The sequence below is a fragment of the Salmo trutta genome, chromosome 8 (assembly GCF_901001165.1).
Source record: "Salmo trutta chromosome 8, fSalTru1.1, whole genome shotgun sequence".
Lineage (NCBI taxonomy): Eukaryota > Metazoa > Chordata > Actinopteri > Salmoniformes > Salmonidae > Salmo > Salmo trutta.
The window spans coordinates 39,713,109-39,857,287 of NC_042964.1; the positions used below are offsets into that span (position 1 = coordinate 39,713,109).

At 41.5% G+C, this 144,179-nt stretch overlaps 9 protein-coding genes and 1 long non-coding RNA gene across 12 annotated transcripts in view; all 10 read left to right on the forward strand.

The window, feature by feature from the left end:
* The first annotated feature begins 4,773 nt into the window (after positions 1-4,773).
* LOC115198899 (coagulation factor XI-like) lies at positions 4,774-13,786 on the forward strand. Its single transcript, XM_029761299.1, has 6 exons — positions 4,774-4,823; positions 5,705-5,743; positions 5,992-6,066; positions 6,242-6,383; positions 6,644-6,738; positions 13,715-13,786. The coding sequence occupies exons 2-6, from the start codon at positions 5,710-5,712 to the stop codon at positions 13,762-13,764; spliced, it is 396 nt and encodes a 131-aa protein (XP_029617159.1). The 5' UTR covers positions 4,774-4,823; positions 5,705-5,709; the 3' UTR covers positions 13,765-13,786.
* A 354-nt stretch (positions 13,787-14,140) lies between these two features.
* Positions 14,141-19,466, forward strand: LOC115198900 (uncharacterized). Its single transcript, XM_029761300.1, has 5 exons — positions 14,141-14,632; positions 16,292-16,366; positions 16,540-16,681; positions 16,938-17,032; positions 19,049-19,466. The coding sequence occupies exons 1-5, from the start codon at positions 14,599-14,601 to the stop codon at positions 19,453-19,455; spliced, it is 753 nt and encodes a 250-aa protein (XP_029617160.1). The 5' UTR covers positions 14,141-14,598; the 3' UTR covers positions 19,456-19,466.
* Positions 19,467-19,523: 57 nt separating this feature from the next.
* LOC115197961 (uncharacterized) lies at positions 19,524-51,799 on the forward strand. Its single transcript, XM_029759627.1, has 5 exons — positions 19,524-19,980; positions 20,492-20,589; positions 20,754-20,865; positions 51,280-51,452; positions 51,788-51,799. The coding sequence occupies exons 1-5, from the start codon at positions 19,647-19,649 to the stop codon at positions 51,797-51,799; spliced, it is 729 nt and encodes a 242-aa protein (XP_029615487.1). The 5' UTR covers positions 19,524-19,646.
* A 12,546-nt stretch (positions 51,800-64,345) lies between these two features.
* Positions 64,346-70,614, forward strand: LOC115197962 (uncharacterized). The gene is made up of 14 exons (XM_029759628.1): positions 64,346-64,497; positions 65,624-65,662; positions 65,990-66,298; positions 66,565-66,730; positions 66,847-66,953; positions 67,483-67,623; positions 67,792-67,830; positions 68,074-68,409; positions 68,597-68,803; positions 68,848-68,872; positions 68,956-68,980; positions 69,064-69,250; positions 69,420-69,788; positions 70,194-70,614. The coding sequence occupies exons 2-14, from the start codon at positions 65,629-65,631 to the stop codon at positions 70,202-70,204; spliced, it is 1,956 nt and encodes a 651-aa protein (XP_029615488.1). The 5' UTR covers positions 64,346-64,497; positions 65,624-65,628; the 3' UTR covers positions 70,205-70,614.
* Positions 70,615-79,316: 8,702 nt separating this feature from the next.
* Positions 79,317-81,768, forward strand: LOC115198902 (uncharacterized). The gene is made up of 2 exons (XR_003879318.1): positions 79,317-79,429; positions 81,385-81,768. It is a non-coding gene; the product is annotated as an uncharacterized LOC115198902 (long non-coding RNA).
* A 17,379-nt stretch (positions 81,769-99,147) lies between these two features.
* Positions 99,148-113,404, forward strand: LOC115198903 (mitogen-activated protein kinase 11). The gene is made up of 12 exons (XM_029761301.1): positions 99,148-99,408; positions 107,389-107,518; positions 107,628-107,686; positions 107,877-107,988; positions 108,516-108,545; positions 109,012-109,059; positions 109,179-109,293; positions 109,513-109,584; positions 110,068-110,147; positions 110,403-110,481; positions 110,676-110,849; positions 111,072-113,404. Exons 1-12 carry the CDS (start codon positions 99,296-99,298, stop codon positions 111,143-111,145), a joined length of 1,086 nt encoding a protein of 361 aa, XP_029617161.1. The 5' UTR covers positions 99,148-99,295; the 3' UTR covers positions 111,146-113,404.
* Positions 113,405-113,901: 497 nt separating this feature from the next.
* On the forward strand, positions 113,902-120,864 carry LOC115198904 (mitogen-activated protein kinase 12). Of its 2 annotated transcripts, none has more exons than XM_029761303.1 (12): positions 113,902-114,281; positions 114,986-115,115; positions 116,086-116,144; positions 116,240-116,351; positions 116,554-116,583; positions 116,756-116,803; positions 117,138-117,252; positions 117,537-117,608; positions 117,865-117,944; positions 119,621-119,699; positions 119,874-120,047; positions 120,644-120,864. In XM_029761303.1, exons 1-12 carry the CDS (start codon positions 114,163-114,165, stop codon positions 120,718-120,720), a joined length of 1,095 nt encoding a protein of 364 aa, XP_029617163.1. In that variant the 5' UTR covers positions 113,902-114,162; the 3' UTR covers positions 120,721-120,864. The 2 variants fall into 2 exon arrangements, with proteins under 2 accessions (XP_029617163.1, XP_029617164.1); XM_029761304.1 differs by lacking the exon at positions 113,902-114,281 and adding an exon at positions 114,347-114,569.
* Positions 120,865-130,869: 10,005 nt separating this feature from the next.
* LOC115198905 (uncharacterized) lies at positions 130,870-133,174 on the forward strand. Of its 2 annotated transcripts, none has more exons than XM_029761305.1 (6): positions 130,870-131,005; positions 131,246-131,284; positions 131,560-131,808; positions 132,006-132,260; positions 132,486-132,734; positions 132,945-133,174. In XM_029761305.1, the coding sequence occupies exons 1-6, from the start codon at positions 130,951-130,953 to the stop codon at positions 133,049-133,051; spliced, it is 954 nt and encodes a 317-aa protein (XP_029617165.1). In that variant the 5' UTR covers positions 130,870-130,950; the 3' UTR covers positions 133,052-133,174. The 2 variants fall into 2 exon arrangements, with proteins under 2 accessions (XP_029617165.1, XP_029617166.1); XM_029761306.1 differs by having other exon boundaries at positions 132,974-133,174.
* Positions 133,175-138,856: 5,682 nt separating this feature from the next.
* Positions 138,857-141,913, forward strand: LOC115198906 (uncharacterized). Its single transcript, XM_029761307.1, has 6 exons — positions 138,857-139,346; positions 139,622-139,660; positions 139,937-140,185; positions 140,412-140,666; positions 140,933-141,181; positions 141,521-141,913. The coding sequence occupies exons 1-6, from the start codon at positions 139,292-139,294 to the stop codon at positions 141,613-141,615; spliced, it is 942 nt and encodes a 313-aa protein (XP_029617167.1). The 5' UTR covers positions 138,857-139,291; the 3' UTR covers positions 141,616-141,913.
* Positions 141,914-142,987: 1,074 nt separating this feature from the next.
* LOC115198908 (hemicentin-1) overlaps positions 142,988-144,179 on the forward strand; it is a 5,601-nt gene continuing 4,409 nt past the window's right edge. Inside the window, exons 1-4 of the mRNA XM_029761316.1 lie at positions 142,988-143,203; positions 143,503-143,556; positions 143,760-144,008; positions 144,177-144,179. The exon at positions 144,177-144,179 is cut by the window's right edge and continues 264 nt beyond it. Coding sequence (XP_029617176.1) covers positions 143,152-143,203; positions 143,503-143,556; positions 143,760-144,008; positions 144,177-144,179 — 358 coding nt within the window. The 5' untranslated portion in view covers positions 142,988-143,151. The remainder of the gene's footprint in view (positions 143,204-143,502; positions 143,557-143,759; positions 144,009-144,176) is intronic.

A 144,179-nucleotide genomic window follows, 5' to 3' on the forward strand; every position in this document is an offset into this window, starting at 1 on the left:
CGGACCTTGCTGGACATTCTGTGCTATGCCAAAAAGCTATGATTTGATACGATCAAATGGGTTTGTTTTGTGCCAAGCCCTGACATGTTACTACAGTCAGCCAGCTATACATCTGAGACCTGACAATATGTGTGTGTGTGTGTGTGTGTGTGTGTGTGTGTGTGTGTGTGTGTGTGTGTGTGTGTGTGTGTGTGTGTGTGTGTGTGTGTGTGTGTGTGTGTGTGTGTGTGTGTGTGTGTCCATGTGCCTGTGTGTAGAGGGGAGGTTTAAAGATGAATTTGATAATATTTGGCTGGTTGGGTTTACCAGGCAGGTTAAGAGGATTCAATATTTAACATCATAACCTTATGACAGAGAGGTGTAGCGGTCAGGAAAGCCCAGGTCTTTTTCATTAACAGCAGCTTCATTCTCCACAGGGGAGCTGTTGTGTGAGAGACTCGCTAAATCATTCCCAACGCACCCAGCTTGTAGATCTCTGACTCCTCCTTGCAGACCACCAAGCACTGGAAGGTCTATGATACTCATATATTGAAACAGCATGTTTCTAGCCAAAAGGCATAGACAGGGGTAGTTGTAATAATACTGCAATATGCTATGCAGTATGCTCTTATTGTAGCATGTACAGGATAGTACTGCTGTCAAATTATTCTGTATTGATCAACTGACCTCTGATCTTTAACTCCCTCTAGTGGAGATTTAAAATACTAGGAAAAATAACCAAAAATAACTACACGTCTGGCTGGGGCCCCCATTATTCACCTCCCTGGATGCTCGTAACACTGAGGTTTGAGTTATGATTGTAATGTAATATGTGGTTATCATATTGTTCAATATGTGCGTCCGTGGCCTAAGGAGGCAAATGAGAATGGCTACGCATGCTTGCTAAGTTAGTCAACAGTCACCAAAGGAAACACATAAATAGTAGACCTTTTCCAGAAAGCCAGATTTAGGGTTAAGAATAGTTTTGTATACTTTTTAGCCAGGAGTTATGAATGTAGTGCTCACGAGCCAAAAGTGGTCCCCGAAAATTGCGTACTACGTCAAATATATGCAGATACAGTGCCTTCGGAAAGTATTCAGACACTAACATTTTGATTAAATAGTTTTTTCCCCCTCATCAATCTACACACAATACCCCATAATGACAAAGCAAAAACAGTTTTTCGACATTTTTGATAATTTATTAAAAATAAAAAAACTGAAATATAACATTTACATAAGTATTCAGACCCTTTACTCAGTACTTTGTTGATGCACCTTTGGAAGCAACTACAGCCTCAATTTTCTCCCATTCCTCTCTGCAGATCCTCTCAAGCTCTGTCAGGTTGGATGGGGAGTGTCGCTGCACAGCTATTTTCAGGTCTCTCCAGAGATGTTCGATCGGGTTCAAGTCCAGGCTCTGGCTGGGCCACTCAAGGACATTCAGAGACTTGTCCTGAAGCCACTCCTGTGTTGTCTTGGCTGTGTCCTTAGGGTCGTTGTCCTGTTGGAAGGTCAACTTTCGCCCCAGTCTGAGGTCCTGAGCGCTCTGGGGCAGGTTTTCATCAATGATCTCTACTTTGCTCCATTCATCTTTTCCTCGATCCTGACTAGTCCCTGCTTCTGAAAAACATCCCCACAGCATGATGCTGCCACCACCATGCTTCACCGTAGGGATGGCGTCAGGTTTATTCCAGACGTGACGCTTGGCATTCAGGCCAAAGAGTTCAATCTTGGTTTCATCAGACCAGAGAATCTTGTTTCTCATGGTCTGAGAGTCTTTAGGTGCCTTTTGTCAAACACCAATCTGGCTGTCATGTGCCTTTTACTGAGGAGTGGCTTCCATCTGGCTACTCTACCGTAAAGGCCTAATTGGTGGAGTGCTGCAGAGATGATTGTCCTGGAAGGTTCTCCCATCTCCACAGAGGAACTCTAGAGCTCTGTCAGAGTGACCATCAGGTTCTTGGTCACCTCCCTGACCAAGGTCCTTCTCCCCCAATTGCTCAGTTTGGCCGGGCGGCTAGCTCTAGGAAGAGTCTTGGTGGTTCCAAATTTCTTCAATTTAAGAATGATGGAGGTGTTCTTGGGGACCTTCAATGCTGCAGAAATTGTTGGTACCCTTCCCCAGATTTGTGCCTTGACACAATCCTGTCTTGGAGCTCTACGGACAATTTCTTCGACCTTATGGCTTGTTTTTTGCTCTGATATGCACTGTCAACTATGGGACCTTATATAGACAGCTGTGTGCCTTTCCAAATCATGTCCAATCAATTAAATCCACCACAGGTGGACTCTAATCAAGTTGTAGAAACATTTCAAGGATGATCAATGGAAACAGGATACACCTGAGCTCAATTTAGTATCTCATAGCAAAGGGTCTGAATACTTCTTTTAATATGGTATTTATGTTTTTTGGTTGTAATAAATTTGCTAAAATGTCTAAAAACCTGTTTTCACTTTGTCATTATGGGTTATTGTCTGAAGATTGCTTAGGAAATTGTTTTATTCAATACATTTTTGAATAAGGCTGTAACGTAACAAAATGTGGAAAAAGTAAACGGTGTGAATAATTTCCGAAGGCACTGTATGTGCAACACATCATTGCTCTCTCTCTCTCTAGCTCTACTGTATGTGCATCTTGCTAGCTGTCACTCAAATGGTAAGGGGCTAAAGCTCATTGGCTAGAACTCGAATTGCTAGGGGCTGGCCCACGTGGGGGAAAATGTAGGGAAATTGGCGCTGCAAAGCTTCCAGTTAAAAGTGACTTTCAAGCTAGGGATTTTGTGTATAACTGAGTTAAGTATTTCTGTTTGTAGAACTACACATTGACATATCCAGCCCAAAGCGAGAGGTTTAAAACATACTTACTAGTTGGCAAAGTTCCGGAGCGTGTCAACTGAGATTTACCCATAATTTCCCTGATTGCAAAGCCTTGATTTACCAATCAAATGAGGAGCATACACATCAGGTTGTCTATCACCATGGTGATATTAACTCTAGTCTTGGTCATATGCCAACAGAAGAATATCGAATTGTAATTTGAATATTTGATGATGCCAACCAGAAGTTAAATTGTACTTTTACTAATGGGATATTACATGTACTTTTTTTTACACTATAACAACTTGTGTACTTCATGACTAATATTTTGGTGTCAAAAAGCATTATTTTAAATAAATGTAAACATTACATTTCAAATCATGTCAACTTTATGACTTACTCCTTTGACAACCGTTTAGGTGCATTTATTTAACATCAATGTCTGTGTCTTTCAGGACATTTTTAGGAAATGGGATATTAACAATATATCATCATATTATTACATACTATGCTAAATTACATATACTTTACTCAATGTAAATAAGTGGAGTCTCCCATTCAGGTTGTTTGATTTACCATATTGGGACATAAACACACTCTTGGTGGGTCCACTCCTTCTAGAAGGATCTGGACAAGAGGAATACCTATGTAAGAATGCTTTTCATCGACTACAGCTCAGAATTTAACACCATAGTACCCTCCAAACTCGTCATTAAGCTCGAGACCCTGGGTCTCGACCCCGCCCTGTGCAATTGGGTCCTGGACTTTCTGACGGGCTGCCCCCAGGTGGTGAGGGTAGGAAACAACATCTCCACCACGCTGATCCTCAACACTGGGACCCCACAAGGGTGTGTTCTCAGCCCTCTCCTGTACTCCCTGCTCACCCATGACTGTGTGGCCATGCACGCCTCCAACTCAATCAACAAGTTTGCAGACGACACAACAGTGGTAGGCTTAATTACCAACAACGACGAGACAGCCTACAGGGAGGAGGTGAGGTCCCTCGGAGTTCCTCGGCGTACACATAACGGACAAACTAAAATGGTCCACCCACACAGACAGCATGGTGAAGAAGGTGCAGCAGCGCCTCGTCAACCTCAGGAGGCTGAAGAAATTTGGCTTGTCACCCAAAACACTCACAAACCTTTACAGATGCACAATCGAGAGCATCCTGTCGGGCTGTATCACCGCCTGGTATGACAGCTGCTCCGCCCACAACCTCAAGGCTCTCCAGAGGGTAGTGCAGTCTGCACAACGCATCACCGGGGGCAAACTACCTGCCCTCCATGACACCTACATCACCCAATGTCACAGGAAGGCCAAAAAGATAATCAAGGACAACAACCACCCGAGCCACTGCCTGTTCACCCTGCTATCATCCAGAAGGCGAGGTCAGTACAGGTGTATCAAAGCTGGGACCGAGAGACTGAAAAACAGCTTCTATCTCAAGGCCATCAGACTGTTAAACAGCCATCACTAACATTGAGAGGCTGCTGCCAACATACTGACTCAAATCTCTAGCCACTTTAATAATTAACATTTGTATGTAATAAATGTATCACTAGCCACATTAAACAATGCCACTTTATATAATGTTTGCATACCCTACATTACTCATCTCATACTGTACTCTATACCATCTACTGCATCTTGCCTATGTCGTTCGGCCATCGCTCATCCATATATTTATATGTACATACTCTTATTAATTCCTTAGTAGTTGTTGTGAAATTGTTAGATTACTTGTTAGATATTACTGCATGGTCGGAACTAGAAGCACAAGCATTTCGCTACACTCGCATTAACATCTGCTAACGATGTGTATGTGGCCAATACAATTTGATTTGATTTGATTTCAGCAAGACAACAGGGAGGAGGCTTGATGAGGTTGACTAACACATGGGTGTGTTCAAATAAGGCGGAGATCAGATCCTCTTTCTAAACACTCCAGCTACAATACTTCTCCACCTGTCTGCTCATCAAAGCCAAACAAGCCTTGGGGAGAGAGAGGAGGAGCCAAAAAGGTATGTTTCATTTTACTTTTACTAATGGGATATTACAAGCACTTTATTACTGTATAACATCTTACATCATGACTGATATTTTAGTGTCAAAAAGCATTCTTTTAAAATTGTTATCTAGTAAATATGCCTAGTTTGGATCACAGTGTCTCTCATAATGGGATATTTATCAAGCACAAAATAAGTCAGAAAATGTGTTTTGTTGCTGCATATGTAAAGGGATTATGTATTGACAAATAATATTGCAACAGCATACCATCAATCATTTTATCATGTCACTAATCACTTCATCAATGACATAGAGCACTGTATTCTGCCTGATCCCTAACCAGCTAGGGTGGAATTGAACTCATAAATCAGGGATCAGCCTTAGTCCCACTACAATGACACACCAGATTATGTATCACTTTATCAAATATTGGCATTACAGAATATTTGTTCCTGAGGATTCAGAGGAAGAATTTGAGCAAAAAACAAGTTTTCCTGTTAAAGGTGACAGACAAATGTCAAGTTAGTCCTGAATTCAATCAAAATTATCCCAAACAATATATTTTATGTAATAATATGTATATTTCAAAGCATCACAACACTAAAAACTTGTACAAAAAATTGGGAGGACAGAAGTGGGAGAGAAAGGTTGAATCCAGCCACTTCAGTCACTCTTTCCAAGAGTATCAGACTCTATTTGCCTAGTTAAATCCACTGGCTATTTTACATAGCTTTTACATTAATCTCGGCACCCAGAACCAAATCAGCTACTCAATGTTAAGGCTGTCACGAGAGACTTCTTTTCCATAACAGTTTGCATTCAATATCTATTTTCTCTATCATCTTGTTTCTTATATATATCCATAAAAGGTTTTCTAAAACATGCATATTTTCAGTGGCAATGTGGCTCCCAACAGCGGTGGTACTGTTTCTGGGTAAGAATTGTATTCCCTTTTCCCCAACATCTTTAAAGTAAAAACAGCACATAATTTAGACCATGTATACTGACCACAGTATGTTGATATATTATTACCTTGCACTACTGTGACACATATCCATGTTTTTAGATCTCACTATCTATGTAGTTATACATGTGTAACAGATACAACATACACATCACTTTTTGGGGTCTTTCTTGTTCAATTTACGGTATAGGAATGTTTAGACTGTTTTCTTTGCCCAGGTGCTGCACCAGACCTCTTCTTCAGCCAGCAGTACTTGGATGAGTCCTTCCGTGACATCAGAGCAGTCGAACCATGTGAGTTTACATGCTTATATGCTATAGAAGACGTTGTCCTTCATGGTTTAGTGTAAATAATCTAATATTGTTATATTGAGCATGAACAAGGCCATTTCTGTCACTTTCTTGGTAGTCTATCTTTTTAATAATTTATTAGTAATCCAAATGAACCACATTTGCCACTATTCAACAGCTCACTGCTCAGAGGGATTCATGGTTGACAAAGACTTTCACTGGAATGACATTCTGATGGTGTATGAACGGGACCTCCATCATTGCCAGCTTGCCTGCACTCAGAACCCTGGGTGTTCCTACTTCAGCTACGTGGTTAAAAAGTATAATCTATTTGAATATTTGGGTTGCCTGTTTGAGTGGTGGTCACCAGGTCACCCCATTTGTTCTGGTAAATACTGTAGTTGAGGGATGGGGCTGGAGAAATGTCAGCACTTAAATGCAAAGCTATGGATTCAAGGAGTGACTATTCATGAAATCAAAATGATATACAGTATTGTTTACAAATACATTGTTTACATAAATGTAGTAAAACAGAGACATGACAGAAGTGCATCAGTATTGTCTTTTACATTCAAAACAGATTCCGCTGCTATCAGAAGTATTCAGATGGTCAACCAACTATGACAAACTATCCAGGAGTCATATCTGGTTACTCTAGGAAGGGCTGCAGTAAAGGTATGGACTAATCTAACCTACTGTACAAATAGTACTTACAACCGTTAAACAAATAAGAAGAAAAACAACTAATAATTAAAGAGCAACAATAAAACAACAGTAACGAGGCTATATACAGGGGGTACCGGTGCAGTCAATGTGCGGGGGCACAGGTTAGTCGAGGTAATTGAGGTAATATGTACATGTAGGTAGAGGTAAAGTGACTATGCATAGTCATAAACAAAGAGTAGCAGCAAATAGTCTGGTTAGCCATTTGATTCGCTGTTCAGGAGTCTTATGACTTGGGGGTAGAAGCTGTCAAGAAACCTTTTGGACCTAGACTTGGCGCTCCGGTACCACTTGCCGTCCGGTAGCAGAGAGAACAGTCTATGATTAGGGTGGCTGGAGTCTTTGTCAATTTTTAGGGTCTTCCTCTGACACTGCCTTGTATAGAGGTCCTGGATGGCAGGAAGCTTGGCCCCAGTGATGTACTGGGCAGAAGCACTACCCTCTACCCCGAGCAATTGCCATATCAGGTGGTGATGCAACCAGACAGGATGCTTTCGATGGTGCAGCTGTAGAACTTTTTGAGGATCTGAGGACCCATGCCAAATCTTTTCAGTCTCCTGAGGGGGAATAGGCGTTTTGGTTCCCTCATCACAACTGTCTTGGTGTGTTTGGACCATGATAGTTCATTGGTGATGTGGACACCAAGGAACTTGAAGCTCTCAACCTGCTCCACTACAGCCCTGTCGATGAGAATGGGGGCGTGCTCGGCCCTGCTTTTCCTGTAGTCCACAATCATCTCCTTTGCCTTGATCACGTTGAGGGAGAGGTTGTTATCCTGGCACCACACGGCCAGGTCTCTGACCTCCTCCCTTTAGGCTGTCTCGTCATTGTCGGTGATCAGGATTACCACTGTTGTGTCATCGGCAAACTTAATGATGGTGTTGGAGTCCTGCTTGTCCATGCAGTCATGGGTGAACAGTGAGTACAGGAGTGGACTGAGGATGCACCACTGAGGGGCCCCTGTGTTGGGGATCAGCATGGCAGATGTGTTGTTACCTACCCTTACCATCTGGGGGCAGCCTGTCAGGAAGTCCAGGATCCAGTTGCAGAGGGAGGTGTTTAGTCCCAGGGTCCTTAGCTTAGTGATGAGCTTTGATAGCATTATAGGTGTTAAACGCTGAGCTGTAGTCAATGAATAGCACTCTCACGTAGGTGTTTCTTTTATCCAGGTCAGTGCAATAGAGATTGGGTCATCTGTGGATCTGTTGGGACGGTATGTAAATTGGAGTGGGTCCAGGGTTTCTGGGAAAATGGTGTTGATGTGAGCCATGACCAGCCTTTCAAAGCACTTCATGGCTACAAACGTGAGTGCCACGGGTCGGTAGTCATTTAGGCAGGTTATGTCACGAGAATTTTCAATCCCAAAGATGATAACTAAACAATTATTTAAGCTTTGACCAATCCCCGAGGTTTGTAAGACCCTGGGTTTAATAATAATTAGGCAAAGACTCAGCTTCTGCAAAAGGTTGGTTCTTTATTCACGAGAACGTTCTGAAATCAAAAATGCAAACACAGTCTTTATAACACACACACAAACAAGTTCAAATCTTAAGCTACGCCTTGCTCAGACAGTCGGTGTTTTTCCACTACACAGATACATACGTTTCTTTAATCTGCAACTAGTTTCATAATCTTCTGCAAGCCTAACAGTTTCTCCACTCCACGGGTGGAGACAGAATGTCCTGTAAGGAACACAGTAGTACAACTTGTCTGTCGATAGCTCCTCTTATCATTTGTTTCACACTTGCTCCCTGCTTCCATACTAAAAAGGAGCAAAAGGTCCTTGTTCTAATTCTGACTAAAACTACACACATCATCAGATTATAGTTTTATGATTCTAATAAATGTCATACAATTATATGGTTTCAGGGTGGAATTCTTTAGTATTTACTTTAAAAATATAAATTCCATTATCAGGTTACCTTAGTATTCTTGGGCAAAAGGACTATGGTGGCCTGCTTGAAACATGTTGGTATTACAGACTCGGTCAGGGACAGGTTGAAAATGTCAGTGAAGACACTTGCCAGTTGGTCAGCGCATGCTCGGAGTACACGTCCTGGTAATCTGTCTGACCCTGCGGCCTTGTGAATGTTGACCTGTTTAAAGGTCTTACTCACATCGGCTGCAGAGAGCGTGATCACACAGTCTTCATGAGTTGTGACCGCCGGTGTGGTGGTAATACGGTCACCGCAAGAGCCCTACTCTCGTGCATGCTTCAGTGTTGCTTGCCTCGAAGTGTGCATAGAAGTCATTCAGCTCATCTAGTAGGCTGGCGTCACTGGGCAGCTCGAGGCTGTGCTTCCCTTTGTAGTCCGTAATAGTTTGCAAGCCCTGCCACATCCGACGAGCGTCGGAGCCAGTGTCATCACCCAAAAGACATTGTAAATCTTCTGTCAGTGTTAAATCTCCCAGAGGCCCCTCTTCAGTAGAACACACACAAATGAGTGTTCTAACAACCCCTTATTCTGTTGCATAAACAACCATTTGCTGCAATAACAGCATTATAACATAATCTTGTAATTTCTGTTCTGACATAGCTCAGTGCAGATGTTGCCTGTAATCCATGGCTTCTGGTTGGTGCATGTACGTACAGTCACTGTGGGGACGACGTCATTGATGCACTTATTGATGAAGCCAGTGACTGATGTGGTGTACGCCTCAACGCCATCGGAAGAATCCTAATAGGCACCTAAAGGACTCTCAGACCATGAGAAACAAGACTCTCTGGTCTGATGAAACCAAGATTGAACTCTTTGGCCTGAATGCCAAGTGTCACGTCTGGAGGAAACCAGGCACCACTCATGACCTGGCCAATACCATCCCTATGGTGAAGCATGGAGGTGGCAGAATCATGCTGTGGGGAATTTTTTCTTTGGCAGGGACTGGGAGACTAGTCAGGATAGAGGGAAAGATGAACAGAGCAATGTACGGAGAGATCCTTGATGGAAGCCTGCTCCAAAGCGCTTAGGACCTCAGACTGGGGCGATGGTTCACCTTCCAACAGGACAATGACCCTAAGCACACAGCCAAGATAAAACAGGAGTGGCTCCAGGACAAGTCTTTGAATGTCATTGAGTGAACCCGATCAAACATCTCTGGAGAGACCTGAGAATAGCTGTGCAGCGACGCTCCCCATCGAACCGGACAGAGCTTGAGAGGATCTGCAGAGAAGAATGGGAGAAACTCTCCAAATACAGGTGTGCCAAGCTTGTAGCATCATACCCAAGAAGACTCGAGGCTGTAATCGCTGCCAAAGGTGCTTCAACAAAGTATTGCGTAGTGTCTGAATACTTATGTAAATGTGATATTTAAGTTTTTATAATATGTTTTCTAATAAATTTGCAAAAATGTCTAAAACCCTGTTATTCCTTTGTCACTATGGAGTATTGTGTGTAGATTGATGAGGAAAAAAACAATTTAATCCCTTTAAGAATAATGCTGTAACGCAACAGAATGTGGAAAAAGGGAAGGGGTCTGAAAACCTTTTGAATACACTGTATATTAACCATTGCTGTCTGTCTGTGATTACCCACGAAATGAGAAAAAAAAGACAGTGACATTGAATAAAATGTATTACATAGAAGGGTCCTTTGGAGGAAGGATTGTTGACATATATTTGACATTTGAAACTGAATTTTGAATATTTGTGACATTTTGGCCTTACCCAGGGCTCCTTTAGGACGCCATAGCTTAATCTGTAGGTGCAACAAAGTAAAAGTTGGTGTCATATGAAGCTCTACCGCTTGCTCTGTAATATGAGCAGTATTTTGATTTCAATAGCAAATTTCTTACATACATTTATAAATGTTGTAAAATCTAAAACATAAATATTGAAAATATTTAAAAAAATCTAAAATTTGATTTTTACACATGTACGGTATGTGCTCATGTGGTTTCTATTATGAGATAATATTTCCATACTGGTAAACATAGAATACAGAGGCTTGCTACTACACAGTTCCAAAGTCATTTACAGCCTTTAAATGACATTGGAAGAAATGTTAATTATTTATTGTAAGTAAGCTGAATCTCATTTGAGTGTCTGTTACCATTCCTATGTCAATCTAGAAAAGAGAATGAAGCAGACCATTGTAAGGATGTCTCTGAAATCTAACTCAGGAGCTGACCTCAATGACCCAGTGGTAAAGGAACAGATGTTGGAGCAGGTACAGTAGTCCTACATCTCCTACATCAGAAATCAATGTCATGCTCACTCATTTCACTCTTCTCATATGATCTCAAGTTTCAACTGACCATATTAATAAACTGAAATGCCTGATTTAAATACTGCTGCTGTCTTTATCTGGTTTGATCATATCTCATAGATCAGAAAGGAGTTTGCTAAGAACGGGAACTTCATCCAAGGCCTACGCTGGAGAGAACTGCCGAATGGAGACGGTTTTCTCAAAACAGTTGAACTTGGAAGCCCTGAAGAATGTAAACACTTCTTTGTTCCACATTTATGAAAAAGACCCTCCTCATGTTTAGTCTGTTGTTCAGAGTCCCTTGTGTAGTGTGTTGTTAGGTTTTGCACCCATTGACAGTATGGAAATGAAGTAAGGTGTTCATGAACTAATTCCAGTGAGTCTTTGTACTGTTGTGTTTGTTTTCTTAGGTCTGTGTGGGTCTGGATGAAGAGGACCATGATGATGCAACAAGAGACGCATGGAAGGTCCAAGAAAACTAAAATAGTCAAGCTTAATGTAAATAACCCTTGTACCTCATAATATATGACTGTATATCAATAAATTATCTTAGTTCATGGACAATGTCTTTTCTTTATTGATAGATAGCTTTTTGCTTATAAATGAAAAATATATTCGGCTAATGTTTCAATGTTTTAATATTGCAATATCAAATTATAATATAAGATTTTTGTTGGTGTATGAATGTAATGTAATAATAATGTTTGTTGTACATCAGGGCAATTTGATTAGTGAAGAGAAGTAAAAAGGACATTTGTGTTTGTTCAAGTTTGTAGTTAAAACGTGTGGTGTCAAGTTTCAGTGAGGGATTTTCAAATTCTTGTAATGTTACACACTCACTTATGGATGTAACTGTTGACATTCTTAAATAAAATATGTTTTAGTGACAACAGTATTACCATTATTTTCACCCTCCAGAAAGAATGGTGAGAATCACAACAATGTAGAATGATGTGTCCACTTCCAGGTGGGATGGTTCAGAGAACTGTAAAGATGAAAGACAGACTGTTGTGGGTGTGACAGAATGACAGTATCCATGTTATGAAGCTAATCAACATTTGTATATCATTAGAGTTTTCCCTGGTGTCATGGTGTGTTGTGGCAGCTATTACAGTCAAACACAGACTCATGGATAGCAGGGGAGAGGTGTGGGGTTCTTGCCCTTATTCATGTAGTTCATGGCTGTTATACATTTATCAACTTGATGAACCAAACACCATGAATCAGAGAGTGAAGGTTCAAAAGATTTGACATCCTACATTTTTTTAATCATGTACTTATTTAGTGTTTATCCAACTGGACAAAAACACAGGGAAGTAAAACCACATCCTAATTACTTGTAACACTAAACTCCAACTAAATAAGCCCTCAGGAACTATGGGCTTTTGTACATCTAGAATTACATTGTTAACACAATTGGGGATTAGGCTGTCATAGCTCTGCATGTACCACATATAAAACAGGACTTTATTTACGATCACTAGAAGGTCTATGATACTCATATATTCAAACAGCAGGTTTCTAGCCAAAAGGCATAGACAGGGGTTAGTTGTAATTATACTGCAGTATGCTATGCAGTATGTTCTTATTGTAGCATGTACAGGCTACTGCTGTCTAATTTGGAAAAATCTTGATCAACTGACATCTGATCTTGAACTCCCTCTAGTGGAGATTTAAAATACTGGTAAATAATTTTCAGATCAAAACAAATACAACTGATTGATTGGTCTGGCTGGGGCCCCTATACCTCCCCTCACCTAGATGCTCTGAACACTGAGGTGTGAGTTATGATTGTCATGAAATATGTGGTTATCATATTGTTTAATATGTGTGTCCGTGGCCTTAAAAAGCAAATGACAATGGCCATGCATGCTTGATGAGTTATTTAACACAGTCACCAAATGAAACCTAACCTAGCCAAGATTGCCCACAAATACTATACCTCTAGCTGAAAGACAGATTTAGGGTTAATACCCTATCCGGGGGTAGAACTGACATGATTTGCTCATCATTTCCCTGAGCGCAAAGCCTTGATTTACAAATCAAATGATGAGCAGGACTTATCAGGATGTCTACATTGAGTGGACAAAAGATTAGGAACACTTTCCTAATATTGAGTTGCAGTTCTTGACACACTCAGACCAGTGTGCCTGACACCTACTACCATACCCCGTACAAAGGCAATGAATTATTTTGTCTTGCCCATTCACCCTTTGAATGGCACACATACGATCCATGTCTCAATTGACTCAAGACTTAAAGATTCTTCTTAAATCTGTCTCCTCCCCTTCATCTACACTGATTGAAGTGGATTTAACAAGTGACATCAATAAGGGAACATATTGTTCACCTGGATTCACCTGGTCAATCTATGTCATGGAAAGAGCAGGTGTTCCTAATGTTTTGTACACTCAGTGTATATCACCATGTTGATTTGAATTCTAGTCTTGGTCGTATGCCAACCAAAGAATATCAAGTTGTAATTTGATGATGTAAACCATAAATTGTTATCTTTATGTAAAGTATTTAGGAAATGTTGGAATTTTTCAAATGTGTTGGCTGCTACCAGATCTGAAAAATTACAATAAATCTAAATATTATTACATACAACATATTTATTAAATATAATTTACTAAATGTACATAAGTGGACTCTCCCATTCAGGTTGTTTGATTTACCATATAGGGACATTAACACAGTCTTGGTGGGTCCACTCCTTCTAGAAGGATCTCTCAGCAAGACAACAGGGAGGAGGCTTGATGAGGTTGACTAACACATGGGTGTTTTGAAAGAAGGAGGAGGTCAGATCCTCTTTCTAAACACTCCAGCTACAGTACTTCTCCTCCTGTCTGCTCATCAAACTCAACAAGCCTTGGAGAGAGAGAGAAGGATTCAAAAAGGTACGTTTCATTTTACTTTTACTAATGGGATACTATAAACACTTTCTTACTGTATAACATCTTACATCCTGACTGATATTTTGAAAGTTGTTACTTAGTAAATATGTCCAGTTTGGATCACAGTGGCTCTCATAATGGGATATTTATCAAGAACAAAATAATCCAGAAAATATGTTTTGTTGCAGCATATGTAAATATCTGGCTCACACCAGATAATGCATCACTTTGTCAAATATTGGCATTAATAGATTGATGCCTCAATACAGAATACGTTTTCCTGTTAAAGCTGACAGGAAAATATAAAGTTAGTCCTGAAATCACCAAAAATAATCCAAACCCCTATTTTATGTAATATTATGAAAATGTATAAGCGTCACAAAACTACAAAATTTTCAAATTCTTTTGTAGCAGAGAAGGGGAGGAGAAAGATTGAATTCAGCCACTTCAGTCACTATCAGACTCTATTTGCTTAGATAAATCCACTGGCTATTTTACATATATTTTACATTCATCTCAGCACCCAGAACCAATTCAGCTACTTGATGTTAAGGCTGTCATGAGAGACTTCTATTACATAAGAGTTTGCATTCAATATCTCTTTTCTCTATCACAAAATCCTAATATCATCTTGTTTCTTATACATCTTTATTAAAAAAAATCTAAATCAAACGGCACCTTCTTTACCCTTTTACATCTTTCCAGTGGCTATGTGGCTCCCAACAATGTTGGCACTGTTTTTGGGTAAGAATTTTATTCCCTGTCCCAGTCCAGATCTAAAGAACAGCATTTCATTTTGACCCTGCATGCTGACCAAAGTATACTGATACAGTTACCTTATTTGCTCTACTGTGACACATATCCATGTTTTTAGATCTCACTATCTACAGAACTTTCAGAAAGTATTCAAACCCCTTGACTTATTCCATATTTTGTTGTGTTAAAGCCTGAATTAAAAAATGATTAAATATAAAAATGTTCTCACTTTCTACACACAATACCCCACAATGACAGTGAAAACTTATTTTTTTAAATTGTAGCACATATATTTAAAATAAAACACTGAAATATACAGTTTACATAAGTCTTCACACCCCTGAGTCAATACTTTGTAGAGTTTTTCTGGGTAAGTCTAAGAGATTTCCACACCTGGATTGAGCAACATTTGCCCATTATTCTTTTCAAAATTCTCCAAGCTCTGTCGCATTGGTTGTTGATCATTGCTAGAACAACCATTTTCAGGTCTTGCCAAATATTTTCAAGCAGATTTAAGTCAAAACTCTAACTTAGGCTATTGTCCAGCTGAAAGGTGAATTCATCTCCCAGTGTCTTGTGGAAAGCAGACTGAACCAAGTTTTTCTCTATGATTTTGTCTGTGCATAGCTCTATTCAGTTTATTATTTATTCTTAAAAACTCCCCAGTCTTTAATGATTGCAAGCATACCCATAACATGATGCAGCCACCACTATGCTTGTAAATATGCATAGTGCTACTCAGTAATGTGTTGTATTGCATTTGCCTCAAACATAACATTTTGTATTCAGGACCAAAAGTTAATTGCTTGTCAAATTTCTTGCGGTATTACATAAGTGCCTTGACGCAAACAGGATGCATGTTTTGTAATATTTAATATTATTCTGTACAGGCTTTCTTCATTTCACTATTTCAATTAGGTTAGTATTGTGAAGTAACTACAATGTTGTTGATCCATCCTCAGTTTTCTCCCATCACAGCAATTGAACTCAGTAACTGTTTTAAAGTCACCAATGGGCTCATGGTGAAGTCCCTGAGCGGTTTCTTTCCTCTCCGGCAACTGAGTTAGGAAGGACGTCTGTATCATTGTAGTGACTGGGTGTCTTGATACACCATCCAAAGTGTAAAGTGTAACTTCACCATGCTCAAAGGGACATTCAATGTCTTTTTTTATCTACCAATAGGTGCACTTAATTGCTATGCATTGGAAAACCTCCCTGGTCTTTGTGGTTGAATCTGTGTTTGAAATTCACTGCTCGACTGAGGGACCTTAGATATAATTGTATGTGCAAGTTATGTGACTTGTTAAGCAAATTTTTACTCCTGACCTTTGGGCTTGCCATAAGAAAGGGGTTGAATACTTATTGACATTTCAGCTTTTGATTTTTTATTAATTTGTAAACATTTCGAAAAACCTAATTCCACTTTGACATTATGGGGTATTGTGTGTAGGCCAGTTACAAATCTCAATGTATATTTATTCTGGTTGTAACACAACGAAATGTGGAAAAAGTCAAGGCGTTCGAATACTTTCTGGAGGCAATGCATTTTCAAATGATGCATGTGTTACAGATTCAACATACACATTACTTTTTGGGGTCTTGTGAAATGTACAGTATGGGAATGTTTAGACTGTTTTCCTTGCCCAGGAGCAGCCCCTGACCTCTTCTTCAGCCAGCAGTCCTTGAATGAGTCCTTCAGTGACACCCGAGCAGGTGAACCATGTGAGTGTATATGTTTGTATGCGATATAAGACATATCCTTCATGGTTTAGTGTAAATAATCTAAGATTGTAATATAGAATACGGACAAGGCCATTTGTCACTTTTGTGGTAGTTTATCTTTTTAATATTTTTTTGTTATCCAAATGAAAACCACATTTGCCCCTATTCAACAGCTCACTGCTCACAGGGATTCGTGGTTGACAAAAACTTTCCTTGGAACGACATTCTGATGGTGTATGAACGGGACGTCCATCATTGCCAGCTTGCCTGCACTCAGAACCCTGGGTGTTCCTACTTCAGCTACGTGGTTAAAGAGTATAATCTATTTGAGTATTTGGGTTGCCTGTTTGGGTGGTGGTCACACTACTTCTTTTGGTAAATATTTGAAGGATGGGGTTGGAGAAATGTCACCTCTCTCAAAAGCAGAGCTATGGATTCGGGACTGACTATCCATGAGATCAAAATGATAAACAGTATTTGTTAACAATTACATTGATAACAAAAAAAATGTAAATGTAAAACAGAAATGACATAGGAAGTATATCGGTATTGTCTTTTACTTTCAAAACAGATTCCACTGCTATCAAAAGTATTCAGATGGTCAACCAACTATGACAAACTATCCAGGAGTCATATCTGGTTACACTAGGAAGGGCTGCAGTAAAGGTATGGACCAATATAACCTACTGTACGAATTTGTATTTACAACTGTTAAACATGTTTTCCGCATTCACAGTGTCAAGGAGTTGTAAATAAGCTCTAAATTGAGATGACTGAGTGATCTAGCGCAACAACATTAGAATGAAAATAGGTTTATTTAGCTTAAAATACTTCAGTTCCTTTATAAATCCAATGTAGTTTTGTATTAATCATTGATATCTGTCCGTGGGTCATTCTTCATGAAACTAGAATAAAAAAACTAAGTTTAATCCCTTGGAGGAAGGATTCTTGACCTATATTTGACATTTATACCTAAAGCATAACTGAGAAATAATTAACTGAAGTTCGAATATTTGTGACATTTTGGTTTTCCTTTAAGACTCCATCATCTGTAGGTGCTACAAAGTAAAAGTTTGTGTCAGAAGGAGCTTTACCGCTTGCTCTGTAATGTGAGTAGCATTTTTTTTCAATAACACATTTCTTACATACATTTATGAATTAAAAAAAATTAAATAAAAAAATTGGTTAATCTTTCAATATCTGACCCCTCCATCAATCCCATAACACTAATAGTAGCAGAGGTCCTACTCTGGAACTTTGATATGGATGTTGAGTATTTCATCTTCAACAATATAAAGAAACATTTACCAAATCAGAAATTGTATATTTTCTATATTCCTTTTTATGTTTTTCAGTATTCATAAATGTATGCAAGAAATGTGTTATTGAAATCAAAACACTACTCATATTACAGAGCAAGCGGTAAATCATCCAAACCCCTATTTTATGTAATAATATGAATATTTATAAGCATCACAAAACTACAAAAATGTTCACATTTTTGGCAGAGGAGAAGGGAGAGGAGAAAGGTTGAAGTCAGCCACTTCAGTCACTATCATAATCTATTTGCTTAGATAAATCCACTGGCTATTTTACATAGCTTTTACATTAATCTCGGCACCCAGAACCAAATCAGCTACTCAATGTTAAGGCTGTCAAGAGAGACTTCTTTTCCATAACAGCTATCATTCAATATCTCGTTTTTCTATCACAAAATCCTGTTTCTTACACATCTTTATAAAAGGTTTTCTAAAACAGACAAACACCTTCTTTACCCTTTTACATCTTTCCAGTGGCTATGTGGCTCCCAACACTGTTTGTACTGTTTTTGGGTAAGAATTGTATACCCTGTCCCATTCCAGATCTAAAGAACAGCATTTCATTTCGACCATGCATGCTGACTAAAGTATACTGAAAGCTCCATATGACACCAACTTTTGCTTTGTAGCGCCTACAGATGAAACACTATGGAGTCTTAAAGGAGGCCTGGGTAAGGCCAAAATGTCACAAATATTCCAACTTCAGTCAATTATTTCTCAATTCTACTTTAAGATACAAATGTTGAATATACACTGGATGTACAAAACATTAGGAGCATCTTCCTAATATTGAGTTGCACCTGCTTTCTGCCCTCAGAAAAGCCTCAATTCGTCTCCAATGTTGACTCCAATGCTTCCACAGTTGTGTCATGTTGGCTGGATGTCCTTAGGGTTGTGGACCATTATTTATATACACTGGAAGCTCTTCATTGTGAAAAACCCAGCAGCATTACAGTTCTTGACACACTCAAACTGGTGCTCCTGGCACCTACTACCATACCCTGTTCAAAGGCAGTTAAATCTTTAGTCTTGCCCAATCAGCCCCTGAATGGCACACATACACAATCCATGTCTCAATTGTCTCAAGGCTTAAAAATGATTATTTAACCCGTCTCTTCCCCTTCATCTACACTGATTGAAGTGCATTAAACAGGTGACATCAATAAGTGATCACAGCTTTCACCTGGATTCACCTGGTCAGTCTGTCATGGAAAGAGCATGTTTTGTTCACTCATTATATGTCAACAATACTTCCTCCAAGGACCATTCAATGGATTAAATTTAGTGAAAGTCCCCCAAATCCTGATATTTCTTTACTCTCGTTTGTTGAGGAATAACCTCTGTGCTTTGTCTGTCCACAAAGGCCCAGCAGTAGAGATACCAGTGTTTACTCTGGTTAGTGAGGGGAGGAGCATGGTTGAAGCCCAGAAGTTCTGCAGGGAGTACTACGATGAACTGGCCACCATCTTCAATGCTGAGGACCAGACAGCAGCTCTGAGAGCAGTGTCAGCACAGAGCCTCACTGACGCTGTCTGGTTCCACTCCCAATACCATGCCTTTTGGCCCCGACTGGGCTATTCGAATACACCAAATGCAAAGTGTGTTGTTCATGGACATACAGAAAAAGTTTGGATTTTGAGATATTGCACATTTTCATGTCACTTTGTGTGCCAGAAAAGTAAGTTGATTTTGCATCCCTTCTCTCCCTTGTCTGATATTTGTAAACTACTGCTCCAAAGTAATGAAAACACTTTACTTGAAGGGGGATAGTCATTCTTAAAACCTTGGTAAAGTACATAGTACATTTCAAATAATGTCACCTTTATGAGTTACTGTATCCTTTGACAACCGTCTAGGTACATTTATTTAACATCAATGTACCTGTCTTTCAGGACACTTTAAGGACAATTGTGTATTTTCTGACCTTAGGCACACAATTAAACTCAGAGCTTAAATACTACATGGGTCAAGGTTCATTGCCGTGGGAGTGGGCACAGACGGCTTGCCGAGCCAATGGAGATGACTTAGCGAGCATCCTCACCCAAGAAGATTACACAGCATTCCAAAGCATAACACAGACACAGCAGTTTGACATGTGGATTGGACTCTACTGGGAGACTTCTACCAGAATGTGGCAGTGGTCCAATGGGGACCCCTTTCCATACTGTGTGTCTGAGCCTCAACTGGGTGCTAGTAACTGCTGCTCCCTGACCCATAAGGGCCATGGACAGACTGAAAACGTCACCCTGGAGAAGATAGACTGCTCTCTGAAGAGACAGTTCCTTTGCACTGGAAGTAAGACTAACATATTTTATTGAACAGATAGAGAGAGGAAAAGATAGACAGAGGTTGTGTCAAAGGGCACTAGGCTGGATTCAAACATATTCTGACACCATGGACATGTGTGCCAGAGGCTGTGGCATTACCGCTACACCAGCCAGGCCACAAGACTGCCATCTTATTGGGGTTATTGGGGGTCGTAGGACAGGGACAGGGATGGCATTTTAGCCCCAATAGGATCCCACTGCAGCAAACGCTGTCACGTCGGACACAGAGATGCTACATGTAGCTTACTCCATCCACCTCTCTCTCCCCTCCTTTCAGATATATATGTGCTCTTGTGGTTTCTATTATGAGATAATATTTCCATACTGGTAAACATAGAATACAGAGGCTTGCTACTACACAGTTCCAAAGTCATTTACAGCCTTTAAATGACATTGGAAGAAAAGTTAATTATTTATTGCAAATAAGCTGAATCTCATTTGAGTGGCTGTCTCATCTTACCAATCCTATGTCCCTCTAGAAAAGAGAATGAAGCAGACCATTGTAAGGATGTCTCTGAAATCTAACTCAGGATCTGACCTCAATGACCCAGTGGTAAAGGAACAGATGTTGGAGCAGGTACAGTAGTCCTACATCTCCTACATCAGAAATCAATGTCATGCTCACTCATTTCACTCTTCTCATGATCAGGAATAGAAACCTGACATCACATAGTATTACATTTAGGATGCTGTATTAAAATGAGTGCTGCTGACATTATCTGGTTTGATCATTTCTCATAGATCAGAAAGGAGATTGCTAAGAACGGGAACTTCATCCAAGACTTGCGATGGAGAGAACTGCCTAACGGAGAAGTTTTTCGCAAAACAGTTGAACTTGGAAGCCCTGAAGAAGGTAAACACTTTTTTGTGTCTGTTTTGAAAATGACCCTCCTTTTGTTTAGTCAGTTGTTCAGAGTCCCTTGTTCAGTGTGTTAGGTTTTGCATCCCATTGACAGTATGGAAATCAAGTACTGTAAGATGTTCATTAACGAATTCCAGTGAGAGTCGTTGTGTCACGTTTGTCGTATGATGAATGGGACCAAAGCGCAGCGTGTGTATCGTTCCACATTTTATTATAACTGTGAAACTATGCAAGACATACAAATAAACTAATGAACAAAACAACAAACCGTGACGAAGAGGTGCAACATACACTTACTCAAAATAATCTCCCACAAAACCTAGTGGGAAAACCAACAACTCAAATATGATCCGCAATTAGAGCCAACGATGACCAGCTGCCTCTAATTGGAGATCATCTCAAAAAACAACAACATAGAAATACAGAAACTAGAACCCCCACATAGAAATACAGAAACTAGACAAAACCCCCAACATAGAAAAAAGAAACTAGAACCAACGTAGAAATAAATAAACTAGACAAAACCCCCTGTCACGCCCTGACCTACTCTACCATAGAAAATAAAAGCTTTCTATGGTCAGAACGTGTCAGTACCCCCCCCAAAGGTGCAGACTCGGAACACAAAAACCTAAACCAAAAAGAACAGGGAGGGTTAGGGTGGGTGTCTAATGTCGGTGGCGGCTCTGGTGCAGGATGAAGAACCTTCTCATCCCGCGGATCCTCCTGCATCGGAGGCGGTTCTGGTGTGGGACGAAGAACCCTCTCATCCACTAGCATAGGAGGTGGCTCCAGTTCGGGGCGTAGCCCCCGCTCCCTCCGCTTTTGTGTCACCGGACTGGGGGCAGTCGCAGGAGGCTCCGGACTGGGGGCCGTCGCTGGAGACTCTGGACTGGGGGCCGTCGCTGGAGGCTCCGGACTGTGGGCCGTCGCTGGAGGCTCCGGACTGTGGGCCGTCTCAGGAGGCTCCGGACTGTGGGCCGTCTCAGGAGGCTCCGGACTGTGGGCCGTCTCAGGAGGCTCCGGACTGTGGGCCTTCTCAGGAGTTTCCGGACTGTGGGCCGTCTCAGGAGGTTCCGGACTGTGGGCCGTCTCAGGAGGTTCCGGACTGTAGGCCGTCTCAGGAGGTTCCGGACTGTAGGCCGTCTCAGGAGGTTCCGGACTGTAGGCCGTCTCAGGAGGTTCCGGACTGGGAACTGTTGCTCCCGGAAGCTCCGGACTGGGAACTGTTGCCCCCGGCAGCTCCGGACTGGGAACTGTCATCCCCGGAAGCTCAGGACTGGGAACTGTCGCCCCCAGAAACTCCGGACTGGGAACTGTTGCCGCCGGAAGCTCCGGACTGGGAACTGTCACCGCCGGAAGCTCCGGACTGGGAACTGTCACCGCCGGAAGCTCCGGACTGGGAACTGTCGCCAGAAGCTCCGGACTGGGAACTGTCTCCGGAAGCTCCGGACTAGGAACTGTTGCCGGAAGCTCCGGACTGGGAATGCGCACTGGAGGCCTAATGCGTGGGGCTGGCACAGGTGGCACCAGACTGGTAACACGCACCTCAGGGCGAGTGCGGGGAGCAGGAACAGGACACACCGGACTGGAGAGACTCACTGAAGGCCTAGTGCGTGGAGCAGGCATAGGGCGTACTGGGCTGTGGAGGCGCACTGGAGGTCTGGAGCGTAGGGCTGGCACAATCCGTCCTGGCTGGATGCTCACTTTAGCCCGGCAAGTGCGGGGCACCGGCACAGGAGGCCCTGGGCTGTGAATGCGCACTGGAAACACCATGCGTATCACTGCAAAACATGGTGCCTGACAGGTCACACGCTCCATCAAGCGAGTGCGTGGAGGAGACACAGGACGTACCAGACTGGGGAGGCACACTGGAAGGCCAGATGCGTGAAACTGGTGCATATGACACCGGACTGGTGTCACGCTCCTCAGCACGCCCGCTCTGCAGCGCTCTCAATGCCAACACCTCTCTCCGGAATCTTGTGTCGAGTTCCTCACTCGTCTCCCTGACTGGCTCTGGTTGACCCCTCAGCTTTCTATGGTAAGCACGAGGAGTTGGCTCAGGTCCCAATCCTGACTCCACAAAACTCCCCGTGTGCCCCCCCCCCCCCATATTTTTTGGGGGGGCTGCCTCACGTGCTTGCCTTGATGGTATAACGCCTCGTAATATCGCCGTTCTGCTCTCGCTGCTTCAATCTCCTCCTTTGGACGGCGATACTCCCCTTCCTGCCTCCAGGGTCCTTTCCCGTCCAATATTTCCTCCCATGTCCATTCCTGTTTACCATGCTGCTTGGTCCTTTGGTGGTGGGAGATCCTGTCATGATTGTCTGAAGATGAATGGGACCAAAGCGCAGCGTGTGTATCGTTCCACATTGTATTATAACTGTGAAACTATGCAAGACATACAAATAAACTAATGAACAAAACAACAAATCGTGACGAAAAGGTGCAACATACACTTACTCAAAATAATCTCCCACAAAACCTAGTGGGAAAACCAACAACTAAAATATGGTCCCCAATTAGAGCCAACGATGACCAGCTGCCTCTAATTGGAGATCATCCCAAAAAACAACAACATAGAAATACAGAAACTAGAACCCCCACATAGAAATACAGAAACTAGACAAAACCTCCAACATAGAAAAAAGAAACTAGAACCAACATAGAAATAAATAAACTAGACAAAACCCCCTGTCACGCCCTGACCTACTCTACCATAGAACATAAAATCTTACTATGGTCAGAACGTGACACGTTGTACTGTTGTGTTTGTTTTCTTAGGTCAGTGTGGGTCTGGATGAGGAGGACCAGCCATGATGATGCAACAGGAGAGGGATGGAAGGTCCAAGAAAACTAAAATAGTCAAGCTTACTGTAAATAACCCTAGTACCTCATAATATATGACCGTATTTCAATAACATTATCTTAATTCACGGACAGTTTTTTCTTTAGTTATAGATAGCTTTATGCTTATGAATGAAAAATATGATGTCAAGTTATATTAGGCTAGATTTTAACTCTACAATGTTTAACTATTGTAATGTGAAATTATAACATAAGATTTTTGTTGGTGTATGAATGTAGTGTAATAATAATGTTTGTTGTACACCAGGGCAATTTGATTAGTGAAGAGAAGAGGAATAATTTGTGTTTGTTCAAGTTTGTAGTTAAAACATGTGTGGTGACATGTTTCAGTGATGGATTTTCAGAGTGTAAAATTCTTGATAATGATGTTACACACTCACTTATGGATGTAACTGTCGACATTCTTAAATAAAATATGTATGATTAGAGACAACAATATTACTATTATTTTCACCCTGCAGCAATAATGGTGTGTCACAACAATGTAGAATGATGTGTCCACTTCCAGGTGGGATGGTTCAGAGAACTGTAAAGATGGAGACAGACAGACTGTTGTGGGTGTGACAGTATCCATGTTAAACCTATGATAATCAACATTTGTATATCATTTGAATTTTCCCTGGTGTCTTTGTGTGTTGACGGTGTCAGCTATTACAGACATAAACACAGGCTCATGGATAGCAGGGGTGGGGTGTTCTGGCCCTTATTCATGTAGTTGATGGCTGTTATACATTGTAAGGTTCTTATTTTTCAGAGCAAATAACCCACGGACACTAGTGTTGGAATTGGCTAAACTTTGAACATTGAGATATTAAATAAATGATAGAGACAAAGCCTTGAAAAAAAAGAGTTTGTAAAAAGCCAGAAGGCTTTGGAATGTGTTTGATGGAGGAGAGGAGAGTGATGTGTTGATATTGGGAAGTCAGACGGATATTTGTGGATCAGGAGGTGAGGGGTGAGGTCAGTTCCCCTTAAGGGAGTAATCAGGGTTAGTATTTGGTTACCTTCTTTCCTGTGGAGCCATAAACTGTAAGGAGGAGTGTCTTAAGTAGGATGTATATAAACGGTGATGTCTGAAATGTTTTGCTGTCTGATTACAGCTGTACAGAACCTTTGGGAAGAATTAAACTTGGTTAAAGCTTTTCTAGTGTCCGTAGGTTATTTTCTCTGAAAAATAAGAACCTAACAGATGGCGCTGCGAGCAGGGTTCACCACAATTTATAGTCAAACCAAAAAGAGTCCAGATCAGTGGAGCAGAGCTGGCAACAAACAAAAGGTAGGCTAAGTTCCTATATCTGTTTCCGCTCATTTTGACATCTTGGGGAGATGAGAATCGTTGGCTGAACTAATTATGGGATACGGACCTGGAGAGCCTCAGTTTAATTCTATAGGCCCATTGTGTGACGACCGGTCGTAGCTTTGTGGTATATGCTAGTACCATATAAGTAAAGAGTAAGTCCCGAGCAGAATAGGTCTGTGGAGGGTAAGTCTCATGAGTCCCGAGAAGGATAGTTCCTGTGGAGGGTAAAAGTTCAAGAGTAAGTCCCGAGCAGGATAGTTCCTGTGGAGGGTAGAATCTCATAGATAAAGTCCCGAGCATAAAGCCTGTGGAGGGTAAAATCTAATAGAGAGAGGGGAAGTCCTGAACAGGGTAATCCTGTGGAAGGTAAAACAATCGTGTAATGGTATATAGACCCGTAAGAAGGGCAAAAGGCCGAGTAGCAGTGGCCGTGAAAGCGCAGGGCGTGAGTGAGTGTGTGAATAAGGTTGGTTTATGCCCTATGGGGAGAGGGCGCGATGAGAGATGATGTGGGTTATCAATAATAGTGATATTTGAGGAAGTACTGGAATAGGACATAAGGTCCTGTCCGTATTCTCCAGTAATAAATTTGCAGACACTATGGTATTGGTACTAATAGAAGGTATTAGGTGCCGTGACCAATGAATTATTATCCGGGGAAAGTGTTTAGTGCTATCTTAGAAAATAGTTAATAGAAGGACTGGGAACGGGAGTGTATTGATAGAATTTGAGCTTCTGCTTTGATGATGGGGTTGAACCCTGTGATCAAAACGGTAATTGCGGGGGTAGTAGATTTGATTCGATACGATGTTTTGAGAGTGGAATATGACTCCGCTCACCTCGCAGACGTGCAAGGGGTTAATAGGGCCATAGAGAAAATCACTAACTATAGTTTCAAGGCCCAGGATAAAACTAAGAATCGTAGCGGAAAAAAAAAACAATATCAAAGTGTAAGGAGATGGCTCCCTGTTTTAGATGTGGGACTATCGGGCATTGGAAGAATGAGTGTAAGGTGATACTGGAACCTAGTGCAGTAGCAGGAAATGCAGCTATACAAGAGTCTGCATCTTTTTCAAAAGAGAAAACTACTCGTTTTGAGGGTGGTAAGAATGGAAATTTCACATAGCGGATTAAATTAGGAATGAAATATAAGGGGGGTTTCAGCATATAATTTTGTACCATTCCCCTTCAGGCCCCAGGTTCCGAGGAGTGTTCCCAAGTCATGTCATTTTCACTTTGACTTCACCTTCCATGATAACCTCAAAAAAACACAGATCATAACAACAGTTAAGTTCATTACATTTCTGTTTCAGTAAATTAGACAAACATTGACTATATGACAAATTATGACATTAACCTTTCCTTTATACCATCTCTAAGACAAATGTCAAAAAGCATAACATAATGTTACTGCTAAAAAAAACATTTTCTAAATTAGTCCATACTCCCTTATTCTACTGGTGACCTCTAGGAAGAGTTACCAGATCATGAAGATAGCATTACATATATCACAGTCCATTTGAAGTTACTGTCATCCCTTATTAACATATATTTCCCTTTCTATATGCATCCTGAACACAGTACCTGTCACGGTTGTCGTCTTCGTCTTCCGACGATATAACGAAATCGTCGTCTGAAAATGTAGACCAATACGCAGCAGGTACGTGTATGCTCATATTTAGATTTATTCACTTACAAAAACCACTGAATACAAAATAACAAAACCACTAGAACAAACGAACCACTAACAGTCTGGCAAAGCCTAGGGCTGAACACAGAACAATCACCCACAAAACACAAACACAAACACACCCTCATTTATGAGACTCTCAATCAAAGGCAGATAGAAAACACCTGCCTTCAACTGAGAGTCCCAACACCAATTCACCAGACATAGAAACAGACATACTAGACTCCACATAGAACTACCTAGACATAAACCAAACCCCGGACATACTAAATCAAACACCCTTTACACAAACACACCACCCCGAACCACATAAAACAAATACCCTCTGTCACGCCCTGACCAAACTACAAAACAATTAACCTTATATACTGGCCAGGACGTGACAGTACCCCCCCCTTAAAGGTGCTACCCCAGAAGCACCTTAACACAAAAAAAATTACCCCCAAACAATACCCAAAAGAAAATTCCCCCTTACTAAAGGGAGGGAAGGGAGGGTGGCTGCCGTCAACGACGGCACTGTGCTACACCCCCCCTCCCCAACCCACCTATATTGGAGGCGGCTCCGGCTCAGGCCGTTCCAGGCTGTCTGGGCAGTCTGGCAGCTCGGGACGGTCAGGGCAGTCTGGCAACTCGGGACGGTCAGGGCAGTCTGGCAACTCGGGACGGTCAGGGCAGTCTGGCAACTCGGGCAGGTCAGGGCAGTCTGTCAGCTCGGGGCAGTCTGGGCAGTCTGGCCACTCCGGCAGTTCAGGGCAGTCTGGCCACTCCGGCAGTTCAGGGCAGTCTGGCCACTCCGGCAGTTCAGGGCAGTCTGGCCACTCCGGCAGTTCAGGGCAGTCTGGCCACTCCGGCAGTTCAGGGCAGTCTGTCAGCTCGGGCAGTCTGGCCACTCCGGCAGTTCAGGGCAGTCTGGCCACTCCGGCAGTTCAGGGCAGTCTGGCCACTCCGGCAGTTCAGGGCAGTCTGGCCACTCCGGCAGTTCAGGGCAGTCTGGCCACTCCGGCAGTTCAGGGCAGTCTGGCCACTCCGGCAGTTCAGGGCAGTCTGGCCACTCCGGCAGTTCAGGGCAGTCTGGCCACTCCGGCAGTTCAGGGCAGTCTGGCCACTCCGGCAGTTCAGGGCAGTCTGGCCACTCCGGCAGTTCAGGGCAGTCTGGCCACTCCGGCAGTTCAGGGCAGTCTGGCCACTCCGGCAGTTCAGGGCAGTCTGGCCACTCCGGCAGTTCAGGGCAGTCTGGCCACTCCGGCAGTTCAGGGCAGTCTGGCCACTCCGGCAGTTCAGGGCAGTCTGGCCACTCCGGCAGTTCAGGGCAGTCTGGCCACTCCGGCAGTTCAGCGCAGTCTGGCCACTCCGGCAGTTCAGCGCAGTCTGGCCACTCCGGCAGTTCAGCGCAGTCCGGCCACTCCGGCAGTTCAGCGCAGTCTGGCCACTCCGGCAGTTCAGCGCAGTCTGGCCACTCCGGCAGTTCAGCGCAGTCTGGCCACTCCGGCAGTTCAGCGCAGTCTGGCCACTCCGGCAGTCCGCGCAGTCTGGCCACTATCCGCAGTTCAGCGCAGTCTGGCCACTCCGGCAGTTCAGCGCAGTCTGACCACTCCGACGACTGTTGACTGACGGGCAGCTCCGACGACTGTTGACTGACGGGCAGCTCCGACGACTGTTGACTGACGGGCAGCTCCGACGACTGTTGACTGACGGGCAGCTCCGACGACTGTGACTGACGGGCAGCCTCCGACGACTGTTGACTGACGGGCAGCTCCGACGACTGTTGACTGACGGGCAGCTCCGACGACTGTTGACTGGCGGGCAGCTCGACGACTGTTGACTGGCGGGCAGCTCCGACGACTGTTGACTGGCGGCAGCTCCGACGACTGTTGACTGGCGGGCAGCTCCGACGACTGTTGACTGGCGGGCAGCTCCGACGACTGTTGACTGGCGGGCAGCTCCGACGACTGTTGACTGGCGGGCAGCTCCGACGACTGTTGACTGGCGGGCAGCTCCGACGACTGTTGACTGGCGGGCAGCTCCGACGACTGTTGACTCGCGAGGCTGGGTTTACGCACTTGCCGTTTAGTGCGGGGAGCGGGAACAGGACGAGTCGGACTGGGTGGACGCACTTCCGGGTCCGCACGAGAGACAGGAGCTGGAAACCCAGGGCTATGGAGGCGCACAGCCGGTCTAGATCTTACCTCCTGCACAACCCGCCTTGGCTCGATGGAACTAGTAGCCCTGCACGAGCGGAGTGCTCGTACAGGGCAGACTGGGCTGTGCAGGGGCTTGATGGTAGCCGTGCGTAGAGCGGGAGTTGGGTAGCCTGGTCCTCGGAGGCGTACCGGCGACCAGATGCGCTGCGCAGGCATCCTCCTACCAGGCTGGATGCCCGCTCTAGCACGGCACCTGCGAGGGGCTGGAATAACTTGCACCGGACTGTGCGTGCGTATGGGTGAGATATTGCGCTTCTCAGCGAAACATGGCGCTCCCCACCTCATACGCTCCTCCATATAACCACGGGTAGCTGGCTTCCGGCTCTTCCTTCGCCTAGCCAAACTACCCGTGTGCCCCCCCCCAAAATTTTCTTGGGGGTGCCTCTCGTGCATCTCCTTCAGCGCGTCCACTCTGGCCTCGTACCAACGCCTCTCTGCCTTGGCTGCTTCTATTTCCCACTGCGGGCGGCGATACTCCCCAGCCTGATGCCAAGGTCCGGCCCCGTCCAGAACTTCTTCCCAAGTCCACTTCTCCCGCCAGTCCAACTCGAACGCCTTCTGCTCCTTCCACTGCTGCTTGGTCCTTTTGAGGTGGGTGATTCTGTCACGGTTGTCGTCTTCGTCTTCCGACGATATAACGAAATCGTCGTCTGAAAATGTAGACCAATACGCAGCAGGTACGTGTATGCTCATATTTAGATTTATTCACTTACAAAAACCACTGAATACAAAATAACAAAACCACTAGAACAAACGAACCACTAACAGTCTGGCAAAGCCTAGGGCTGAACACAGAACAATCACCCACAAAACACAAACACACCCTCATTTATGAGACTCTCAATCAAAGGCAGATAGAAAACACCTGCCTTCAACTGAGAGTCCCAACACCAATTCACCAGACATAGAAACAGACATACTAGACTCCACATAGAACTACCTAGACATAAACCAAACCCCGGACATACTAAATCAAACACCCTTTACACAAACACACCACCCCGAACCACATAAAACAAATACCCTCTGTCACGCCCTGACCAAACTACAAAACAATTAACCTTATATACTGGCCAGGACGTGACAGTACCACTGTATAGGTACCCCAAAGACCAGGACCTCAGGGAACTGGTAATTTACCCCTCTCAAACAAGTGAAATAAAAAATAAACAATTTAGAATTACAACTCTTTATACCTCCCCATGGAAATAATAATCTCGTAAAGTAATGGTACAATTTGGATAGAGAATGGTGTTTTTCATTAATGTTATGCTGAAACCCCCCGTCTATTTAATTCCTAATGAAGTTGATCATTCTTCATTAGGAATTTTTAATATTCAGGGCTTTCGTCACCATTAAAATGTTTCCTCTCCCTTCCTGTCCCTGTCCTTCAGAAACCATTTAAATACCTCTTCAAAACATTTCATCCTCCTGCATACCCATTTTAACTGAAATGTAAAGACTCCTTTCCAATAAATCCCACACACGGTGATAGTATCTCTCCACCAGGTCTAACGATTAACTGGTCTCCTTTTCCCCATGATTCTCCATAACCATCATACCATATAAAAAAAAATGAAAGTTCATTTAAGGTTTGGTACCCCAATGCTATTTCCTTGTGAATTTCTTGTTGTTCTCGTGACCCCTCCACCCTTTCGTCCATTCTAGAATCCCATTCCAGAATAAGAATAAATGTATTTAAAAATAATACCACATAAACTGTCTAATGATTTAGACAAACCCTTAGGCCTTCTGCATTTGCAATGAGTGTTCGGTCATATAATTTAAATATGTTACCTTTAGAATCTATTCCCCTGGCATTTTGCCTAGAATCTTCAACCCAAAATGCGTTTTCCTGTGGCAAATTTAGCCAATGTCTCATCGTAAGGAATCCGCAATATATACATGTGGATCTATAACACTTTCTCTCACCTTAGCCATTTCGGCTGCTTTACGATTACCTATGGCGATTTTATCTGTACGACTTGTATGACCTTCACATTTCACCACTGCTAATTTACTGGTTAACTGACATTATTCTAATAATACATCTACCTCCAGACCATATTTATTGGTGTTCCTGTTGTTGCTAACATGCCCCGTGGTGACCACACTGTACCGAAATCATGAATTACTCCAAATGCTTATACCACATACAGCGTACCCCTTTACTCTGTTTCCTACTGTGTTCATGTAACTAGAGCCATCTGTATACAATACTTTTCCTGATTCCAATGCTGTCTCTTGCAAATCAGGCCTAGGTTTTGGAGTAATCTGATCTGGGTCACATGTATGCGATTCACCCTTGCCATGCAACGGCATTAACAATGCAGGATTCAAAGCACCAATCTTATGAAATTGTAGATTTTCCCCATTTAACCTTAACTCCCAGTTTGTCCATCTTGCACTAGTAACATGTTGTGCTTTGTCAAACATGCTTTATGACCCTGTTCCACTAAATTGTCTACCAATGTGGTGCGGTCTCATTGTCTACCAATGGGTTTCTTCGTCTTTTGACACTAATAACAAATCCTCCATGTATTGTACCAACACAAAACCTACAATTGACACCCGTTTAATGATTGTTTCAATGCAAAATGATACCACGTGGGACTATTTGTAAATCCCATCGGTACTCTACTAAAAGTTAGGTAAAACGTGATCTAATACGTCTTCCATCACATAGATACTGTAATCTTTATGAACCACTTATCGATCGAACAGAAACTATACACCTTTAGGTGAAAGTTCCATTCTTGCTAACCTCAAAACGATTAGTTGTTGCTCTTTTGAAAAATATGCAAACTCTTGTATAGCTGCATTTCCTGCTAATGCACAAGGTTCCAGTATCACCTTACACTCATTCTTCCAATGCCCGATAGTCCCACATCTAAAACAGGGAGCCATCTCCTTACGTTTTTGATGTTTTTTCGCTACGATTCTTAGTTTTATCCTGGCCATTGAAACTATAGTTAGTGATTTCCTCTATGGCTCTACTAAGCCTTCGCATGTCTGCGAGGCGAGCGGAGTCATATTCCACTCTCAAAACATCATCTTGAATTAAATCTACTACCCCTGCAATTACCGTTTTGATCACAGGGTTCAACCCCGTCATCAAAGCAGAAGCGCAAATTTTATCAATACACTCCCGTTCCCGGGCCTTCTGTAGTAAAGTACTGGTGTTACACTTTCTGGGTTTATCGTTATGCATTTTCTGTTCATAGAATGCTGACATCAAAACGCTGGTATATTGATCTTTTGATTCTGGTTTCATGTCCTTGTGCCAATTCATAATTGCCTCCCTGAATTCTTTATTTGATTTGAATTCTCCGTCAGCAGGAAAATGTTGTCAAATTTTTTCTAATTTGCTTTTCCCACATCCAGCCGAATTGGTAGAATGCTCGTGCGCTTCTTTTAGCGCCTCCATGGCTTTATTAAATTCTGCTATGTCTATATTACAGGGAGAAACGGGTCCGTTTGTCGCCCTATCAATAGTTATTATTCCTAAACACTCCAGTCGGTGTTCAGGGTATTTTATATTTCTTCAATCCCGTCTATAATACGCACATTCTATTAACTATTTTCTAAGATAGCACTAAACACTTTCCCCGGATAATAATTCATTGGTCACGGCACCTAATACCTTCTATTAGTACCAATACCATAGCGTCTGCAAATTTATTACTGGAGAATACAGACAGGACCTTATGTCCTATTCCAGTACTTCCTCAAATATCACTATTATTGATATTATTGATACATCATCTCTCATCGCGCCCTCTCCCCATAGGGCATAAACCAACCTTATTCACACACTCACTCACGCCCTGCGCTTTCACGGCCACTGCTACTCGGCCTTTTGTCCTTCTTACGGGTCTATATACCATTACACGATTGTTTTACCTTCCACAGGATTACCCTGTTCAGGACTTCCCCTCTCTCTACTAGATTTTACCCTCCACAGGCTTTATGCTCGGGACTTTATCTATGAGATTCTACCCTCCACAGGAACTATCCTGCTCGGGACTTACTCTTGAACTTTTACCCTCCACAGGAACTATCCTTCTAGGGACTTATGAGACTTACCCTCCACAGACCTATTCTGCTCGGGACTTACTCGCTATAAGACTTACCCTCCACAGGATCCATCTTGCTCGGGACTTACTCGCTATAAGACTTACCCTCCACAGGATCTATCCTGCTCGGGACTTACTCGCTATAAGACTTACCCTCCACAGGATCTATCCTGCTCGGGACTTACTCGCTATAAGACTTACCCTCCACAGGATCTATCCTGCTCGGTACTTACTATATACTTATATGGTACTAGCATACACCACAAATATACAACCGGTCATCACACAATGGGACTATAGAATTTAACTGAGGCTCTCCAGGTCCGTCTCCCATAATTAGTTCAGCCAACGATACTCATCTCCCCAAGATGTCAAAATGAGGGGAAACAGATATAGGAACTTAGCCTACCTTTTGTTTGTTACCAGCTCTGCTCCACTGATCTGGACTCTTTTTGGTTTGACTATAAATCATGGTGCACCCTGCTCGCAGCACCATCTGTTAGGTTCTTATTTTTCAGAGAAAATAACCTACGGACACTAGAAAAGCTTTAACCAAGTTTAATTCTTCCCAAAGGTTCTGTACAGCTGTAATCAGACAACCCCACATTTGTCCCATCCAGATATTTATATCCCACTTAAGACACTCCTTCTCTCCAATCCTTCTTATGGTTTAACAGGAAAAGAGTAACAAGATCCCAAACCCTTATTACTCCCTTCAGGTGACCTGTCCTCACCTCCTGACCTCAACCCCTCCTTCATCTAATCCACAGATGTCCATCTATCTTTCCTGTATCAACACGGTGCTCTGCTCCTGTCCCCCAACACATTCCATCACATTCCACAGCTATCTGTCCTTCTACAGAGAACCCTTAACCTTCTCCTTTGATTCTATCTACCATTTATTTAATATTTCAATGTTCAAAATGTCAAACCCAACAACATTAATCAACTTGATTAACCAACCACCACAGATCAGTTAGTGAAGGTTTCAAATATTTGACACCCTACATTTCATTTATTATGTACAGTTGAAGTCGGAAGTTTACATACACCATAGCCAAATACATTTAAACTCAGTTTTTCACAATTCATGACATTTAAACCTAGTAAAAATTCCCTGTTTTAGGTCAGTTAGGATCACCACTTAATTTTAAGAATGTGAAATGTCAGAATAATAGTAGAGAGAATGATGTATTTCAGCTTTTATTTCTTTCATCAAGGTACCACTTTAACCTGTACAAACAATAGTACGCAAGTATAAACACCATGGGACCACACAGCCGTCATACCACTCAAGAAGGAGACGCGTTCTGTCTCCTAGATATGAACGTACTTTAATGCGAAAAGTGCAAATCAATCCCACAACGACAGCAAAGGACCTTGTGAAGATGCTGGAGGAAACAGGTACAAAGATATCTATATCCACAGTAAAACGAGTCCTATATCGACATAACCTGAAAGGCCATTCAGCAAAGAAGAAGCAACTGCTCCAAAACCGCCATAAAAAAGTCAGATTACGGTTTGCAACTGCACATGGGGACAAAGATCGTACTTTTTGGAGAAATATCCTCTGGTCTGATGAAACAAAAATAGAACTGTTTGGCCAAAATGACCATCGTTATGTTTGGAGGGAACTCTGGTTCATTTCACAAAATAGATGGAATCATGAGGGAGATGATGTGGATATATTGAAGTAACATCTCAAGACATCAGTCAGGAAGTTAAAGCTTGGTCGCAAATGGATCTTCCAAATAGATAATGACCCCAAGCATACTTCCAAAGCTGTGGCAAAATGGCTTAAGGACAACAAAGTCAAGGTATTGGAGTCACAAAGCCCTGACCTCAATCCTATAGAAAATTTGTGGACAGAACTGAAAAAGCATGTGCGAGCAAGGAGACCTACAAACCTGACTCAGTTACACCAGCTCTGTCAGGAGGAATGGGCCAAAATTCACCCAACTTATTGTGGGAACCTTGTGGAAGGCTACCCGAAATGTTTGACCCAAGTTAAACAATTTAAAGGCAATGCTACCAAATACTAATTGAGTGTATGTAAACTTCTGACCCACTGGGATTGTAATTAAAAGAAGGAAAGCTGAAATAAATAATTCTCTGTGCTATTATTCTGACATTTCACATTCTTAAAATAAAGTGGTGATCCTAAATCCTAACTGACCTAAGACAGGGAATTTTTACTAGGATTAAATGTCAGGAATTGTGTAAAACTGAGTTTAAATGTAATTGGCTTAGGTGTATGTCAACTTCCGACTTCAACTGTATTTAGCATTTATATAAATCGACAAGAAGACAGGGAAGTAAATCCACATCCTAACTACTGAACTCCAACTAAATAAGCCATCAGGAACTATAGGTTTTTGTGCATCCAGAATGGCATTGCACTTTGTTAAGATCATGTAGGATCAAAATGTCCTAAGATCAACGTTTCCTAAATCATTTACATAAAGATAACAACTTGTGCTTTGCATCATCAAATTGCAATTTGCTATTCTTTGGATGACATATAACCAAGACTAGAGTTCAAATCACCATGGTGATATACACTGAGTGTATAAAACATTAGGAACACCTGCTCTTTCCATGACATAGACTGGCGAGGTGAATCCAGGTGAATTCTATGTGCCCTTATTCTATGTGCCCTCACTTGTTAAATCCACTTCAATCAGTGTAGATAAAGGAGAGATGTCAGGTTACAGAAGGATTTTTAAGACTTGAGACATGGATTGTATGTGTGTGCCATTCCGAGGGTGAATATGCAACGCAAAACATTTAAGTGTCTTTGAACAGGGTATGGTAGTAGGTGCCAGGCGTACCGTTTTGTGTCATGAACTGTAAAGCTGCTGGGTTTTTCATGCTCAACAGTTTCCCGTGTGTATCAAGAGTGGTCCACCACCCAGAGAACATCCAGCCAACTTGGCACAACTGTGGGAAGCATTGGGGTCAACATGGGCCAGCATCCCCTGCTTTCGACACCTTGTAGAGTCCACGGCACAATGAATTGAGGCTTATCTGAGGGCAAAAGGGGGGTTGGAACTCAATATTAGAAAGTTGTTTCTAATGTTTTGTACACTCAGTGTAGACAACCTGATATGTCCTGCTCCTCATTTGATTGGTAAATCAAGACTATGCACTCAGGGAAATGATGGATACATCTCAGTTTAAAATGTTCATGTCAGTTTTCCCCCTGTAATGGTATTAACCCTAAATCTGTCTTCCTGGGAGAGGTGTACATTTTGTCATCAAATTGTGTTTGGTGTCCATAGCTTATGCCTGCCCATTCCATAACCTCACCGTCACCATGGGGCAAACCACTTGTTGTAGGTGGCTAATGGTACATAATTTAACATGAAATCCTCTGGCAACAGCTCTGGTGGACATTCCTGCTGTCAGCATGCCAATTGCACGCTCCGTCATTGTGTTGAGTGACAAAACTGCACATTTTAGAGTGCCATTTTATTGTCTCCAGCACAAGGTGCACCTGTGTAATGATCATCCTGTTTATTCAGCTTCTTGATATGCCACACCTGTCAGATGAATGGATTATCTTGGTAAAGGAGAAGTACTCACTAACAGGGATGTAAACAAATTCGTGGTCAAAATCAGAGAGAAATATGTGTTTTGTGTGTATGGAACATTTCTGGGATCTATTATTTCAGCTCATGAAACATGGTACCAGCACTTTATATGTTGCGTTAATATTTTTGTTCAGTATAATATGACCCCACTGTAGAAAGGGGAGACTCTCACAAACACGTCAGTGTCATCCGTTTTGCTCTACAAACCCCACAAGTGTCTAAATGATCCATTATATGACCTTCTTAAAACAATTCCATATGTCAGCTTAAAACCCCCCTCCCCAACAGCTTAGATGTTTAAGAATTTTTAATTATACTAACAATATATCAAATTATTATTGCATACTATCGTACAACATATTTGTTTCATATCATTTCCTCAATGTAAATAAGTGGAGTCTCCCTTTCAGGTTGTTTGATTTACCATATAGGGACATGAATCAAATCAAATGTATTTATAAAGCCCTTCTTACATCAGCTGATATCTCAAAGTGCTGTACAGAAACCCAGCCTAAAACCCCAGACAGCAAGCAATGCAGGTGTAGAAGCACGGTGGCTTGGAAAAACTCCCTAGAAAGGCCAGAACTTTGGAAGAAACCTAGAGAGGAACCAGGCTATGAGGGGTGGCCAGTCCTCTCCTGGCTGTGCCGGGTGGAGATTCTAACAGAACATGGCCGAGAGCGAGAGCGAGAGAACTTTAATTCACACAGGACTCCAGATAAGACAGGAAAAATACTCCAGATATAACAGACTGACCCTAGCCCCCCGACACATAAACTACTGCAGCATAAATACTGGAGGCTGAGACAGGAGGGGTCGGGAGACACTGTGGCCCCATCCAACGATACCCCCGGACAGGACCGCAGGATATAACCCCACCCACTTTGCCAAAGCACAGCCCCCACACCACTAGAGAGATACCTTCAACTAACCAACTTACTATCCTGAGACAAGGCCGAGTATAGCCCACGAAGATCTCCGCCATGGCACAACCCAAGGGGGGGCGCCAACCCAGACAGGAAGATCACGTCACTGACTCAACCCACTCAAGTGACGCACCCCTCCTAGGGACGGCATGGAAGAGCACCAGTAAGCCAGTGACTCAGCCCCGTAATAGGGTTAGAGGCAGAGAATCACCGTGGAGAGAGGGGAACCAGCCAGGCAGAGACAGCAAGGGTGGTTCGTTGCTCCAGTGCCTTTCCGTTCACCTTCACACTCCTGGGCCAGACTACACTCAATCATAGGACCTACTGAAGAGATGAGTCATCAATAAAGACTTAAAGGTTGAGACTGAGTCTGCGTCTCTCACATGGGTACGCAGACCATTCCATAAAAATGGAGCTCTATAGGAGAAAGCCCTGCCTCCAGCTGTTTGCTTAGAAATTCTAGGGACAATAAGGAGGCCTGCGTCTTGTGACCATAGCGTATGTGTAGGTATGTACGGCAGGACCAAATCAGAAAGATAGGTAGGAGCAAGCCCTTGTAATGCTTTGTAGGTTAGCAGTAGAACCTTGAAATCAGCCCTTGCCTTAACAGGAAGCCAGTGTAGAGAGGCTAGCACTGGAGTAATATGATCACATTTTTGGTTCTAGTCAATATTCTATCAGCCGTGTTTAGCACTAACTGAAGTTTATTTGGTGCTTTATCCGGGTAGCCGGAAAGTAGAGCATTGCAGTAGTCTAACCTAGAAGTGACAAAAGCATGGATACATTTTTCTGCATCATTTTTGGACAGAAAGTTTCAGATTTTTGCATTGTTACGTAGATGGAAAAAAGCTGTCCTTGAAACAGTCTTGATATGTTCGTCAAAAGAGAGATCAGGGTCCAGAGTAACACCGAGGTCCTTCACAGTTTTATTTGAGACGACTGTACAACCATCAAGATTAATTGTCAGATTTAACAGAAGATCTCTTTGTTTCTTGGGACCTAGAACAAGCATCTCTGTTTTGTCCGAGTTTAAAAGTAAAACATTTGCAGCCATCCACTTCCTTATGTCTGAAACACAGGCTTCCAGCAAGGGCAATTTTGGGGCTTCAACATGTTTCATGAAAATGTACATCTGTGTGTCATCCGCATAGCAGTGAAAGTTAACATTATGTTTCCGAATGACATCACCAAGAGGTAAAATATATAGTGAAAACAATAGTGGTCCCAAAACGGAACCTTGAGGAACACCGCAATTTACAGTTGATTTGTCAGAGGACAAACCATCTACAGAAACAAACTGATATCTTTCCGACAGATAAGATCTAAACCAGGCCAGAACTTTTCCGTTTAGACCAATTTGGCTTTCCAATCTCTCCAAAAGAATGTGGTGATTGATGGTATTAAAAGCAACACTAAGGTCTAGGAGCACGATGACAGATGCAGAGCCTCGGTCTGACGCCATTAAAAGGTAATTTACCAACTTCACAAGTGCAGTCTCAGTGCTATGATGGGTCTAAAACCAGACTGAAGTGTTTCATATACATTTTTTTGTCTTCAGGAAGGCAGTGAGTTGCTGCGCAACATGAACACACTCTTGGTGCATCCAGTCTATTTAGAAGGATCTTTCAGCAAGACAACAGAGAGGAGGCTTGATGAGATTGATTGACACAAGGGTGTGTTCAAAGAAGGAGGAGATTGGATCCTCTTTATAAACACTTCAGCTACAGTACTTCTCCACTTGTCTGCTCATCAAACTCAACAAGCCTTGGAGAGGGAGAGGAGGAGCCAGAAAAGCACAGTATGTTTTAATTTAATTTGACTAATGGGATATTACAAGCACTTTCTTACTGTATAACATTTTACATTATGACTGATATTTTGGTGTCAAAAAGCATTCTTTGTTATCTAGTAAATATGTCTAGTTTGGATCACAGTAGCTAGTTTGGATCACAATAACAAAATAAGTCAGAAAATGTGTTTTGTTGCTGCATATGTAAAGTGAATATGAATTGACATGTAATACTGCAACAGCATACCAGCAATCATTTTATGATATCACGAATCACTTCATCAATGGCATACGGAACATTTTCTTTCTAGTCTATATAGGTCAAGTTTTAAAAAGAAGGGATTCTGCCCTCAAAATATACTGTTTTACTTTGAATATTCAACAGAGCATCAATGTATGATCCCTAGCCAGCTTGGGTGGAATTGAACTCATAAATCAGTGATCAGGCCTGGGTCCTTAATAACTTTTGGTTCAAATGGTCTGCAGCTAAACCCACAACAATGACACACCAGATTATGTATCACTGACATTAATAGATGAATGCCTCATTGTATAATATTTGTCCAGAGGATGCCGAGGAGGAAGAATTTGAGAAAAAAAACTTGTTTTCCTGTTAAAGGTTACAGGCAAAGGTCAAGTTAGTCCTGAAATCACTGAAAATCATCCAAACCACTATTCTATATAACAATATTATATTTATAAGCATCACAACACTACAAACGTTTAATATTTTTGGGAGAAGAGAAGTGGGAGGAGAAAGGTTGAATTCATCCACTTCAGTCCCTCTTTCCCTGCCAAATGAGCCAGAATATCATACTCTATTTGCCTAGTTAAATCCACTGGCTATTTTACATAGCTTTTACATTAATCCCGGCACCCAGAACCAAATCAGCTACTCAATGTTAAGGCAGTAACGAGAGACTTCTTTTCCATAACAGTTTGCATTCAATATCTATTTTCTATCACAAAATCCTAATATCATATTGTGTCATACATATCCATGAAAGGTTTTCTAAAACAGACAAACACCTTCTTAATAATTTTGCATATTTTCAGTGGCAATGTGGCTCCCAACAGCGGTGGTACTGTTTCTGGGTAAGAATTGTATTCCCTTTTCCCCAACATCTTTAAAGTAAAAACAGCACATAATTTAGAACATGTATACTGACCACAGTATGTTGATATAGTTACCTTATTTGTTCTATTGTGACACATAACCAATTCATGCAGTGCTTTTCAGAAAGTATTCACACCCCTTGTCTTATTCCACATTTTGTTGTGTTACAGCCTAAATTCAAAATGGATTAAATCAAAATAGAATCTCACCCATCTATACACAATACCCCATAATGACCAAGTTGTTAGAAATTGTAGCAAATTTATTGAAAATTAAATACAGAAATATTTCATTTACATAAGAATTCACGTCCTTGACTCAATACTTTGTAGAAGCACCTTTGGCAGCGATTACAGCTGTGAACCTTTCTGGGTAAGTCTTTAAGAGCTTTCCACACCTGGACTGTGCAACATTTAACCACTATTCTTTTCAAAATTCTTCGAGCTCTGTCACATTTATTGTTGATCATTGTTAGAAAAACCAAGCAAACGGAACCAGGTTTTCCTCTAAGATTTTGCCTATGCTTAGCTCTATTCCATTTATTTTCTATTTGTAAAACCACCTTAGTCATCAATGGTTACAAGCATACCCATAACATGAGGAAGCCACCACTATGCTTGAAAATATGCATAGTGCTACTCAGGAATGTGGGATTTGCCCCAAACACAACACCTTGTATTCAGGACCAAAAGTGAAATGCTTGCCACATTTCTTGCAGTATTACTTTAATGTCATGCCCTGATCTGTATCACCTGTCCTTGTGCTTGTCTGCACCCACCTCCAGGTGTTACCCATCTTCCCCACTATCCCCTGTGTATTTATACCTGTGTTCTCTGTTTGTCAGTACGTTTTGTTTCATCAAGCCTACAAGCAGTTTTCCCTCTGACCTTTTCTGCCCGCCCTGAGCCTGCCTGCTGTCCTGTACCTTTGCCCTACTACTGTGGATTACCGACATCTGCCTGACCTGACCCTGAGTCTGCCTGCCGCCCTGTACCTTTGCCCCACTACTCTGGATTATTGACCCCTGCCTGCCTTGACCTGTCGTTTGCCTGTCCCTGTTGCTCTAATAAACTTTGTTACTTCTACACAGTCTGCATTTGGGTCTTACCTGAAACATGATACTTTAATTCCTCATTGCAAACTGAATGCATGTTTTGGTATATGTTTTATTCTGTGCAGGCTTTCTTCTTTCACTCTGCCAATTAGGTTAGTATTGTGGAGTAACTACGGTGTTGTTGATCCATCCTCAGTTTTCTCCCATTATAGCCATTGAACTCTGTAACTGTTTTAAAGTCACCATTGGTCTCATGGTGAAATCCCTGAGCGGTTTCCTTCCTCTCCGGCAATTGAATTAGGAAGGACACCTGTATCTTTGTAGTGACTGGGTGTATTGATACACCATCCAAAGTGTAGTGTAACTTCACCATGCTCAAAGGGATATTCAACATCTGCTTCTCATCTTAATGTAAACCATTTTTTATTCTGTCTGTAACACAACAAAAAGTGGAAAAAGTCAAGTCGTGTGAATACTTTCTGAAGGCTATGCATTTACAAATTATACATGTGTTACAGATACAACATACACATAACTTTTTGGGGTCGTTCTTGTGAAATGTACGGTATTGTCATGTTCGTGATAATGGACGGACCAAGGCGCAGCGTGATTTGAGTTCCACATCTTTATTTTAGTGAAACTTCAACAAAAACAATAAACAAACAACGAACGTAAAGTCACGTGGTGCAACAAGCACAATCACAAACAATATCCCACAAAAGCAGGTGGGAACAGGGACACCTTAAGTATGATCCCCAATTAGAGACAACAATAATCAGCTGCCTCTAATTGGGAACCACACTCAATCCCAAACATAGAAATATATCGACAAGAACACCCCCTAGTCACGCCCTGACCTACAACACCATAGGGAACCAAAGGCTCTCTATGGTCAGGGTGTGACAGTACCACCGCCCAAAGGTGCGGACTCCGACTGAAAAACCTGAAACTAAGTGGGGAGGATGGGGGGTGACTAGTGTCGGTGGCTGCTCCGGTGCGGGTCGTAGCCCCCGCCCAGACTGAACGCCGTGCCTGGACTGGGCATCGGCGCAGAGGAAGACTCCGGCCTTGGAGCGGTTCTGGATGCTGTGCCTGGACTAGGCACCAGCGCAGAGGAGGGCTCCGGCCATGGAGCTAGGTTGGACGCCGTGCCTGGACTAGGCACCGGCACAGAGGAAGGCTCCGGCCATGGAGCTGGGTTGGCCCGCCGTGCCTGGACTGGGCACCGGGGCAGAGGAAGGCTCCGGCCTTGGAGTGGGACTGGACGCCGTGCCTGGACTGGGCACCGGCGCAGAGGAAGGCTCCGGCCTTGGAGCGGGACTGGACGCCATGCCTGGACGCCATGCCTGCACTGGGCACCGGCGCAGAAGAAGGCTCCGGGCCATGGCACCGGCGCAGGAAGCTCCGGACCGTGGACCGTCACTGGAAACTCCGGGCCGTTGACCGTCACTGGAAGCTCCGGGCCGTTGACCATCACTGGAAGCTCCGGGCCATACAAACGCACTGGTGGACGAGTGCAGGGTGCCGGCACAGGATGTACCGGGCTGGGGAGGCGCACTGGAGGCCTGGTGGGTGGATCTGGCACCGGTGGCACCGGACTGATGACACGCTCTTCAGGGAGAATGTGAGGAACCGGCACAGGACGTACCGGGCTGGGGAGGTGCACTGGAGGTCTGGTGCGTGGAGCCGGCACAGGTGGCACCGGACTGATGGCACGCTCTTCAGGGCGAGTGCGAGGAACCGGCACAGGACGTACCGGGCTGGGGAGGCACACTGGAGGCCTGGTGCGTGGAGCCGGTACAGGTTGCACCAGACTGGTGACATGCTCTTCAGGGCAAGTGCGGGGAGCAGGCACAGGATGTACCGGACTGGGGAGGCGCACTGGAAGCCTGGTGCGTGGAGTCGGCACAGGTTGCACTGGACTGGTGACACGCTCTTCAAGGCAAGTGCGGGGAGCAGGCACAGGACGTACTGGACTGGGGAGGCGCACTGGAGGCCTGGTGCGTGGAGCCGGCACAGGTGGCACCGGACTGGTGACATGCACTTCAGGGAGGGTGCGGGGAGCTGGCACAGGACATACCAGACTGCTGACAGGCTCTTCAGGTCGAATGTTGTGCAGAACACACCTGCACAACATCTCTCCCCTCTCTCTCTTCTCCAACAGCTCCATCAGCTCACCGACGGCCTCTGGCTCTCTCCGCGGTCGTGATAATGGACGGACCAAGGCGCAGCGTGATTTGAGGTCCACATCTTTATTTTAGTGAAAGTTCAACAAAAACAATAAACAAACAACGAACGTAAAGTCACGTGGTGCAACAAGCACAATCACAAACAATATCCCACAAAAGCAGGTGGGAACAGGGACACCTTAAGTATGATCCCCAATTAGAGACAATAATAATCAGCTGCCTCTAATTGGGAACCACACTCAATCCCAAACATATAAATAAATCGACTAGAACACCCCCTAGTCACGCCCTGACCTACAACACCATAGAGAACCAAAGGCTCTTTATGGTCAGGGCGTGACAGGTATGGGAATGTTTAGACTGTTTTCTTTGCCTAGGTACAGCCCCTGACCTCTTCTTCAGCCAGCAGTCCTTGGATGAGTCTTTCAGTGACACCAGAGCAGTTGAACCATGTGAGTGTACATTATATGCTATATCAAATCAAACTTTATTTGTGACATGCGCCGAATACAAGTGTAGACCTTACCGTGAAATGCTTACTTACAAGCCCTTAACCAACAGTGCAGTTCAAGAGGAGTTAAGAAAATATTTACCAAATAAACAAAGTAAAAAAGAATACAAAGTAACACAATAACATAACAATAACGAGGCTATATACAGGGGGTACTGGTACCGAGTCAGTGTGTGGGGGTACAGGTTAGAGGTAATTTGTAAATGTAGGTAGGGGTGAAGCAACTATTCGTAGATAATCAACAGCGAGTAGCAGCAGTGTAAAAAACAAATGGGGAGGGGGGGGGGTGTCAATGTAATAGTCCAGTGGCCATTTGAGACGTATCCTTCGTGGTTTAGTGTAAATCAATCTAATATTGGAATATTGAGCATGGACAAAAACATTTCTGTCACTTTTGTTATTAGTTTAGGTTTTTAATAATTGACTTGTTATCCAAATGAACCACATTTGCCCCTATTCAACAGCTCACTGCTCACAGGGATTCGTGGTTGACAAAGGCTTTCCTTGGAACGACATCCTGATGGTGTATGAACGGGACCTCCATCATTGCCAGCTTGCCTGCACTCAGAACCCTGGGTGTTCCTACTTCAGCTACGTGGTTAAAGAGTATAATCTATTTGAGTATTTGGGTTGTCTGTTTGGGTGGTGGTCAAACCACTTGTTTTGCTAAATGTTGATGGGTGGGGCTAGTGTCACTGCTCTCAAATGCAGAGCTATGGATTCAAGGACTGACTATTCATGAGATCAAAATTATATACAGTATTTGTTTACAATTACATTGTTTACAAAAAATGATTGTAGAACAGAGGCATGACAGAAGAATTCCATCAGTATTGACTTTTACTTTCAAACGAGATTCCGATGCTATCAAAAGTATTCAGATGGTCAACCAACTACAAAAGAGTTTCCAGGAGTCATATCTGGTTACACTAGGAATGGGTGCAGGGAAGGTATGGACTAATCTAACATACTGTAAGAAAAGTACAACTATTAAACATATTGTCAGCATTCACATTGTCAAGGAATTGCAAAAAAGCTCTAAATTGAGATAATTGAGATAAATCCAATGTGGTTTTATATTAAAACCTCTACAGAATCGGATGGGACCACACGGGACGGTTGAGCTAACGTAGGCTAATGCAATTAGCATGAGGTTGTAAATAACAAGAACATTTCCCAGGACATAGACATATCTGATATTGGCATAAAAATGTAATTCTTGTTTATCTAACTGCACTGTCCAATGTACAGTAGCTATTACAGTGAAAGAAAACCACGCTATTGTTTGAGGAGAGTGCACTGTTATGAACTTGAAAGTTATTAATAAACCAATTTGGCACATTTGGGCAGTCTTGATACCACATTTTGAACAGAAATACAATGGTTCATTGGATCAGTCTAAAACTTTGCACATACGCGGCTGCCATCTAGTGGCCAAAATCTAAATTGCACCTGGGCTGGAATAATACATTATGGCCTTTCTCTTGATGATGGTACAAATAAATACAAAAAACAAAAAAAGTATTATCTTTTACCAGCTCTAATGTGTTATATCCTCCTACATTTATTTCACATTTCCACAAATTTCAAAGTTTCTCCTTTGAAATGGTATCAAGAATATGCATATCCTTGCTTCAGGTCCTGAGCTACAGGCAGTTAGATTTGGGTATGTCATTTTAGGTGAAAATTGAAAAAAGGGGTGGATCCTTAAGTGGGGGATTGCTTACAAATCTAAAGCAAGAAATGTCATCCAAAGAAGAGTCCTTTGGAGGAAGGATTGTTGACAGATATTTGACATTTGTACCTTAAAGCATACTTGAGACATGGAAGTTGGAATATTAGTGACATTTTGGCCTTACCCAGGGCTCCTTTAGGACTCCATTCCTTCTTCTGTGGGTGCTAAAAGTTGGAGTCATATGAAGCTTTACTGCATGCTATGTGATATGAGTAGTATTTTGATTTCAATAGCAAATTTCTTACATACATTTATGCATATTGAAAAATATGACCATGAATAGTAAAAATATATTATTTTAGATGATATGCATTTTTCAATATATGATCCCTTCATCCATCCCATAAAGCAAATAGTATAAAGCCCATAAAGCTAATAGTAGAGATCCCATTCTGGAAATCTAATATGGATATAGAATACAGATGATTCAGAAAGTATTCACAGTACTTGACTTTTTCAAAATGTTGTTTTACAGCCTAATTTTAAAATTGATTACATTTAGATTGTATTTGTCACCGGCCTATACACAATACCTCATAATGTGAAAGTGGAATTATGTTTCTAGAAATTTTTACAAACTGATTTAAAATGAAAATGTATTTTATTTTTAATTTTTTATTTCACCTTTATTTAACCAGGTAGGCTAGTTGAGAACAAGTTCTCATTTGCAACTGTGACCTGGCCAAGATAAAGCGTAGCAATTTGACACATACAACAACACAGAGTCACACATGGAATAAACAAAACATACAGTCAATAATACAGTAGAACAAAAGAAAACAAAAAGTCTATATACAGTGAGTGCAAATGAGGTAAGTTAAGGCAATAAATAGGCCATGGTGGCTAAGTAATTACAATATAGCAATTAAACACTGGAATGGTAGATGTGCAGAAGATGAATGTGCAAGTAGAGATACTGGGGTGCAAAGGAGCAAGATAAATAAATTAATACAGCATGGGGATGAGGTAGGTAGATAGATGGGCTGTTTACAGATAGGCTATGTACAGGTGCAGTGATCTGTGAGCTGCTCTGACAGCTGGTGCTTAAAGCTAGTGAGGGAGATATGAGTCTCCAGCTTCAGAGATTTTTGCAGTTGGTTCCAGTCATTGGCAGCAGAGAACTGGAAGGAAAGGCGGCCAAAGGAGGAATTGGCTTTGGGGGTGACCAGTGAGATATACCTGCTGGAGAGCATGCTATGAGTGGGTGCTGCTATGGTGACCAGTGAGCTGAGATAAGGCGGGGCTTTACCTAGCAGAGACTTGTAGATAACCTGTAGCCAGTGGGTTTGGCGACAGTATGAAGCGAGGGTCAACCAACGAGAGCGTACAGGTCGCAATGGTGGGTAGTGTATGGGGCTTTGGTGACAAAACGGATGGCACTGTGATAGACTGCATCCAGTTTGTTGAGTAGAGTATTGGAGGCTATTTTATAGATGACATCACCGAAGTCGAGGATCGGTAGGATGGTCAGTTTTACGAGGGCGTGTTTGGCAGCATGAGTGAAGGATGCTTTGTTGCGATATAGGAAGCCGATTCTAGATTTCATTTTGGATTGGAGATGCTTAACTTCTTTGGGATAGGTGGCAGTATTTTCACGGCCGGATAAAAAACGTACCCAATTTAATCTGGTTACTACTCCTGCCCAGAAACTAAAATATGCATATATTTTGTAGATCTGGATAGAAAACACTCTAAAGTTTCTAAAACTGTTTGAAGGGTGTCTGTGAGTATAACAGAACTCATATGGCAGGCCAAAACCTGAGAAGATTCCATACAGGATGTGCCCTGTCTGACAATTTGTTGTCCTTCTGTTGCATCTCTATCAAAAATACAGCATCTGTGCTGTAACGTGACATTTTCTAAGGCTTCCATTGGCTCTCTAAAGCCGCCAGAAAGTGGAATGGGGTGTCTGCTGTCTCTGGGCGAAGAACAGCAGGAGAATTTGTAAGTGGTCAGCCTGGGGACAGTGACACTGGAGATGCGCAGTCACGAGACTACTCAATTTTTTTCTTTCAGCCTTTGAATGAATACAACGTTGCCCGGTTGGAATATTATCGCTATTTTACGAGAAAAATAGCATAAAAATTGATTTTAAACAGCGTTTGACATGCTTCTAAGTACGGTAATGGAATATTTTGAATTTTTTTGTCACGAAATGCGCTCGCGCGTCACCCTTCGGATAGTGACCTGAACGCACGAACAAAACGGAGCTATTTGAATATAACTATGGATTATTTCGAACCAAAACAACATTTGTTGTTGAAGTAGAAGTCCTGGGAGTGCATTCTGATGAAGAACAGCAAAGGTAATCCAATTTTTCTAATAGTAATTCTGAGTTTAGGTTGTCCCAAACTTGGTGGGTGTCAAAATAGCTAGCCGTGATGGCCGAGCTATGTACTCAGAATATTGCAAAATGTGCTTTCGCCGAAAAGCTATTTTAAACTCTGACACCGCGATTGCATAAAGGAGTTCTGTATCTATAATTCTTAAAATAATTGTTATGTATTTTGTGAATGTTTATCATGAGTAATTTAGTAAATTCACCGGAAGTTTGCGGTGGGTATGCTAGTTCTGAACATCACATGCTAATGTAAAAAGCTGTTTTTTGATATAAATATGAACTTGATTGAACAAAACATGCATGTATTGTATAACATACTGTCCTAGGAGTGTCATCTGATGAAGATCATCAAAGGTTAGTGCTGCATTTAGCTGTGGTTTGGGTTTATGTGACATATATGCTTGCTTGGAAAATGGCTGTGTGATTATTTGTGTCAATGTACTCTCCTAACATAATCTAATGTTTTGCTTTCGCTGAAAAGCCTTTTTGAAATCGGACAATGTGGTTAGATTAACGAGAGTCTTATCTTTAAAATGGTGTAACATAGTTGATTGTTTGAGAAAATTGAATTGTGGTATTTTAGTTGGTTTTGTATTTACAGTCTAACCAGACACCCAGGTATTTGTGGTTGTCCACGTATTCTAAGTCAGAGCCGTCCAGAGTAGTGATGTTGGATGGGCGAGCAGGTGCGGGCAGTGATCGATTGAATAGCATGCATTTAGTTTTACCTGCGTTTAAGAGCAGTTGGAGGCCATGGAAGGAGAGTTGTATGGCATTGAAGCTCGTCTGGAGGTTAGTTAACACAGTGTCCAAAGAGGGGCCAGAAGTATACAGAATGGTGTCGTCTGCGTAGAGGTGGATCAGAGAATCACCAGCAGCAAGAGCAACATCATTGATGTATACAGAGAAGAGAGTCGGCCCGAGAATTGAACCCTGTGGCACACCCATAGAGACTGCCAGAGGTCCGGACAACAGGCCCTCCGATTTGACACACTGAACTCTATCAGAGAAGTAGTTGGTAAACCAGGCGAGGCAATCATTTGAGAAACCAAGGCTGTTGAGTCTGCCAATAAGAATGTGGTGATTGACAGAGTTGAAAGCCTTGGCCAGGTCGATGAATACGGCTGCACAGTAATGTCTCTTATCGATGGCGGTTATGATGTCGTTTAGGACCTTGAGCGTGGCTGAGGTGCACCCATGACCAGCTCTGAAACCAGATTGCATAGCGGAGAAGGTACGGTGGGATTCGAAATGGTCAGTAATCTGTTTGTTAACTTGGCTTTCGAAGACCTTAGAAAGACAGGGTAGGATAGATATAGGTCTGTAGCAGTTTGGGTCTTGAGTGTCACCCCCTTTGAAGAGGGGGATGACTGCGGCAGCTTTCCAATCTTTGGGAATCTCAGACGATACGAAAGAGAGGTTGAACAGGCTAGTAATAGGGGTTGCAACAATTTCAGCAGATCATTTTAGAAAGAGAGGGTCCAGATTGTCTAGCCCGGCTGATTTGTATTGGTCCAGATTTTGCAGCTCTTTCAGAACATCAGCTATCTGGATTTGGGTGAAGGAGAAATGGTGGGGGCTTTGGCGGGTTGCTGTGGAGGGTGCCGGGCAGTTGACCGGGGTAGGGGTAGCCAGGTTGAAAGCATGGCCAGCCGTAGAGAAATGCTTATTGAAATTCTCAATTATAGTGGATTTATCAGTGGTAACAGTGTTTCCTAGCCTCAGAGCAGTGGGCAGCTGGGAGGAAGTGCTCTTATTCTCTACGGACTTTACAGAACCTTTTTGAGTTAGTACTACAGGATGCACATTTCTGTTTGAAAAAGCTAGCCTTAGCTTTTCTAACTGCCTGTGTATATTTGTTCCTAACTTCCCTGAAAAGTTGCATATCACGGGGGCTATTCGATGCTAATGCAGAACGCCACAGGATGTTTTTGTGCTGGTCAAGGGCAGACATGTCTGGAGTGAACCAAGGACTATATCTATTCCTAGTTCTACATTTTTTGAGTGGGGCATGCTTATTTAAGATGGTGAGGAAGGCACTTTTAAAGAATAGCCAGGCATCATCTACTGACGGGATGAGGTCGATGTCATTCCAGGATACCCCGACCAGGTCGATTAGAAAGGCCTGCTCGCAGAAGTGTTTTAGAGAGTGCTTGACAGTGATGAGGGGTGGTCGCTGAGATGTCTTGAGTCAATAAGTATTCAAACACTTTGTCATGGCAAACCTAAATACGTTCAGCAGTAAAAATGTCCTTAACAAGTCACAGAATAAGTTGCATGGACCCTTTGGGAAATAATATTGTTTAACATTATTTTTGAATCCTATAACGCTAAAAGTAGCAGAGATCACAGTCTGGAACTTATGTATTGGCGTAAGGTATATTATGAGTTGCACCAACTTTGGCACTTCGAACACCGTCAATTTGTCGGGGTATGGACTATAAAAGGTGTCAAAAGCGTTCCACAGGGATGCTGGCCCATGTTGACTCCAACGCTTCTCACAGTTGTGTCAAATGGTCTGGATGTCCTTTGGGTGGTGGATCATTCCTGAAACACACAGGAAACTGTTGATCTTGAAAAACTCAGCAGGGTTGCAGCTCTTGACACACACAAACAAATGTGCATGGCACCGCCTACGATACCCCGTTCAAAGGCACTTAAATATTTTGTCTTGCCCATTCACCCTCTAAACGTCACACATACACAATCCATGTCTCAATTGTCTCAAGGCTAAAAAATCCTTCTTTAACCTGTCTCCTCTCCTTCATCTACACTGATTGATGTGGATTTAACAGGTGACATCAGTAAGGGACCAGAGATTTCACCTGGCTTCACCTGATCATTCTATGTAATGACATAAAAAAGTTCCTAATGTTTTGTACATTCAGAGTATTTCAGCAATCCTTCCTCCAAAGGACCATTCCATGGAATATATTTAGTGAAAATCCCAAAGAGTTCTGAACTTCTTTGGTTCTAGTTTCATGAGGAATCACCCCAGTGCTTTGTCTGTCCACACAGGCCCAGCAGTAGAGATACCAGTGTTTACTCTGGTTAGTGAGGGGAGGAGCATGGTTGAAGCCCAGAAGTTCTGCAGGGAGTACTACGATGAACTGGCCACCATCTTCAATGCTGAGGACCAGACAGCAGCTCTGAGAGCAGTGTCAGCACAGAGCCTCACTGACGCTGTCTGGGTCCACTCCCAATACCATGCCTTTTGGCCGAAACTGGGCTATTCGAATACACCAAATGCAAAGTGTATTGTTCATGAAATTGTAAAAAAACTATGGGTTTTGAGAGAATGCACAAGTTCATGTAACTTTGTGTGCCAGAAAAGTAAGTTTATTTTGCATCCCTTCTCCCTACTACTCCAAAGTAATGAAAACACTTAACTTGAAGGGGGATAGTCATTCTTAACACCTTGGTAAAGTACATAGTACATTTCAAATAATGTCACCTTTATGAGTTACTGTATCCTTTGACAACCGTCTAGGTACATTTATTTAACATCAATGTCCGTGTCTTTTAGGGATTTTTTTAAGACAATTGTGTATTTTCTGACCTTAGGCACACAATCAAACTCAGAGCTTAAATACTACATGGGTCAAGGATCATTGACGTGGCAGTGGGCACAGACGGCTTGCCGAGCCAATGGAGATGACTTAGCGAGCATCCTCACCCAAGAAGATTACACAGCATTCCAAAGCATAACAGAGACACAGCAGTTTGAAATGTGGATTGGACTCTACTGGGAGACTTCTACCAGAATGTGGCAGTGGTCCAATGGGGACCCTTTTCCATACTGTGTGTCTGAGCCTCAACTGGGTGCTAGTAACTGCTGCTCCCTGACCCATAAGGACCATGGACAGACTGAAAACGTCACCCTGGAGAAGATAGACTGCTCTCTGAAGGGACCGTTTCTTTGCACTGGAAGTAAGACTGACATCTTTTATTGAACACATAGAGAGAGGAAAAGGCAGGATTCAAAACTATTCTGACAAACCTATAGACACGTGTGCTGGAGCCTGTGGCATTACCGCTACACCACCAGGCCACAAGACTGCCATCTTATTGGGGTTATTGGGGGTCGTAGGACAGGGGCAGGGATGGCATTTTAGCCCCAATAGGGTCCCACTGCAGAAAACACTGTGACATGTCAGACACAGAGATGCTACATGTAGCCTACTCCATCCACCTCTCTCTCCCCACCTTTTAGATATATATGTGCTCATATGGTGTCAATTATGAGATAATATTTCCATACTGGTAAACATAGAATACAGAGGCTTGCTACTACACAGTTCCAAAGTCATTTACAGCCTTTAAAGGACAGAAACATTTATTATTTATTGTAAATAAGGTGAACCTCATTTGAGTGGCTGTCTCATTTTACCATTCCTATGTCCCTCTAGAAAAGAGAATGAAGCAGACCATTGTAAGGATGTCTCTGAAATCTAACTCAGGAGCTGACCTCAATGACCCAGTGGTAAAGGAACAGATGTTGGAGCAGGTACAGTAGTCCTACATCTCCTACATCAGAAATCAATGTCATGCTCACTCATTTCACTCTTCTCATGATCAGGAATAGAAACCTGTCATCACATAGTATTACATTTAGGATGCTGAAATAAAATGGGTGTTGCTGGCTTCATCTAATTTCATCATATCTCATAGATCAGAAAGGAGCTTGCTAAGGACGGGAACTTCATCCAAGGCCTACGCTGGAGAGAACTGCCGAATGGAGATGTTTTTCGCAAAACAGTTGAACTTGGAAGCCCTGATGAAGGTAAGCACTTTTTGGTGCTACAGTTATGAAAATGACCCTACTTTTGTTTTGTCTGTTTTTCAGAGTCCCTTGTACAGTGTGTTGTTAGGTTTTGCATCCCATTGACAGTATGGAAATGAAGTAAGGTGTTCATGAACTATTTCCAGTGAGAGTCTTTGTACTGTTGTGTTTGTTTTCTAAGGTCAGTGTGGGTCTGGATGAAGAGGACCAGCCATGATGATGCAGCAGGAGAGGCATGGAAGGTCCAAGGAAACCACATTATATATTATATACCTTATAATACGTAATAAAAATATTATTTTTGTTAATGTTATTCAAGTTATGATAGTTCGATTTATGAAGGTAAAATATGAAGTCAATTTATATTAGGATTGATTTAGACTTTACAATGTTTTATTAATATAACATAAAATTATAATCTAAGATTTTTGTTGGTTTATGAATGTATTGTAATAATAATGTTTGTTGTATGTCAGGGCAATTTGATTACATTAGAGAAGAGGAGTAAAAAGGACATTTCAGTCTGGGACTTGCATTGTAATGAGAAAAATTATATTACACACTCAATTATGGATGTGACTGTTGACATTCTTCAATAAAAGATTTTTGAATAGTGACATCAGTATTACTATTATTTTCACCCTCCAGCAAGAATACTGAGATGGAGGCAGTAATCACAACAGAATTATGTAGAATTATGTGCCAACATGCAAGCGGCAACTTTCATGGAACAGTAAATATAGAGATACACACAGACAGACTGTTGTGGGTGTGACAGAATGACAGTATCCATATTATGAAGCTAATCAAGATTTTTATATCATTAGAGTTTTCCCTGGTGTCATGGTGTGTTGTGGCAGCTATTACAGTCAAACACAGGCTCATGGATAGCAGGGGAGGGGTGTGGGGTTCTTGCCCTTATTCATGTAGTTCATGGCTGTTATACATAAATCAACTTGATAAACCAAGTCATCATGTAGGCCTAGTTATTTAGCAAATGATTTTATCCAAATTGACATAGACCAGGAAGTAAAACCACATCCAACTACTTGTACCATAGCACTAAACCCCAACCAAATAAGCTATCAGTATGGACTACAACATATCCATACCAGGAACTATGGGCTCTTGTACATCCAGAATTACATTGCACTTTGTTTACACAATTGGGGATTAGGTTGCCATAACCCTGCAGGTACCACATAGAAAACAAAACCTTAATTACAATGAATTGGGCTGTAGGAAGATGACCTGCTTTACCTGGCACTGGGAGAACTCACAGGTTACAAATCAAATCACATTTTAGTAGTCACATGCACCAAATACAGACCTTACAATGATATATTTGGTGTTTTCTTTGATTCTTTAACCACGTATCTTCATGTCTCGTCAATCAGAGGTCAGTGGATATTGTACTGAACCAGGCTCTTTAGTGAAGCCCATGTCCAATGGAAATAATAATGAATTGATTCCTTTTTACCAAATGTACTGCAAATTATTGTCACAAATGTGAACTTGATACACGAACAGAAACGTACATTTGATCACACAACATAGATGTTCTGTATTTCTAACACTGTATAAAGTCCACTGTAATAACAGAGAAAATACATTGGGTCTATTGATCAGTGTTTGTTTATGTGGAGGGAGGGGTTGGAGCTGAAGTTTCAGCATCTCCTGGGTGTGTTCACCTGGTCAGCAGAGAGGGAGGAGAGAAACTCTATAAACTCATCTCTCTTTCCCCTGTCTCCCCATCTCACAACCAAACTTTGGGGAGGGAAGAGGACAGCTAACTGGGAAGGTGTGCCATCATTTCAAGCTGCATTAAACATTTTTGATGAATTGAAAACATCAAATGATTTTGCACTCAGTGCTTTTCTTTTAAGAGATACTCATATAACAACCTTTTGTAACTGTTTTGTACAGTATCTCTTTGAAATTATTTGAATGGAGCTCTTTGCTCTTTGCTTAATATTCTGACTAGATGTAAAATCTAATATTAAATCCAAGTTTGTGAGTTTCTTATATATATAAATGTCTATTATGCAAGTCATAGACAATGTGAAAATCACTAGATTTAGAGATGAATATATGTTGAAATTAAAGCTCCATCACATATTTTACCTCGACTTAGATTATAAATGTATTTGCTACTTTCAAAGTATGTGTTCGGTTAATCGAAGTGTATACCATGTCAATCAATCAATCAAATGTATTTATAAAGTCCTTTTTACGTGAGCCGAAGTCACAAAGTGCTGTACAGAAACCCAGCCTAAAACCCCAAACAGCAAGCAGTACTTGCAAATGGTGGTCCTGTTGTAATCACATAGCTGACACAACAATAACAATCACACAAGAAAACAAATGCAGATGTATAAGTGGAGTTGGGATGGTGAACTTCACCATTTTAGACCTTCAGCCTGCAGACAGTGGGAGCTACTGCTGCAGAGCAGAGATCTCTAGAGGGTTAAATAATCCTTTAGAATTCTACAGCCTGAAGGTAGTGAAAGGTATGTGTTGCACTTCATACTGCTGGTTGTCAATGGATTTTGTTCATTGCAGATGTCACCATACAGTAGGAAGGAACATGAAGGGTTGATCAGCTTGTGTGTATTGTGAGGTGAACTAGGCACATCTCTTTTCATGGTCAATGCTGTCTGTTCCTGAATGTGGCTTGAATCCTAACATTTTGTGTATGTATTGAATGTTTGAGCACACCTACCACCTCCATCAAAAAGGCGAAAGTCAACCATTTGTGTCTTGATCTCAATGTATGAATGTTACATTTATGCCTCACTATTGTGTTCTTTCCCTAACAAAGTCTGTACTGCTGGTAATGTCGTTTTGCTGGTGACTAGTGATGCTTTATCCTGTGTCCCTTTCTGATGGTCTGTGTGGTGAAATACTTCCAGGTCACACAGTTTGCAACAGGGACCTTCTGGACGGATTGGATTTTCTGGGGAACAATTTTGAGAATCAGCCAATCGCAACCCAAAATGCAAGTCGGTGCAGGCAGGAATGCACCAATAATGACAAGTGCCAGTACTTTACATTTAACTGGAATGAGGCAGAAATTCGGTACAGGCTCAAAAAGTCTTGTTAATTTCTGATAACTACTACCACATTCTTTGTGATATTTATTCCACAGAAAGTGTTTCCTGAAGGCCTCAACTGGTGAACTGATGAACTCAACAATTACAATTCAGCACCTCCAACATGCAACCTCAGGCTACTCCCTGAAAAACTGCAGTGGTAAAGGTGAGTAGAGACATACTAGATTCATATAGTATACAATACCTAATGAACAGAGAGGTAGATTTTGTTAATAGGCTCTAATAAACAGGGTAGCATCATTGTTCCCAAAACTCTGTTACACTGTTTCTGTTTACATTACCTCTGAAGGTGTAATTTAAGGTACTGTACATCATCAAGCAAGCACCAGAGTGCTCGAAGATAAACTTTAAACTACAAACCAACGATGTGTGAATTGAGTCTTTATTCTAGTGCAGTCAATGAAGAATATACAGTATATATAGAAGTCTACACCCTATGTATTTATTATTTTTACACATATTCATATAAAATGACAGATTTTGGAAGGAGTTTGTGTTAATTTCTCCATGGCCCTGACACGTGCTTTGTTGCTTTCATCAATTACATCTACATCTCTATATTACTCTGCTATGAAACAGTATGTGTTGCCTATATTTTAGAATAGGTGGTAGAAGCTGAAGATGGTCATGTTTGCCAGTCAACACAACAAGCAGTCTGATAAGCATTTCCTCTGTATTTTAAACAGTCACCTACTCAGCCAAGAAGTACAGCCTTGTCCCTGAGATGAAAAACTGGACCGAGGCACAAGAGTTCTGCAGACAGTACTACACAAATCTATCGATCATACACACAGAACAGGATTGGAAGGCAATTCAATCCACTCTGAGTCATTTCAATGGTGATGTGTGGATTGGGCTCCATAGACATAAACCTGATCCAGATGAAAAGTGGAGGAGGTCTGATGGGGAGGACTTGATGTTTTTAAACTGGGATGGTGACTTTGGCAGCCATCCCAACATTCACTGTGCCATTTCAGTTTGTTCTTGTTTTTGACAACAGTTGTGTGACACCTCATTACCCTACATGTGTCAATACGGTATGGGCGCTCTCTTTCAATCTATTAAAACCACTATTGTTTCCACTTCAAATCACTGGATGTCACACCTCAAAATATCCCCTGTAATTGACTTCCTGGATATATTTATTATTAACTGTCTCATGAAATCTGATAAATCACAATGGAGCAACAGAGAAGGTGTATAAGGTGATAACCGAACCAAAGAACTCGACGGAGGCTGTGAAAGACTGCAACTATCAACAAGGAGAACCGGCCAGTATCTGTAACCAGAAAGAGCAGGATGCCTTTGATCAGGTGACTAAAGGGATCGCCTGGATTGGACTAAAGCATGAGAAGAACACATAACATTTGTCCAGTGGGGAACCATTTCAGAAATGGGACAATCCAATGTGTTTGGGAGACAGAAACTGTGTAAAGCTGAACTATTAAGGAAAATGGACACCAGAAAATTGTTCTAAGTCATTTCCTGTGCTGTGGGGGTAAGTTGAACCCTGTGAGTGTTATCAAACTCGTGTTGACAGTCAATCATATTTTATGACTAGGTTGTATAGAATCTCCCAAATAATACAAATGTAAATGTTTCATATAGAGTACATTGTTTTAGTATCATTGATCAACATGACAGGAAACAGGCACTTATTTGCATGTATTTTACTTCATTTTGACAGATGAACGTCTAAGTAACACCACCACCTCTACTTCAACTGGACCTCCCTCTACCAAGATGTCCACCTCACCACTACTAATGGACAGTCCACCACCTCACCACCTACCACTACTAATGGACAGTCCACCACCTCACCACCTACCACTACTAATGGACAGTCCACCACCTCACCACCTACCACTACTAATGGACAGTCCATCACCTCACCACCTACCACTACTAATGGACAGTCCACCACCTCACCACCTACCACTACTAATGGACAGTCCACCACCTCACCACCTACCACTACTATTGGACAGTCCACCAGCTCACCACCTACCACTACTAAGTTTATATTCCTATTGATAATATTAATAAACTCTGATGCTTGATTAAAATGGCGAGTGCTGCTGGCTTTCTGGTTTGATCATATCTCATAGATCAGAAAGGAGTTTGCTAAGAACGGGAACTTCATCCAAAATGACCCTCATGTTTAGTCTGTTCAGAGTCCATTGTAGAGTGTACTGTTTTGCATCCCATTGAAACTATGGAAATGAAGTAAGGTGTTCATTAACTAATTCCAGTGAGTCTTTGTACTGTTGTGTTTGTTTTCTAAGGTCTGTGTGGGTCTGGATGAAGAGGACCAGCCATGAATCACATGACATGTTATATACCTTACATTACATAATACAATGCTATTTTAGTTAATGTTATTAAAGTAAAATATGAAGCAAATTTATATTAAGATACATTTAAACGTTCCAATGACTTACTATTGTAACATCAAATTATAATCTAAATGTTTTGTTGGTGTATGAATGTAGTGTAAAAAATGTTTGTTGTACATTAGGGAAATTAGATTAGTGACGAGAAGAGGAATAAAATGGACATTTCAGTGAGGGATTTGCATTGTATAATTCTTCATAATGATGTTACACACTCACTTATGGATGTAACTGCTGACATTCTTAAATAAAATATGTTTTAGTGACAACAGTATTACCATTATTTTCACCCTCCAGCAAGAATGGTGAGATAGGGGCACAACCTCAGTCATCGGCTTCATCAATAAGTGCATCAACGATGTCATCCCCACAGTGCCGATGCATGCATATCCCAACCAGATGCCATGGATTACAGGCAGCATCTGCATTGAGCTAAAGGCTAGAGCTGTCACTTTCAAAGAATGGGACACTAAGAAGCAATCCCGCTATGCCCTCTGGCGAACCATCAAACAAGCAAAGCGCCAATACAAGATTACGATTGAATTCTACTACACCGGCTCTGATGCTCGTCGGATGTGGCAGGGCTTGAAAACTATTATGGACTACAAAGGGAAACCCAGATGCGAGCTTCCCAGTGACGCGAGCCTACCAGACGAGCTAAATGCCTTTTATGCTCGCTTCGAGGCAAGCAACTCTGAAGCATACATGAGAGCACCAGCTGTTTTGGACGACTGTGTGATGATGCTCTCGGTAGAAGATGTAAGCAAGACCTTTAAACAGGTCAACATTCACAAAGCCGCGGGGCCAGACAGATTACCAGTACGTGTACTCAAAGCATGCGCGGACCAACTGGCAAGTGTCTTCACTGACATTTTCAACCTCTCCGAGTCTGCAATACCAACATGTTTTAAGCAGACCACCATAGTCCCTGTGCCCAAGGAAGCGAAGGTAATCTGCCTAAATGATTACCGCCCCAGGGCACACACGTCGGTAGCCATGAAGTGCTTTGAAAGGCTCGTCACGGCTCACATCCACAGCATACTCCCTGATACCCTAGACCCACTTCAATTTGCATACCGCCCCAACAGATCCACAGTTAACGCAATCTCAATCGCACTCCACACTGCCCTTTCCCACCTGGACAAAAGGAACACCTATGTGAGAATGCTGTTCATTGACTACAGCTCAGCATTCAACACCATAGTGCTCACTAAGCTAAGGACCCTGGGACTAAACATCTCCCTCGGCCGACAGCTGCACCATCGAGAGCATCCTGACCGGTTGCCTCACCGCCTGGTATGGCAACTGCTCGGCATCCGACCATAAGGCGCTACAGAGGGTAGTGCGTACGTCCCAGTACATCACTGGGGCCAAGCTTCCTGCCATCCAGGACCTATATACTAGGCTTGTCAGAGGAAAGACCAAAATATTGTCAAAGACCCCAGTCACCCAAGTCATAGACTGTTTTCTCTGCTACCGCACGGAAATCGGTACCGGAGCACCAAGTCTAGGACCAAAAGGCTCCTTAACAGCTTCTACCCCCAAGGAAAAAGACTGCTTAACCAAATGGCCACCAAACTATTTAGCTTGACATTTTTATACTGCTGCTACGCTGTTTATTATATATTCATAGTCACTTCACCCTACCTTTTTATTTAACTAGGCAAGTCATGTACAAATTACCTCGACTAACCTGTACCCCCGCACATTGACTCAGTACCGGTAGCCCCTGTATATAGCGTCGTTATTGTTATATTATTGTGTTACTATTATTTTTCTCTTTCTTGAACTGCACTGTTGGTTAAGGGCTTATAAGTAAGCATTTCACGGTAAGGTCTAAACATGTTGTATTTGGCGCATGTGTCAAATAAAGTTTGATTTGATTTGAAATCACATCAATGTAGAATTGTGTGCCCACATCCAAGTGGCAGCCTTCAGGGAACTCTAAGTATTGAGACAGACAGACAGAGACAGTTGTGGGTGTGACAGTATGACAGTATCCATTGTCATGACTGTCCTGATTAGGTCAGGGTACAGGAGACCACCACCCTACAGGTTATCTCCCAAACCCCCAACAGAGGAGGAGATCTAGGGGTCTGAAGATGTGGGGGGTTTTATGACCCCTCACGCCCATAATAAACCTTAGGCCACAGAGAAATTCCTTTGTCCTCACAATGGAGAACTGGCCTCAGAACATTAAAACATGCAATGAAGGGACTTTGGAACAATGGTTTCCGTCAGCCACAATGGTGGTCATGACGAGAGGTGGAATATGAAAATGTATGTAACTTTTGTATTGTTATTAACCTGTTACATCTAGGGGGCAGTAATTTCACGGCTGGATAAAAAACGTACCCGATTTAATCTGATTATTAGTCCTGCCCAGAAACTGGAATATGCATATAATTATTAGCTTTGGAGAGAAAACACTCCAAAGTTTCTGAAACTGTTTGAATGGTGTCTGTGAGTATAACAGAACTCCTATGGCAGGCAAAAACCTGAGATGCTTCTGTTCAGGAAGTACCCTGTCTGAACATTTCTTGCCCTTCTTTATTATCTCTGTCGTTTACAAAGGATCTCTGCTCTCACGTGACACTTCTCACGTCAACAATGGAGTCTCACAGCCCGGGAAAAACAGGAATGATGTCATTCAAAGCCCTGGCTGAAGCACACGAGAGCAAATGCTGAGTGGTCAGTCAATGGACTAAGCCTTAGGCGCGTGACACGCCCCGCCCCCGGCTTTTGTTTTTTTCCTCAGTTTACAGACAGGCAGATTCCCGGTCGGAATATTATCGCTTCTCTACGAGATAAATTGCATAAATATTGGTTTTAAACAGCGGTTGACATGCTTCGAAGTACGGTAATGGAATATTTCGAAATTTTTTGTCATATTTTGCGTCATGCTCGTGGCCGAGATTTAGCGTTGGGATAGTGTCTAGAACGCACGAACAAAACGTCGCTGTTTGGATATAACGATGGATTATTTGGGACCAAACCTACATTTGTTATTGAAGTAGAAGTCCTGGCAGTGTATTCTGATGAAGAACAAGCAAGGTAAGAACATTTTTCTTATAGGAAATGTGATTTTGGTGAAGGCTACACTGGGTGGGTGTCTAAATAGCTAGCCCTGTAACGCCGGGCTATGTACTTACATTATTGCAAAATGTGCTTCATCCGAAAAGCTATTTTAAAATCGGACATATCGAGTGCATAGAGGAGTTCTGTATCTATAATTCTTAAAATAATTGTTATGCTTTTTGTGAACGTTTATCGTGAGTAATTTAGTAAAATCACCGGAAGTGTTCGGTGGGAATGCTAGTTCTGAACGTCACATGCTAATGTAAAAAGCTGGTTTTTGATATAAATATGAACTTGATTGAACAGACATGCATGTATTGTATAACACAATGTCCTAGGTGTGTCATCTGATGAAGATCATCAAAGGTTAGTGCTGCATTTAGATATGGTTTGGGTTTATGTGACATGATATGCTAGCTTGAAAAATGGCTGTGTGATTATTCCTGGCTGGGTACTCTGCTGACATAATCTAATGTTTTGCTTTCGCTGTAAAGCCTTTTTGAAATCGGACAGTTTGGTTAGATAAAGGAGAGTCTTGTCTTTAAATAGCTGTAACATAGTCATATGTTTGAAAAGTGTAAGTTTTCGGATTTAGAGGAGTTTGAATTTCGCGCCCCGCCCATCATTGGATATTGGAGCAGACGTTCCGCTAGCGGAACGTGTAGATGTAAGAAGTTAAAGGTTAAGAGATGACGTTATTATGAAAACATTGTACCTTTAAGAGTTTTCCCAGTATATGCCTGATGTTTATACATTGTACCTTGTGTGGAAAATATCCAAATCAAAGAGAATGTTTTGGTAAAGATGAGATGTGAAGTTAGTGTCTAAAATAGGATTTTAGTCAAATCTAGGCCTTGTCCCTTAATTTGGTCCGCCCAGAGAAATTGCCCTAAAGGCGGTTACGCCCACTTCTGACCCGAGGGTATAAGACAGGAGAGTGAAGAATTAACATATCAGACTAAGTGACCCCAAGCTGCAGCGAAGGTCCAACAAAGTCAACGAACCCCAAAACGAAACACAAGGTTGAAGACAAAGAAATCTTTTTCTACACGAGCTACGGACGAGTAGCTGTGTCTAAGCGGGTGAATTCAAGCCGAACCACCCAGCCTCCACTCTCCATTGAATCGTGGTATCTACACCGTTCGAGTCCTAAGCTGTGAGCTCTGAGCTACAGAGCTGTCTGTCTTCAGAAGACCCCTTTCAGATCAAGGGCGAGGGATCAGACCACTAAGCCAAGAAGGACACTGACATCGTGAGGACAACCAGAGAGTTGCACCGGAGAAGTGCGTCATTGAGAAGCCTAAACGACCCACGCGGAGCTTCCCACCTGAGACCTCCAACACGTAATTACATCATTATATTCAAACCCATAAGAGCGGCAGTTCGGGGCAAGGCTAGGTTTAAATAAGCATAGCTGACAAATGAACCCAAATGTATATTTCTCTCGTGTACTTTCTTTGTTTCTCTCTCTTTTAAATCCCCATTTTGGGCAACACGTGCCATAGTGTGTTGGCCCGTTATACTAAGTCCTAATCAATAGCCTAGACTGTGTTTTGTGTATGTGTATTTTTATCATCATTTTAGCTTGCTAGTAAATAAATATTCAACTAAGATTGGTGTGGTAAACTCATTGGTGTAGCCCGGGTTCGTGCAGATTCACGGATTATGCGACGTTCAGACATGAGACTAGAGGTTGATTAATTTAGCGACTGTTGTAAAATCGATATTCTGATATTCTTTGAGTTAATTTGGGAAATAGAAACTCAATCAAACGGATTTTCCCATGGTGCCCCAGGTTGATGAGTTAATAATTGCTTGATTCATTGCTTAATTCATTTAATCACGCAATTATAAACCGTTAATCATTTGATGAGCAACAGTCGTCACATTAACTAATACAACGTCACGACACCATGTTATGAACCTAAGAAACATTTGGATGTTATTTGAATTTCCCCTGGTATCATGGTGTGTTGACTGTGGCAGCTATTACAGTCATAAACACAGGCTCATGGATAGCAGGGGAGGGGTGTGGGGTTCTTGCCCTTATTCATGTTGTTGATGGCTGTTACATATTAATCAACTTCATAACGAAGTCATCATGTAGGCCTAGCAAACGCAATTATCCAAATCGACATAGAGACAAGGAAGTAAAACCATATCCTAATGTATCTACTTGTACTGTAGTGCTGAAATCCAACAAAATAATCTGTATGGACTACAACATTTCCATACCAGGAACTATGGGCTTTTGTACATACAGAATTACATTGCACTTTGTTTACACAATTGGGGATTAGGCTACCATAACCCTGCAGGTAGCACATAGAAAACAGGACTTTATTTACAATGCATTGGGATGTTGGAAGGTGACCTGCTTTGCCTGGCACTGAGAGAACTCACTGACACAGGTTACAATGATATCTTTGGTGTTTTCTTTGTTTCTTTAACAACATATCTTCATGTCTCATTAATCAGAGGTCGTGGATATTGTACTAAACCAGGCTCTTTAGTGAAGCCCATGTCCAGCGCCAATAATAATGGATTGATTCCTATTTACCAAATGTACTGCAAATTGTCACAAATGTGAACTTGATACACGAACAGAAACGTACATTTGATCAAGCAACGTAGATGTATTTCTAACACTGTATAAAGTCCACTGTAATAACAGAGAAAATACATTGGGTCTATTGGTCAGTGTTTGTTTATGTGGAAGGAGGGGTTCGAGCTGAAGTTTCAGCATCTCCTGGGTGTGTTCACCTGGTCAGCAGAGAGGGAGGAGAGAAACTCTATAAACTCATCTCTCTTTCCCCGGTCTCCCCATCTCACAACCAAACTCTGGGGAGGGAAGAGGACAGCTAACTGGGTAGGTGTGCCATCATTTCAAGCTGCATTATACATTTTTATCCTGATCAAAGAAAAGCACAGTGTTTCAATTTAAGAGGTAATAATTCAGATATGTTTAGCACCTTTTATAACTTACTGCTTGAAATGATTTGAATGGTGCTCTTTGCTTAGTATTCTGTGTATTTTTATGAAGTTGAGACTGACACACTCTCTACACTCTTAAAGTGTCAGACATTTGCCGAAATGCCAGATAGGTCCGCTTGGCTAAAAGTGGACCAGCCCATCTAACTTGTTTTTGTTAATGTTGGGAAAATGATCACTATCTGTCTAATAATGGGGTCCTCAAGGTAAAAATAATGGGCCAGTTTCGGGACATCAAAGAAAAGAAATGGGCCAGTGTTTTAGAAATGAATACTGGTCCCAGTCCGCCCCTGCACTCTTAGAAAAAAGGGTTCCAAAAGGGTTCTGCAGCTGTCCTCATAGCAGAACCTTTTGAATAACCTTTTTTGTTCATAGAATAATATTTTACTCTGTGAAATGGTTCCACTTGGAACCCATATGGCTTATTCAAAGGGTTCTCCTTTGGGAACAGACAAAGAACCTTTTCAGGTTCTAGATAACTTTTTTCTAAGTGTAGAAGTCAAATCTAATGTTTGATAACAGTGTGAGTCAAAACATATCTTTTGCATATCATAGAAATTGTGTAAATCAGTAGATTTAGAGAGACTTGAGACATGCTTTTAAGTCTCATCACATTTACCTCAAATTATACTATATTTTTTACTTCTTTCAAAGTGCATGTTTGGTTAATCAAAGTGTATTCCATGTAGTGTTTCCATAGAGTAACTGTGATGCTACTTTGGTAGTTAAATCACCTTATCACCTCTTTGTCATTTTGTTTAACTGGAAAGGTACAACACCGCCTGTTAACTCTCAGAAGGAAAATGTGCTCAATAGTTCAGACTTCAAAACGAACGAACAAAGACAGACAATTCTTTCTTAAATATTTTCTTCTACATTAAATCTTTCAAACAGGTCTGGATTGATAAATGATTGTGTTTTAATTAACATGTGTTTACAACAATAATGCTTCTCTTGAGTTGCAATATAAGGGTTGGGAGCATTAAACCATAATCTCTTCACAGTGGCCATGATTCAGCCAGCACTTCTACTCCTGCTACTGGGTAAGAGATCACATGGGATGAATATTCCTCTCTTGGTATTATAAACCAACCTGCTATGACTTATCTAGTTGACCATGTATTCAAAGTAGTTGGGTAGTTGTTCAGAACCTGTCAACATCTATTTATGTACAATGAGCTTCAGTTTAACCAACATTTAAGATGACATCTACAGAACTCTCTTCTTGAGTCGACACAGTATTTTAGTACAGTGATTATGAAGTTGAAATGCTTGTCCTAAGGTTGATTATGTCGGTGTCACAATCCAAACAGAGAAAGAGACTGACCATCAAAAATAACATCTTTCTGATGTGACATTTATCCCCACAGCAGCCATGTCCTCACCAGTGTTTGGGACTGAGATATCAGTACTAGAGGGAACCTCTGTTACCCTTGTCTGCACATACCATTGGGGTATAAAGCTTGAGACATGCTGGGGCAGGACTTGTGGAACTTTTCAGTGTACTGATCCCATAAAGGAAAATCAATCCAAATATAAAATTAACGCTGAAGTTGGAACAGTGAATCTCACAATTTTAACGCTACAGCCGACAGACCGTGGGAGCTATTGCTGCAGAGTTAATGTCCCTGGATGGTTCAATGATCTTAAACAATTCTACAGCCTGAGGGTAGTCAAAGGTAAGTGTTGCTCACTTCATAATACAGGTTATCAATGGGTTTTGCTCAGTGCAGATGTCATGTTACAGAAGGAAGGAACATGAAGGTTTAAAGTCTTCATCTCCATGTTTGAATGTTGTATTAGTGCATCACTATTGTGTATCAGTTTGTTCTCTCACTACCAAAGTCTGCACTACTGGTTATATCCTTTTGCTACCTAGTTGTACTTTATCCTGTGTCCCTTTCTGATGGTCTGTGTGGTGAAATACAGTATGTCTTGGTTCCAGGTTGTGTGAGGGACCTACTGGACGAAGTCAATTTTCTGGGGAACAATATTGCAAATCAGCCATTTACAACCGAAAATGCAAGTCAGTGCAGGCAGGAATGCACCAAAAATGACACGTGCCAGTACTTCACATTTGTTGATGAAAATGCAGGAATAGAAGTCCACAGGTACATGCTCAAAAATGACATTTTTATGCTTGGGCAAATGAAGGCAGAAATATCCTTTTTCAATCAGCACCATTCTGATAACTACTACCACATTATTTGTGATATTTATCTGACAGAAACAAATGTTTCCTGAAGGCCTCAACTGGTGATATGCCCGAAATTACAATACAGCACCTCCAACATGCAACCTCAGGCTACTCTCTGAGAAACTGCAGTGGTAAAGGTAAGTACATACAATGACATGATTTGATTCATGATTTCTTTTGGCCATTGAATATCTAGCCAATATCTAAAAACCACAGAGGTAGACTTTGTTAATAGGCCCTCTTACACAGGATAACATAGACATGGATATCAAACTTTGTCATGTTGTGTTTCTGTTTATTCCATCATCTCTGTTGAAGGTGTAACTTATTGAACGTCATCAATCAAGCATCAGAGCTCTTAAAATAGAGCCTTTTCAGACCAATGATGTGTAAAGTCAATATTATGTATTCTATAGAATACTGTACAGTACTATCACTACTATGTATTCACTTTTAGTCATTGATGCAGAGTACACATCTATATTCATAAAACAAATTGGTTGGCGGTTTGAATAAGTTTGTAAATGTATGAATTTGCCTCTGTCACGTCTATATTACTCTGCTATCAAACATTGTGTTGCCTTTATTTTAGAATAAAAAGTGGAAGCTAAAGATGGTAATGTTTTCCAATCAACACAACAAGCATTTTCTCTGTATTTCAAACAGTCACCTACTCAGCCAAAAAGTACAGCCTTGTCCTTGAGGAGAAAAACTGGACCGAAGCACAAGAATACTGCACAAAACACTACACAAACCTGGCCATCATACGCACAGAAGAGGATTGGAAGGCAATTCAAACCTCTTTGGGTAATTTCAGTGGTGATGTGTGGATTGGGCTCCATAGGTCTGGTCCAACTGAAAAGTGGAAGTGGTCTGATGGAGAGGACTTCATGTTCTTTAACTGGGAAAAAGGTTTTGGTGTCCACACTGAGGGTCATAACTGCGTCTTTTCCCTTTCATCTCATTGGCAACCAGTGGCTTGTACAGCTGAAAGACAGTATATGTGTCAACGAGGTAAGGACTGACTCACTCACTGTCTCTTTTTATTAATGGAAAATCCAACTTGTCATTTAACAAATGGGATTGATTGATTGCACAACAATCAATCAATAATACTGTATTCTTCATCTAATCAGATCTCAAGCACTTTATTAATTAGGTTATGACCTGTGACTTCCAGGTTTATTTCTTATTGTGCGAAGTCATTAACTGTCTCATGAAATCTGATGTGTCACTTTTCACCTTCCCTACTATAAGTTCATCATGGTAATGGAACAACAGAGAAGATGTATGAGCTGATGCCTGGGCCAAAGACGCAGCAGGATGCTGAGACAGACTGCAGGACAGTTGGCAGATTACTGGCGAGTATCTGTAACCAGAAAGAACAGGAAGCCTTTGATGAGTTGACTACAAAGGAGACCTGGATTGGACTTGAGCACAACAAAAACAACACACTATGGGAATGGTCAAACGGAGAACCATTTCAGCAAAGGGAACCTACCTGGGGAGATGGAAACTGTCAGCAGCTGAACTCAGACAGAAAATGGACTCCAAAAGATTGCCCTAATCAAAGTGCTTTCCTTTGCTATGGAGGTGAGTTCAACATTGTAAGAGTGTTTTCAAACTTTTCAAACAGTCAGTGATATGACTAAGTTGTATATAATATCCACAAAGAAAATCCTAGTTCACTAGGATTACATTGTCTTTGTATCAATGATAAAAATGACAAGAAACTTCAAAATATACTTAAATGTATATGTTTTCTACTTCATTGTGACAGATGAACGTCCACTTAACACCACTGGGGATTTGACCATTCCTGTTACCCCTGAAACCACCAGCCCTACTTCAACTGGACCTCCCTCCATCAAGACGTCCACCACAACACCTACCACTTTACTACCTACTACTACAAATGGACAGTCCACCACCTCACCAACTACCACTACTATTGGACAGTCCACCACCTCACCAACTACCACTACTAATGGACAGCCCACCACCTCACCAACTACCACTACTATTGGACAGTCTGCCACCTCACCACCTACCACTAGTAATGGACAGTCCACCACCTCACCAACTACCACTACTAATGGACAGCCCACCACCTCACCAACTACCACTACTATTGGACAGTCTGCCACCTCACCACCTACCACTAGTAATGGACAGTCCACCACCTCACCAACTACCACTACCATTGGACAATCCACCACCTCACCACCTACCACTACTAATGGACAGTCCACCACCTCACCAACAACCACTACCATTGGACAATCCACCACCTCACCACCTACCACTACTAATGGACAGTCCACCACCTCATCAACCTCAACTTCCAGTGGACAACTGACGTCATTAGGTCCCACCTCCCCAGACAGGAAGTCCACATCCTCCCCCAGTAGTACAACTTCTCCACTCCATCCCGGTGAGTGTCAGACAAGGAGCTACATTCTGTACCAATCTGCACAAAGGTGTACAAGTGACAGTTGTTGGGTTTTTAATGACAGACAAGTCCTTGAGAGAATTTGTGGTTCTGTGTTAGTGCAGGTCCATTAACATGTGTGCAATTCCATGTTTGTGTCTTGTCCATGCAGATTACCTGCACTACTTCAACGAGTCCAAGAGCTGGATCAATGCCCTGAAGTTCTGTAAAAGTCGTCACTCCAACCTGGTGCACATCACCAACCAGACTGTGCAGACTGACTTGACCCTGCTCCTGGCCAATGTGGAGCTGCCATGTGGGGGGGTGTGGATTGGTCTGGAGCGGTCCATCTTTGAGTGGAGCGCCCCCTGGCTGTGGACCAGTGGGGATGTTGATAAGGTGGTGAAGTACAGTGAGTGGCACAGCTGCTTCCCTCTCAACCCCATGAATTACCACTGTGGTAAGATGGTCTGGGTTGACAACAGAGAACTGAAGTGGCTGGATGCTTCCTGTCATCAGGAATTACCCTTCATCTGTCAAGGTGCGTTGCTTAACTTTGGAGCTCCTATTTTAGGGCTTGTTCAGTGGGGTGGGACATTCAGAACGTTGCAGATAGATAATTATTACTTAGAAGTGTCATGGTTTACTGCGGAATAGAGATTTACTGTCTCGACTCTCATGTCAGCTCTATGCAATGAATTACGTTATGCAATACTCTCATTATACCTCCCTATTGAGGCTCAACATACATCCCAGACACCCCCTCTCTACAGCTGGCTACTATCTGAATTTCTCTTTTCTCCCTTTATCTCCCTCCCTTTAACAGAGTCTAGAATCACCCTACTAGTAATAGTCTTTAGAATGAGCCAAAACATAATGACAAGGCCTGGTCATATAAGATACTGTACATTGATGTCCTCTAATCCTGTGTATGATGTTTCAACAGATCTCCACTAGAGGGCTCTCTGTGTCATTATGGACAGTCTGCAGACAGACACCACACTGATCTGCCAGAGAGACTACCACCTGGTCTGGAAGGAACCTGTATTTCAATTTATTATATTATATTATTACACTACTATTATTAATATGATTACTACTTTTACTTATTATTATAATCTCTATTACATGATATTGCTTAATGATATTCTACATACATATACAAACTCATAAGCATTGTTATTTGACCTATAATTTACTGTAATACTTGAACTGTTTAAAAATAGAGTAAAGGTAAGGTAAAGTAAATGTTATTAACTGAAAATGTAGTATAACCCCTGTGTGATCTGTACTGTTTGAGAACGTGATTTAGTTAGAATGTAATTGTTATTTTGTACTTTCTGCATAAACATCCATTTAGCATTTGATCAGTGTGGAATTTCATTCTTCATAGAAAGTGCATTGAGTGATGAATCAAAAGCAATTAAAATGGTCATAATGTAACCTTATTATTTGAGAGGAATTAAGTGGTGTCTAGTCTAAATCGACTTTATCAATATTTTCAGCAGGACTGAAGGAGTCCATCTCAACTGTCAGCAACAATGAACCTGGTATTTCAGAAAACATATTTTCATGGGGTTGAGATGTCTGTGACATTTGTAATGTTGACATACAATTGCACTGATGGGCTGTACTTATGCAACACTGCTTTCCAAACCATAAGCTCAGATCCATTTTTCCCAGGTGCAGCCCCTGATCTCTTCTTCAGCCAGCAGTCGTTAGATGTGTCCTTCAGTGACACCTGAGCAGTCGATCCATGTGAGTGTTTATGCTTACATACTATAACCTTAATGCTTTAGTGTAAATCAATCTAATATTGTAATATTGAGCACAGGATATCGACATCAACTAGCTGGTAGTAACTGCCTCCATCTGGCCTGTAAGTGCCATTGAGAGACTGAACACTCCTCTATGGACAATAGAGACTGCTCTCTGAAGAGATTGTTCCTTTGAACTGGAAGTAAGACTATCATATTTTTATCTTCTACGTATATATATATTTTAAACAGAAAGAGAGGATGACAGTAGGAAAAGATAGACAGAACTTGCATCTAAGGGGCACTATGCCAGATTCAAATCTATGCTGACACCATAGATATGTGTGTCAGAGGCTGTGGCATTACCACTAGATGGACCAGTCAACAAGACTATTTTTTTGGGGTTAATATCTGTAAGACACGTGAAGGGGTGGCATTTTAGACCCAATAGGGTCCCACTTTAACAAGCACTGTCAGATGCCGGACAGTAATGTTTCATGTAGCCTAATCCACTGTAAAATGCCACCTCTCTCTCCCCACTCTCACTAGGGATTAATGCAAATATGTGTTCATGTGGTATCTAATATGAGATAATAGTTCCATTCTGGGTAACATAGAATACAGAGGCTTGCTACTACACAGTTCCACAGTAATTTACAGTCTTCAAAGGACATTGAAAGAAAAGTTATATTTATTGTAAATAAGCTGAATATCATTTGAGTGGCTGTCTCATCTTACCATTCCTATATCCCTCTAGAAAAGAGAATGAAGCAGACCATTGTAAGGATGTCTCTGAAATCTAACTCAGGATCTGACCTTAATGACCCAGTGGTAAAGGAACAGATGTTGGAGCAGGTACAGTAGTCCTACATCTCCTACATCACAAATCAATGTCATGCTCACTCATTTCACTCTTCTCATATGATCACAAGTTAATATTCCTACTGGCCATATAATTCAACTGATGCTTGATTAAAACGATGAGTGTTGCTGGCTTTATCTAGTTTGATCATGTCTCATAGATCAGAAAGGAGTTTGCTAAGAACGGGAACTTCATCCAAAATGACCCTCCTTATGTTTAGTTTGTTGTTCAGAGTCCATTGTACAGTGTGCTGTTAGGTTTTGCGTCCTGTTGAATCTATGGAAATGAAGTAAGTTGTTCATGGACTAATTGCAGGTTGAGTCTTTTTACTGTTGTGTTTGTTTTCTAAGGTCAGTGTGGGTCTGGATGAAGAGGACCAGCCATTGTGATGCAGCAGGAGCGGCCAAGAACATCACATGACATATTATATACCTTATAATACATTATAAAATATTATTTTAGTTAATGTTATTAACGTTATGATAGTTTGATTTGTCTTATTAAAGTCAAATGTGAAGCAAATTTATATTAGGATAGATTTAAACGTTCCAATGATTTATTATTGCAATATCAAATTATAATCAAAATGTTTTGTAGATGTATGAATGTAGTGTTATAATAATGTTTGTTGTACATTAGGGAAATTAGATTAGTGAAGAGAAGAGGAATAAAATGGACATTTCAGTGAGGGATTTGCATTGTATAATTCTTCATAATGATGTTACACACTCACTTATGGATATAACTGTTGACATTCTTAAATAAAATATGTTTTAGTGACAACAGTATTACCATTATTTTCACCCTCCAGCAAGAATGGTGAGATGGGGGCACAAACCTCAGTCATCGTGTCACGGGCTGGCTCGAAGAACAACAGGAGAGGTAGAGTCAGGCACAGGAGACAGAGAGTTCGTGACCACACTTCTTTATTTGAAGCAACTGGATGTGGCCGTCAAAGTATAGGGGCGCAGCCCTTAAATATTCTGCGATGGTGTACACAAAGAAAATAAACCACTGGCAGAAGGAAAACTCAGTACACGTTCTTTTCGCACAAAAAAACCCGGACAAGCAACACAATCACGTACAACCACATACATCCTACGCTAACCTAAATAACCCCCCCTTACTAATGACTAACCCAAAACAGGTGCGTGCCTACCTAGACCTAACCAAACGAAAGTGAAACAAAAAGGGATCGATGGTAGCTAGTAGGCCGGAGACGACGACCGCCGAGCTCCGCCCGGCCGAGGAGGGGCGCCACCATCCGTCACTGTCGTGACACATCGGCTTCATCAATAAGTGCATCGATGACATCGTCCCCACAGTGCCCGTACATACATATCCCAACCAGAAGACATTTATTACAGGCAACATTCGCATCGTGCTAAAGGCTAGAGTTGCCGCATTTAAGGAGTGGGACACTAATAAGAAACACTTATAAGATATCCCGCTATGCCCTCAGACGAACCACCAAACAAGCAAAGCGTAAATACCGGATTAAGATTGAATCCTACATTTGACGGTCGTCGGATGTGGCAGGGCTTGAAAACTATAACAGACTACAAAGGGAAACCCAGACGCGAGCTTCCCAGTGACGCGAGCCTACCAGACGAGCTAAATGCCTTTTATGCTCGCTTCGAGGCAAGCAACTCTGAAGCATACATGAGAGCACCAGCTGTTTTGGATGACTGTGTGATAATGCTCTCTGTAGCCGATGTGAGCAAGACCTTTAAACAGGTCAACATTCACAAAGCCGCGGGGCCAGACAGATTACCAGGACGTGTACTCAAAGCATGCGCGGACCAACTGGCAAGTGTCTTCACTGCCATTTTCAACCTCTCCCTGACTTTCTGTCATACCTACGTGTTTCAAACAGACCACCATAGTCCCTGTGCCCAAGGAAGCGAAGGTAATCTGCCTAAATGATTATCGCCCCAGGGCACTCATGTTGGTAGCCACGAAGTGCATTGAAAGGCTGGTCATGGCTCACATCAACAGCATCCTCCCGGATACCCTAGACCCACTCCAATTTGCATACCGCCCCAACAGATCCACAGTGGATGCAATCTCAATTGCACTCCACATTGCCCTTTCTCACCTGGACAAAAATAACACCTATGTGAGAATGCTGTTCATTGACTATAGCTCAGCATTCAACACCATAGTGCCCACAAAGTTTATCACTAAGCTAAGGACCATGGAACTAAACATCTCCTTCTGCAACTGGATCCTGGACTTCCTGACAGGCTGCCCCAGGTGATAAGGGTAGGAAACATCACGTCTGCCACGCTGATCCTCAACACTGGGGCCCCTCAGGGGTGTGTTCTTAGTCCCCTCCTGTATTCCCTGTTCACCGACGGCTGTGTGGCCAAACACGACTCCAACACCATCATTAAGTTTGCTGACAACACAACAGTGGTAGGCCTGATCACCAACAACAATGAGACAGCCTATAGGGAGGTCAGACCTGGCAGTGTGGTACCAGGACAACAACCGTTCCCTCAATGTGAGCAAGACAAAGGAGCTGATCGTGGACTACAGGAAAAGGTGGGCCGAACAGGCCCCCATTACCATCGACGGGGCTGTAGTGGAGCGGGTCGAGAGTTTCAAGTTCCTTGGTGTCCACATCACCAGCAAACTATCATGGTCCAAACACACCAAGACAGTCGTGAAGAGGGCACGACAACACCTTTTCGCTCTCAGGAGACTGAAAAGATTTGGCATGGGTCCCCAGATGCTCAAAAAGTTCTTCAGCTGCACCATCAAGAGCATCCGGACCGGTTGCATCACCGCCTGGAATGGTACCTGCTCGGCATCTGACTATAAGACACTAGAGGGTAGTGTGTACGGCCCAGTACATCACTGGGGCCAAGCTTCCTGCTATCCAGGACCATTATACTAGGCGGTGTCAGAGGAAAGCCCCAAAAATTGTCAAAGACCCCAGTCACCCAAGTCAAAGACTGTTTTCTCTGCTACCGCACAGCAAGCGGTACCGGAGCACCAAGTCTAGGACCAAAAGGCTCCTTAACAGCTTCTACCCCCAAGGCATAAGACTGCTGAACAATTAACCAAATGGCCACAAAACTATTTAGATAGACATTTTTACGCTGCTGCTATGCTGTTTATCTATGCATAGTCACTTCACCCCTACCTTTACATTTTTTTATTTAACTAGGCAAGTCATGTACAAATTACCTCAACTAACCTGTACCCCCACACATTGACTCGGTACTGGTACTCCCTGTATATAGCCTCATTATTGTTATATTATTGTGTTACTTTTTATTATTTTTACTTTAGTTAATTTGGTAAATATTTTCTTAACTCTTTCTTGAACTGCACTGTTGGTTAAGGGCTTGTAAGTAAGCATTTCCCGGTAAGGTCTAAACATGTTGTATTCGGCGCATGTGACAAATAAAGTTTGATTTGATTTGAAATCACATCAATGTAGAATTATGTGCCCACATCCAAGTGGCAGCCTTCAGGGAACTGTAAGTATTGAGACAGACAGACAGAGACAGTTGTGGGTGTGAAAGTATGACAGTATCCATGTTATGAAGCTAAGCAACATTTGGATGTTATTTGAATTTCCCCTGGTGTCATGGTGTGTTGACTGTGGCAGCTATTACAGTCATAAACACAGGCTCATGGATAGCAGGGGAGGGGTGTGGGGTTCTTGCCCTTATTCATGTTGTTGATGGCTGTTATACATTTATCATCTTCATAACAAAGTCATCATGTAGGCCTAGCAAACGCGATTATCCATATGGACATAGAGACATGGAAGTAAAACCACACCCTAACGTAACTACTTGTACTATAGCACTGAAATCCCAAATAATCTGTATGGACTACATCATGTCCATACCAGGAACTATGGGTTTTTGTAGATACAGAAATATATTGAACTTTGTTTACACAATTGGGGATTAGGCTACCATAACCCTGCAGGTACCACATAGAAAACAGGACTTTATTTACAATGCATTGGGATGTCAGAAGGTTCCCTGCTTTGCCTGACACTGAGAGAACTCATTAACACAGGTTACAATGATATATTTGGTGTTTTCTTTGTTTCTTTAACCACATATCTTCATCTCTCATTAATCAGAGGTCAGTGGATATTGTACTGAACCATGCTCTTTAGTGAAGCCCATGTCCAGTGGAAATAATAATGAATTGATTCCTATTTACCAAATGTACTGCAAATTATTGTCACAAATGTGAACTTGATACACTAACAGAAACGTACATTTGATCACACAGCATAGATGTACTGTATTTCTAACACTGTATAAAGTCCACTGTAATAACAGAGAAAATGCATTGGGTCTATTGGTCAGTGTTTGTTTATGTGGAGGGAGGGGTTGGAGCTGAAGTTTCAGCATCTCCTGGGTGTATTCACCTGGTCAGCAGAGAGGGAGGAGAGAAACTCTATAAACTCATCTCTTTCCCCGGTCTCCCCATCTCACAACCAAACTCTGGGGAGGGAAGAGGACAGCTAACTGGGAAGGTGTGCCATCATTTCAAGCTGCATTAAACATTTCTGATCAATTGAAAACATCAAATGATTTTGCACTCTGTGCTTTTCTTTTAAGAGATACTCATATAACAACCGTTTGTAACTGTTTCGTACAGTATCTCTTTTAAATTATTTGAATGGAGCTCTTTGCTCTTTGCTTAATTTTCTGACTAGAGGTAAAATCTAATATTAAATCAAAGTTTGTGAGTTTCTTTTAATATACAGTGAGGGAAAAAGTATTTGATCCCCTGCTGATTTTGTACGTTTGCCCACTGACAAAGAAATGATCAGTCTATAATTTTAATGGTAGGTTTATTTGAACAGTGAGAGACAGAATAACAACAAAAAAATCCAGAAAAACGCATGTCAAAAATGTTATAAATTGATTTGCATTTTAATGAGGGAAATAAGTATTTGAACCCTTCTCAATCAGAAAGATTTCTGGCTCCCAGGTGTCTTTTGTACAGGTAAGGAGCTGAGATTAGGAACACACTCTTAAAGGGAGTGCTCCTAATCTCAGCTTGTTACCTGTATAAAAGACACCTGTCCACAGAAGCAATCAATCAGATTCCAAACTCTCCACCATGGCCAAGACCAAAGAGCTCTCCAAGGATGTCAGGGACAAGATTGTAGACCTACACAAGGCTGGAATGGGCTACAAGACCATCGCCAAGCAGCTTGGTGAGAAGGTGACAACAGTTGGTGCGATTATTCGCAAATGGAAGAAACACAAAGGAACTGTCAATCTCCCTCGGCCTGGGGCTCCATGCAAGATCTCACCTCGTGGAGTTGCAATGATCATGAGAACGGTGAGGAATCAGCCCAGAACTACACGGGAGGATCTTGTCAATGATCTCAAGGCAGCTGGGACCATAGTCACCAAGAAAACAATTGGTAACACACTACGCCGTGAAGGACTGATATCCTGCAGCGCCTGCAAGGTCCCCCTGCTCAAGAAAGCACATATACATGCCAGTCTGAAGTTTGCCAATGAACATCTGAATGATTCAGAGGACAACTGGGTGAAAGTGTTGTGGTCAGATGTGACCAAAATGGAGCTCTTTGGCATCAACTCAATTCGGCGTGTTTGGAGGAGGAGGAATGCTGCCTATGACCCCAAGAACACCATCCCCACCGTCAAACATGGAGTTGGAAACATTATGCTTTGGGGGTGTTTTTCTGCTAAGGGGACAGGACAACTTCACCTCATCAAAGGGACGATGGACGGGGCCATGTACTGTCAAATCTTGGGTGAGAACCTCCTTCCCTCAGCCAGGGCATTGAAAATGGGTCGTGGATGGGTATTCCAGCCTTACAATGACCCAAAACACACGGCCAAAGCAACAAAGGAGTGGCTAAAGATGAAGCACATTAAGGTCCTGGAGTGGCCTAGCCAGTCTCCAGACCTTAATCCCATAGAAAATCTGTGGAGGGAGCTGAAGGTTCGAGTTGCCAAACGTCAGCCTCGAAACCTTAATGACTTGGAGAAGATCTGCAAAGAGGAGTGGGACAAAATCCCTCCTGAGATGTGTGCAAACCTGGTGGCCAACTACAAGAAACGTCTGACCTCTGTGATTGCCAACAAGGATTTGCCACCAAGTACTAAGTCATGTTTTGCAGAGGGGTCAAATAATTATTTCCCTCATTAAAATGCAAATAATTGTATAACTTTTGTGACGTGTTTTTCTGGATGTTTTTGTTGTTATTCTGTCTCTCACTGTTCAAATAAACCTCCCATTACAATTATAGACTGATCATTTCTTTGTCAGTGGGCAAACGTACAAAATCAGCAGGGGATCAAACACTTTTTTCCCTCACTGTCCCTTAATAGAAAATGACTCAAGTAAAAGTGAATGTCACCCAGTAACATAATACTTGAGTAAAATTCTAAAACTATTTGGCTGTAAATATACTTAAGTATCAAAAGGAAATGTTATTGCTAAAATACACTTCAGTGTCAAAAGTAAAAAAGTTTTCCAATTCCTTAATAATTTCCAATTCCTTATATTAAGATTTTCTTTTTTCTTTTATTTTTACGGACAGCCAGGGGCACACTCCAACACTCATTTACAAATGAAGCATGTGTGTTTAGTGAGTCTGCCAGATCAGAGCCAGTAGGAATGACCATAGATGTTCTCCTGATCATTTGACAATTTTCCTGTCCTGCTAAGCATTCAAAATGTAACAAGTAATTATCGGGGAAAATGTATGGAGTAAAATGTATATTATTTTCTTTGTAGTGAAGTAAAAGTAAAAGTTGTCCTGTCCTGGCTCCAGGACAGCGGAGTCAATCACCACCTTCCGGAGACACCTGAAACCCCACCTCTTTAAGGAATACCTAGGATAGGATAAAGAAATCCTTCTAACCCCTCCCCTTAAAAGATTTAGATGCACTATTGTAACGTGGTTGTTCCACTGGATATCATAAGGTGAATGCACCAATTTGTAAGTCGCTCTGGATAAGAGCGTCTGCTAAATGACTTAAATGTAAATGTAAGTAAATAGTAAAGTAATGTACAGATACCCAACAAAAATTACTTAAGTAGTACTTTGAAGTATTTTTATTTAGGTACTTTTATACCACTGTGTGAATTTGTGGTTTTGTGTTAGTGCACTTGCATTTACATGTGTGCAATTTCATGTGTGTTTGTGTCTTGTCCATGCAGATTACCTGCACTACATCAATGTGTCCAAGAGCTGGATCAATGCCCTGAAGTTCTGTAAAATTTGTGGCTCCAAGTCCAACCTGGTGCACATCACCAACCAGACTGTGCAGACTGACTTGACCCAGCTCCTGGCCAATGTGGAGCTGCCATGTGGGGGGGTGTGGATTGGTCTGGAGCGGTCCATCTTTGAGTGGACCGCCCCCTGGCTGTGGACCAGTGGTGATGTTGTTAAAGTGGTGAAGTGCAGCGAGTTGCAAAGCTGCTTCCCCCTCAACCCCATCAATTACCACTGTGGTAAGATGGTCTGGGTTGGTAACAGAGAACTGAAGTGGCTGGATGATTCCTGTCATCAGGAATTACCCTTCATCTGTCAAGGTGCAATGAGCAACTTTGGAGCTCCTATTTTGGGGCTTGTTCAGTGATGTAGAACACTCAGAACGTTGCAGAAGACATACATAAGTTTGGACACACCTAGTCATTCAAGGGCTTTTCTTTATTTTGACTATTTTCTACATTGTAGAATAATAGTGAAAACATCAGAACTATGAAATAACACATGGAATCATGTAGTAACCAAAAAGTGTTGACAAATCCAAATACATTTTATATTTAAGATTCTTCAAAGTAGCCACCCTTTGCCTTGATAACAGCTTTGCACACTCTTGGCAATCTCTCAACCAGCTTCAGGAGGTAATCACCTGGAATGCATTTCAATTAACAGGTGTGCCATGTTAAAAGTTAATTTGTGGAATTTTTTTCCTTCTTAATGCGTTTGAGCCAATCAGTTGTGTTGTGACAAGGTAGGGGTGGTATACAGAAGATAGCCCTATTTGGTAAAAGACCAAGTCCATATTATTGCAAGAACAGCTCAAATAAGCGAATAGAACAGTCCATCATCACTTAAGACATGAAGGTCTGTCAATGCGGAACATTTCAAGAACTTTGAAAGTTTCTTCAAGTGCAGTCGCAAAAACCGTCAAGCGTTATGATGAAACTGGCTCTCATGAGGACCGGCACAGGAAAGGAAGACCCAGAGTTACCTCTGCTGCAGAGGATACGTTCATTAGAGTTACCAGTCTCAGAAATTGCAGCCCAAATAAATGCTTCACAGAGTTCAAGTAACAGACATCTCAACATAAACAGTTCAGAGGACACTGCGTGAATCAGGCCTTCATGGAAGAATTGCTGCAAAGATATCACTGCTAAAGGACACCAATAAGAAGAAGAGACTTGTTTTGGCCAAGAAACACAAGCAATGGATATTTGACTGGTGGAAATCTGTCCTTTGATGAGTCGAAAATAGAGAATTTTGGTTCCCATCACCGTGTCTTTGTGAGACGCAGAGTAGGTGAACGGGTGATCTCAGCATGTGTGGTTTCCACCGTGAAGCATGGAGGAGCAGCTATGATGGTGTGGGGGTGCTTTGCTGGTGACATAGTCAGTGATTTATTTAGAATTCAAGGCACAGTTAAACAGCATGGCTACCACAGCATTCTGCAGCGATACACCATCCCATTTGATTTGCGCTTAGTGGGACTATCATTTGTTTTTCAACAGGGACAATGACCCGACACACCTCCAGGCTGTGTAAGGGCTATTTGACCAAGCAGGAGATTGATGTAGTGTTGCATCAGATGACTTAGCCTCCACAATCACCCGACCTCAACTCATTTGAGATGGTTTGGGATGAGTTGGACCGCAGAGTGAAGGAAAAGCAGCCAACAAGTGCTCAGCATATGTGGGACCTCCTTCAAGACTGCTGGGAAAAAAATGACTCATGAAGCTGGTTGAGAGAATGCCAAGAGTGTGCAAAGCTGTCATCAAGGCAAAGGGTGGCTATTTGTTTAACACTTTTTGGGTCACTACATGATTCTATATGTGTTATTTCATAGTTTTGATTACTCTACAATGTAGAAATTAGTCAAAATAAAGAAAAACCCATGAATGAGTGGGTATATCCAAACGTTTGACTTGTACTGTATATTACATAGAACTGTATTGGTTTACCCATGTAGAAAATAGATTTACTGTCTTGACTCTCATGCCAGCTCTATGCAATGTATTACTTTATGCAATGCTCTAAATATACCTCCCTATTGAATAAGACTCAACCCACAGAAGACTGAATAAGACTCAACCCACATCCCAGACACCCCCTCTTTACAGACAAATTTGGGGGCCAGATGTCTTTAACTCCCTCCCTTTAACAGAGTCTAGAATCACTCTACTAGTAATAGTCTTTAGAATGAGCCAAAACATAATGACAAGGCCTGGTCATATAAAATACTGTACATTGAGGTCCTCTAATCCTGTGTATGATGTTTCAACAGATCTCCACTAGAGGGCTCTCTGTGTCATTATGGACAGTCTGCAGACAGACACCACACTGATCTGCCAGAGAGACTACCACACTCATGGTCTGGAAGGAACCTGCATTTCAATTCATTATATTATTACACTACTATTATTAATATTATTACTACTTTTACTTATTATTATAATCTCTATTACATGATATTGCTTAATGATAGTCTACTTACATATACTAACTCATAAGCATTGTTATTTGACCTATAATTTAATATAATACTTGAATTGTTTAAAAACTGTGTGATCTGTACTTTTTGAGAACGCTATTTAGTTAGAATGTAATTATTTTTAATTTTGTATTTCCTTTCATCTCTGTTCTGAATAAACAACCATTTAGAGTTTGATCAGTGTGGAATTTCATTCTTCATAGAAAGTGCATTGAGTGATGAATCAAAAGCAATTAAAATGGTCATAATGTAACCTTATTATTTGAGAGGTGTTCAATGATGTCTAGACTAAATCCACTTTATTAATATTTCAAGCAGGACTGAAGGTGTCCATCCAACTGTCAGCGACAACTTTTGACCTAATACTGCCATTCGATTTTTAGGGGGATGAGATGTCTGTGACATTTGTAATGTTGACATACAATTGCACTGATGGGCTGTACTTATGCAACACTGCTTTCCAAACCATAAGCTCAGATCCATTTTTCCCAGGTGCAGCCCCTGATCTCGTCTTCAGCCAGCAGTCCTTGGATGAGTCCTTCATTGACACCTGAGCAGTCGATCCATGTGAGCGTTTATGCTTATATACTATATCCTTAATGCTTTAGTGGAAAACAATCTAATATTGTAATATTGAGCACAGACAATCAGCCTCAACTCGGTGGTAGTAACTGCAGCTCTCTGACACGTAAGGGCCATGGACAGACTGAACACTCCTCTATGGACAATAGAGACTGCTCTCTGAAGAGATTGTTCCTTTGCATTGAAAGTAAGACTATCATCTTTTTTTTATTCTATGTCTATCTTTTTTAACAGAAAGAGAGGATGACAGTAGGGAAAGATAGACAGAGGTTGCATCAACGTGCACTAGGCCAGATTCAAACCTACGCTGACACCATAGACGTGTTCCAGAGGATGTGGCATTACCGTTAGACTAGAAAGGCCACAAGACTGCTGTCTTATTGGGGTTTATATCTGTAAGACAGGTGAAGGGGTGACATTTTAGCCCCAATAGGGTCCCACTTGAACAAGCACTGTCAGATGCCGGAAACATTGATGCTTCATGTAGACAACACCACTGTCAGATGCCACCTCTCTCTCCCCACTCTTACCAGAGATTAATGCAAATATATGTTCTCATGTGGTTTCTAATATCGGATAATATTTCCATACTGGTTAACATAGAATACAGAGGCTTGCTACTACACAGTTCCAAAGTCATTTACAGCCTTTATAGGACATTGGAAGAAAAGTTAATTATTTTTTGTATATAAACTCAATATCATTTGAGTGGCTGTCTCATCTTACCATTCCAATGTCCCTCTAGAAAAGAGAATGAAGCAGAGCATTGTAAGGATGTCTCTGAAATCTAACTCAGGAGCTGACCTCAATGACCCAGTGGTAAAGGAACAGATGTTGGAGCAGGTACAGTAGTCCTACATCTCCTACATCAGAAATCAATGTCATGCTCACTCATTTCACTCTTCTCATATGATCTCAAGTTTATATTCCTATTGACCATATTAATAAACCAAAATGCTCGATTAAAATAGGAGGGCTGCTGGCTTTGATCTCATAGATAAGAAAGGAGTTTGCTAAGAATGGGAACTTCATCCTAGGCCTACGCTGGAGAGAACTGCCGAGTGGAGACGGTTTTCTCAAAACAGTTGAACTTGGAAGCCCTGAAGAATGTACACACTTTTTTCCCATATTTATGAAAAAGACCCTCCTCATGTTTAGTCTGTTGTTCAGAGTCCCTTGTATAGTGTCTTGTTAGATTTTGCACCCATTGACAGTATGGAAATGAAGTAAGGTGTTCATGAACTAATTCCAGTGAGAGTCTTTAACTGTTATGTTTGTTTGTTTTCTAAGGTCAGTGTGGGTCTGGATGAAGAGGACCAGCCATGATGATGCAACAAGAGAGGGATGGATGGTCCAAGATAACTAAATTAGACCTGTCACGGTTGTCATCGGTAATGGAGGACCAAAACGCAGCAGGTATGTGTATGCTCATCTTGATGTTTATTTACTTTCAAAATGAACATACAAAAATAACAAAAACGAAACCACGAACAACAAAACAGTCTGACTAGGCACAAGGCTAAGCACAGAACAATCTCCCACAAAATACAAGACAAACACACCCAACTAATATAGGACTTCCAATCAAAGGCAACACCAAACAGCTGCCTTCAATTGGAAGTCCAACCCCAATTAACTCAACATAGAAACACACACACTAGACTAACCATAGAATACATGAAAACCAAACAGTGCCCAAAAACCCCGGAATACTTAAATCAAATGCCCCTTCAACAAACACACCACCCCGAACCACATAAAACGAATACCCTCTGCCACGTCCTGACCAAACTACAATACCAATTAACCTTATACTGGCCAGGACGTGACAAGACCATTATAAATAATATTTTCAATAAGATTAAATCATTTTTGTTTACGTTATTCAAGTTATGAAAGTTAGCTTTCTCTTATGAAAGAAATATAGGAAGTATATTTATATTAGACTAGATTTTACAATGTTTTACTAATGCAACATCAAATTATAATCTTAATTTTTTGTTGGTGTTTGGATGTATTGTGATGATATAGCTTGTTGTACATGAGGATAATTTGATTAGTGAAGAGAAGAGGATTTTCAAGTTTGTATATAAAACATGTAAGGTGACAACTTTCAGAGATTTTCAGAGAGTAAAAATCTTCATAATGAGAACAATGAAGTTACACACTCACTTATGTATGCAACTGTCGACGTACTTACATAAAATATGTTTGATTAGTGACAACAGTATTACCATTATTTTCACCCTCCAGCAAGAATGGTGAGATGGAGGCAGTAATCACATCAATGTAGAATGATGTGTCCACTTACAGGTGGCATCGTTCAGAGATGGAGACAGACAGACTGTTGTGGGTGTGACAGTATGACAGCATCCATGTTAAACCTACAGTAAGCAACATGACTTGCCTGGTTAAATAAAATCAAATAAAAAAGCAACATTTGGATATCATTAGAGTTTTCCCTGTTATCATTGTTTGTTGACTGTGTCAGCTGTTACAGTCATAAGCACAGGTTCATGGATAGCAGGGGAGGGGTGTGGGATCTTGCCCTTATTCATGTTGTTGATGTCTGTTAGACATTAAACAACTTGATAAATCAACCACCATGAATCATTTATTGGGTTGTTGGAAGGCGCTGGGAGAACTCACTGACACAGGTTAAAATGATATCAGTGGTGGTTTTCTTCATTTAAAAAAATCTTATCTCATTAATCAGAGGTCACTGGATATTGTCCTGTGCAATGCAGTTGTTTTGTGAAGCCCATGTTCAGTGCAAATACAATGAATTGATTAGTGGTTATCAAATGAAATGCACATTATCGTGACAAATGTACATTCAGAAATGTACATTCAATCAGGCAACATAGATGCACTTTATAAAAAACATGTAAGAAGTTAACTGTAATAACAGAGAAAATACATTAGGCCTATTGGTCAGTGTTTTTATACATTGAGGGAGGGGTTAAAACTGAACTTTCAGCATCACCTGGGGTGCATTCAGTACGATAGAATGGTGTGCAACGTTGAATTCAATGGAAATGGTACTGTACTGAATGACCAGTAGAAAAACGTTGTGATTACTGTTGCTCAGAGGGCGAGTACCATATGGTGTGCTGAACGAGATGTGATTTCAAATGGTCACACCCATACTGATCAGGCCACACCCCACCACACCCACCAAACGGGAGAAAACATACCTCAAAGGCTGTTGAAGAACTGCTCACCATTTTGGGGAAACATGTTGATCAGTACAAACCGTCACGCAACGTAGCAAACGTTGAATCGAACTGAACGCACCCCTGGTTACCTTGTCAGCAGAGAGGGAGGAGAGAAAGACACGTCTATAAACTCATCTCTCTTTCCCATGTCTCCCTATTTCACAACCGTCCTGGGGAGGGAAGAGCAAAGCTAACTGGGTAGGTGTGCCATCATTCCAATGATTTTGCACTCTGTGCTTTTCTTTGAAGAGATACTTACTCACATATGATTAACAACCTTTTGTAACCGTTTTGTACAGTATCTCTTCTAAATTATTTGAATGGTGCTCTTTGCTTAATATGTGTATTTAAATGAAGTTGAGACTGACTAGAAGTCAAATCTAATACTGGAACAAAGCTTGTGAGTTTTATTTATACCTATTATGCATATCATAGACAATGTGGGAATCAATAGATTTAAATCTCCATCACGTATTTTACTTCAACTTAGATTATACATTTAACTGCTATTTTCAAAGTGCGTGTTCAGGTAATCAAAGTTAATGCCATGTAGCTGTTCCATAGAGTAATGGCAATGTTACTTTGGTAGTCAAATTTCCTTATCATACTTTCCTTGTCGTTTTGTTTCCCTTGAAAGGTACAGCACCGCCTGTGTACTCTCAGAAGGAAATTGTGCACATTAGTTCAGACTCATTGAAATGAACAAAATGTGGAAAAACTAAAGGTGTCTGAATACTTTCCGAATGCACTCTATCTTGATTATATCAATACGTATTAAACGTACATGTTAAAATCCCCTTTTGCAGTGATTACAGCTCTGTCGTCCGCGTTAGTCTCAATCCACACATGGATTGTGCAACATTTGCCCATTGTTATTGAAAAAATTCTGAAATCTGTTGTTGATCATTGCTAGACAACCATTTTCAGGTCTTGCAGTACATTTTCAAGCAGATTTAAGAGAAAACTGGCAACTCAGGAACATTCACTGTCTTCTTGGTAAGCAACTCTAGTGTAGATTTGGCCTTGTGTTTTAGGTTATTGTGCTGCCGAAAGATGAATTAATCTCCCAGTGTCTGGTGAAAAGTAGAATGACCAAGGTTTTCCTCTAGGATTTTGCCTGTGCTTAGCTCCATTCCGTTTATTTTTTGTCCTGAAAGACATCCCAGTCCTTACCATTTACAAGCATACCCATAACATCATGCAGTCACTACTATGCTTGAAAATATGGAGAGTGGTACTCAGTAACGTGTTTTATTGGATTTGCCCAAAACATAACACTTTGTAATCAGGAACAAATGTTTGCAACAATACTTTAGTGCATGTTTTAGAATATTTTCATTCTGTACAGGCTTCCTTCTTTTCACTCTGTCAATTAGGTTAGTATTGTGGAGTAACTACAATGTTGTTGGTCCATCCTCAGTTTTTTCCTATTACATCCATTAAACTCTGTAAGTGTTTTAAAGTCACCATTGGACAATCCCTGGGCGGTTTCCATTCAATGTCTGCTTTAAAAGTGTGTACCCATCTTTCAATAGGTGCCTTTCTTGGCAAGGCATTGGATAACCTCCCAGGTCTTTGTGGTTGAATCTATGTTTGAAATGTACTGTACTGCTCTATTGAGGGGCTACTTTGGTAGTCAAATCACCTTATCATCACTTTGTCATTTTGTTTAACTGGAAAGGCACAACACTGCTTGTTAACTCTCAGAAGGAACGTGTGCACATTAGTTCAGACATTGAAAAAAAACTTAGACAAAGACAATTCTTTCTTAGATATTTTCTTCCACATGAAATCTTTCAAACAGGTCTGGATTGATAAATGATTGTGTTTTAACATTTGTTCACAACAACAATGCTTCTCTTGAGTTACAATATAAGGGTTGGGAGCATTAAACCATAATCTCTTCACAGTGGCCATGATTCAGCCAGCACTTCTACTCCTGCTACTGGGTAAGAGATCAGATGGGATGAATATTCCTCTCTTGGTATTATAGACCAACCTGCTATGACTTATCTAGTTGACCATGTATTCAAAGTAGTCAGAACCTGTTAACATCTATTTATGTACAATGAGCTTCAGTTTAACCAACATTTAAGATGACATCTACAGAACTCTCTTCTTGAGTTGACATAATATTTTAGTACAGTGATTATGAAGTTGAAATGCTAATCCTAAGGTTGATGTCGGTGTCACAATCTAAACAGAGAAAGAGACTGACCATCCCAAAAATAACATCTTTCTGATGTGACATTTATCCCCACAGCAGCCATGTCCTCACCAGTGTTTGGGACTGAGATATCAGTACTAGAGGGAACCTCTGTTACCCTTGTCTGCTCATACCTTGGGGATAGAAAGCTTGAGACATGCTGGGGCAGGACTTGTGGAACTTTTCAGTGTACTGATCCCATGGAAGATCAATCCAAATATAAAATTAACTCTGAAGTTGGAACAGTGAATCTCACCATTTTAAACCTAAAGCCTGCAGACAGTGTGAGCTACTGCTGCAGAGTTTATGTCCCTGGATGGTTCAATGATCTTAAACAATTCTACAGCCTGAGGGTAGTCAAAGGTAAGTGTTGCACACTTCATAATACAGGTTATCAATGGGTTTTGCTCAGTGCAGATGTCACCTTACAGTAGGACGGAACATGAAGGGTTAAAAGTCTTCTCCATGTACAGTAGGGAAAAAAGTTTTTGATCCCCTGCTGATTTTGGACGTTTGCCCACTGACAAAGAAATGATCAGTCTATAATTTTAATGGTAGGTTTATTTGACCAGTGAGAGACAGAATAACAACAACAGCAACAACAACAACAACAACAACAACAAAAAATGTCAAAAATGTTATAAATTGATTTGCATTTTAATGAGGGGAATAAGTATTTGACCCCCTCTCAATCAGAAAGATTTCTGTCTCCCAGGTGTCTTTTATACAGGTAACGATCTGAGATTAGGAGCACACTCTTAAAGGGAGTGCTCCTAATCTCACCTTGTTACCTGTATAAAAGACACCTGTCCACAGAAGCAATCAATCAATCAGATTCCAAACTCTCCACCATGGCCAAGACCAAAGAGCTCTCCAAGGATGTCAGGGACAAGACTGTAGACCTACACAAGGCTGGAATGGCCTACAAGACCATCACAAAGCAGCTTGGTGAGAAGGTGACAATAGTTGGTGCGATTATTCGCAAATGGAAGAAACACAAAAGAACTGTCAATCTCCCTCGGCCTGGGGCTGCATGCAAAATCTCACCTCGTGGAGTTGCAATGATCATGAGAACGGTGAGGAATCAGCCCAGAACTACACGGGAGGATCTTGTCAATGATCTCAAGGCAGATGGGACGATAGTCACCAAGAAAACAATTGGTAACACACTACACCGTGAAGGACTAAAATCCTGCAGCGCCCGCAAGGTACCCCTGCTCAAGAAAGCACACATACATGCCCGTCTGAAGTTTGCCAATGAACATCTGAATGATTCAGAGGACAACTGGTGAAAGTGTTGTGGTCAGATGAGACCAAAATGGAGCTCTTTGGCATCAACTCAACTCGCCGTGTTTGGAGGAGGAGAAATGCTGCCTATGACACCAAGAGTACCATCCCCACCATCAAACATGGAGGTGGAAACATTATGCTTTGGGGGTGTTTTTCTGCTAAGTGGACAGGACAACATCACCGCGTCAAAGGAACGATGGACGGGGCCATGTATCGTCAAATCTTGTGTGAGAACCTCCTTCCCTCAGCCAGGGCATTGAAAATGGGTTGTGGATGGGTATTCCAGCATGACAATGACCCAAAACACACGGCCAAGGCAACAAAGGAGTGGCTCAAGAAGAAGCACATTAAGGTCCTGGAGTGGCCTAGCCAGTCTCCAGACCTTAATCCCATCGGAAATCTGTGGAGGGAGCTGAAGGTTCGAGTTGCCAAACGTCAGCCTTGAAACCTTAATGACTTGGAGAAGATCTGCAAAGAGGAGTGGGACAAAATCCCTCCTGAGATGTGGTCAAATCTGGTGGCCAACTACAAGAAACGTCTGAACTCTGTGATTGCCAACAAGGGTTTTGCAACTAAGTACTAAGTCATGATTTGCAGAGGGGTCAAATACTTATTTCCCTCATTAAAATGCAAATCAATTTATAACATTTTTGACATGCGTTTTTCTGGATTTTGTTGTTGTTATTCTGTCTCTCACTGTTCAAATAAACCTACCATTCAAATTATAGACTGATAATTTCTTTGTCAGTGGGCAAATGTACAAAATCAGCAGGGGATCAAATACTTTTTTCCCTCACTGTATGAATGTTGAATTTATGCATCACTACTACTAATTTTGCTGGTGCCTAGTTGTGCTTTATCCTGTGTCCCTTTCTGATGGTCTGTGTGGTGAAAAACAGTACATCTTGGTTACAGCTTGTGGGAGGGACCTACTGTATGGAGTGGATTTCCGGGGGAACAATATTGAGTATCAGCCACTCAAAACTGAAAACGCAAGTCGTTGCAGGCAGGAATGCACCAAAAAAGACAACTGCCCGTTCTTCACATTTGTTGGGGAAAAGGCAGACATAATAGACAACAGGTACATGCTCAAAAAGCTAATTGGGGCTGGGCCGGTTTTATGACACCTCACATCAATCGTAAATCTTTTGCAGCAGAGAACCCTCTCATGCTCTTCAGTACCAACCAAAGGAATGCCTTTGTCCTCCAGGAAACTTTTTCCGCCCAAACTATAACTTCCAAAAAAGTGAATATTTCAACAATATCTCTAAGATAGTAATGTTAAGAATGGTCAGTGGGGATCTAAAGAACAATCATGTCATATTGCTTTTCATTTTGTGATGTTATTAAAAACTCTATGAACCAAATAATGTAATTTAGGAAGGAAACCCCCTTGGGCTGTTAAGTTTCCATCCAATATGATGTTAATACAGAATGAAGAACAATGAAACTTTTTTTGTTAAGATAGGAATGTGATTGTAGTTTTCTAACGAGATCATTTTTTTCATGTCCCTTGCACATTAACTAAGCCATGCCCCGAATGAGGTCAGTAGAGCGTGTCAGTGTGATGGTACCGTCCTTTTCGGCCAGAGTGCTTAAAAGGACTCGCTAAGAATTAACATGTAGACCAGCAGACGTGAAGCTGTGGCTACACGTTGAAATGGTTGGAAACTCGGAAACTCAACACGAGGTGAAGAAAAACTCACTAGACCAAAACATTGACAGTCTGCAGCTGTGCACGTAAAGGGATCTAGAACTTTGACTAAAGACACGAGGTGGGAAGGAAGAAAATCGCATCTCAGTCAATCACAGAGTATCTGTTCTATTTGAACATTCCACTACAAGACCAAAACTAAGACTCTGACCTCTGTTGGACAACCAGAGCCTTACACCCATTGAGTGAATCCGCATAGAAGGATCGGTTGGTTTCAACAGAGAGACGAGAGATAAAGACATCTACACGTAAATACATTGCATTTCTTACCCAAATGGGCGTTGGCTCGTGTGCAAGGTACAGTTGAAGTCAGAAGTTTACATACACCTTAGCCAAATACATTTAAACTCAGTTTTTCATAATTCCTGACATTTAATCCTAGTAAAAATTCCCTGTCTTAGGTCAGTTAGGATCCCCACTTTATTTTAAGAATGTGAAATGTCAGAATAATAGTAGAGAGAATGATTTATTTCAGATTTTATTTCTTTCAACACATTCCCAGTGAATAGGCTACTGTTACAGGTCAGCGCCATCTTGGAACAATCGCATATCAAATCTACTCTTGTATACTATTGTCAATAATCCCTTACCTTTGATTATCTTCATCAGAAGGCACTTCCAGGAATCCCAGGTCCACAACAAATGTATTTTCGTTCAAAAAAGTTAATCATTTATGTCCCAATAGCTTGTTGTTGTTAGCGCGTTCTGAAGGCTGCACCAAAAGTACCGTCGTCCGCGGGACTCCTCTCTTACCAAAATGGAAAAAAATAATATTTAAGTTTGTTCAAACATGTCAAACGTTGTATAACATAAATCTTTAGGGCCTTTTTCAACCAGAGCTCCAATAATATTCAAGGGGGACGGTTGCATTGTCTTTCTAAACGTTTCGAAAGGGGAGGGTAGCCAGGGGCGCCGGCGTCATAATGGTGATGGCCCTCCCCATGTGACCACGTTCCACAGACTCTCATTCTGTCAGTTTTCACAGTAGAAGGCTCAAACCACTTTGTAAAGACTGGGGACATCTAGTGGAAGCAATAGGAAGTGCTCAATGAACCATAGCTCACGGTGTGATTTATAGGCAAAGTGATGAAGTTGAGTCCGCAATTCAGAATTCCACATCCTGTTACGATCTGTCTCGGGGTTTTGACTGCCATATGAGTTCTGTTATACTCACAGACACCATTCAAACAGTTTTAGAAACTTTAGGGTGTTTTCTATCCACAAGTATTAATTATATGCATATCCTAGCTTCTGAGTTTGAGTAGGAGGCCGTTTAAAATGGGCACGATTTTTTTTCAAAAATCGCTGTAGCACCCCCTATCCTAGGCGACCGTCAAGAGGTTAATGACTCCAACCTAAGTGTATGTAAACTTCCGACTTCAGCTATATATGGTTACTGTGAGGGTAGTTACCAAATGTACGATACATGTCCCTTTCTTCCTAGCTCTCTGTTTGCCCCAACCCATTTTCCATCTCTGTGTAATAAGCTATCATATCTTGTCAGTCCACTAGGGAATTTTGTCTCATGTAAGTGTGCATGTGTATTCTGTGTTATTATTTATAGTCTGTAAATAAATAATTAAATCAATTTGTGTAGAATTGAATTATCAGAAAATGCTGGGGTTCTTGTGGATTCAAGAAGTTTGCGACGTTCAGAATGAGACAAATATGAGGTGTCGTGACGTGACAATCATTATTGTGATGACTGTTATTTATCGAATCAACAAACGATCTTAAATTGTTACCCGATTTAATTAATCATGTTAGAATTAACTCATTAGGAATTTGGGGCACCACGGAATAAGTTTTTTAACGAGTTACCATCTCCTGAATTAAACTCGAAGATATATATAAATTATATATCGATAACAGCCACTTATTAATCATTACCTCATATCAGTCTCATTCTGAATGTTGCATAATCCTTGGATCCACAAGAACCCCAGCCTTCCTGAATATTCAGTACCACACAAATTGATTTAATCATTTATTTACTAACTAAATAATAACACAGGATACACATACACACTTACATGAGATAAAAGTCCCTAGTGGACTGACAAGATATGATGGCTTGTTACACATGTGGAGAGGGAGGGGTAGGTAAAGAGAGGGATATATTTGGATGCTACTCTCAAAGGAATAGTAATAGTTTGCACATGAACCACCGCTCATTCAGATAAAAAATGCAATGTATATATTTACGCGTAGATGTCTTTCTCTGTCGTCTCTCTGTTGAAACCAATCGATCTGTCTATGGGGAGTGGCTCGATTTAAGGATCTGGTTGTCCACCAGAGGTCACAATGCCATTCTTAGTTGTAGAGCATCTCTGGTAGGGAAGTGTTTGTTAGAAAATACCCTTCAGATGCACCAACGGTTGTCTGAGATGGGATTCTTCCTTCCCACCGCGTGTCTTTTACATGCACAGCTGCAGACTGTCAAATGTTCCGGTCTAGTCTTTATCTTCCTCACTCGTGTTGAGAGTTTCTTACCATTTCAATGTGTAGCCACCGATCCACGCTTTCTGGTCTGGTAGTTTCAACCATTCGTAATGTCCGGCTCACCGTCCGTCTGCTTGGTCTAATGTAAATTTCCTTACCAAGGCTTTTATCCTTGGGTAAAAAGGAGGCGTTCCATCACGCCGACATAATGACTGTGCTCACTTGGTTGTGGTTACTGACTGAGCAAAAGTTTATATAAAATAATTCTCATTAGAAGAATGAAATCACATTGCTATCTTCACAAAAGTACTCTCATACTTAATCATATATTTTCTACAACATTTAGATGTAAACTTGATAAATAGAACGTGTACACTTTCAGAGGTACAGTTATTTAGTTATATCATCCTTAATGACATCACAAAATAATAAACAATACGACATGATTATTCTTTAGATCCCCACTAACCACTCCAAACATTTGGATGTCAGGAATAATGTTCTAATGTTTACTAAAATAAAAAGTTTTGGCGGCAGGAGTCTCTCAGTAACAAAGGACATTTCAGCCTTCCAATACTAGAGACCAAAAGGAGTCCTTTTCTGCAAACTATTTATAATCGGGTGTGGTGGGGGGGGGGGGGGTCTGGCTATCTGTCAGCCATTTGCCAAGCTGATCTGGCACCTTTGATCCTTACCAAGGAGAGAGAGTCATGACAGAGGTAATGATTAATAAATGACTGTTATCGATATATCTTATATATATCATCTTGAGTTTAATTCGGGAGGTGGTAACTCATTAAACAACTTCTTCCGTGGCGCCCCAAATTCCTAATGAGTTAATTGTTACATGATTCATTTAAATCGGGTAACAATCAGACATAGTTAGTTGATTCGATAAATAACAGTCATCACATTAATCAAAGTCACGACACGACAGGGAGCAATATCATTTTTAAACCAGCACTATTCTGATAACTACTACCACATTCGTTGTGATATTTATTCCACAGAAACAAGTGTTTCCTGATGGCCTCAACTGGTAAAATTACAGTACAACCCCTCGAACATGCAACCTCAGGCTACTCTCTGAGACACTGCAGTGGTAAAGGTCAGTACATACAATGAAATTATTGGATTCATCATTTGTTTTGGCCATTGAATATCTAGTCAACGGGTGTTTCTCAATATACCTTTACAGACCAATGATGTGTGAAGTTCATTTACTGTAGTCTATAGAATACTATACAGTACAAGATAGTGGAAGCTAAAGATGGTGGAAGCTAAAGATGGTGGAACATAAAGATGGTCATATTTGCCACTCAACACAACAAGCAATCTAATAAAAAAAAATTCTGTATTTCAAACAGTCACGTACTCAACCAAAAAGTACAACCTTGTCCTTGAAATGAAAAACTGGACTGAATCACAAGTGTATTGCAGACAGCACTACACAAACCTGTCCAACATACACACAGAACAGGATTGGAAGGAAGTTCAATCCACTCTGAGTCATTTCAATGGTGGTGTGTGGATTGGGCTCCATAGAGATAAACCTAATCCAGATGAAATGTGGAGGTGGTCTGATGGGGAGGACTTCATGTTTTTTAACTGGAAAACGGGCTATGGTGGCCAGAACAATCATGACTGCACCATTTCTTATTCATCTCAATGGATGACAGTAGGGTGTACAGCTGTATATCAATATATGTGTCAACGAGGTAAGGACTGACTCACTGACTAACCCACTGTCTTTCTTTAACTCACTCTTTCATCAATGGAAAATCTAAATTGTCATTGAACAAATGGGTTTGATTAATTGATTAACACCTACTCTAATACCTACTCTAATACTCTAATACTGTATTCTTCATCTAATCAGTGTCATGTCTTGACTATCATTAATGTGATTAACTGTTATTTTATAAAATAATTACATACCACGTTAAATTATTACGTGATTAAATTACTCATGTAACAATTAATTAAGTAGTAATCTGTGGCACCATGGAAAAGTTATTTAACGAGTTACTATCTCCTGACTAAACTCTAAAGATATAAACATCTCTTACATCAGTCACAGTCAATTAATTAATTGTTATTTACCTTCTATCAGTCTCATTCTGAATGTCGCAAAATCCTTGGATATCTGCACGAACCCTAGCATAAAATGATGAATCAGCGATATACAAATTGGCTTAATTATTTATTATTTATTTATTTATTAACTAACTAATCACACAGAATTACATAAAGACACAAACAGAATAGCTTACACATTGATTACTACATAATGCAATGAAAAGTCCCTAGTGGACTAAACCCGATATGACGGCTTGGTAGACAATGGAAAGGGGTGGGGACAGATAAAGAGCGGGAAAGACAGAATGGACCCACTACATACATACAGCTGAGAACTATGCTCATGGAAATGTGAATACTTTGCACATGAACGGCTGCTCATTCGAAAGAATTGCAATGTACATATTTACATGTGTATGTGTTTGCTGTCTCTCCATTGAAAACACTCGATCCGTCTGGGGAGTAATTCGACAGAAAGTCTCTGGTTTGTCCACCAGAGATCAAAGTCTTTAGTCGTTGTAGCTCTGTTGTAATGTCTACGTCAGACGTACCAATGGTCGTTTGATAGGGAAATGTTCTTTAGAATGAATCTTTCAGAGTACCACCCGGTGATACTCAGTTGAGGTTACTAGACTAAAGTACTTAAACAGCTGCAGACTGAATGTTCCTTTGAAGTCTTCATCTTCTTCACTCGAGAAAGTTTCAGAGTTTCTAGTAATTCCGTACCTTTCAGCTCACGTTGTCGGTCTCGCTGGCCTATAGAATGGTAACCATTTCAGCGTGGGGACGCACGTTCTCTAGTCTTTAGTTTCGTAGATTTCTTAACCATTCGTGATGTCTGGTTCACACCGTCCGCCTGCTCGGTCTTATATAAATTTAGGCAAAAAGGGCGTTCCCTCCTTTTGTCATAACGTCTGTGCTCACGTGGGCGTGGCCACTGACTTGGTTCAGACTTCACATGAAAAACAATTCTCTCATTTAGGCGTATATGATCCTCACCCAAAAGGGCAAGTCATGACATCAGATCTCAAAGCACTTTATTAATTAGTTCATCACCTGTAACTTCCAGGTTTATTTCTTATTGTGCAAAGTCATTAATTGTCTCATGAAATCTGATGTGTCAGTTTTCACCTTCCCTACTATAAGTTCAACCTGGTAATGGAACAACAGAGAAGGAGTATGAGCTGATGCCTGGGCCAAAGACTCAGAAGGATGCTGAGACAGACTGCAAGAAAATAAACGGCAGAGAACTGGCGAGTATCTGTAACCAGAAAGAACAGGAAGCCTTTGATGAGGTGACTACAGGGAACACCTGGATTGGACTTGAGAACGACAAACTATGGAAGTGGTCAAATGGAGAACCATTTCATCAATGGAAAAATAACATGGGAGATGGAAACTGTGTACAGCTGGACTCAGACAGAAAATGGACACTAAAAGATTGCTCTAGTCAAAGTGCTTTCCTTTGCTATGGAGGTAAGTTGAACCACGTGAGACTGTTATTAAACTGAAGCGTTTTCAGTCAGTCATAATCAATGACTAAATTGTACATAATCTACACCAAGAAAATCCTAATATATGTTTTAATATGATGACATTTTATATAGAGTAGGCCTACTTTGTTTTTCTATCAATTATAAAAATGTGCCTAAATGTATATATATTCTACTTCATTCTGACAGATGAACGTCCACTTAACACCACTGGGGATTTGACCACTCCTGTTACCCCTAAAACCACCAGCCATACTTCAACTGGACCTCCCTCTATCAAGACATCCACCACAACACCTCCCACTTTACTACGTACTACTACTACTGAACAGTCCACCACCTCAACACCCACCACTACTAATGGACAGTCCACCACCTCACCAACTACCACCACTAATGGAAAGTCCAGCACCGCAACACCCACCACTACTAATGGACAGTCCACCACCTCACCACCTACCACTACTAATGGACAGTCCACCACCTCACCACCTACCACTACTAATGGACAGTCCACCACCTCACCACCTACCACTACTAATGGACAGTCCATCACCTCACCACCTACCACTACTAATGGACAGTCCACAACACCACCAACCTCAACTTCCAGTGGACAACTGACCTCATCGTGTCCCACCTCCCCAGACAGGAAGCCCACATCCTCACCCAGTAGTACAACTTCTCCACTCCATCCTGGTGAGTGTCAGACATGGAGCTACATTCTGTACCAACCTGCACAAAGGTGTACAAGTGACAATTGTTGGGCTTTTAATGGTAGATAATACCGTAAGTGTATTTGTGGTTTTGTGTTCATGAACTTGCATTTACATTTGTGCAATTCCATGTTTGTGTCTTGTCCATGCAGATTACCTGCACTACTTCAACGAGTCCAGGAGCTGGATCAATGCCCTGAAGTTCTGTAAAAGTCATCACTCCAACCTGGTGCACATCACCAACCAGACTGTACAGACTGACTTGACCCAGCTCCTGGCCAATGTGGAGCTGGCATGTGGGGGGGTGTGGATTGGTCTGGAGCGGTCCATCTTTGAGTGGAGCGCCCCCTGGCTGTGGACCAGTGGGGATGTTGATAAGGTGGTGAAGTACAGCGAGTGGCACAGCTGCTTCCCCCTCAACCCCATGAATTACCACTGTGGTAAGATGGTCCGGGTTGATAACGGAGAACTGAAGTGGCTGGATGCTTCTTGTCATCAGGAATTAACCTTCATCTGTCAAGGTGCGTTGCTTAACTTTGGAGCTCCTATTTTAGGGCTTGTTCAGTGGGGTGGGACATTCAGAACGTAGCAGATAGACAAATATTACATAGAAGTGTCATGGTTTACTGCGGAAGAGAGATTTACTGTCTTGACTCTCATGTCAGCTCTATGGAATGTGTTACTTAATGAAATGCTCCCATTGAATAAGGCTCAACATACATCCCAGACACCCCCTCTCTACAGTTGGCTACTATCTGAATTGCTCTGAGGGGCTCAGAGTCTATACTCACTACACTCAGTGGTATACTGTAGCTTAATAATCTAAAACAAAATGCAAGGCCTATAAGATACATTGATGACCTCTCCTCCATGTCCACCCATACTGTATATGATGTTTCAACAGATCTCCACTAGAGGGCTCACCATGGCAGCCTGGACAGTCTGCAGACAGACACTATGTAACACCATGGCTGATCTAATCTACCAGAGAGACTACCACACTCAAGGTCTGGAAGGAACCTGCATTTCTATTCATTATATTGTTACACTACTATTACTATTATTATTATTATTACTGTTATTATTATTTATATTATTATTATTATTATTATGATTATTATGATTACAACTTTTTATTACTTGTATTTATCATTTTCACTATTAGATTATATTACTTAATGATACTGTATGTTCACTCATAACCATTGCTATTTGACTGTTATTAACTGTACTAATTTGATTGTTTAAAAATAGAGTAGATAACGCTTGTGTGATCACTATAGCCTACTGTAGAAGATGACTAGTTAGCCAAGTGGTTAGAGCGACAGGTAGCCTAGTGGTTAGAGCGTTGGACTAGTAACCGAAAGGTTGCAAAATCGAATCCCCGAGCTGACAAGGTAAAAATCTGTCGTTCTGCCCCTGAACAAGGCACCCACTGTTCCTAGGTCGTCATTGAAAATAAGAATATGTTCTTAACTGACTTGCCTAGTTAAATAAAGGTAAAAGAAATAATTACATTTGGTATTGTGTTAAGATGTATGCATTTCATGCGACTTCTGTGAAATTGACACTGATGGGCTGCTATATTGATGCAACAATGTGCCATAAACTCTGAGCTTTGCAAAAACATGCGTTTTGGAGACATAAGAAAAGGGAAATGATAAGGTTATGGGTAAGGATATTATTTGCAGTAGCCTATCCTAATAGATCAATAAGAGGAATCGCTCCCCTATCTCATCCCCCCTTTCCGCTCAGCAACCCCCATGTCTGAGACATCGTGCTCAGAATCTATTACCATCTCTCTCTCTACTTACTACCCCCTTCTCAGAAATATCGAAAGAGATAGAGAGAGAGAGCAAGAGAGAGAGAGAGACGGCCAAGCAGCTCCCCTCTGTGCACCAGTTACCGCGGATTGTGCAGACAGAGCTATCAGTCCAGTTCTAAAAAATTTATTCACGGTAAACATGTCGGCCAGACCAGGCTACTATCGGCAGGAGCTGAACAAGACTGTATGGGAGGTTCCCGAGCGGTACCAGAACCTGACTCCCGTGGGCTCTGGGGCCTACGGTTCGGTATGGTGAGTAGGCTATATGAAAGAGGGAGGGGCGAGGCTGTCCATACACACAATACAATGCAGATGGAAAACATAATTTAGCCTTATGATTTGTATAATGAATATGCATTATTGGATAATATTGGAAAAACAACAGGCCTATTTATAGCCTATTCTCATTATTATTGTGCAATTGCCAGCATATTATCATTATTATTACTGAGGATGTTTTTATTGTTATTAGGCAGTTATTAGGCCGATTTAAATTCAAATAGTCTAATATAAATCATGTTCATGTAGCCTAGTTATTTTAGTTGTTATGCACGAGAAAATCCTCAATGTTATTTTCATGTTTGTTAAATGTGGATTTACTAGACTACTCTATTGGTATCAATATGATGCTGTCATTTAGGCTACGTTTCCAATTGTATTGGTTTATCTGTCGTTGACACCATTCCCAAATAGTGGGCGTCATCAGTCCAACGGCAGACTGTCTACAGTTGTTGCCTCTCGGTGCGGAGACTTTAAACACCTTAGCTGATTCAGTCTGCCCCATACGATTCCCGTACCGGGAAACAACAAGGAGTGATCGGCGCATCGGGCCTGCAACCACGCGCTACGGAAGATCCTCTCAATCGTGACAGTTCTCAATAGGATACATTTAATTTCTATAAGGCTTTTTGAGCTACTGATAACAGGGACAGCACTTTGGCGGGATCTGCACTGAACAACCGAAGGATGCATGACACATCTGTATAGCCATGGGCAGGTGTAGGGGCCACCTCAGTGTTGCTGACTGCAAATATGTTGAATTTTTTTGTTTTTATTCAGACATTTATGCTGTTATGGACTTTTATCTTTGATATGTGTATGTTCACTTCAGATAGTGAAGAGGGACCTACGGAAGAGATCTCAACATCTCATCTCAACATCTCATCTCAACATCTCAACGGAAGAGATCTCAACACACACACACACACACACACGCACACACGCACACACACACACACACAGCTGTCTAGTCCATTGAGGTGCTTCTTATAGGCTACATTTCCACATGAATGAGTTCCTCTTTTCTCACAAGTGGGTTGGGCAATATTTCCTTGTTTTAATTTTGGATCTTTGTCTGTTGCGGGAGAATAGACACCGTTGCCATGGCGAGGTGTCATGGTGATGTGTGCACCTCGGCTTGAGTGTCATACATGCAATCCATATTGATCCATGCATGGGAAGGGAAATGAAGTGCTTGCCGGTTTCAAAATCAACTTTACTGTAACAACACTGGTAGATAGATTAGATTTACATTGTGGGCACAGCTCTCTTTGTTGTTTATATGCTGGTAAAACAGCCAACCATGGCCTGTCAATCCAAGGCTTTTGCATCTCCTAGGACAGAGGGATGTGAGGATGTGATCTTCTGAGGATCAGCCCAGGGAGACAAACAACAGACATCTGTGATGCAGCAGACATGGAAGAGAAGGAAGGCACAGAAACTACATGTTAGCAATATCTAAGTCTTTATTGGTCAATTAGATTTAATGGAAGCTTAGCCTAGCTGATTGATGGGAAGAACTGCAGTGTTTTACTACTCCACTGAGGAATCATGGTGAAATCGACACAGTTATGTCTGTTTGATTTGATGAAGACCTTGGAAGCTGAGTAGATAGACATGATAGCATTGCTCTAGCAACAATTCAAACAGCAACAATTCAAAGACTATCTCTGTGTCTGCTTCTTTTGACTAATACAATTCTCAACAGTTAAAAACAAAACTCATTATTTATGTGGATTCACAAACACATCTAATACACCATCAACCAAGATGCAGAGCAATGCTGTCACGTGATCTGTTAAACCTACAAAATGGCACCACTGCTCATAGTACCAGTCTAGCCAGCAAGGACACACATTCTTGCACACAATCTCCCTCTCTCTCTCTCTCTGAGCCCTGCATTGTTCAGGCTGAGCTCCAGCCATTGTCACCGTCTTCTCCATGGCAGAGCTGATTGATTAGCAGAGGGGTGGGGGTTTGTGAATTGGGGAGGTATTTTATAGGGGGTTGGGACTGGGAGAGCCTTGGGGGTCCAGGGACATTATTTCTGAGGAACTAGAGGATTGAAGAATTGGAGTCATTATATTAATCCTTGGTGCTCCTCAATCTCTATGCACAGCCTCCAAAGGATTGTTTGCCTGAGGTCAAGGATCTGATCAGAAAGGCTCATATAATGAATATCAGATCAAATCTAAATCAAATATTTGTCACATGCGCCTAATACAGATGTAGACTTTACTGAGAAATGCTTACTTACGAGCCCTTTCTCAACAATGCAGAGTTAAAAAGTAATACAAATATATACAAGGAGCACCGGTACCGAGTCAATGTGCAGCGATACAAGGTAGTTGAGGTAATCCAGTATGCACAGTACATGTAGGTAAGGGTAAAGGTGAATAGGCAATCAGGATATATGATAAACAGAGTAGCAGCAGCATATGTGAAGAGTGTGAAAGTGTGTCTATCCGTGAGTGTGTGTGTGTTTGTGTGTGGCGTCAATATGCATCGGTGTGTGTTTTGTGTGTGTGAGCGTACGCAGTGCGTGTGTGTGTTGGAGTGTCAGTGAAGTATGTGTGAGTGTGTGGTAGAGTCCAGTGAGTGTGCATAGAGCCAGTGCAACAGAGTCATTGCAAATAAAAAGGTGATCAATGCAAATAGCAGTGGTGGGGAAAGTACCCAATTGTCATACTTTGAGTTAAAGTAAAGAACCTGTTAGGGACAGACGTTCTGCTAGCGGAACGCCTCACCAATATCCAATGGAATAGCGTGGCGCGAAATACAAATACCTAAAAAATGCTATAACTTCAATTTCTCAAACATATTACTATTTTACACCATTTTAAAGACAAGACTCTCCTTTATCTAACCACATTGTCCGATTTCAAAAAGGCTTTACAGCGAAAGCAAAACATTAGGTTATGTCAGGAGAGTACCCTGCCAAAAATAATCACACAGCCATTTTCAAAGCAAGCATATATGACACAAAAACCAAAACCACAGCTAAATGCAGCACTAACCTTTGATGATCTTCATCAGATGACACTCCTAGGACATTATGTTATACAATACATGCATGTTTTGTTCAATCAAGTTCATATTTATATCAAAAAACAGCTTTTTACATTAGCATGTGATGTTCAGAACTAGCATACCCACCGCAAACTTCCGGTGAATTTACTAAATTACTCACGATAAACGTTCACAAAAAACATAACATTTATTTTAAGAATTATAGATACAGAACTCCTTTATGCAATCGCGGTGTCAGATTTTAAAATAGCTTTTCGGTGAAAGCACATTTTGCAATATTCTGAGTACATAGCCCGGCCATCATGGCTAGCTAATTTGACACCCACCAAGTTTGGCCCTCACCAAACTCAGATTTACTATAAGAAAAATTGGATTACCTTTGCTGTTCTTCGTCAGAATGCACTCCCAGGACTTCTACTTCAACAACAAATGTTGTTTTGGTTCGAAATAATCCATAGTTATATCCAAATAGCTCCGTTTTGTTTGTGCGTTCATGTCAGTATCCGAAGGGTGACGCGCGGGCGGAGTTCGTGACAAAAAATGTCAAAATATTCCATTACCGTACTTTCTCGTAAAATAGCGATAATATTCCAACCGGGCGACGTTATATTCATTCATAGACTGAAAGAAAAACATGTGCATGCGCACTCCATTGTCATTGTTCCCTGCCTGACCACTCACAAAAACTCCTGCTTTTTTTCGCCCAGAGACTGCAGAGACGTCATTCCGCTTTCTGGCGCCTTCTGAGAGCCAATGGAAGCCTTAGAAAATGTCACGTTACAGCACAGATACTGTATTTTTGATAGAGATGCCCTAGAAGGAGAACAAATTGTCAGACAGGGCACTTCCTGTATGGAATCTTCTCAGGTTTTGGCCTGCCATATGAGTTCTGTTATACTCACAGACACCATTCAAACAGTTTTAGAAACTTTAGAGTGTTTTCTATCCAAATGTACTAATTATATGCATATTCTAGTTTCTGGGCAGGAGTAGTAACCAGATTAAATCGGGTACGTTTTTTATCCGGCCGTGAAAATACTGCCCCCTATCCCAAACATGTTAATAGAAAATGACTCAAGTAAAAGTGAAAGTCACCCAGTAAAATACTACTTGAGTAAAAGTCTAAAAGTATTTGGTTTTAAATATGCTTAAGTATCAAAAGTAAATGTAGTTACAAAATAATACTTAAGTATCAAAAGTAAAAAGTATAAATCATTTAAAATTCATTATATTAAGCAAACCAGACGACATTTTTTTTTTTTTTAATTTACGGATAGCCAGGGTCACACTCCAACAGACATAATTTAAAAAAAAGCATTTGTATTTAGTGAGTCCACCAGATCAGAGGCAGTAGGGATGACAAGGGATGTTCTCTTGATAAGTGTGTGAATTGGACAATTTTCTATTGTAACGGTCGTCGTAAGGAGTGGACCAAAATGCAGCGGGTATATTTATCATCTTCTTTTTTTATTGAAAGACAAAAAAACACTTAAACAAAACAAACGACGAAAACAGTCCCGTAAGGTGCACAGACTATACAGGAAACAACCACCCACAAAACACAAGTGAAACAAACCCCAACTAAATATGGCCTCCAATTAAAGTCAACGACAACCAGCTTCCTCTAATTGGAGGTCCTACCAAACCCCAACATAGAAATAGAAAAACTAGATAAACACATAGAAATAGAAAATGTAGAACTTAAACCAAAAAACCCGAACCATACAAAACAAACACCCCCTGCCACACCCTGACCAAACTACAATAACAAATAACCCCTTTTACTGGTCAGGACGTGACATCTATCCTGCTAAGCATTCAAAATGTAACGAGTACTTTTGGTGTCAGGGAAAATGTATGGAGTAAATAGTACATCATTTTCTTTAGGAATGTATTGAAGTAAAAGTAAAAGTTGTCAAACATATAAATATTAAAGTAAAGTACAAATACCCCAAAAAACTACTAAGCGTACTCTAAAGTATTTTACACCACTGGCAAATAGTCAGTGTAGCCATTTGATTAATTGTTCAACAATCTTATGGCTTGGGGGTAGAAGCTGTTCAGGAGCTTTTGGTGCTCCGGTACCGCTTGCCCTGCGGTAGCAGAGAGAACAGTCTTTAACTTGGGTGGCTGGAGGCTTTGGCAACTTTTAGGGCCTTCCTCTTACACCGCCTAGTATAGAGGTTCTGGATGGCAGGGAGCTTGGCCCCAGTGATGTACTGGGCCATACACACTACCCTCTGTAGCGCCTTATGGTCGGATACCAAGCAGCGATACCAAGCGGAGATGCAGCCAGCCAAGCTGCTGTCAATGGCGTAGCCATCAGACAGAGGTATTATCGTACCTGCACTAAAGCAGATTCATATCACACATTCACTGTATACCATGCAGAACATCACATAGACACATGTATTAGTTTTCCATCATTATACCAGCAGACATCAAAAATCATATATAAGTGAAAATGCACATTTAAAATGCATTGGAATGTCTGAGATTTTCACAAATGTGGTTGCTACTTAAAATAGACTTTATTCCAATAACTGGAAAGCTTTTCATAGACTGCAAAACATCAGTCACACGTAATGACAACAGGTGTCATTCTTGAGACATCGTACTGCCACTTCCCTTCGCTTTCCCAAGTCGTATCATTTCTCATTTCCCGCTCAGCATGCAGACTGCAAAGCCCTAATTCAATCTCAATGCTTACTTCTCCTTCCATCTGTCTCCTGAAAGGAAGTTGGAATGTCTTGGCCAGTAATATACCTCTAAATCATTCTGACTGATGGGTTTAGAACTTGTCCATGATACAGAACATTTTCTTCACAATGGAACTGGGAAACTCTTTGTTGGTGTAACGTTATGTAACAGTAATATAGCGTTGTGCAAATGTTTGCGCTTGCATCATGAATGTTTCATTTAGTCAAAAGAACTCATTTCGATGTGCCTATTTCAACTGTTGCAGCAACACTATGCAAATCATGGCTACTGTGAGTGTGTGGTTGTCGTAGGATGAAGGAGCGGACCAAAGCGCAGCGTGTGTATCGTTCCACATTTTCTTTATTAAACTGTGAAACTATGCAATAAATAAACTGAATGAACAAAACAACAAACCGTGACGAAGAGTTACAACATACACTTACTCAAAAACAATCTCCCACAAACCCAGGTGGGAAAAACAACTACTTAAGTATGATCTCCAATTAGAGACAACGATGACCAGCTGCCTCTAATTGGAGATCATCCCAAAAAAAGCCCAACATAGAAATACAAAACTAGAACATAACCACATAGAAAATCTAAACTAGAAAAAAAACTGTCACGCCCTGATCTACTCTACCATAGAAAATAACAGCTTTCTATGGTCAGGACGTGACAGTGGTATTTGTCAGCACATTGTGTAACATTGGAGATGGCATATCCATATGCATTTGTTTGTAGGGGCTCGGCTGCTATTATCATGTCACTTCGGTGCCATTTAGCCGACGCTGTTGTGCAGAGTTTGTTTACAACGTGAGAGGACAAGCGATGGCCACCAAAGCTCTCGGATGAAAGCACACATGAAATATAATATCAAGTACATGGAACTGTCTAACAGTATTAACAAGCTGCTGTGGGGAGCAAGATGCTGGAGAATAAAAGCAAGCATCCTTCATTTTGAATTTTAGGTGCAAACAAGATGCTCTGGCAGATGCTTTCATGTATGCCCCACTATTTCCTTTGAATGATTGTATATGCATAAGACTAAAGTCAATATAGATAGCTAGATTAAGAGAGAGAGAGGGAGAGTGAGATAGAGAGAGGGAGAGTGAGAGAGAAAGCCAAATTACTTTGCATCAGATATTGCGTTGCCTTTGACGCCACCCTTCCCCCTCACCCACTCTTTCTGTTTTTGAAACTTGAGGTGCATTAATGTAACAGCTGATAAAACATTCTGAGATGGAAGACAGAGGCAGTTGCAGAAATCGATGCATAGACTGCTTATGGAGTTGTTGGCAGTGAGGTGGACAGTCATGTATGGAAGATGAGATGGCAGAGGACTTGTGTGTGTGTGTGTGTGTGTGTGTGTGTGTGTGTGTGTGTGTGTGTGTGTGTGTGTGTGTGAGAGATGGAAATGTCTGGCTTGTGTCATGGAAAGATGATGGTATGCTAGCTGCCTGTTTGGCAAACATTTAACACGGGCATCTGGGGTAGCAGCAGGTACTTCTGTGGCTGTGAATGAAATGAATGCACTTGGCCTTGTCTGAAGGCGATGCGGTCTGGTTATGGTGTGTACATGGCCTTGTGTTGTACACATGGCAGGCCCCAGGTAAGGACATAGTAATGGTGTAGCACTCCTCGCAGGCTGGTTAAAGGGGTTAGCGGTCAGGTTGATAATGACAGTGATTTACATGAATGTTGTTTTAGCTTCTTGTGGCTTTGTGGCTCTGTGCTGCCTCTCCTTCCTCTTTTCTTCACACTTCCTCTTTATCATCTCCTTTACTGCTTCTTCTTTCCTTCCGTCTAGTTTCTTTCGATTTCTCAAACACTTTTATTTCCTGTCTGGTACTTCCTGTCCCCTCCCTCATCTCTTGCTCTCCCTCAATCTCTCTCTGACCTCCTCTACTCTTTCTACACTCCTTTGTCTCTTCATTCCTCTATAATGTTATTGCCTAGTCTCTTTTTCATTTCCCCTAACACTCCTTCTCTCTGTGCAACATTGGAATTGAGTAAGATGTTGCTCCAAATGCTGCCGAAGTAGAAATAACACTGTCAACAACGGAGACGGCAGCGCAACACCAATACACTACCCAGACATACATTTGCACTAATAATGAATCTAATAATTTAATGAGCAACATGTTTAGAAGCAATGCATTTCATTTTGTAATCTGCTGTCGCTCATCTTTCTGTCTCCCTCTCTCTCTTCTTTGCTCCCCACAGCTCAGCGTATGACGTGCGGCTACGGCAGAAGGTGGCGGTGAAGAAGCTGTCTCGGCCTTTCCAGTCCCTTATCCACAGTAGGCGCTCGTACCGCGAGCTCCGGCTACTCAAGCACATGAAACATGAGAACGTGAGTAAGGAGTGGTTGAAGACCTCCCATGTTGGCTAGTTGACCTAAATTGCCTTGATAATGCACAATAGAGTTGTAACTATTTGGCATCAACCTTCTCCCTGAACAGGTGATAGGACTACTGGATGTATTCTCCCCTGCTGCATCGCTAGAGGACTTCCATGAAGTGTGAGTGACTACTGAACGAGCACTAGGATGTCCAACATACCCCATACAGTAATTATACTGTCATGATTATTCTGATGATGACATATTGCATTTAAATAGAGCTTTTCACCAGGATTCAAGGCGTGTACTGTATAACTGAATTGGAACATCACCACGCACTGTTCTAAAAGTCCCCTCCTCCTCTTTCCAGCTACCTGGTAACCAACTTGATGGGGGCAGACCTGAACAACATAGTCAAATTCCAGCGTCTCTCTGATGAGCATGTGCAGTTTCTTATTTACCAGCTGCTCAGGGGCCTCAAGGTAGTTAACCCCCCAACGTATCATGTTTAGACATATTTTTTTTTACATACTATCCCATACACTCACAGTACAAAGCAACCTTCCCTGATTACAATTGTTTTTACTCACAAAGACAACTGTTACGTATTTCAAGATGCCACAATTAAACCTCAAACACCATCATGATCCTTTTTATACTATAAAACTACTGGCTATAATTTACTAGAATATCCCTTAACATCCTCTGAAATGGTATATACTGTACCTTCACATTTGATTACAAACTCGGATATACTGCTAAGTTTGAAAGCTACATTATGCCTGCCTCACTAGGCAACACAGTTAACAGGGGACTGACCAGCCAGCCTAGTAGCTAGCAAACCTAGTTACCAAGGAATGAACAAAAAATGTAGACCCTTTTAGACAGGGGCCAATGTTAGAATACACTGTTGACCTCTCTCTCTCTCTCGCACTCCTTTCTTTCCTCTCTCCTCCCACTCCTCCCCCCATCCTGCTGCCATGTCCCTTTTCCGTCTCCCCCTGAACAGTACATCCATTCAGCAGGACTGATCCACAGAGTGAGTGGTGGCTTTCCTCTTCTCTTCTCTTCTTGCCCACTCTTTTCATTTTTCCTCATCCCCTCTTTTCATAAAGGCAGTCTTCTGGAGAGCAATTGCCTCTCCTGAGTGCTTTGTTGTCTTTAAAGGCAGTTCTGTATTTAGAATGTACCGGTATGTGTGTAAGTAGATAATATCATATTGTGTGAGTGTGTCAGAGAGAGATTGTGTGCTGAGAGATTCTTGTTGCATGTGCCTGTAGGCCTTACACCCAGCTTGTAAAACCCAGTATTTCTTTCTCTTTCTTTCTTTCTTTCTTTCTTTCTTTCTTTCTTTCTTTCTTTCTTTCTTTCTGTCTGTCTGTCTGTCTGTCTGTCTGTCTGTCTGTCTGTCTGTCTGTCTGTCTGTCTGTCTCCCTTTCTTTTCCCCTGTCCTTCAGACAGTCTTTGTGTTGACCGGTCTGTCTTTTCATGTGTCTGTCTCACAGGACCTGAAACCAAGTAATGTGGCAGTGAACGAGGACTGCGAGCTGAGGGTAAGACCAGTGACCCAGCCGCCCAACTCCTCAACGCCTCAGACTATCACAACACAACCTTCCCCCACTCGGAAATGGCTATCACCATGACAACCTGTGTTTCTCTCTCTCTCCCCCAGATCCTTGACTTTGGATTGGCCAGACAGACGGATGATGAGATGACGGGGTACGTGGCGACTCGCTGGTATCGAGCGCCAGAGATCATGCTTAACTGGATGCACTACAATCAGACAGGTACAGATCCACACTCACACAACCCAAGAAGGATCATAAAAGCCAAGATCCTCATTTCACACCACATCTTGCCAAACACCTAATATTTCAACCAAACACATACTCTATCATCATACAGTTCTATCCAGAAAGAAAAAGTATCTAGCTATATCTGTGCTGTTATGGCTAATCATAAAATCCTGTTGTTATGACGACTGAATGTTAACGCCTCTGTTACAGTGGATATCTGGTCAGTGGGATGCATCATGGGAGAGTTGCTGAAGGGGAAGGTCCTGTTTCCCGGCAACGACTGTATCCTTCACTAACACGGACATGGCTTGAAACGGAGTGCACTACACTCCCCAACCACTCTCCAGCGCTGTTACCACCAATACTGCTCTATGGACACATATCAGCTCCTCCCAGATTTGCATCACAATCCCATCTAGAGATATAGCCTTTCTGTCTGAAGGGGAGGTGTATTGAGAGTGACTGAAAGGAAAGGAAGTTCACAATGGACTGAATTGTATTGGCTGTCACTGTACAGAGTCAAAGACTGAAACAAATAGGAATGTGATTTCGTGCTTTGTATGTATGTATTGGGTCCTGAAATGTTGGAGTATGTAGGAGTATGTAGGAGTATGCTGTCTGCATAAAACGAACACTAGAACACTGTTCTAGCAAAGTCAAGTATGCCTAACCTCAGTCAGTTGTTCTACCTAAAGAGTTGGTCCTGCCAACCAAATGACTTTTTCACGACCATGATGGCCCTTAATTAACCCTTCCTGATCTAAGATATTGACCAGCTGAAGAGGATTATGGAGGTGGTGGGCACCCCGGCCCCTGACCTTCTACAGAAGATCTCCTCTGAACATGTGAGAAGATGGAGAAACAGAGGGAGAGATGGGAAAGTTGAATGGATCATTAGCTATATCAATGCAAATTGCTTTAATGATACTGAAGATCCCCTGACATCCATTGATAGGTGTAATTGATTGACTAATTTGATGATCGATTATTCAATATTTTGCTTGTAGCATGATTGATTTCTCAATTGATGGATCAATTGGCCCTGCAATGTACTGTACACATTGTCACGTGTGTTGTTGTACATTGCTTCCTATTCATAGGCTCAGAAATATATCCAGTCTCTACCCTTCATGCCCCAGCAGGACTTGGAGAAGATATTCAGAGGAGCCAACCCAATGGGTGAGACTGAGTCATACCCGATAACTGAATTTGCTGGAGGCTAATTTTAACCCAAGGCTATAGTCACCCAAGGCTATGGATTACATAATGCAGCTTTGTTAGTATTTTTCACTTTGCGCCTGCATCTTAATCTCGGTCTCCATCATTCTCTCTGCATCTCCATTCTTCTCTCCCTCCCTCCCTCTCTCCCTCAGCTGTGGATCTACTGAAGCGCATGCTGGTTCTAGACTGTGACGGGCGTATCTCTGCCAGTGAGGCTCTCTCCCACCCTTATTTCTCCCAGTACCACGACCCGGACGATGAACCAGAGGCCCTGCCCTACGACCAGACGCTGGAGAGCAAGGACCGCACGCTAGAGGAGTGGAAAGGTGAGAGAGTGAGAGAGAGAGAGATGGATGGTGGCTGGAGTGGAGGAGGTTAAGAGGGATTGTTTTTTTTAAAGATTCAACCGTTAATTTCTGCTATGTTCTTGACCAGAACTAAACGTTCTCTCTTCCTCCTCACCTTTTGTTCATCCCTCTTTGTTCCTCTCTCTCTCTCTCTCTCTCTCTCTCTCTCTCTCTCTCTCTCTCCCCCCCCCCCCTATACAGAGCTGGTGTTCGAGGAGATGAATGGAATCAAAGCGCCTGTCAGCGAGACGAGCAGTCTACAGGTGGAACAGTGAAAGACAAACCCTGCCTCCTTCTGCTCGGTCTGTCCCGTCAGCTGAGGAAGGACCGCCGCCTTGTCTCCGTCTGTCTGCCGGCGTTGGGGAGGCGGGAGGGTCCGAGAGAAAGAGAGACTTCGGGCCAATCAGAGACAACCCTGTGTCCCCTAGAGGCATGACACCCCTCCCCTTGCTCACTGTGACTGGCTATTTGACTGCCTGTCATGAGTTTTGTAAAAGGGGAGCAAGGAGAGGGGAGGTCTGGTTGAACTGATAGGGATGAGAATACGCACATTACGACGATTACAGGGAGCATGTTTTGATAGGTATATGTTTACAGTCTGTTGAAGAGAGGTAGGAGAGAGAGACAGAGAGAGAAAGTAGCACTAGGGTTTTCAATCCTACCTAAGGGTCCAACTGATAAATAGGCATTGGCTACAGGTCACTGGAAATCTTTGTCATAAAGACATTTTATAAGCAGTCATAATGGATTTCAGTTTAAGTCTGCTTATAACACCTGTTATGTCATGTTAATGACAGTTTAATGACAGAGGGTTCTAGTGAATTGTTGTCAAGAATTTTCCACGCATTTCGCTGTCTCAGGCGCCGCTCCAGAATCTCCCATAAGTGTTCAGTTGGGTTTAGATCTGGTGACTGAGACAGCCATGGCATATGGTTTACATCGTTTTCATGCACATCAAACCATTCAGTGACCATTAGTCCCCTGTCGATGGGGGCTTTGTCATCCTATGGGGGCATAGTCATGGTGGCCAAAATAATGGCCAGCCCAGAATTTTTATACATGACCATAAACATGTTGGGATGTTAATTAATTAACTCAGAAACCACACCTGTGTGGAAGCACCTGCTTTCATTAAGATTTGTATCGCTTATTAACTCAAGAGTTTCCATTATTTTGGCAGTTACCTGTATGTAGGCTATGCATTTGTTGCTGGTATCACCCATTTCAGATTCCACTAGGCTCTAGTCCAACAGGTTTTACTAGTCCCTGGCTCTGTTGAGAAACCCAAACCTATAGCTGAAGTTTACATCTGAACATTCAGCAGATACCATTACCCACAGTTACTCCCACAGATACCATTATCCACAGTGATTCCCACAGATACCATTACCCACAGTGACTCCCAGATGCATTATGCAGTTTAAATTGGATTTACAATAGGTCTGAATGTTGTAGTTTCAGAGGTCTAATATTCAGCATGTTTTAAAGGGGCGTACTGAGGTGAACGAATTACAGGGGAATAAAATAATTACATTTTTTTGTAAAAAACATGTCCTGGAATTGCGACATATATTACCCCAAGAACTACAACAACAATGCCTCAATTACAGTAGAGATAATCCAAAATACTCTTTCTCGGTTGATGTTTGACTCTTTACGGTCCTGTATGTGTCATGTACAAATGTTGATATTGGAAACTTGGTGGATTTAAATAGAACTGCAAAAAAGATGAATGTATACAAAACTGTATGTTTAAAAAAACAAGTGTCTTTTCATTCTATGGTGGCATGAATTTTAACTGTAAAATTTCTGCCATATGCATTTCCAATCAATAACCAAATGTCAACTCTGTGTCATAATGCCATGACAACTCACGACAGTTGATGTCAACCAGCTCAACTCTATTACAACAGTTATTACACCATTATGCAAGCATGAACAAGTAAACATTTGGTTACACATATTCAGGATAAATCAAATCGATCTATTCCCTGTCTTGTTAACGTCATGAATGCATGCATCAATCCAGCCTTGTTTACTCCCAAAATGATTAAGTCTGTTGTTGTGTGGATAAATTCCTTTATGTTTTCCAAGTATCACGCAGCAGTCTATCAGCCGGTATGCAGCACTATGTCAGTGGTGAGAATCTGTCATGGGCTTAGCATGTTGTGGCATTATGAAAGACCACTTTACTCCAGAGTTATGGCCTACTCATTCCTCCTCCACGTGGCCGAAGTTCCATCTATACTCCCAGCCCACACACACAGTAGCTTTCCAGTGCTTTATGGGTTCCAAGTCTGAGTATATATGGCCTTTTGTGTGTGTGTGTGTGTGTGTTTGTGTGTGTGTCAATTTGCCTTCAAGGTCCATTCTTGCATGTTTCCAACAAACATGCCTGCAGGCATCGAACTATGTCATAATCTCTCAGCCACAGAACAGAGACAGTATTATGAGAGACCACCCTTCTGATCATCATGACGAAGCATGTACCCTCTTCTTCCTCTTGTCATCAATAAAAGCTCAATTCCTCACCAGTTATCTTACTATGTGTGTCATATACTTATATAATAATTGTGTGTGTGTGTGTGGCCTACATGCACATTTTTACTTCTGAGCCTGCATAAAAACAGCATCAACACTATCATCAAAGCAGAAAGGAAGTGCAACCAAGGGAGGCCAGGAAAATACTAAAATAACTTTCATCCCTATTTTTAGGCTAGGCTAGCTCTCTTTGCTATCTCATGGCAACAGACAGCATTTTGGCAACATTATTGTAAGACAATAAGGAGCCAGGGCGGCAGGTAGCCTAGCTGTTAAGAGTGTTGCTGGTTCGAATCCCTGAGTCGACTAGGTGAAAAATATGCCAATGTGCCATTGAGCAAGGCTCTTAACCTTAATCTGGATGAAGAGCATCTGCTAAATTACTAAAATGTAAAAATGAGTCTGGACAAAGACACGCCCATCAATAGCACAGGGGACTCTAGTGTTTACCTTTTTCCGACAAAAGCCAGAGAGGTCATGCCACCAGGCGATGGTGTGTTCACCAGCGATACCATTGAGGTATAAAAAACGAGTGAGACCAGTCACTGGTTACGGTTCTTCAGTCGTGTCACTGGAGACCACTGTCGGACAACAGAACGCATTGCGCATTTGCCGGGTGATAGAGATTGTGTAGGTGGTGGTGGCGGCTACATGAGAGCAAGTGAACGAAGTGTCTCATGCACAACAGCGGGTCATTATCCCTGAATTAAGAGTTGGCTGGGGATACATTGACCCTCATATCGATTTGGATATGTCGGTCCGCACGCGGACAGGATTTTACCGTCAGGAGGTAAACAAAACGGCATGGGAGGTTCCAGAGCGATACCGCGAGCTAAAGCAGGTGGGGACTGGCGCCTATGGGACAGTATGGTGAGTTTTATACGAGTTTAATCATCAAACATGGGTGGTAGGCTACTCTTCGTAAATGTCGAATTTGGAGTTTGGCAATACAAACCAAGCCACAACAAGACGTGACTCGTTCTTAAAATAAGCATCGCGGTTTTTTTTTTAGGAACTGTTCATCTCATTCATTCTTCATGTGGTTATATCAAAAGGAAGTTTTTGTGCAGTGGCGCGCTGGATTGTGTCCGAATTAAATCATCAACAAACATCGGTGCTATTTGATGAATAGTGAAGACATAACTGTTACATTATGCGGTTTATGTTTCATTCCTAAGCATAGCTTAAACGGCAGGGACTTTTTTGGTTTTGTTTAGTCGGGAAAAGCATAACAAAGAACCCCCATTGGCCTCATTGTTTGTTGGATTTTAGTGAGCAGAAGATTTAGATTTAAGTGCATCGGCCTACAAGGCTACATCTGTTCTGGGTCTTTGCCCAATGTTTCTTGGGATATGCCTACCCCAAATGTTTCTACTTGAAATACCCAAGAATGTCATTGTAGTATGCCTAACCACTTGATTATAAAACATGATATTTGGATGTAAATTATTTTAAAGAAATAATTAATCAAGCACTTAATAAAACAAGAGTTGGGTCCTTCTTCAGTAGGCTACCACCAATGGCCTACATTGCTTTAAATGTTTTCTTCCCTGTACCTACATTTCTTGCTGCAGCTCTGCCCAGGACCGCAGGACTGGGGTGAGGGTGGCCATCAAGAAGCTCCACAGACCCTTCCAGTCAAAGCTCTTCGCCAAGAGGGCCTACAGAGAGCTCCGGCTCCTCAAGCACATGAAGCACGAAAATGTGAGGGCCTTTCCTGAAATACGCACCTCATGATTAATGCACATAAATAGAAAAGGTGTCTGTTTCACACCGCTAATTAGGCCTTGTTTAAAAATGTAAGGACGCAACAGTACTGCATTTAAAACTCACTTTTGTCCATAGCAAACAGTTAAAATCCTTATGGCCTAGGCTGCATGCAGAGAGCAGTAACAGTTTATTTTTTTGCACACAGTGAGACAAACACAGCTGTTCCTTATGATCGGCAATTAGTCAGTAGCAGAGTTGTCAGAAAGATCACATTGGTAATATTCACATCACAACCCATAATACTAAACAGAAACACATATCAAGATTATAGAGATGTTCCTTTGAGGCAGGCACAGGTTCTGAGTTGATTTGAGAAGTTGAATCAGGCATTCAACTTGGGGCGGCAGGTAGCCTAGTGGTTAGAGCGTTGGGCCAGTAACCGAAAGGTTGCTGGATTCAAAACTCGAGCTGACAAGGTAAAAATCTGTCGTTCTGCCCCTGAACAAGGCAGTTAACCCACTGTTCCCCCGTAGGCTGTCATTGTAAATAATAATTTGTTCTTAACTGACTTGCTTAGTTAAATAAAGGTTAAATAAAAAAATATATATATTTTTGAAACATGTACACGTTGTAGCTCTCCTGGGCCAGGGTTGGACTTGGTCTACTGGGTATACAGGGAATAGGTAGAGTTTAATAAGGGTACACAAGGAAAGTCTGAGAAGGAAGCCAATCCGTGTTGTGGAAAAATTGCCTCATAGCAACATCTACTTTAGTCAGTGGCTCACACTATAATGACAGAGACACACCCCATATCACAATTGTGTGTGTGTGTGTGTAACTTCAAGTGGGGATCATTTCCTGATACTGTAATTGAGATACATGATGCACCAAAAAAAATCTCCAGTTAATCTATAATTGAGCTATTCTATTTATTTTCTGTTATTCTTTGATTGCCTTGGATTAGGTGATTGGACTGCTGGATGTGTTCACTTCTGAGATCTCATTGGACAGGTTTCATGACTTGTAAGTACCTCTTTGTCCAATACCATTCCTGTTCATATATTGAATGTTTTTATTCACAATAAAGTATTTTTTTGCTTTTCCCCTGTCATTCTCAGTTACCTGGTAATGCCATTCATGGGTACTGATCTGGGGAAACTGATGAAGATGGAGAGATTGTCACAGGATAGGGTGCAATTCCTTGTCTATCAAATCCTGAAAGGGCTCAAGGTTAGAGTTGCATACATACACATGCACAAAAAAAAGAGATATACTTACAAATGCTCATTTTATCTCCAACATTCAAATATGATACAAAGTTAAGGCAGTTTATACAGGAGGTTTAAATGTTTCCCAGAATATACTTGAATGCCAACCTCTTTTTCTAATTTTATGACTTTCTCTTTCCATGGTCTTTCGTGTCTCCCCACAGTATATCCACTCTGCAGGGATCATCCACAGGGTGTGTAACCCTTGACCTTTCAACTATGTGCATTGGGGTTGGGGCCCTTGCACTTTTTCACACCCACTGCTATTCATGCCATTTTCCATATCATAAGCTCTTTGTGTGTGTGCTTGCGTGTGTTTGCGTCAGTCTGGCAGCATGATAATGTAATATTTCTAAATACCAACAGGATCTCAAACCTGGAAATTTGTCTGTCAACGAAGACTGTGAGCTGAAGGTACTACATATACGTATTGCTACCAGACCTGTGATAAGCACTGTGCTCTCCCTGTTCAGTCTCACTCTCTCTCGATTTAATGGAAATCACTTTATTGCAATGGAGGCTGCTGGGTGGGGGGGACAGCTCAACAGCTCTTACTAATGGCTGGAACGGAGCAAATAGAATGGCATCAAACACCTGGAAACCATGGATTTGATACCATTCTACTATTCCGCTCGTGCCATTACCACGAGCCCGTCATCCCCAATTAAGGTGCCACCAACCTGTGCTTTATTGTCATGAAAGGGACAATCCAATGAAGCCAAACCAATTCTCTCTCTGTCTGTCTCAGATCCTTGACTTCGGGCTGGCTCGGCAGACGGACACAGAGATGACTGGGTACGTCGTCACTCGCTGGTACAGAGCACCCGAGGTAATCCTCAATTGGATGCACTATACCCAGACTGGTGAGTCTCTCTCATACACTTAATCGTGGGTGCCTTCTTTGTCCACAAGATGGCAGTACTTTCTAATGTCAAAAACAGTGTTATCACCATGATTAATCATGCTATTGTATACAGAAAAATATCCTAAAGTATGAGGTCCTATGGAGATCTATCTCTTTGTACAATTTGTGTACAGTATCTTTGTAACTGAACTCACTGGTATGGTAGCAGTTTGGTAGCAACGTGATACTGAAAGACCATTCAATCCTATGGCAATCCTATGTATGTCTGTCCTCTATCCTCAGTGGATATCTGGTCGGTGGGCTGCATCATGGCGGAGATGCTGCTGGGGAAGCCGCTGTTCAGAGGAAATGACCGTATCCTTTTTCAGTGTTTACTACTCTCTGTCATCACCCCACACACCTACTGCAGAGAGAGAGACACTAGTCTTTGTACTTATAATGATCCTGCCAGGCAAGTCAGCGGGTGCATTAGTCATAATTATTTGTTAACGACCAGTCAAAGACTAGTTCTGTAAGCTTATTATGGCTAAGCATATATAGTATGAGCAGCATGTGAATGTGACTTCCTGTACCACATGAGCTTTGACACTTGACCCCTGGGTGAGCACAGACCTGGACCAACTGAAAGAGATCATGAAGATCACTGGTACACCAACTGCAGACTTTGTTACGAAGCTACAAAGCCAAGATGTAAGTCATGTGGGCACTCAAAATACAGTTGAAGTCGGAAGTTTACATACACCTTAGCCAAATACATTTAAACTCAGTTTTTCACAATTCCTGACACTTAAGCCTAGTAAAAATACCCTGTCTTAGGTCAGTTGGGATCACCACGTTATTTTAAGAATGTGAAATGTCAGAATAATAGTAGAGAATTATTTATTTCAGATTTTATTTCTTTCATCACATTTCCAGTATGTCAGAAGTTTATATATACTCAATTAGTATTTGGTAGCATTGCCTTTAAATTGTTTATCTTGGGTCAAACATTTCAGGTAGCCTTCCACAAGCTTCCCGCAATAAGTTGGGTGAATTTTGGCCCATTCCTCCTCACAGAGCAGGTGTAACTGAGTCAGGTTTGTAGGCCTCCTTGCTAGCACACGCTTTTTCAGTTCTGCCCACAATTATTCTATGGGATTGAGGTCAGGGCTTTGTGATGACCACTCCAATACCTTGACTTTGTTGTCCTTAAGCCATTTTGCCACAACTTTGGAAGTATGCTTGGGGTCATTGTCCATTTGAAAGACCCATTTGCGACCAAGCTTTAACTTTTTTAGGATAGGGGGCAGCATTCGGAATTTTGGATGAAAAGCGTGCCAAAAGTAAACTGCCTGCTACTCAGGCCCAGAAGCTAGGATATGCATATAATTGGATAGAAAACACTCTAAAGTTTATAAAACTGTTAAAATAATGTCTTTGAGTAAAACAGAACTTATTTGGCAGGCGAAACCCCGAGGACAAACCATCCAGGAACGTTTTTTGTTGTTGAGGTGACTCAGTTTTCAATTAGGTTTCTATGGGAACCTAGATTTCTGTGGCACTTGGTTGCAGTTCCTATTGCTTCCACGAGATGTCAACAGTCTTTAGAAATTGGTTGATGTTTTTCTTTAGAGAAATTAAGAAGTACGGCTATTCAGAACGAGGGTCCAGCCTAGTGGACTATACTGTTTTGATGCGCACTCCAGGTCACGCGCTTCACGTTGTTTTTTATCCGGTATTGAACACAGTTTATCCCGTCTTAAATTTTATTGATTATTTACATTTTAAAATACTTAAAGTTGGATTAGGAAAGTTGTTTGAAATGTTTGGACAGCGTTTACAGGTAACTTATTGGATATTTTGTAGTCATGCTGGGCGAGTTGGAACCGGTGTTTTTCTGAATCAAACGCGCCAAATAAATTGACATTTTGGAGATATAACGACGGAATTAATCGAACTAAAGCACCATTTGTGATAGGCTAATTGACATCATTTGAGTCAATCAGAAGCTTCTAAAGCCATGACATAATTTTCTGGAGTTTTCCAAGCTGTTTAAAGGCACAGTCAACTTAGTGTATGTAAACATCTGACCCACTGGAATTGTGATACAGTGAAATAATCTGTCTGGAAACAATTGTTGGAAAAATTACTTGTGTCATGAACAAAGTAGATGTCCTAACCGACTTGCCAAAACTATAGTTTGTAAACAAGAAATTTGTGAAGTGGTTTAAAAATGAGTTTTAATGACTCCAACCTAAGTGTATGTAAACTTCCGACTTCAACTGTACATTCAGATAGTACACATTCAAAGCAAACACAGCCTACTGGCGTACATACCAACAGAATACCATATACACTCCCATGTAAATCTGTTCCTCTTCCAACAGGCCAAAAACTACATACGGAGCCTTCCCAAAGTACCAAAGAAAGATTTGCACTTTCTTTTTTCCAAAGCTAGCTCAGACGGTGAGCAGACATTCAATACTATGATGTGAACACGCAGTTAGTTGAATTTGACAGTCTATTACTAAAGGATCAAAAAAAGTGGTTTACAAAACAGCAACTGTTTCTAACTATTGTCAGGAGTGTCCTTCTGACCATAACTCCACTAAAGACAATGTATACCTCTGTGTGTGGCAGCGGTGTGTGTGCTGGAGCGCATGCTGTTGCTGGACCCTGAGAGGCGGGTGAGTGCGTCGGAGGCCCTGGCCATGCCTTTTTTCAGCGAGTTCAGAGAACCAGAGGAGGAGACTGAGGCCCAGTCCTACGATCACTCCATGGACAACACAGACCTGCCTCTGGAACAGTGGAAACGTGAGAGATGGATGGAGGGAAGCTGAAGAAAGAGATGGAGAGCACAGGGAGAGAGGAGGAAGAGATGGGGGAGAGAGAGATGGAGGGGGAGCTGGGGAGCAGGGAGGGAGAGATACGGGCTGAGGAAAAAAGGGGCAGAGATGGAGGATGGGGTGGCAGGTAGCCTAGAGATTAAGACCATTGGGCATGTAACTGAAAGGTTGCTGGTTCGAATCCCCAAGCTGGCAAGGTAGAAAATTATGCAATTCTGCCCTTGTGCAAGTCAACAACTGCTCCATGGGCGCCAATGACATGGAAGTCGATTAAGGCAGCCCCCTGCAACGCTCTAATTAAGAAGGGTTGGGTTAAATGGAGAAGACGCATTTCGGTTGAATGCATTCAGTTGTGCAACTGACTAGGTATCCCCTTTCACTAGGAAGAGGGTTTAAGGAAAAGCATTCCTTTGCTCATTCCACATGATAAAGGGAGAGAAAGATGACAAGGAAGAGATGAGGGAGATGGATGTGTGATAACACATTCAGCTTGAGAGAAAGGGGAAGAAAAAGCTATACAGTACAGAGTAACTAATTAGTAATTTCTTGTGATATCTCCTACAGGTCACACATTCACAGAGATTCTGTCCTTCAGGCCTGCAGCAACAGAGACCAAGGACCCCAAAGAGACATCACTCTGAGAGTACACCCACACCTGTCAATGATTATTATAAGGTGTTGTTGTATTGTACAGATAGATGTAATGCGAATGCAATGTACAGAATGTAGTTTATTGATTATAAATAGATTTTCTGCCAAATAAACATTTTCAAAGATATTGTCAATCTTGTGTAATTGTGGAACTACTGTAACAGCCAATCAATGAGCCCCTGGGAAAGAAATTCTTACTTGCTTCCCCGTAAACCATGACTGTAAACTGAGAGTTTAGAGGGATAGTTCATCAAAATGTCGTCAAATGTTAATCAAAAACCCTTTCTTGTGAGATGTTGCAAACTATACTGAACAATAATATACTGCTCAAAAAAATAAAGGGAACACTTAAACAACACAATGTAACTCCAAGTCAATCACACTGGTACGGGGCACTGTTGCCGGACACTCTGGACGGGGCACTGTTGCCGGAAGTCCTAGACAGGGAATGCGCACTGGGCTAGTGCGAGGAGCGGGAGCAGGACGAACTGGACTATGGGTAAGCACTGGAGGTCTGGAGCACACAGCCTGCACAACCCTTCCTGGCTGAGTGTTCAATGTAGCCTGGCCACGCTGAGGAGCTTCCGCCGAGGAGCTTCCACCGATCGCACCGGCCTTTGAATGCTTCTTCTCACTACAGTGCGCATATCCCCATAGCTCGGTGCTTTCTTGACTCGATGCTCCCCATAATAAGCACGAGGAGTTGGTTCAGGTCTATTGCCTGACTCTGCCCAACTCCCCGTGCGCCGCCCCCCCCCCGGGGCTGCCTCTCAGGCTCCCGTAACTTGTCCTCCCATAATTGCCGTTCCTTCTGGCCGGTGCTCCAATCCCCGCTGCTTGGTCATCTTGTGGTGGGTGGTTCTGTAACGGCCGTCGAAGGGAGTAGACCAAGGCGCAGCGGGTTGAGTGCTCATTTTTTACTTTTATTGAAAACAAAACAAGAAACGAACGACAGCTGAACAGTTCCGTCAGATACAAAACACTAGACTGAAAACAACCACCCACAAACACAAGCTGAAAAACCTCTACTAAATAGGACCTCCAATCAGAGGCAACAAGAAACAGCTGCCTCCAATTGAAGGTCAAACAAAAACCCTAAACATAGAAATAGAAAAACTAGACACGGACATAGAAATATACTAACATAGAACATATACCAAAACCCCCGAAACACATAAAACAAACACCCCCTGCCACGCCCTGACCAAACTACAATAACAAACAACCTCTTTTACTGGTCAGGACGTGACATTGTCATCTAAAACACTCAGAAACTTTTACAGACGCACAATCGAGAGCATCCTGTCGGGCTGTATCACCGCCTGGTATGACGGCAATTGCACCGCCCTCAACCGCAAGGCTCTCCAGAGAGTAGTGCGGTCTGCACAATCACCTGGGGCAAACTACCTGTTCTCCAGGACACCTACAGCACCCGATGTCACAGGAAGGCCAAAAAGATCATCAAGGACAACAACCACCCGAGCCATTGCCTGTTCACCTCGCTATCATCCAGAAGGCGAGGTCAGTACAGGTGCATCAAAGTTGGGAACGAGAGACTGACAAACAGCTTCTATCTCAAGGTCATCAGATTGTTAAACAGCCATCATTAACATAGAGAGGCTGCTGCCAACATACAGACTCAAATCTCGGGCCACATAAGTAAACAGACTTAATAAATGTATCACTAGTCACTATAAATAGTGCCACTTTAATAATGTTTACATATCCTACATTACTAATCTCATATGTATATTCTGTATTCTACACCATCTACTGCATCTTGCCTATGCCACACGCCATCACTCATCTATATATTTAAATGTACATATTCTTATTCATCATTTTACATTTGAGTGTATTTGTGTGTATAAGGTAGTTGTTGTGAATTTGTTAGATTACTTGTTAGATTTTACTGCGTAGTCGGAACTAGAAGCACAAGCATTTCGTTACACTCGCATTAACATCTGCTAACCATGTGTATGTGACCAATAACATTTGATTTGATTTGATATGTAAAGTCCCTCAGTCGATCAGTGAATTTCGAACACAGATTCAACCACAAAGACCAGGGAGGTTTTCCAATGCCTCGCAAATAAGGGCACCTATTGGTAGATAGGTAAAAATAATGTAAAGCAGACATTGAATGTCCCTTTGAGCATGGTGAAGTTATTAATTACACTTTGTATGGTGTATCAATACACCCAGTCACTACAAAAAGCCAAGCATCCTTCCTAACTCAGTTGCCAGAGAGGAAGAAAACCACTCTGGGATTTCACAATTTTTTATTTTACCTTTATTTAACTAGGCAAGTCAGTCAAGAACAAATTCTTATTTACAATGACAGCCTAGGAACAGTGGGTTAACTGCCTTGTTCAGAGGCAGAACAACAGATTTATACCTTGTCAGCTCAGGGATTCGATCTAGCAACCTTTCAGTTACTGGCCCAATGTTCTAACCACTAGGATACCTGCCATGAGGCCAATGGTGACTTTAAACATTTAATGGCTGTGATAGGAGAAAACTGAGGATGGATCAACAACATTGTAGTTACTCTACAATACTAACCTAATTGAGTAAAAAGAAGGAAGCTTCCAAAAACATGCATCATGTTTGCAACAAGGCACTAAAGTAATACTTCAAATAATGTGGCAAAGCAATTAACTTTTTGTCCTGAATACAGTGTTATGTTTGGAGCAAATCCAATACAACACATTACTGAGTACGACTCTCCATATCTTCAGTCATCATGCTGGGTGCATCATGTTATGGGTATGCTTGTAATTGTTAAGGACTGGGGAGTTTTTTCAGGATAAAAATACATATAATAGAGCTAAACACAGATACAATCCTAGAGAAAAACCTGGTTCAGTCTGCTTTCTAACAGACACTGGGAGTCAAATGTACCTTTCAGCAGGACAATAACCCAAAACACAAGGCCAAATATACACTTCAGTTGCTTACCAAGATGACATTAAATGTTATTGAGTGGCCTAGTTACAGTTTTAACTTTCATCGGCTTGAACTTCTATGGCAAGACTTGAAAATGGCCTGATGAATTTTAAAAAGAATAATGTGCAAGTATTGTACAATCCAAGTGTGCATAGCTCTCAGAAAGGCTCAAAGCTCTAATCTCTGCCAAAGGGGATTCTAACATGTGTTGACTTAGGGGGTTGAATGCTTACGTAATCAAGATATATTAGTGTTTAATTTTTCATTAATAATTTACAAATGTTAAAATGTTCTTTCGCTTTGACATTACAGATCAATTTTAATCCCACACAACAAAATGTGAAAAAATTCAAGGGGTGTGAATACTTTCTGAAGGCACTGTAGTTATTTGTCAGTCTTATGGCTTGGGGATAGAAGCTGTTCATGAGCCTGTTGGTGTCAGACTTGATGCACCAGTACCACTTGCCGTGTGGAAGCAGAGAGGACAGTCTATGTCTTGGGTGGCTAGTCTTAATGATTTTCAGGCCCTTCCTTTCACACTGCCTGACATAGAGGTCCTGGATGGCAGGGAGCTCAGCCCCAGTGATGTATTGGACCATCCGCACAACCTTCTGTAGTGCCATGCGATTGAGGGCAGTGTTGTTGCTGTACCAAGTAGTGATGCAGCCAGTCAAGATGCTCTCAATGGTGCAGCTGTAGAACTTTTGGGGGATTTTAGGGCCCTTTCCAAACCTTTTCAACTTCCTGAGGGGGAAGAGGCGCTGTCGCACCTTCTTCACGACGGTGCGCATGTGAGTGGACCATTTTAAATCCTTAGTGATTTGGACACCAAGGAACTTGAAGCTCTTGACCTGCTCCACTGCAGCCCTGTTGATGTGGATGTGGGAATGCTCACCCCCCCCCCCCCGTTTCCTGTAGTCCACGATCAGCTCCTTGGTCTTACTGACGTTGAGGGAGAGGTTGTTGTCCTGGCACCACACTGCCAAGTTTCTGACCTTCTCCGTGTAGTCTGTCTCATTGTTGCCGGTGATCAGACATACAACCGTTGTGTCTTCAGCAAACTTAATGACGGTGTTGGAGTCGTGCGTGGCAACGCAGACGTGGGTGAACAGGGAGCACGGGAGGGGACTAAACATGCACCCCTGCGGGGTCCCTGTGTTGAAGGTCAGCGTGGCAGAGGTGACATTGCCTACCCTCACCAACTGGGATTAGCCCGTCCCAAAGTTGAGGATCCAGCTGCAGAGGGAGGTGTTCAGTCCCAGGGTCCTAAGCTTAGTGACGAGTTTGGAGGGGACAATGGTGTTGAACACTGAGATGTAGTCAATGAACAGCATTCTCACATAGGTATTCCTCTTATCTAGATGGGTGAGGGCAGTGTGGAGTTCAATTGACATTGCGTCGTCTATGGACCTATTGGGGCGGTATGCAAATTAGAGTGGGTCTAGGGTGTGTGGGATGATGGAGTTGATGTGTGCCATATTCAGCGTTTCAAAGCGCTTCATGATTACAGATGTAAGTGCTACAGGGCGGTAGTCATTGTGGCATGAAGCCTTAGATTTCTTGGGAACAGGAATGATGGTAGTCATTTTAAGGATTACAGATTGGGACAAGGAGAGGTTGAAAATGACTGTGAATATGCCTGCCAGCTGATCTGCGCATGTTCTGAGAATGCACCCTGGAATATCTCTCAAGGGCACATTCTAGCAGCTTCTCTCTGTGCGATTCTCCGCATGATCCTAATGCCAGCTGATCAGTACGCTGAACAGCCGTTGCATTTTAATCCAAACTGGAATGATTTGTTTGTTAAGACACAAACAATATAGCTCTGTGATATTTAACAAGTAATGTTTATCTGTCCTGTGTGGCTCAGCTGGTAGAGCATGGTGTTTGCAACGCCAGGGTTGTGGGTTCAATTCCCATGGGGGACCAGTACGGAGAAAAAAATTTATGAAATGTAAGTCGCTCTGGATAAGAGTGTCTGCTAAAATGTCAAATGTATCTTAAGGAATGTAATTCATTGACCACTAGATATACAGTTGAAGTTGGAAGTTTACATACACCTTAGCCAAATACATTTAAACTCAGTTTTTCAATTTTCCTGACATTTAATCCTAGTAAAAATTCCCTGTTTTAGGTCAGTTAGGATCACCACTTTATTTTAAGAAAATGAAGAAGATAATGATTTATTTCAGATTTTATTTCTTTCATCACATTCAAAGTGGGTCAGAAGTTTACATACACTCAATTAGTATTTGGTAGCATTGCCTTCAAATTGTTTAACTTGGGTCAAACGTTTCGGGTAGCCTTCCACAAGCATCCCACAATAAGTTGGGTGAATTTTGGCCCATTCCTCCTGACAGAGCTGGTGTAACTGAGACAGGTTTGTAGGCCTCCTGGCTCGCACATGCTTTTTCAGTGCTGCCCACACATTTTCTATAGGATTGAGGTCAGGGCTTTGTGATGGCAACTCCAATACCTTGACTTTGTTGTCCTTAAGCCATTTTGCCACAACTTTGGAAGTATGCTTGGGGTCATTGTCCACTTGAAAGACCCATTTGCGACAAAGCTTTAACTTCCTGACTGATGTTTTTTGTAAGTTGCTCTGGATAAGAGCATCTGCTAAATTACGTAAATGCAAATGTAAATGTAATGATGTCTTGAGATGTTGCTTCAATATATCCACATAAATTTCCTCCCTCATGATGCCATCTATTTTGTGAAGTGCACCAGTCCCTCCTGCAGCAAAACATCCCCACAACATGATGCTACCACCCCCATGCTTCACGGTTGGGATGGTGTTCTTCGGCTTGCAAGCCTCCTCCTTTTCCCTCCAAACATAATGATGGTCATTATGGCCAAACAGTTATATTTTTGTTTCATCAGACCAGAGGACATTTCTCCAAAAAGTACGATCTTTGTCCCCATGTGCAGCTGCAAATCGCAGTCTGGCTTTTTTTGTGGTGGTTTTGGAGCAGTGGCTTCTTCCTTGCTGAGCGGCCTTTCAGGTTATGTCGATATAGGACTCGTTTTACTGTTGATATAGATACTTTTGTACCTGTTTCCTCCAGCATCTTCACAAGGTCCTTTGCTGATGTTCTGGGATTGATTTGCACTTTTCGCACCAAAGTACGTTCATCTCTAGGAGACAGAACGCGTCTCCTCCTGAGTGGTATGACAGCTGTGTGGTCCCATGGTGTTTACACTTGCATACTATTGTTTGTACAGATTAACGTGGTACCCATTTGAAAATTGCTCCCAAGGATGAACCAGACATGTGGAGGTCTACAATTTTCTTTCTGAGGTCTTGGCTGATTTCTTATGATTTTCCCATGATGTCAAGCAAAGAGGCACTGAGTTTGAAGGTAGGCCTTGAAATACATCCACAGGTACACCTCCAATTGACTCAAAATGTCAATTAGCCTAAAATAAGCTTCTAAAGCCATGACATAATTTTCTGGAAATTTCCGAGCTGTTTAAAGGCACAGTCAACTTAGTGTATGTGAACTTCTGACCGACTGGAATTGTGGTACAGTGAATTTTAAGTGAAATAATCTTTCTGTAAACAATTGTTGGAAAAATTACTTGTGTCATGCACAAAGTAGATGTCCTAACCGACTTGCCAAAACTATAGTTTGTTAACAAGAAATTTGCGGAGTGGTTGAAAAACAAGTTTTAATGACTCCAACCTAAGTGTATGTAAACTTCTGACTTCAACTGTATTATCTTACATTAAGTGCTATTTGAATATGCAGATCATATAGAATGCACCCTGAAATATTGTTCTATTCTTTTTGAGGTGACAGAAAACATTCGATTTCATAGTTCATATTTTCAATTGACAATAAAATACTGTAGATTGGGTAGATTATTTTATCATTGTACATTTAATGTTTATTACAGTCATGTAGAATGGCTTAAACTTCAGAAAGTTTGCATAGACGGAATCAACAACAAAAAAGTGTGCCACTTTGTGTGGTAAGTTACTGGCTTGATAAGATGGCTCATGCAATGTTTATTATGCAACAGATGCTACTTCGCATTCTTCAAAATGTTGTCACAGGTATGTAGCTATGCCTTCTTGCCTTTTACCAGAGATATCTGATCTGTCAGATGATTGGGTAAGTAGATTTAATCACATATGTGATTATTACCTAATGTAAGGGTAGGGCCTTCCCTGTAGCTCAGTTGGTAGAGCATGGTGTTTACAACACCAGGGTTGTGGGTTTGATTCCCATGGGGGGCCAGCACAGGAAAAAAAAAAGTATGATATGTATGAAATTGTATGAAATGTATGCATTCACTACTGTAAGTCGCTCTGGATAAGAGTGTCTGCTAAAATGACTAAAATGGTAGAAAATACCATCCCTTGTCTGAGGAGACAACATTCCCTGCAGAGGGCCAAACATAGAGAATTCCTTCATCAGGCTTCACATCTCTCTGCTTCTTATCCTTATGACAGGTAAGAGCAGTCATCTCAATCCATTTCCTGTAGTGTATGGATAACATTCCCAATGGTTATGTTCCAATGTCCATACTAGCAGACCACTTAGAATGAACAAATTCATTTGACATGCATTCTAATTAGTATGATGGTGTGAATTTTGGAACAGAGCTCTGGTGCCAACAAATTGGTCTTTCCCAGCAGGATATAGAGTTGCAGGGTGGGATAATGACTTTGATGCACCATTTATATCCTTCCAAATCTATGTAGTTAATAAGGTAAAAGGGGTGACTGGTAGGAAAAATGTGTGTTTCATGTGTTATGGAAAACATTATTTTGCCCCAATTGTAACTGTTGTGCTGAAGAGATGCTTAAATCAGTATCAGCCGTACCTTTTGTTTTATAGTGATGTTTGATGACTTATACAATCTGATATTGTTTTGTTTCAGTTACCACAGTAACCACCACGAGGACAGGAGGTGGGCCTCTTCTTTTTCAGTATTTAGAATAATCACATTCAGATTCAGGCATTTAGTGAATTTCTTAGGAACACAAATTTCAATTTGAGCAAGGCTGAGGAACAATTTACATTGTAATAAGTCAGATGAGGCCTAAGAAACATTACCTTCTTTACTCATTTTCACTATTATCCTCAGTTACAAATGTCTGAGAATCCTGATCAACTACCAACAAGATCAGTGCCCTCATGTTACTGCAAAGACAGATTTAGCCACTCTCCAGTACTTAACTGCCAAAATAAATGTTGAATGAAGGGAGAAAATAGTCAATTAACCAACATTAATATGGATTTATTTTCTGTCCCTTTTCAGATGGAGGTTTTACTGCTGTGCTGTGCTGTCCTTGGGATTTGTACCTTTGACTTCCATGTTACACCCTGGGTCAACTGAAGTACACTACTGGGTTGAGGCATTCACCTACAAAGCCACCGGTGCCAAGTGTCACGTTGCATAAGGATGGGAGACAGGTGCAGGAATATGTAATAGGGTTTTTAAATTCTCGACCCAAAACAAAAGAGAGAGGTGTAAACCTCTAATATAATTCACGGGATAAAACCTGAGTGGCGCAGTGGTCTAAGGCACTGCATCTCAGTGCAAGAGGTGTCACAGCAGTCCCTGCTTTAAATCCAGGCTGCATCACATCCGGCTGTGATTGGGAGTTCCATAGGGTGGCGCACAATTGGCCCAGCGTTGTCTGGGTTTGGCCGGGGTAGGCCATCATTGTAAATAAGAATTTGTTCTTAACTGACTTGCCTAGTTAAATAAAGGTTTAAAAAATAACAAGTGCACAAAAATATACGTAGCACCAAAAACTGAATAAAACAGAGCACAGGTACTCACAAGACCAATGGACATAGGACAATGATCGACAAGGAAAATGGGTAACAGAGGGCACATATACGCACATACTATCAGGGGGAATGGGAACCAGGTGTGCGTAATGAGACAAGACAGTCTGGGGTTGGTGGTGATGATCCAGTTCAGTGACACCTAGAAGGCCAGTGACGTAGACCTCCGGAGCTGGTGAACGGAATGAGCAGCAGTACCGGGGGAATCCGTGACACCAACGGTCTCATTATTCCACATTTTGTTGTGTTACAGCCTGAATTTAAAATGTATTAATATATATTTTTTCTCACCAAACTAACTACACACAATATCCCATAGTGGAATTATGTTTATAAAAATAACAAAAATCTATAAAAAAGGAAAAACAGAAATATCTAATTTACATAAGTATTCACATCCCTTAGTAGATTTGAATATACCCTTGAATATACCCTTGATTACATTTTGGATGGTGTATGAATACACCCAGTCACTACAAAGATACAGGCGTCCTTCCTAAGCTAGTTGCCGGAGAGGAAGGAAACCGCTTAGGGATTTCACCATGAGCCCAATGGTGACTTTAAAACAGTTATAGAGTTTAGTGGCTGTGGTAGGAGAAAACTAAGGATGGATCAACAACATTATAGTCACTCCACAAAACTAACCTAATTGGCAGAGTGAAAAGAAGGAAGCCTGTACAGAATACAAATTTCCAAAACTGCAATAAATGTGGCAAAGCAATTAACTTTTGGTCCTGAATACAAAGTGTTATGGTTGGGGCAAATCCAATACAATTACAGAGTACCACTGGTGGCTGCATCATGTTATAGGTATGCTTGTAATCGTTACAGACTGGGGAGTTTTTCAGGATAAAAATAAACGGAATTGACCCAAGCACAGGCAAAATCCGAGAGGAAAATTCAAGTGGTTCAGTCTGCTTCATAAAGCTAATGTAAAATTCTGTTTCATACACAACTTTTTGAGGTCAAATGTAATTACATTAAAAGAACAAAAGGTATGACATCATTGCACTCTATTTGACTTTCGATAAGAGATTCTGGTAAAAGCCATGCCCTGAAACCAAGTTCTCGACACTCCTATATTTGTCGTACACTCATGTTCTACACATATGGTCTCTAATCTTTCCTCCAATTGGTTCTGTCTATTACAAATAGTGAATTAATTGACTTCAGCTCTCAAGGACCAGGGAAAGAGAGTTGGAGACCACCAATTTTATACCTCAGTACATTGCCCTCTACATGTTAGTTCACAGTAAAAGCTGCCAGTTCTGTTGCACCCTATTTAATGGTCACTACAGAAATAATGTATTTTAAATGGGCAGGTTTAAATGGGCAGGGCAGGTTTGCTCCCAGTCTGTTCTCTCTGATAAGATGTGTTTGTTTACCTTCTCACTCTACTACTTGACTCTGTAACAGTCCCACATTTCCTGGTGTCCATTCAATTCACTCCATCGCTGCGAGACAATGAAGGATACACACACCCTGCTCATTCTGCTTCTGCTGCTAGTGTACCTAGCAGGTAATATGATTTAAAAAATATATAACAACATTGTTTTATGATAATATTTTGTGAACATTTCTTTTTGAGGATGCAAAAGTCGGTTTGATATCAGTCAGTAGGTCTGGACACTTCCTGTTAAGCTTTATAACTATATATACCTTCAATGTCTACAGAGGTCCAGCTTTTGTTTGGGTGAAAATAGTGAAAAACATTATAATGTGTTGATGATAGACTGTGGCTATTTTAATGAACTTCCAGGATCAGCTTTTACCACTGATGGAGGGAGGGGCAGTACCAGTAAGTAAACCACATCACATAATAGCCAGCCAAATTATTACAGGATGGAACACATCGCTGCATTGATGGGAATGTTGGGTACTTTGAATAATGACTGTGGTAGTAGGGTAGTACTATCACCTATCAGCTAACTACAGAAGTGAAGGCCTTTTGTTGGATTAACGTTGAAGTAATGTATAACTGTTACAAGAATACATTTACACCCTGTATCAAATAAATCCTTCATTCTAAAACCGGTAGGCCTACATTGCCTGATTGTGCACTGTAATTTTCAGATGGTCCCTTGGAACTAACCATAGTGGGACCTGACTTTGTTAAAGTGGGCGTGCCACGCAGCTTTGACTGTGCCGCCCAGTGCTCTCCCTCCTGCAGCTACAGAATGAGTATCTACGGGCAGATTTGGCAGGGCAACAAGCTGTTGTTCACAGCGCGCCAATGGGAGGAGTCCCTAAACCTTACATGCACTGCAAGGAATGATGACTCTGGGAGGTCCTCTACAGTATCAAAGATACTCCAGGTTTTAGGTGTGTGGGTGGTTTGTTGGTTTTTATGCCACTTCACCTGATATTAGGAATGGATTGATAATTCAATGTGTTGTAATTTACTGACAAGATGTCTGGATTACATGTTTAGTGCTAAATTAGATTATTTTGCTCATGTTTTTCACATTGGTCGTAGGATCTAGACTATTATCTAAATGTGTATGTGTTCCTCCATTTAGCTGGACCAACAAACGTATCGATCACAGGCCCTGCCTTGATGACCCCAGGGGCCCCTCAAAGCTTCCAGTGTAACGCCGACTGCCGTCCCTCCTGCAACTACACCTGGAAGATAAAGGGCCGATGGCTCGGGGGACAGGGGAGCGAGATTATCGTAACTCCCGAAGAGTTGGCCACATCTGTCACCCTGAACTGCAAGGCCATCAACAGTGTGTCTGGGTTCTATGCCATGGCAACCAGGAAAATACCTGTGACATGTAGGTTATTGGGAGATTTAGAGTTTCCTCTAACAATTGTAGTTTCCCTCTTGTTGTTAGTGTAATGCAATTGTCCATCTCCACATCAATAGCTTCATCTATCAATATACACACATTCCCTTACATAGTATATAGCGTATATTTGATGATTCAAGAGTGATGTTGGGGTTTTGGTAGAAGTGATATTTGAACCAGTTTCTTCCTTTAATTTCTGCCTCCTACCAGCTGGTCCATCAGAGGTCCACATCATAGGCCCAGAATCTGTTGCAGTCGGCTTCAAGTCCATGTTTCAGTGCATTGCCAAATGCACTCCCGGTTGTGACTACCACTGGACCATTGATGGTCACACTGTCCACGGCAGTGAGATGGAGATGACGGTCGAGCAACATGTGAAGCCAGAGAAGATTATGTGCCACGCTCAGAATACCATCTCAACTCATTTTGAGGTGGTCACCAAGACCGTACGAGTGGAAGGTACAACAGAAATCTCATGATTATACATTTTAGCAACTACCTTAATTTTAGGAGACTAAATCTTTAACTGATGTATATGGTCTTTATGATGCTGTCATAAACATTATTTGACCTAATATCATGGTTTTTTGTGTTCCTTTTGGAATGTTTTTGTGCGTGTGACAGACAATGACAAAAAAAAGATCCTCTCAAAACAATATGCTTGTCAAGCTGTGTCCAGGTTGTGTTTGTACAAGCAGACCATCTCTGGGAGGAAGCGTCAGCATTGGACAGCAGCTGAAACCGGGTCCCGATTGAGTACGAACACTCCTTGCTGACAACAACACCAGGCTCCAAAGCATTAAAGCTGTAAAACAGGAAAATAGACTGAAAATAGACAAGACATTATAACCTTGCATACCAGCTACAGTGCCTTCAGAAAGTATTCACACCCCTTGACTTTTTCCACATTTTGTTGTGTTAGTCAGAATTTAAAATGGTATACATTTACATTGTTTTGTCACTGGCCTACACACTACCCAATAATGTCAATGTGGAATGATGGTTATTTGTATTTCTTTTTACTAATTATTTAAAAATGAAAAGATTAGATGTCTTGAGTCAATAAGTATTCAAACCCTTTGTTATGGCAAGCCTAAATAAGTTCAGGAGTAAAAATGTGCTTAACAAGTCACAAAATTGTTTAACATGACTTTTTGAATGACTACCTCACAAATATAATTATCTGTAAGGTCCCTCAGGAGAGCATTTCAAACACAGATTCAACCACAAAGACCACAAAGGTTTTTCAACGCCTTGCACAGAAGGGCACCTATTGGTAGATGGGTATAAATTAATAAAAAAGCAGGCATTGAATATACCTTTGAGCATGGTGAAGTTATTAATTACACTTTGGATGGTGTATCAATACACCCAGTGACTACAAAGATACGTGACCTTCCTAACTCAGTTGATGGAGAGGAGGGAAACCACTCAAGGATTTCACCATGAGGCCAATGGTGACGTTAAAACAGTTACAGCGTTGAATGGCTGTGATAAGAGAAAACTGAGGATGAATCAACAACATTGTAATTAACAAAACTAACCTAATTGAAAGAGTGAAAAGAAGGAAGCCTGTACAAAATAAAAAATATTCCAAAACATGCATCCTGTTTGCAACAAGGCACTACAGTAATACTGCAATTCACTTTTTTGTCCTGGGGCAAATCCAATACAAGTAAAGAACAAGACGGCCCACACACTGTTGAAGCTCCCAATTCACCGCTTTATTGACAACGTTTCGATCCGAAACGGATCTGTGTCAGGTCAAATCCAATTCAGCACATTACTGAGTACCACTCTCCATATTTTCAAACATAGTGGTGGCTGCATCATGTTATGGGTATGCATGTAATCGTCAAGGACTGTGGAGTTTTGGCAGCTAAATAAAATCATGGAATGGAGCTAAGCACAGGCAAAATCCTAGAGGAAAACCTGGTTCAGTCTGCTTTCCACCAGACACTGGGAGATGAATTCACCTTTCAGCAAGACAATAACCTAAAACAAATCTAAACAAGAGTTGCTTACCAAGAAGACATTGAATATTCTGAGTTAAATCTGCTTGAAAATCTATGGCAAGACCTAAAAATGGTTGTCTAGCAATGATCAACAACAATTGTTGTTGCACAGTCCAGGTGTGGAAAGCTCTTAGAGATTTACCCAGAAAGACTCACAGCTGTAATCGCTGCCAAAGGTGATTCTATTGAATTGAATACTTATCTAATCAAGATATAAGTGTTTTATTTTCATATTTTATTTGCAAATGTAGAATTATTTCCAACTTTGACATTATAGAGTATTTTGTGTAGATCGTTGACAAAAAAGTACAGTTAAATCAATTTTAATCTCACTTTGTAACACAACAAAATGTTGAAAAAGTGAAGTTCATCTGATATGAATAAGCTCATACAATGCAATGACAATGAAAATGACTGGTCCTGCTTGGTCTGTGGCATCGGCCTGAAGTATGGAGTCAGTTGTTGTTGCCAATCCTAACTTTCCACCAGTGGTGGAAAAAGTACTAAATTCTCATACTTGAGTTAAACTAAAGATACCCTAATAGAAAATGACTCAAGTAAAAGTGAAAGTCACCCAGTAAAATACTACTTGACTAAAAGTCTAAAAGTATTTGGTTTTAAATATACTTAAGTATCAAAAGTAAATGTAGTTGATAAAATATACTTAAGCATCAAAAGTAAAAGTAAAAGTATGAATAATTAAAAATTCCTTATATTAAGCAAACCAGACGGCACAATTTTCATGTTTTTTTATTGGATAGCCAGGGTCACACTCCAACACTCAGACATAATTTAAAAACAAAGCATTTGTGTTTAGTGAGTCCGCCAGATCAGAGGCAGTAGGGATGACCAGGGATGTTCTCTTAATAAGTGTGCGAATTTGACCATTTTCTGTCTTGCTAAGCATTGAAAATGTAATGAGGACTTTTGGGTGTCAGGGAAAATGTATGGAGTTAAAATAACATAATTTTCATTAGGAATGTAGTGAAGTAAAAGTAAAAGTTGTCAAAAATATGAATAGTAAAGTAAAGTACAGATACCCCCAAAAACGACTTAAGTAGTACTTTAAAGTATTTTTACTTAAGTACTTTACAACAGCACTGTACTGCACTGTACCATCCTCCGGTCCAACCAGCTGTGGGATATTGAGCACAATGATTTCTATAAACCCTGGATTACTGATGCTACGTATTGACCATTGAGAGGCTATGAAGCCATCGGTCGGCCATATTGGCACTCCCCAGTAGGAGCAGTCCTCCATAGGAATTAATGGAATTTACTGGATATATAAATCATTGGTCTACCCCTGTCACAGTGCTGTCCTTCATCACGCCAGCAATCTCTCACAAAGTGTTCACTCTGGTCTTTCTGCTGAAAGACAAATTCCAGAACAAAAAAATATTTTGTAAAATATGAGGCTTACCCTGACACACATGGGTAAGTTGATGGGTCATGTAAACAAATTCAATAGAATGTTATATAGATGGGGATAGAATCATCCCAGCTCTGCAGATTTTGCTGCAAAGAGACAGAATTATTAGATAATTTGTTTTGTTACTGTCCATATGTACAGTACTGTAGCTTGTTTCGGGTGCAGGTTCAGGAATGGCTGAAGAATTGCAACATTTACCGGTAGCTAACTCTGCAAATAGAACTGCTGGGTGATTTAAAAAGTCATAGTCAATCGATCAATAATATAATAATAATCTTAGCAAAAATGTGTATCTTTAATTTACAATCTGTATAAACTATGAGAATAGAAAGATTCTGAACTTTTGTGAAACATCACAGCACAGTTTAAAAATATATGCCAAATAGAAATCAAAACTGTTCAGAAATAGATCGGAGGGGTGGAGTGGAGCTGAAGGTTGGGACTAAAAACAAACAAAAGATAACTATTGTAAAAGATACTGTGTCCATAAAATGTATACGCTGGAAGTAGTAGCCTAAGTGTTGTTGTCCATTAGTTTACTCCAATTAGGGGAGGGGTGGTAGGGTTAGGGGAAAATAACAAAGGAAAAAAAAAATTATATATATATGATTATATATGATTATATACACTGTATATTTACAAAAAATATATTTATGGGGGATTGGAAAGGATGCAGACAATTACATTGATGGAAGCCACAACCTATCTGTAATATTAAAGCTGTCAGATACTCCAGTGAGTTTAATTAGCTCCCAATTAGTGTAATTTGTTCAGAAATAAAGTAAAATAAAAATCATTTGAAATAAGTTCCACTGGATATCATAAGGTGAATGCACCAATTTGTAAGTCGCTCTGGATAAGAGCGTCTGCTAAATGACGTAAATGTAAATGTAAAAAAATAAGATATTCTCCTCTTTTCTACTGTAGGTATGTAAATCCAAATTAGTTTATTCTTTCGATATTCATAAAAACATTGAAATAATAACATATTTTTCTATTTTAGCAGACACCGATGCAGCAACCCAGGTTGAATACCCCTGATCTAACCCACTGGCTTCTGAAGTCCCCATGAGCTCCCGAGTCGAGAAGCAGTCTAGCTAATGAGCTAGTGTCGCAAATTAGCATTTTGCTAGCTAGTTGAGCTGGTTTACAAGAAAACATATTTTTGCTAACAGATGATGGGGTTTCCTTGGTCGCCGGTTTGCCTGGTCCCTGGGCATGAAAAGGTTGACAACTTTGGGTTAGATGATTCCCCCAGACACTGTAGCTAGCTAACAAGACCTGCTCAGCAAACATTTTATTGGGATGCGGCATTGTTGGATTAGTCTTTAAATTCTGAGTTAAATGTAATTGAAGTAAGTGGTTACTACTGGTTCAAATCCGAGGTGAGAGAAACTATCATGTCCTGTATTTTGGTAAGAGCTCAGAGTGATGTCACACACCCAATTCTTAATAGTTTCCTTATTAGGGGTTCACAGTGAAGCTACCTATTGTTATAATTAGATTTAATTTTCCTTTTACATCTTCAAATATCTCAAGCATAGATTGGTAACTTTTTTCTAATTTGACACACGGGAGCTATGTTGGCCTATAGGTGGTGCTGTTAAAAGTGGTCCCACTTAAACCCTCATATCCACCACCCCGTTCGATTTAGAGACTTGAAACTTTGTATGTAGGTGTCTTTCCTTACGCTGAACAAATTTGCCTCAAGGACAGTGGTGGAAAAATGACTAAATTTTCATACTTGAGTAAAAGTAAAGTTACGTTAATAGAAAAAGTGAAAGTATCCCGGGAAAATTCTACTTATACATCAGGTTTTAATATGCTTAAGCATCGAAAGTAAATGTGTTTGCTAAAATATACTTTAGTATCAAAAGTAAAAGTATAAATAATTTCAAATTCCTTATATTAAGCAAACCAGGCTGCACAATTTTCTTGTTTTAGGGATGAGCAGGGATTTTCTCTTGATAAGTGCATGCATTGGACCAGTTCCCTGTCCGGCTTAGCATTCAAAATGTAACGAGTACTTTGGGGTGTCAGAGAAAATGTATGGAGTAAAAAGTACATAATTTTACTTGGAAATGTAGTGGACTAAAAGTAAAAGTTGTCCAAAATATAAATAGTAAAGTACAGATACCCCAAAAACCTTAGCACTGGGATTAAAATGTCATTTTTGTAAACATATATAACGGTTTTAAACACACAAAATAAAGGAGTCAAGTGATTAAATATGTAGACATTGAGTGTAGATGCATGAAGACACATTGACATTTATCTTTTTGAATACTGTGGAGCTCCAAGGATTCAGGGTTATTGTATCCAGAGTCCACTTCCAACACGACAACTAGTATAACTTGTGATGGGCTCTGCAATGTGAAAAGCATTACATGGATGATGGAATACAACTGCAAGAAATGGTTGTGTGAAATGTTTATGCGAAATTAGGTTCAAACCAGAGTTTCTGACACTGTTGACACAACCAAGTCAAAGACTATTTCATACTGTCACGTCCTGACCAGTAAAGGGCCTATTTGTTATTGTAGTTTGGTCAGGACGTGGCAGAGGGTATTTGTTGTACATATTTTTGGTTATGTGTGTATATAGAGGGTTATTTTGTGTAGAGTGTTTCTGGGTTTAGTGGTGTATCTATGAGAAAGGGTATTTGATTTAAGTGGTTCGGGGTTTATTAGATATGTATTTATGTAAGATGGGGTGTTTGATTTAGGTGTTCCGGGTTGTTGGGTATGTTCTTGTATTGTATTTCTAGGGGGCTGGTCTAGTGTTGTATTTCTGTGTTGGCCTGGTGTGGCTCTCAATCAGGAACAGCTGTACATCGTTGTTGCTGATTGAGAGTCATACTTAGGTCGCCTGTTTTCACCTGTTAGTTTGTGGGAGATTGTTCTTGTTTAGCTGTTTGCTTGACAAGACTGTCCAGTTCGTTTGTGTTTTGTATACGTTTATTGTGTTTTCCTTCTTCACCAAATAAAAAGAAGATGAGTATATATTTTCCCGGTGCGTCTTGGTCTCTAACCTACGACACCCGTGACACATACACAACTGTGTGAGGTTAAATGTAATTACATTAAAAGAACCAAAAGTATGACATAATTGCACTGTATTTGAATTTCACTAACAGATTCTGGTACAAGCCACGCCCTGAAACCAAGTTCACGACACTCCTATATTCGTCGTACACTCATGTATTACACATATTGTTTCTAATCTTTCCCTCCAATTGGTTGTCTATTACAAATAGGGAATTAATTGACTTCAGCTCTCAAGGACCAGAATTGGAGAGTTGGAGACCACCTATTTTATACCTCAGTACATTGCCCTCTACATGTTAGTTCACAGTAAAAGCTGCCAGTTCTGTTTCGCCCTATTTAATGGTCACTACAGAAGTAATGTATTTTAAATGGCGTGTTGAGGTGGACAGGCTCAAGGCAGGGCAGGTTTGCTCTCAGTCTGTTCTCTCTGATAAGGTGTGCACCTTCTCACTCTACTACTTGACTCTGTAACAGTCCCACATTTCCTGGTGTCCATTCAATTCACTCCATCACTGCGAGACGATGAAGGATACACACACCCTGCTCAATCTGCTTCTGCTGCTAGTGTACCTAGCAGGTAATATGATATGAAAAAAACAACAACATTGTTTTGAGATCATGTATTATTGAGGATGCCAAACTCGGTTTGACATCAGTCAGTAGGTCTACATGTTCTGGACATTGCCTGTTAAGCTCTATAACCATGTATATGTTCAGTGTCTGCTGAGGTTAAGCTTTTGTTCGGACAATGGGCTAACATATTTGGATCTAAGCTTAATGATAGTTTTAGTGTTACATATACATTATAATGTCTTGATGATAGACTGTGAGGCTGTTTTTATGAACTTCCAGGTTCAGCTGTGACCACTGATGGAGGGAAGGACAGTACCGGTAAGTAAACCACAGACACATACCAGTCAACGTATTACAGTATGGCAACATCATTATTTGGAGTGTTTGGTCCTCTGGATTGTACCTGTGGTAGGGCGGTAGTGCTAGCAGGCTAGCAGCTAACTACTGTACAGAAATGAGGGGTCAATTTGAAATGCCATGACTTTTTATTTTGTTATCGTTGTAGTAATTTATCCCTATTACAAGTAAATTTACACACTGTGTGCCGAAAATCCGGTAGGCCTACATTACCTGATTGTGCACTGTAATTTTCAGATGGTCCCTTGGAACTAACCATTGTGGGATCTGACTTTGTGACTGTGGGTGTGCCATGCAGTTTTGACTGTGCCGCCCAGTGCTCTCCCTCCTGTAGCTACAGAATGAGTATCGACGGGCAGATTGGACAAGGCAACGAGCTGTTCTTCACAGCTCGCCAATGGGAAGAGTCCCTAAACCTCACATGTACCGCAAGGAATGATGACTCTGGGAGGTCCTCTACAGTATCAAAGATACTGCAGGTTTTAGGTGGGTGGGTGGTTTGTTGGTTTGTTTTTATGACACTTAACCTGAAATTAGTGGTGCATGGTCTTTGTGATATTTGGAATGGAGTGATAATTCAATGCCTTATAATTTACGGACATGATGTCTGGATTACTGGATGAGTGCTGGATTCAATTATTTTGCTCATGTTTTTCACATTGGTCGTAGGATCTAGACTATTATCTAAATGTGTATGTGTTCCTCCATTTAGCTGGACCCACCAACGTATCAATCACAGGCCCTGACTTGATGACCCCAGGGGCCCCAAAAAGCTTTCAGTGTTACGCCGATTGTCATCCCTCCTGCAACTACACCTGGGGGATAAAGGGCAGATGGCTCGGGGGACAGGGGAACGAGATTACCGTAACTCCCGAAGAGTTGGCCACCTCTGTTACCCTGAACTGCAAGGCCGTCAACAGTGTGTCTGGGCTCTATGACATGGCAACAAGGACAATACCTGTGACATGTAGGTTATTGGGAGATTTAGAGCTTACTCAAACAATTGTAGATTCTCTATTGTCATTAGTGTAATGCAATTGTCCATCTCCACATCCAGGGCCAGATTAAGAAATCATAGGCCCCGGGGCTTTGTTTTAATAGGCACCCTGGTAGGATTTTTTGGGGGGTCCTCTCGAACCCCATACAGGCTTCAGCCCAGGGGCTTCGGCCCAGGTAAGCCCCTGCATTATTCTGGTAGGCCTACATTACCTGATTGTGCACTGTAATTTTCAGATGGTCCCTTGGAACTAACCATTGTGGGACCTGACTTTGTGACTGTGGGTGTGCCATGCAGTTTTGACTGTGCCGCCCAGTGCTCTCCCTCCTGTAGCTACAGAATGAGTATCGACGGGCAGATTGGACAAGGCAACGAGCTGTTCTTCACAGCTCGCCAATGGGAAGAGTCCCTAAACCTCACATGCACCGCAAGGAATGATGACTCTGGGAGGTCCTCTACAGTATCAAAGATACTGCAGGTTTTAGGTGGGTGGGTGGTTTGTTGGTTTGTTTGTTTTTATGACACTTAACCTGAAATTAGTGGTGCATGGTCTTTGTGATATTTGGAATGGAATGATAATTCAATGTCTTGTAATTTACGGACATGATGTCTGGATTACTGGATTAGTGCTAGATACATGAGAGTACATGAGTACATGGCCATTAAGGCTAGATTGTTCTTCAAGATGTTCATTCATAGATCACCAGTAAGTTCAAATAATAATCACAGTGGTCGTAGAGGGTGTAGCAGGTCAGCACCTCAGGAGTAAATGTCTGCTGTTTTTTTGGTGTTCCTTTTGTAATATATTTTTGTGTGTGTTACAGATGACGAAAAATCCATGGCCACACAGGCTGAACAGACTATAGACCTGCTTCTGTTCACCTTCACACTCTCACTCTACACCGTGATATCACCATAATCCAGGAGAAGGTGGTTTTATACAAGGAAGTGATCTGCTCTCCACACGCATATCTGAATCATTTGAAAACATGTCATCATTATTACAGACAGTGATGGAACATGTGGTTTATTGGTAAAGAACAAAGAACAAACAGTGCCTCTCATATCAGGATGTTAACCATATTTGCTGATGATAAGTGAAGTGGAAAGGCTTGGCTGAATCTTTCGCTATCAAAGCACTATGTGTGTTTGTGCAAGCATCATTACGTGTATAGCCTATCTGGATTAAATATTTAATAAAGAAACATTTACATTCATTTAGTAACATGTCTTTTTTGCAATGTGTAACTTTTTCTAGACTTGAGATGGAGTTGAAACCTGCAAGCATGCCATCTTCATGGAAGGCACAGACTTTTAAGTCATGTATTTTAAATGACGTGTTGAGGTGGACAGGCTCAAGGCAGGGCAGGTCCAGCTCAACACGCCCTTTAAAATACATTACTTCAAAGTCTGTGCCTTTGGAGAAAAAAAAGTTACATTTATATAGATCTTGTTTGCCCAAATAATTTACACTCCCAATATTTGTCTACAAACTGCATTTCTGCAATAAACTACATGACAAACTGTTTTTGAAATTCTTTGTATTTTCTCTCAAATAAGTTCTGAAACAAGTACCTTAAATCAATGACCATCATGGTGAATTAAATATTTGAAATGTGAGATAGTTCCGGATTGTTAGTTGAAGTGCTATGTTCACATATCGTCTGACTGATGAGTAGCATTAACTTCTCAACAGATGAGGGGCCCACCCTGCAACTACATCTACATTTTGCTCTTGAATGTAATCAACACGAGTAAATATTAAAACACACTTGACCATGGAGTGTGATTAGTCCGTTTTTGATTATCACTGATTATATATCACGAGTTTCTTTTAAGGTACATAAGAACAATCAATGTTCCAGAGAGGCAATGGTATCACCTACACACACCCTCTCTATCTTTTCAAGTTTTTCCATGCATAACCCTTTTATCATCTTGAATTATAGTTACATTATAGTTACAGTGAATTAATGCATTTTAAATGGAAAAACAATAAGTATCCTTTACTAATATAATTATTATACCAACAACCTCTGTATCTACATAAGAGCTATTCTACATAATAGGATAAACAGATTAAAACATGTTTGCACACTTTCTTTTGTCTGTAACCTTCACCTGTCTGAATGGACGAGAAGCAAACAAGGTGAATGCTCCCTAGCTCAGAGACATGTCACTTGGCAGTATCAAAAGGCTCAGTCGCAGTAGATCAACGCCTATGAACACAAGAAACTAGCACGCACACCCTAACCAGAACACAATGCCTTGAAGCTGATAACCCACATAAAGGCCCAAACACTAGCGGCGCTTTTCTGGCACTGTTGGATAATGTCTTGTTTTTGAATTGGTTCCTGATAAGATTGTCAGCCAGTTTTTTCTGAGGTATAAGGGTAGAACAGCTGTTGGGTGGACATTTCAGCCACTTAGTAACCTGGATCTCAGCAGCAGAACCATGGTTCTCCTCTGCACATTTAGTCTGTCTCTGCTGCTCACCTGCCTGGCCGGTAAGATACCACATTCAACTGAATCTGTTAGTGTTGAGGTCAAATCTTCTTCAAGTCAGGAATTACATTTGCTCATGCAATTTGTATTGTAAAACAAATTCTGAATTTTTCTGAATTGTCAAAGTAGCCAATAAGAAATTGTTTTGTAATGAAAATCCAAATGTTTTAAACAGTAAACAGCATGTAATGTGTATCTCGGGCCTAGGCCATTTAAACGTTATTAATGCTTTATAAGATAGTTCATGTAAGGTGAACCATTGTGATGGCATCGGATTATTTTTATTTCTGTGTTTCTGTAGGAACACTTGCCAGTGAGAGAGAGCAGGGCAGGACATCGGAGGAAACCACACCATGTAAGATACATTAGGTTTCTGGCATAATTTCTAAGTGTACAAAATAAATGTATGCCAAAAATGTATATGCATTCATCACCCATTGTTTATCCTTACGCTAACATTATAACATTATGGTGAACAATAAAACATTCAAATCCACTTCGTCCTAATTTTTTTCACATTATGTGTATGACTCAGGGGCTTGTTTTCCATTCTGCCAGATGGGCCGTCCTTTGTGAAGATTAGTGGGGTGAACACAGTGACGGTGGAAGTTCCCTATGGCTTCCAGTGCTCAGCCAATTGCTTCCCAGCCTGCACCTTCACCTGGACCAGAGGAGGGCTCACCACCCAGGGCCCAGAGCTCAACCTCCAGTTGAAGGAGCAGGTTCCTCCACAGGTCCTGATCTGTATGGCTATAAACCCCACCACTGGGAAGTCAGTGACGGTCAGCAAAACAGTCAATGTGACGGGTAGGCTCCTTATAATCAGTTTTTATCAATCTAAACAAATATTTAGAAATCATACTATGCCAACAGATGTTATGCTTTTGAGCCTCTGTACTGCACATGCAAAGTTTGCGGAGCTCTGTTCTACACTCTCCAACCTAATTCAACCCACGACAATTATCTATTTTCTAGCTG

What these genes read in the sequence shown, in the direction of transcription:
- LOC115198899 (XM_029761299.1), top strand. Translation starts at nt 5,710, where the DNA reads ATGTGGCTCCCAACAGCGGTGGTACTGTTTCTGG. An exon ending in TTCAGCTACGTGGTTAAAAA is followed by an intron (nt 6,384 to 6,643) that starts GTATAATCTATT and finishes CATTCAAAACAG; the next exon opens with ATTCCGCTGCTATCAGAAGT. An exon ending in TAGGAAGGGCTGCAGTAAAG is followed by an intron (nt 6,739 to 13,714) that starts GTATGGACTAAT and finishes CACTCCTTCTAG; the next exon opens with AAGGATCTCTCAGCAAGACA.
- LOC115198900 (XM_029761300.1), top strand. Translation starts at nt 14,599, where the DNA reads ATGTGGCTCCCAACAATGTTGGCACTGTTTTTGG. An exon ending in AATGTTGGCACTGTTTTTGG is followed by an intron (nt 14,633 to 16,291) that starts GTAAGAATTTTA and finishes TTCCTTGCCCAG; the next exon opens with GAGCAGCCCCTGACCTCTTC. An exon ending in TAGGAAGGGCTGCAGTAAAG is followed by an intron (nt 17,033 to 19,048) that starts GTATGGACCAAT and finishes CTGTCCACAAAG; the next exon opens with GCCCAGCAGTAGAGATACCA.
- LOC115197961 (XM_029759627.1), top strand. Translation starts at nt 19,647, where the DNA reads ATGGGTCAAGGTTCATTGCCGTGGGAGTGGGCACAGACGGCTTGCCGA. An exon ending in ACAGTTCCTTTGCACTGGAA is followed by an intron (nt 19,981 to 20,491) that starts GTAAGACTAACA and finishes ATGTCCCTCTAG; the next exon opens with AAAAGAGAATGAAGCAGACC. An exon ending in AGGAACAGATGTTGGAGCAG is followed by an intron (nt 20,590 to 20,753) that starts GTACAGTAGTCC and finishes CATTTCTCATAG; the next exon opens with ATCAGAAAGGAGATTGCTAA.
- LOC115197962 (XM_029759628.1), top strand. Translation starts at nt 65,629, where the DNA reads ATGATTCAGCCAGCACTTCTACTCCTGCTACTGG. An exon ending in ACTTCTACTCCTGCTACTGG is followed by an intron (nt 65,663 to 65,989) that starts GTAAGAGATCAC and finishes TTATCCCCACAG; the next exon opens with CAGCCATGTCCTCACCAGTG. An exon ending in AACTTCTCCACTCCATCCCG is followed by an intron (nt 69,251 to 69,419) that starts GTGAGTGTCAGA and finishes TTGTCCATGCAG; the next exon opens with ATTACCTGCACTACTTCAAC.
- LOC115198903 (XM_029761301.1), top strand. Translation starts at nt 99,296, where the DNA reads ATGTCGGCCAGACCAGGCTACTATCGGCAGGAGCTGAACAAGACTGTA. An exon ending in CAGCAGGACTGATCCACAGA is followed by an intron (nt 108,546 to 109,011) that starts GTGAGTGGTGGC and finishes TCTGTCTCACAG; the next exon opens with GACCTGAAACCAAGTAATGT. An exon ending in CCTGTTTCCCGGCAACGACT is followed by an intron (nt 109,585 to 110,067) that starts GTATCCTTCACT and finishes TCCTGATCTAAG; the next exon opens with ATATTGACCAGCTGAAGAGG.
- LOC115198904 (XM_029761303.1), top strand. Translation starts at nt 114,163, where the DNA reads ATGTCGGTCCGCACGCGGACAGGATTTTACCGTCAGGAGGTAAACAAA. An exon ending in CTGCAGGGATCATCCACAGG is followed by an intron (nt 116,584 to 116,755) that starts GTGTGTAACCCT and finishes AAATACCAACAG; the next exon opens with GATCTCAAACCTGGAAATTT. An exon ending in TTCCAAAGCTAGCTCAGACG is followed by an intron (nt 119,700 to 119,873) that starts GTGAGCAGACAT and finishes TGTGTGTGGCAG; the next exon opens with CGGTGTGTGTGCTGGAGCGC.
- LOC115198905 (XM_029761305.1), top strand. Translation starts at nt 130,951, where the DNA reads ATGAAGGATACACACACCCTGCTCATTCTGCTTCTGCTGCTAGTGTAC. An exon ending in GCTGCTAGTGTACCTAGCAG is followed by an intron (nt 131,006 to 131,245) that starts GTAATATGATTT and finishes ATGAACTTCCAG; the next exon opens with GATCAGCTTTTACCACTGAT. An exon ending in CAAGACCGTACGAGTGGAAG is followed by an intron (nt 132,735 to 132,944) that starts GTACAACAGAAA and finishes ATGCTTGTCAAG; the next exon opens with CTGTGTCCAGGTTGTGTTTG.
- LOC115198906 (XM_029761307.1), top strand. Translation starts at nt 139,292, where the DNA reads ATGAAGGATACACACACCCTGCTCAATCTGCTTCTGCTGCTAGTGTAC. An exon ending in TGGAGGGAAGGACAGTACCG is followed by an intron (nt 139,661 to 139,936) that starts GTAAGTAAACCA and finishes TGTAATTTTCAG; the next exon opens with ATGGTCCCTTGGAACTAACC. An exon ending in AAAGATACTGCAGGTTTTAG is followed by an intron (nt 141,182 to 141,520) that starts GTGGGTGGGTGG and finishes TGTGTGTTACAG; the next exon opens with ATGACGAAAAATCCATGGCC.